The sequence below is a fragment of the Podarcis cretensis genome, assembly GCF_951804945.1.
Source record: "Podarcis cretensis genome assembly, chromosome: 4".
NCBI classification, from domain to species: domain Eukaryota; kingdom Metazoa; phylum Chordata; class Lepidosauria; order Squamata; family Lacertidae; genus Podarcis; species Podarcis cretensis.
Genome location: NC_137173.1, coordinates 25193889 through 25333883, shown reverse-complemented (window position 1 = coordinate 25333883; position 139995 = coordinate 25193889). Strand labels below are relative to the sequence as shown.

General features: G+C 42.6%; 2 protein-coding genes across 7 annotated transcripts; one reads left to right on the top strand and one right to left on the bottom strand.

The window, feature by feature from the left end:
- The first annotated feature begins 43141 nt into the window (after nucleotides 1–43141).
- SACS (sacsin molecular chaperone) lies at nucleotides 43142–87754 on the top strand. 4 transcript variants are annotated; one of them, XM_079973219.1, is made up of 10 exons: nucleotides 43142–43257; nucleotides 57857–58007; nucleotides 59303–59390; nucleotides 59788–59873; nucleotides 60953–61064; nucleotides 61471–61617; nucleotides 62007–63489; nucleotides 64153–64244; nucleotides 65332–65358; nucleotides 74183–87754. In XM_079973219.1, exons 1-10 carry the CDS (start codon nucleotides 43220–43222, stop codon nucleotides 85756–85758), a joined length of 13800 nt encoding a protein of 4599 aa, XP_079829345.1. In that variant the 5' UTR covers nucleotides 43142–43219; the 3' UTR covers nucleotides 85759–87754. The 4 variants fall into 4 exon arrangements, with proteins under 4 accessions (XP_079829345.1, XP_079829346.1, XP_079829348.1 ...); XM_079973221.1 differs by lacking the exon at nucleotides 43142–43257 and adding an exon at nucleotides 55574–56079; XM_079973220.1 differs by lacking the exon at nucleotides 65332–65358.
- A 1434-nt stretch (nucleotides 87755–89188) lies between these two features.
- On the bottom strand, nucleotides 89189–123502 carry SGCG (sarcoglycan gamma). 3 transcript variants are annotated; one of them, XM_079974115.1, is made up of 9 exons: nucleotides 123263–123502; nucleotides 121424–121541; nucleotides 100986–101180; nucleotides 100091–100192; nucleotides 99065–99152; nucleotides 96999–97124; nucleotides 95374–95458; nucleotides 90447–90570; nucleotides 89189–89613 (listed from the first exon to the last, which is right to left on the bottom strand). In XM_079974115.1, the coding sequence occupies exons 3-9, from the start codon at nucleotides 101178–101180 to the stop codon at nucleotides 89434–89436; spliced, it is 900 nt and encodes a 299-aa protein (XP_079830241.1). In that variant the 5' UTR covers nucleotides 121424–121541; nucleotides 123263–123502; the 3' UTR covers nucleotides 89189–89433. The 3 variants fall into 3 exon arrangements, with proteins under 3 accessions (XP_079830241.1, XP_079830239.1, XP_079830240.1); XM_079974113.1 differs by lacking the exons at nucleotides 121424–121541; nucleotides 123263–123502 and adding an exon at nucleotides 109392–109535 and having other exon boundaries at nucleotides 100986–101183; XM_079974114.1 differs by lacking the exons at nucleotides 121424–121541; nucleotides 123263–123502 and adding an exon at nucleotides 109392–109535.
- Nucleotides 123503–139995: the final 16493 nt, after the last annotated feature.

Genomic DNA, 139995 nt, shown 5'->3' with positions numbered 1-139995 from the left:
CCTGTGTGAATCTGTTCTGGGTTTTTTTAAATTGGCCCTGGATAAGTGTTTGTTCTTGAGAACTGGGATATGCTAATAAAACACCAGCATGATGTGGATGAGCTGCCATGTGGGTGAAGAGGGAATGGGAAAACCTGGGCACTAATTCTTGAAGTTCAAAGTTCTTAGAACAACCAGCTTGAATGGAAAGGAAGAGCAAGAGTAAAATGGAGCTGGTCTTTCAGCAGAGATGCTGCTGCTGCTGTTGCTGCTACTACTACTACTATACTACTACTACTACTACTACTACTACTAATAATAATAATAATAATAATACCCCCCACATCTGGCTGGGTTTCCCCAGTCACTCTGGGCAGCTTCCAGCACTTACCCCGTATCCCATTCTCATGGCCAACTGGTTGGAATGGCTGCATCTAGGTGTCAGCTGAGGGAGAAATGAGCCCAATGGAGCTGGTTGCCCAGCAGAGCCAATGCAGTTGTCCTCCTCCTGCTCCCCATTTCTCTGTCTAGTGCAGCCTGACAGATCTTCTGGAGTCAAAAGACCATAAACGACGTTGATTGTTTCCAGCCTCCTGGTGGCCTAGCCTTGACTCCTGTGTTGTGTGAACTTTTATATGACCTCAAAAGTCTCCCCCACCCCCTGCTATGAATTCTTTATACAGAGGAGTGGCTTTAATATAACTCTTGATAGAGGCTCATAAAATTTTTATATGCTTTATTTTTTCCATGTGTGTATCAATGGAAACACTATATATTTTAGAATTAATATGGTCTCTATTAAACTTAGATTGTAAACAGGCTTATTTTTAAATAGCTTGAACTAAAATGTAATCAGTATCTCATTTATTTTCTTTTTAAAAACTGGGGCACGATCCTGCCAGAGATAAGCACTGTTAAGATACAACGACTTTAGCGGATGTGCTAAGAATCTTCTTAGATCTCTCCCACTGAAATAATAGATTTCAACGTGGTATATTTTTGTCAGTTTTTTGTTTTGTTTTTATACACTTTGCACTTGACTTGCTCCTATCTTTTTTAGTCTAAATGTGCTTGTACCTTATAATAATTCCACACAGTACAGCTATGAGAAACCTGCAATTGACTACATGAAGTATAATAATACAACTGAGAAAATTACAATTTGCAAGAGGTAATAATCTTGGAATTAAGTAAAAATCAAAGACCAGAACATTTCAAGTATTTTAATCTAAAACTTTAAGAGGGAAGGTGAAAATTACAATTTGAAAATTGTTAGTATTCATAATAATACTGCACGCTTACAGAATGGTTTAAAAAGTATACATCTGGAGCCTGGCAGTCTAGCCAGCCCAGTTCCTTGTTATCCTGTTTCTGTCCACTTGGCTTAGAGGTTATTAAATAATAAAAGGTTACTTTGCAGCTATATTTTTTGTCCAAACATCTATGAATACTTTCCAAAATGGGTCATGGCTATTTGTAACACATAGAGAAAGCTGTAACACACAGAGAGAAATCTGAGATTAGAGGCTGAAACAAAATTGCAGGCGTTCGGAATCTTTCCCAGGATCTTTCTACCCAGTCATTCAAATCATATGCTGAGTGCATTTTAGCCTTTGCACAATTCTCCTGCAAAAGACAGTAAAGCGATAGTAGCACATTGTCCTCTCCAATCTAACTATTAAAGCCATTTATGGTCCTTTGATACTGTAACACAACATTTTGTATTTCTTCAGGCACATTAGTAAGATTACTGAGGTGGTCTTACTGAGTAATCTTATACTCCAATTATGCCAGCCCCCGGGAGGGAAGGGGCAGTGAAAGAAGATATGCTGGTGCATCAGCTGCCATATTCAGTACTCATCCAGTTTAGAAGGGGGAAACACAACACATGGAAAAGTCCCAAACAGTGCCCCATTCTGCTGGTTTGTCTTTGCCAGTGGAACAACTGCACTGGTAGGGTGTTCCACTGGCACATCTAGGGTGTTCACCAGCATATCTGTCATGGTAGAAGCTTAACTGGCATTCTGCAGATGTTGTGGGACTTCTACCATATACCATTAACATTCAATTGGATTATCCTGATCATATGGCTGCTGTGTTATCTATTCGTTTTTATACAGTAATAGCATAGGATCACAGCAAAGTACCTTATACCAATTCAGACCATTGGTCTGACTAGGTCAGTGTTGTCTACACTGCCTGGAATGCAGCTCTCCTGGGTTTAATACTGGGTACATTCTCAGTCCTTCCCGGAGATGCTGGGCATTGAAGCCTGGGACCTTCAGAATGCAAAGCAGATGCTCTGCTACTGAGCTTATGGCCTTTCTACTCTTCTCTGCAAAGCAGAGAATTTAGAAAAATCAAAGAAAAATCAGTGTAACCATTAAAAGTAAAGAACAAACAACAGAAGAGCAGATAACCTATGGAATCCCCTTCCACAAGAGGCATTGATGGCCACCAACTTGGATAAGCTTTAAAAGAGGATTAGATAAATTCATGGATGATAGAGCTATCAATGGCTACTATGGACTTTTTTACATTTACTTTTTGCACCACTCTTTCTAGGCAGAGGTCCATGCTATTACGCTCCATGTCTGAGAGTTGAGGTTTGGTTTCCCCCAAGCTTTCTCTATGAAAGCCCATTCTTTAAAGCTGAATCAGAGCAGGTTTTCCATGGGTTGACGTTTGCTCTGATTGAGCTTTAAGAGCAGGTTTTCATGGGGAGAACCCCGGAGCAAAAGCAAGGGTGCTTGGGCATGGAGTTTTAAATTGTGGGCCATGCCTGGAAAGAGCAGAGGAAATGAAAGTTTGGATAAGCCGTACCCCTGATGGCTATGTTCTATGTTCTACATAATTGTCGGAGGCAGTATTCTTCTGAATACTAGTTGATAGAAACCACAGGAGGGAAGAACACTGTTGTACTTTAATTCTGCTAGAGGGCTTCCCATAAGCATCTGGTTGGCCACTCTGAGAACAGGACGCTGGACTAGATGGACCATGGGCCTGATCCAGCAGGCTTTTCTTATGTTCTTAAATTCCCAGATTTCCTTCATGGGAAGCCCAACATATTGTTCAGATTTAGCACTGTGAAACAACCTGAAAGGAACTGAAACAAAAACTTTGCTTTGGCCTGGTTTGACCTCTTCATGAATGAGTGTAGCTGATGATGTTGGTAAAAGGCAGTTGGCCACCACTACTACCTGTATATTCATAAACGGAGATGAATCCCTGAAAAAAGCCCAAGTGAAAATCTAATGTTTCAATGGGATTACAACTTATCCATAACAAGCTCCATACCTCAAAGGAGGTCATCTAATGCAACTCCCTATTCATTGGAGGATCAAAAATGCAGTCTGCAATTGCAGTAGCCCTGACAGATGGCTATCCATCCTCTGGTTAGATGCTTCAGCACAGCCATCTCCCTCTCAAGGCAATCCGTTCCATTGTCAAATGGCTCTGATCACTTAACCTTCCCTCCCACCCAAGGGCTGTAATGCTGAAGGTTCTATTTGTGGCATTCTGTCTCTGCTTCTTTGATTACAGATGAGCAAGCCTATGCACAACCATTATAGACAAGGTTAGACACTGTCAAACTTTAAAAATATAAATATCCCTGTAAGTAAATGTATTTCTGATTTTTGCAGATTCCCCTCTTCCAGCATCAAATATTTAGGTAACTGTCATTAGGTGACTGTCCCAAATGTTTTAGGGATTGTCTTCTGGGCGTTGCATTTGGCCTTTTACTGGCTTGCCTTGGTATGTCTGGAGAAGGGAGAAAGAGCATATGGCCCTGCAGATGTTGTTGGCCAATGGTTTGTGATGGGAGTTTTATTTCAACAATATCTAGAAGGCCACAGGTTCCACACCCCTGGTTTACAGCATGCAGTAGTAACACAATTTTGTTATGCTCATGCTCATCCTAAATTACATCTAAAATGAAGCTAAGAAGAAGAAGAGTTTGGATTTGATATCCCGCTTTATCACTACCCTAAGGAGTCTCAAAGCGGCTAACAATCTCCTTTCCCTTCCTCCCCCACAACAAACACTGTGAGGTGAGTGGGGCTGAGAGACTTCAGAGAAGTGTGACTAGCCCAAGGTCACCCAGCAGCTGCATGTGGAGGAGCGGAGACATGAACCCAGTCCCCCAGATTACGAGTCTGTCACTCTTAACCACTACACCACACTGGCTCTCAAGATGGGAAAACACAAGGAAACTCTCTTACAACTTCATATCTGATGGTGTTTAAGAGGCTCTGTACTAGCATGCAAAACTTCAATAATGTAACATTCTTTCTGGAGACTTTGGTGCAATTGAGTTCATAAACTGACTTCCTCAGGCTATTGGCCTTAGATCAACAGTGTCTATTAATATAACAAACAGAGAACGAGCTAGGCTTAAGTTTTTGAAGATGACTTATTGAGTAGCAGCAGACTGCTGAATTTGTAGTGCAAGACACTGCTCTTGTCACCATTTCAGAGCATCAGTATTTGCTACAGAGTTATGTTATTTTTTTTGTTCAAAGGTAGAATATGCCAGTGAAGAAAATGGAAAGGAACTTGGAATGCTTTTCTAATGTCTTTCTTCTTATAGACAAGTTTCACGGTTCGCCTTTGAACATTTCATGGTAGGGAGCAAAACGCATGAGCAGAAGGCTGTTGTCCTCATGTCCTGCTTACAGGCTTCCCATAGGCACTTGGTTGGACAATCTGCTAAGCAGGGTACTGGACTCTGTGGGCTTTTGATATGATCACACAGGGCTCTTCTGATGTTCTGATATTTGTCATGCTTATAGTAACATTCCTTAACAAATTAGTGCCTTTACTTACACAAATATGCTTTATCATGATAGAATTGATTATTTTTCATTGATTGAGCTTGGCTAGATGCAGGCCATGTGCTATATAATTTCTCTTTTACTTTGTGGTAGAAGATTCAACCCTGTAGTGTTCATGGGAATGTTCATATAATCTCTAAAATGCCAAAGCAAGTAACAAGAATGTCAGGGAACTGACATCAGAGAGAAAAGCGGAGGCAGGGCTCCAGAGCGATGCCGGAGAGGGAACCAGTCGGGGGGAAGGAATTCAGTGTGACACCAATAGAGAGGAGATGGAGGAATCGGTGTCAGGGCTCCAAGACCCTTCAACCGAAACCAGCGGAGAGAGCGCTGGCACGCCCTTGCCGTCCCCTTACTTGCGCAGACGCGTTCCGCGCAGGGAACATAGGCGGAGACTTGGGGTCAAGCAGCTTTTATGCTGGAAGAGATTCAAGAAACGCCCACTGGCGGATTCTGCAAGTGACTAACAGGTCACGGAGGGCGAGCTCTAACCCTAAACATGTTTGAGCAAACGATCTAATTGAAGTGGAGGCAGTTTACGCACGAGTAACCACACTATACCATTACAGCAATCCGCCAGTCGGCGTTTCTTGCTGTTACTCGTGAGTAAGCAGTGGAAACATGAGCCAGACAGGAGGCGCCGGGGCAGCGGAGCCAGCTGCGGGGGCGCAGGACCTGGTGAAGAGGAACCAGGAGCTGGAACGGCATGTAGCACTGCTGATGGCGCGGCTGGACGAGAGGCGCACCCAGGACGCGCAGGTGAGACCCACCCCAGTGGCAAAGAAGGTACCCGGACTGGTACACAAATTTGGGGGAAAACCCCAAGAATATAATGGATTCCGGACAGAAATAGAGTACGCACTGCAGCTGCAGCATGATGATTTTGCTGACGAGGCGGCACAAGTGGCTTATATCGTGGGGCAAAAATTAGGGTGCGGATTAAATACAATAGCGCATTTACATTCACCAGCAAATATTTTTTTGGTTTCAAGGCTTTGAAAATTGAGGTGCACATTATATTCAATGGCACATTAAGGTAAAGGTAAAGGTACCCCTGCCCGTACGGGCCAGTCTTGACAGACTCTGGGGTTGGGCGCCCATCTCACTCTATAGGCCGGGGGCCAGCGCTGTCCGGAGACACTTCCGGGTCACGTGGCCAGCGTGACAAAGCTGCATCTGGCGAGCCAGCGCAGCACACGGAAACGCCGTTTACCTTCCCGCTAGTAAGCAGTCCCTATTTATCTACTTGCACCCGGGGGTGCTTTCGAACTGCTAGGTTGGCAGGCGCTGGGATCGAGCAGCGGGAGCGCACCCCGCCGTGGGGATTCGAACCGCCGACCTTTCGACCGGCAAGCCCTAGGCGCTGAGGCTTTTACCCACAGCGCCACCCGCGTCCCTCAATGGCACATTAGATTCATGTAAATATGGTATATCAACAAGCACGGCTGAACCAGGCAACCTCCTTGTTGATTCAGTACTTAGGGTTACTGTTCAGAGGAAAATACATGGGAGCCTCTACTCTAAATCCCACCCTTTCTCTTTCTTCTGGAGAAGTACATGACTGTTTTAAGTTGGAGTCACCTTGATGGCAACAACACCCTCTCTGCCTAAAAGTGAATATTGAAGAGGTTGAGTGAACAAGCGACAGCATATGCTCAGTGGGGTGGGCTGTTTGAATTTTATTACCTTGGCAGAGATCCAAATTTCCATTGACTGCAATGCGGTAACCTTACCCATTCCAAGGCATAGCAGAGAGCCTGTCCCATAAATGGCTTAAGAACATTTTCAAACACATTTCAGACTTCCTCTTCTACGTTTTGAAAGATAAGGGAGTAATGTCACTCGAAATCTCACACTGAGCCTTCAGCTATGTTTAGAATAGTACTGCAGCAAAGCTTAGAAGACTGTGTTATTGCTGCTATTGTGAATGGTTACTTTACTTATCTTGTATAACTTTGAACTTCGGCAGCGAGGAATTAAAAGTGCTCAGCTCTTGCATCAGAAGGCTAAATTAATTCAGAATTGCCTTTACTCCATTTCACAGCCTTTTGTCCAGAGTAGTCTACATTTTTAAAGATCTCTACCCAATGATATATCTGGCAGTGTTTGCAGTGAGTTGAATCCTATAGACCCTCAGTTGGTGCCACTGTAGTAAACGATTGTGTACTAAGGGTTATATCCAATGTAGCACTAAGTTAAAACATAGCTGTCAACTTTCCCCCTTTCTTGCGAGGAATCCTATTCAGAATAAGGGAATTTCCCTTAAAAAAAGGGAAATGTTGATAGCTATGGATTAAAATCAGTGTACTTCTTGTGTTGGTGGAACACTGTTGTCTGTTACAGTCTGTTACAGAAGACTGTTGTGCAATGCATTGCACAACAAAACCAACAGTTTCACAACAAGCTTCTGCTAGCAGCGCTGGAACAAGCTGATCGGGCGCCTGGGGCTGCGCATGTGCCCTGTGCCCAGGGGTGGGGCCAGAATAGAATAGAATTTATTATTTATACCCTGCCCATCTGGCTGGGCCTCCCCAGCCAGGGCAGGGCACTCTGCAGAGCCTCTGAGGAATCTGCCTGCCTTCTCCCACTCAGCTGCCCTACAGCTGAGGGGGAGGCAGCGGGCGAACCATTTGGGGCAGTGTGGAGCCTGCGGGCACCCAAGCCACCGCATCAATCCCAGGAGAGACGCCTGGCTCGGGTGCACTGCAGGCTCCGCAGTGAGTGCTGCATGGCATTTTGTCACCCCCCTTAGTGGTGACACCCGGGGCAGCCCGCCCCCCACCGCCCGCTTTCCTCCGTGCCTGTCTGCTAGTGCAACAGTTGCATTCAACTCCTCTGTTGCACAACCTTTAAACACTGGCATCCACTAGCACAAGGACTTTTGCTCTGGCAGACATAGAATGTTGGATACAGACCATTATCAGTTGGTCTTTAAGGTGGCATAAGATCCGTTTTTATTTATAATACTATGTGTTATTCAAATGCTACTTTAGAACAAGCAGTTCCTCCAATAAATGTGCTATTATTATTATATGAGGAAACATCCAAAATAGGTGATTTATTAATAGCTAGAAGTCTGTTTTAGTTTTAACCAATGAAATATATGCAATGACAAACCTAGTCTTAATTGCAATGTAATTTGAGGTGGGGCGAATTTTTGACACTAAATCTTTCATGTTATGAACCTTTTTTTGGCAAGGCAAGTTAATGCTGAAGGAAAAAGAGAATGTACACTGATCTATTTCATTTGGTAATTTCCCAACATCTGGACACCTGTTTTTAATTTACAAAATTGAATTAGGTTCAGATCATCCTAAAGGCAAACACACACACACACACACACACACACACACACACACACACAGTATCCAGCTATAATAAATTTACTAAATAATATATGCACAACTTCAGATATTTTCTATAAACAATAGGTAAAAAAGGTCACCACTAGTAAGATTAACAAACTTGACCTGTTGCTATTCTAAAATGTGAAATGAAATTTATTTCATCATTGTTTTCAATAGCACCGAGGTTGCACACGCGCCTCACATTTAAAGCACATTTAAAACAGATTTGCCCCTCAAAGTATCCTGGAAACTAGTTTCTTAAAAGTGTGAAGAACTGTCCTTCTGTGATGGGTCAACTATAGCTCCCAGGATGGAGGGGAATTTTTCATCCTTATAAATAGTATAGAGTTGTAGAACTTACGTTGAGAAGGACTCAGTTTGAATCAGGGGTCTGGAATATCTGGAATATATGAATAGTTTCTCTGATTAAGTGTAAAATGAATTTCCCTTGTGATTAAATACATGGTGTTAATAACTTACATTGACTTTATTAACATGATTTCAGCTTTACATGGATCACCAAGTGATCCCTTTATCTACATCTGAGGGAGGGAGGGAGGGAGGGATGAGATAGGAGAGACCCTTGTCTGCCAGACTCTGGACGCACTCATGGGAACCTAGATCTATTTAAATCTGGTTTCAAGCCTGGCTATGGGACAGAGACAGCTTTGGTCTCCTTGCTGGTTGACTTATGCTAGGAACTGGTAAAGCAGAGTGTGTCCATGTTGGTTCTGCTGGACCTCTCAGCAGCTTTTGATACCATTGACCATAGTATCCTTCTGGGCTGCCTTGCTGGGATAGAACTTGGAATCCTAGAGCACACCCAATCTGTGAGCCTGTGTATTCAGGGGGAGTGTGACCCCATCCAGGACAAGATGAATCACTTTTCCCTGTTCTGCCTTCGAACAGACCAAGAGCACCTCTGGATTGAGTTTCAATTTGTTCACCCTTATCCTTTCCATGAGTGATAACAGACACCAGTTTAAAACCAAACCAACTTCCTTGGATTTAGGTGGAAAGGAGAAATAGAATTGAGTGTTATCAGCATACTGGTGATACCAAACCCGGAAACTCCGGACAGCTGTGATGTGCCCAGAGCAGATTCTAAATTATTGTTTCTTTGTAAGGCATGTAAAAATTCATTCTAAGGCCCATAGAATTTTTGTTGTGATTGTTGTTCCTTACCCACCCTTCACCATGATATCCCAGAGCTAGTTACAACAATTCAAAGAAGTGTGAACTATAATGATAAGAGGCTGCTAGTCCATAGTCTTCCGTACAGACTGCCATGTATTACCAAATAATATGCTCTCTTAGCAGTTGCCGTGGGAAGGTAGTGGGAAAATGTTGGTCGTACAGTCCAATAGAAGATCCCTTCTTCATTTCAAGGCATCTTAGGTAGCAATCCTGCACATCAGCTGGGATTTTGCTATTGACTTTCAAAGGAAGAAGACTGCATCCATAGGAAAAAAAATATTATCTTAGTGTTGGGTATAAAAAAGAACCTTTAAGCAAAATAAATCTTGGCAAATTTTGGACATCTAGAAGAATTCATTAGCTATGAATGTGCTTAGAGGAAAGGTATTGCAGAGCAATATACTTCCTAGTTTTAGTAACATTGTCCCTAGGTTCGCCAGACCTCCAGGGCTCACCTGGTGTCTCCAGGTTTGCCTGCCCCTCTCCAGGTGCCCAGTGAAGGGATTGTCTCTCCAGGAGGGCAAGAGGATGTTTAAAAACAACAACACAAGATTGTGCATGCAGCTTGCAAGCTTCAGCCTAGCAGGAGCTGGCTGCGAATTATTGCATAGACTTTCAAAAGTACTTTCCTTACCTCCCTTCTCATCTCTTCCAATTAACCTCCATCTCTGCAAATTATTGCATAGACACACCATGGCGTCTGCCCCCTCCCTCTCCTTCTCCTGGGCTCAGTGGTGGGAGGGAACTCAGAGGAGTAAAAAGTACTGGGTTGGGGTCAAGAGGTTGGGTTTATGACATGGCACAAAGTATAGGGCTGCAGAAGCAAGCGATATGTGCTGCCTCTGCACCTCTGTGGCAACTCTGGCCTTTGGCTTGTCTTGAGCAAGTCCAAGGAGCAAGAACAAAAAATGGCCAAGGGAGTCTGGAACATTGAGAGACAGGAGGGGAGACTGGAGAGCCTGGACTGGAAGAGGTATTTATTATATATTTTCATTTGAAATTGGGTGGACACTAGATGGATCATTTGGGTGAGCAGATGGGGTAGGGACTGCCCTGGACACAGAAGAAAACAAAATTCTAGGTTGGGAAGTTCCTAATTCCATTCCAGCATTCCCACCCCTTCCACCTCCATGGCAGCTCTCTCTCACACCCGCCCCCCTCCAAAAGAAATAGTCCACTTGGGAACCTTAGGAAATAACTTAGTATGTAGAAAAGAAAGTGGTGAAAGTGTGGCAGGAAGTGTGCTTAAGAAAAAATGAGTTTTACAAGCTAAAATCTGAATTGAGGACAGAGTTATATTGATTCACTAAAGGGGCTTCTGCTAGCCCAGTGTTGGGAATTGAACCTGTGATCTATAGCCAATTATGTGCCAGCAAAACTCTTCAATCCAACAAGGAAAGAAAACAGTATTAGTGCTAGTGGTTCCTAATCCATAGTCTCAATTTTTTCATAGATGATGAGAGGAATATGATTGTCATATGAGGTGAAAAGAGGGAGGGATATGCCACTTACAAGCTACAGAAACAAAGGAGGTAAGCCACAGAAGGTTCAGGTGACATTGACAATGACATGATGTTAGCCACACAGACCCCTGACCATCACCAGGGGGCACCCCTAAATCTCAGGTTTGGGGCCTAAAATTTCAGGGTGTCGGATGCTCCTGACCTGGCACCCCGATTGTCCCAAATACGTTTACAGTTGTTTTGTTTCTGCAAAGACATCCAAACTCATAGTTTTGACAAGAAAGGAACACACACATACAGAAACACAAGTTCTCATGGGTAATTTATAAATGTTGGGACCTCATGGTCTACAAGTTAGTATTGTAGCCATAATACATGACAATACTGTCACTGAACCAGAGCTCACAACCCTGGGAAAGTGTGGAAAAGTCAGACAGTGGATTATGCACAATAACTTTTGAGGCATTGTTTATTTATTTATTTATTTATTTATTTATTGACCCACCCGCTCCAAATATCATTTTCAGTGGAGTTATTTCTGGAACTCTGTTTCTTGCTCACATATTCACAGTCAGTGTTCTTGTTTAGTCTCTCCTAAAGTTGAGCTTGACGAACTCAAGCAGAAAAGTGCATCTTTCTTTACTTCTGATCGCAACACTGTTGTGTATGTTCTTATATGTCTCTCATTGAAGAAGAGCCCTGCTAGATGGACCAGCGAGCTGGCACAATCCATAAGGCAGCTTCACATGTTCTTAATCTCTGCTTTTCATGAACACCACAGTCAAATACATGGGGTTTTTTTTAACGTTCTTCTCATGTACATAGTTAGAATTATTTCACAATACAACATGTTTGATCTTCCCATGTCACTTGAAGTGCTGACTTCTTGGCATTTTGATTTATGGAGCTTCATAAATAAATTAGACTGGATTTCCCCCGTGCCGTGCCAGCTCTTGAAGCCCTTCCGAGGCAGTGACATGGAGACTTGATCCTGGAGTTATACCTCCGCAAGCATTATTGGTTCAACAACAAGGATTAAAAATGCAGAATTCCAATACAAAACAAGTTGCTACAAATTAATAGCTTGGTAAGGCAACACACTGCCTTCAAGCAAGTAAAACTTTTTCATCCTGAGGGCCACATTTCTGTCATGGACTGACTAGCTAATGCTATTCTAGGCTGCGTCAACAGAAGTTTAGTGTCCAGATCAAGGGAAGGAATAGTAGTGCTCTATTCTCCCTTGGTCAGACCACACTTGGAATACTGTGTCCAATTCTGGACACCACAATTTAAGAAGGATGTTGACAAGCTGGAACATGTGCAGAGGAGGGCAACCAAGATGATCAAGGACCTGGAAACCAAGCCTTATGAGGCTTGGAGTAGCTGGGTCTGTTTAGTCTGGAGAAGATGAGGCTGAGAGGAGATGATGATAGCCAAATATCTCAAGGCTGTCACATGGAAGATGGAGTAAGGTTGTTTTCTACTGCTCTGGAGGGTAGGACTCAAATCAACGGCTTCAAGTTACAAGAAAGGAGATTCCAACTAAACATCAGGAAGAACTTTCTGACAGTAAGAGCTGTTTGACAGTGGAATGGATTCCCACAGGAGGTTGTGGGCTCTCCTTCACTGAAGGTTTTTGGGCAGAGGTTAGGTGGTCATCTGCCTTGGATGCTTTAGTTGAGATTCCTGCATTGCAAGGGGTTGGACTGAATGACCCTTGAGGTCCCTTCCCACTCTATGATTCTATGAGTGGACACAGAGGAATGGTGGGAGGCACCATCTGGAGAACCCCCCAAAGGAAGACGGAGAGAGAGGAGGCTTAGGCAGCCATGAGAAGGTGAGGACCTTCAGTCTCCACAACTGCCTCATAGAGGCAAGACATACCGAGAAGAGTTGCTGTGCTCAGTGGGTCTGGCTCCCCTGGGCAGACCTTCTAATAAAGAATTAACTTCAATTTCTCAGTGTGATTTATTGCTGGCTTGTTCCTGAGAATTCCATTCTGACAGACTCATGCTAGTGGTGGGCGAGGCCAGAGGCAAAATTGAGCAAAACAACCAATGTAAATGTTACCTTTGTACGGTAGGCCATTTTCTACACTCACAAACTCCTTACAATCCTCCATCTGGACAAGGGGTCATTATCAGTGTTCAAGGACACATTCCAGAAAGGCTTGTAGCCTGGGAAGAGTTTTGAGGGCCAGAGTGAGGGGTGGAGGGCCACTATTGGCCCCCAGAGCCTGAGGTTTCCCACTCCTACTTTAGAGGGCAACACAGAAACACTAGTTTGATGGAATCTGTGAAAAGAAGTGATTAAGTAGTCACGTGGTAAACTAGAAAATTCTTCCACAAAATAAGCGATTTTAAGCGTCAAGTCACCAAGAGCAAAGAGAAATATTGATGTGACATGTTCTTTGATAAAACAAATGGTATTATGGTGGGCTCGCATGACTCCCCCTCCCCCAATTCTCCCCATGTAAGATCCATGCAGAACTGGAACGGAAGGCAACACATCCTCAGATCATGTGCCAGCATGAATCTGGCACACCTGATTGTTTAAATGTTCCTGAAGTTGTTTTGGCCTGAAATCTAAACAACTGTTGGATGTTTTCCATAGTTAAGCTCCCTATGGAATTCATGCCAAGTTGGCTAGAGGGAGGGGAAATAACCTTGGAGAGAAAGTTTTGTGACTCTGCCATTACATAGTATAATGGCAACACCGGTAACTATTAGCCAGCTCTCCTTTCAACTAGGGCTTAAATTATGACCAGCTTATAAATTGTTTAAGTATATAGCTTGTCCCATCCTAAAGGCTTTGGGAAGGCAATAAAGAAGAGCGGGAGAACCATAAAATCCCTTAAAGTAGAGAAATGAAGTGTAAGTAGAAAGCCTCATTAAAAGGCAGCATCCACACTATGGAGCTCCCTTCTGGTTGCTATTAGATAAGCGTCAACCCGATTAGGGTTTTGACACGTACTGGATACATTTTTATTTAGACAGGCCTTCCTAGAATGGTGTGATCACTAGCCATGCCTAGTGTCAATTTTAAGAAATGTTATCCCACATGCACCAAACATGCAGGCAGAAATCCTAGGGATCTATAACCCAATCACTCCGATTCTAGTTTTTTGCAATCCATTTTCATTTTTACCACCAGGAACAATGTGGTGTTGGCCACCTCACTGCTCACTCCGCATTACTTATGAACAAATTTAATTGCATAGTGGACCCCATTACTTCATTACTTGCATATAAGAAATAGTTGGCAATATATGAAGGGGAAGACAACTTACCTCTGTGGCTAATTCTGCTGGCTTCCATGTTAGTTTATTGGTTTACTTTTAGGCATGTTTAACTTATGACTAATCAAGCATATGGTGGTGGTCTACTCAGTGTAGACACATTGAAATTGATGGACATTACTTCATTCTATTAATTCCAGTGGGTCCACACTGAGTAGACTAGCACTGGATACAATCCGTATTTCTTCACAGTTTGCGCCATGTGGAATTTATTATTAAAATGTAGAGCTCGGGGAAAATTCAGAGAGGTAACCTAATCTAAGTTCTTCTTTGGCGATCACTCGTAGCCAAGTAAGATTGTCTTCCATAAACACAGTTTTAACAATGAGTCCGTAAGTGACTGTGGAGGCCAATTCTGGATCCACACAGTAGGGACATTGGTTTCTGGGTGGGAGTTGATCAAGGTGTGGATTTGCCAAGTGTGCCTTCCTCTTAGCAAGTTTCTTCCTTGTGTCCTGAGTTTGCGTGTCTTCAAAGCCCATGACACCTTTGGTAAAGGCTGTTCTCCAACTGGAGCGCTCGCAGGTCAGCATTTCCCAGTAGTCAGTGTTTATACTACATTTTTTTAGATTTGTCTTGAGACAGTCTTTAAACCTCTTTTGTTGACCACCAGCATTACGCTTTCCATTTTTAAGTTCAGAATAGAGTAGTTGCTTTGGAAGATAATCATCAGGCATCCGCACAACATGACCAGTCCAATGAAGTTGATGTTGAAGAATCATTGCTTCAACACTGGTGATCTTTGCTTCTTCCAGTACACTGATATTAGTTTGCCTGTCTTCCCAAGTGATGTGTAAAATTACTATATGCTTGTGAAACATGGACCACTTATAAACGCCATCTCAAGCTCCTAATCTAAATATCCCCGTGGCATACCAATGCCCCCAAGTAAATGTGCTTATTCTCATTACTCTTTGCCACATAATTGTAAATAGCCACTTGGCTCATCACTTGTGGTGACTGAGAATTTGCTTCCAGTTACGGAAGCTTTTATAATTGGCTGGAAAGGAGTTGCTTATTATTATTACTTTACTTTCAGGATGTTGATGTACCACAAATGGCAGGTAACACAGATATGTGTGGCCCGTTGGGCTAGTAAATTTTGTGTGCACTTGGTAACTTTTGTGGATTAATAGGTGAGGTTGCATTATTAGTTAGGAAATTTGCAGTTCTACATTTACTGGAAAACACTGATAGATCACAGAGGTCTTCACATGTGTTTGTTTTAACAATACATGTCAAATCCTAGTCATCCTTTATTATTACAGCTGGATGAAATGGTAGATTAAAGGTCCTGATATAACACAGCAAACAAATATCAAGCTCTGTAATGCAGTGCCCAGATTGTGGAACTCCCCCCCTTGGGAAGCCTGACCAGCCCCTTCCTTTCTTGCCTTTCAGCAAGTTATAATAACATTTTTGTTTCATCTGCCCTTTAGTCTGGGGTGGTGGTTTTTTCTTGATCCCTGCTTCTAAAGTATTTTTGTGGTTTTAATTCTAATTTTCTATTTTTAAAGTACTGCTTTTTTGCTTAATGTTTTGTATATTATTGTCTGCTTTTAGGAAACTTATAGCCAGAGTCAGTTTATTTTTATACCACATGTTCCACAAATACACTGTAGTCAAGCAGTTCACAGCCAAAACAAAAAAGATTCCCAGGGGTGTCAGAAAAAACAGGAAAAAAATCAGCTGTCCCTAACAATGAAAATGGAGTAAAATGTGTATTTAAATATATGTTTTCACATGGATTTTAAACAAATAATCACAGATTTGTGTGGAAATGAGATGGAATGGACTTAACCATTCATACCTGCAAAATTGACATGGACTGAAAATAGACTGATCCATACATCTCTATATTCTGTGTACTGTTGCAAGAATGCTGAACAGTTTCCAAGAGAGAGCAGACATGCTCACTGTTTTAAAAAGTGCCGACAGTAGCCATTAAAATCTGTTCCTGACATGGAAACATCAATGACCTCTTTCGCAGCCACATGGTAAAAATTCATTAAATTCAAAGGATTAAAAAGAAAACATTATTATTGTCCTAACAGACTAACTTTCATGTAAGGATTGTGATGCATTTTCCATAAGCTATTATTAATTTTGTGATTTTGCAAAATCTTTTGTTGTATTTCACATCCCCCCGCTTTGCAAGGCGAATCACTCTTGGAATACAGGTCTGATTGTCTCACCTCAAAAGGGATATAGACCTGGCATCCAAAATGATCAACTTAACTCTATGAGTGACTTCTACAATAAGCCGTTCATTAGAAGAAACACAATTCCTCTAAAACTGGAATATTGCTTTGAATATGTTCACTCCAGTTGTAGCAGTTCATCCTTAATGACTGCTAGATGCTATTATTTTCTACAGTTGACTGCATAAGCATCCCTTCAGAGAGGAGGATGAATATCAATGAACTCCAAGCTGCAAGCAGTATCAGCTACCAATATTTTCTTTTGGTCAGTTAAAACACTTCAGATAGATAGTTAACAAATTCCTTGGCTGCCATTCAAACACGCAGAAAAGGTTCTGCCTCTGCACCTCTGTCATGGAATCTTAAATATCTTCCCACAAGGTATCAAAGAACAGCATCATTAACTTTAATTATGAGTCATCTTGAATTAAAGGGAAGTAAATAACATGTACATTTTAATTCTTAGTTTCTGTGAAAGGTTGTGGTTAAGAAAATAACTTGACAGAATGGAGACAGGGGGTCTGAGATGTGTACTGCCATGATCTATCCTGCAAATTGCAAACTCAGATAATGCCATCAGAGAATCCCAGCTTGCTTGCTTGGGTTGAAGAGGAAGAAGAAAAAACAGTGTCCTTTCCTGTGGAGACATTTCTGTAAACATAGATGGCAGCATGGAGGCCAAAATGTTCCATCCTGTCCCTGTCCCCAAATCGTGCCTTCCTGTGTACTCAGCTCTCAGCTGTGTAAGCTGCCTTTCATGCCGCCTCTACTTTTACTGTTAGCTTATTTGTTCTTGGAAGTGTTGCATCACAGTTCCGTTTCTGCCAACGCAATGTCAAAAGGCCATTGTAGCGAATCCCAGTTGCTTATTTACAGTCACAGCACCCTACCTGGGAACCTTTTTCAGTGCAAGGGCCACATTCCCTCCTGGGCAAACTTCTGAGGGCCACATGCCAGTGATGGGCAGGGCCTGAATCAAAAGTGGACAGAGCAGCAAAAGTCTCCCTTTTGTAATGTTGTCTAGTTTCTACTCAACACAACTCTCTCTCTCCTTGATCTGGACAAGGAAGAGGCATTATCAGAGTTCAAGGACACATTCCAGCTAAACTTGGGTCTCCAGCTGTTGTTGGACTACAAATCATCATCATCATCATCATCATCATCAACCTTTATTGTCACCACACCACCTGTGTGCAGTGAAATTAAACGCCCCCCATACACTCAATATTGTTCACGCTCTGTGTGCTTGTCAGAAGTCAATTACACCACTATTTTTTTCCATTCAGCAGCCCAACAGAACACGGATAAAAACTGTCCTTTAACCTGTTGGTGCAGTTGACTATACTGCCCAAAGGTAGGAGATTAAAGAAGTGCTGGCCAGGGTGTGAGTCGTCCCTAAGTATTTTCCTCACTCTCCTGAGGTAGCGGTCTCCCACAATGTCATCTAATGAACTCCGAGGACAGCCCATGATGTCATGTGCTGTATTTGCCACCCTCTGTAGGGACTTCCTGTCTGTGGCTGTCAAACCAGCGTACCACACTGTTATACAGTATGAAACGACACTTTCAATTGTGGTCCAGTAGGAGATAATCAATTTTCGTTTGACATCGTTCTTTCACAAGACCCTGAGGAAATGGAGTCCATCATCTCTAGCTAGCAGGACCAGTGGTCAGGGATGATGGTAATTGTAGTTCAAAAACAGCTGAAGACCGAAGACTTGGGGTGCAAAGCAGGGTCAGTGAGAGGAGGTGTAACCTGGAAGAGTCCTGAGAATCAGTGAGAGGCCTGGAGGCATTCGCCCCCCAAACCTGAGGCTCCCCACCCCTAATGTAGAGTTAGCACTACCAAGGATCTTGGCCATTCCAGCTCTCTGGGGGACTAAGCTGATGAGATGGGAACTTCTTCACTTTTTAAAAGAGAGCAGTAAACCTTCAGCAAAAATTAGGACACATATCAGACAAAATAGATAACAAGATAAATTTAATGTGTACAGCAAGTACCTCTTTGTAGTTCTTTAGACCAAAGCCAGAAGAGTACCAGGTGTCTGGGGGAAAAGAAAAGAGATAGTAAGTGCCAGCACAAGCATGGCTGCTTATTGTCTTTGTAATGGTATAGTGTGGTTACTCGTGCGTAAACTGCCTCCACTTCAATTAGATCGTTTGCTCAAAAAAGGTGTGCATTACATTTGAGTAAATATAGTAACTGTACTAGTAACAACTACCATTGCCCAGTATGACACAGCAGTTGCTCTGTACATGGCATAGTAAGGATTGCCTTGCTGAATCTGGCCAACCAAAGGTCCATTTAAGCTAGCACTCTATTTCAAACAGGCCACAGAGCCCATTGCTCTTTGGAAACCTAAAAGAAAGAGTCATCCTCAATAGGTTGCTCCTGGCATCTGGCAATGAAAGATGAGGCACCTCTGAATATTGTAATACCTATGCGTTCAACAAGAATATAGGTAGGGGTGATGTGGAAAACATAAGTATACTAGAACTTAAAGTCCCTCGCCAATCCCATTCCAGCTGAGTTTGTCTAGTTTCCTCCTTTCCCTGCTAGTCAGTCAGATGTCTCCTTTGTGATACATCTCCTTTCCTAGTTCTTACCAGCAAAACTGTGGGTGGATCTACACAAAGGAAAAAAATGCTATGAATAAGTCGGAAACTAGAAGAAAACCCTATGGAAAATCATGTATAAAATTTTCCTGCTCTCTGGCGCCATCTGGTGTTTCTTGTTTATAACACATTCAAATCACTGTTTTTCTACTAATGTAGCTGAGTCCATAGAGAGCTAATCTACAGGGTATATTTGCCATTGGAATCATGGCGAGTCCAGGTGCACATGCGCGCGCGCACACACACACACACACACACACACACAGAGCCATCTTTTTCTTAAAACTTACCATGTGAGCTGGCCTTATCACTTGCTGTGCTTTCCTGCCCATGATTCACATCACTGATCAGCAGTGTAAGCTGGGAAAAAGTGCTCATAGAATCATAGAATAGAATCATAGAATCATAGAGTTGGAAGAGACCACAAGGGCCATCGAGTCCAACCCCCTGCCAAGCAGGAAACACCATCAGAGCACTCCTGACATGGTTGTCAAGCCTCTGCTTAAAGACCTCCAAAGAAGGAGACTCCACCACACTCCTTGGCAGCAAATTCCACTGTCGAACAGCTCTTACTGTCAGGAAGTTCTTCCTAATGTTTAGGTGGAATCTTCTTTCTTGTAGTTTGGAACCATTGCTCTGTGTCCGCTTCTCTGGAGCAGCAGAAAACAACCTTTCTCCCTCCTCTATGTGACATCCTTTTATATATTTGAACATGACTATCATATCACCCCTTAACCTCCTCTTCTCCAGGCTAAACATGCCCAGCTCCCTTAGCCGTTCTTCATAAGGCATCGTTTCCAGGCCTTTGACCATTTTGGTTGCCCTCCTCTGGACACGTTCCAGTTTGTCAGTGTCCTTCTTGAACTGTGGTGCCCAGAACTGGACACAGTACTCCAGGTGAGGTCTGACCAGAGCAGAATACAGTGGCACTATTACTTCCCTTGATCTAGATGCAATACTCCTATTGATGCAGCCCAGAATTGCATTGGCTTTTTTAGCTGCCGCGTCACACTGTTGACGCTTGTGACTGTTGCTTGTGACTTATGAAGAGGGATCTAGTTCTGGGATTCCCAAACTATGAAATCACTAGTGGTCTGCAAACTTTATTCAGGTGGTCTGCATCATGTTTATATTAAATATTCATATTGATTTTTAAATGTATTTTCACTGCTTCCTTTATTTTTTATATTGTACTCCAGTTTGAATTCTATGGAATGCAAATTGTAATACAATGCAAGGAATTGCCTTTATTACAGTGCAAGAAATGCACTCACACAGGACTTAAGTTTTGATTCTTTGCGTCATTATTAATTTATTATTGTGGTTATTGAAACATATTTCTAAATTGTAGGTTATATGTGATTGCCTGTAATTTAAATCAACGGCTATTTCTAGATTCAGTAGCAAATTAATTTTAATCTTCTTTACACACCATAAAAGTGTTGCCATTTGCTCCCTCTTAGCAGCTCAGCCTTTTGTGCTTGCGCTATTTTTATTACCAGTTTTAAAAATAATTGGTTTTTAATTATCATTTTTTAAAAATTTCTCCATTCTGTGCTTTTATGAATATCAGATGGCTAATTTTACACAAAGGGTTTCCTGGGGATCAGCGTTACCCAAAAATATTATATTACAGTGGCCAAGCCTTCAAACACAGCCATGTGCTAGCATTCAAAGACATTTATAGCTGAAACAACAGATTGCGCCCTCCATTCTGAGCCATATGGTCTCCTCCTGAGTTCTGCCTTCCTGCTCAAAAACTAATAGTTCCATAGTGATGGCTACAAGCCTGCAATTAACATGCTTTGTTTTTGTTTTGATTCTTGGTCTTTTAAAACATATTTCTTCCACTCCCTAATGCAGGATCTCTGCTGCTGACTCTGGATCACACAGGACTTTTTGTGGAAAGGTCTATTGTTTATACCTTGCTGATCCAGTGAAGAAGGTAGTACTGCATTTGTTTGCATGGCTGGCAGGCACATTCACAGAGTACAGTATATAATTTATGCCATAATGAGAATCACATCTGTTGCTCCACCCACTTTTCTCTCTCGCCCCACCAACCACCGGCATGTGCCGCCTGAAGGATGCTCATGAGGGAATATGACCTTGAGCTGAAAGAAGTTCTGCATCTCTGATCTGTATTATTGTGATTACTATACTATTAATCCAACTCTGGTTTAAACTTACATGCCTTCTGATCCTTGAAATATATGTATGTCTGCTTCAGCATAGTACTTCAGTATTTTTCCTATTAGCTTTCAATTCTTAGCTGCCACTAGCCTTTGAGATGAAGATGCTTTTTTTTTATGTGGCGAAATGTTTGACTATTCAACTACTCTGAGAATCCTAACTCTGTGAGGAGAATAGTGGTCTCCTAACAACTTTCAGCACCCTTAACAAACTTTATTTCCTGGGATTCTTTGGGGCAAGCTTTGGCTGTTTAAAATAATAATAATAAATATTTTTATTATTTATATCCCACCCATCTGGCTGGGTTGCCCCAGCCACTCCAACACAGCTTCCAACACAACAAAGCATCAAACATTAAAAAATTCCTGATGCAGGGAAGTGGTAGAATACTACTTTAAACAATACTAAACTAGGGCGTAAGCCCTATTTGACACTATTGAACCTACTTCGGAGAAAAAATGCATAGGTCCTCATCCAAAAAATGCTAAATTACAGCAAAAATAAAAGTCTTATCTTTTCCAGAAGATATTCATAGTTAGGGCCAAACAGATGAGCGTGCAACCCCAGAGTCGTCCGCGACTGGACCTAATGGTCAGGGATACCTTTACCTTTATCTTTTTACACAAGGCGGTATACAAACTAAAAATACAATATTTCAGTAAAAACAATTACAAATGTCAAAAGCATCGGTTGCATAAAGTTACATGAAATTAACAGTCTAGGTTGGCCACCTGCTCTACTTTACAGAGGACATTCCTCTATTTGAAGGGTTGTCTGGTCCAAGTCTGGATTACAGTTCCTTTAAACATAAGAAGGAAGAAAAGGAAAGAACAACCATTAGCACCTGATAGTAGTGTAAGCAGGCACACAGGTCCCCTCGTCATAGTCTGGTCTTTCTATATAACTTTCAGTCGTGATTTCTGAATTTGTATCTACACATATGAAGATGGATGTTTTATGCAAATCTATACCCTCTTTTATCCTCTGTTTGGGCTACGTGTATGTTCTTTAATGTTGGCACTTATTTCTCTTCACCTCTCTCCCTTTATCATATTTGAATTGTTGCAAATATTGCACCTGGCTTAGAGGCATTTGGGGACAAGCCAAAATGCTATCAAATGTATGACTTAACTTTTAAACACTGGCAGTCACTGCATAAAAATCTCACATGTCGATTTGCCTGTGATAACTCTGCAAGGCAGCTTCTGTGGACTTCTTTTTTTAAAAAGGGAAAAATTAGTACAGTTTCTGTTTGTTCCTGTGGGTTCAAATGACTTCGTTCAGTGAATGAAGATTAATAGCCATCATTACACAACTTAGCTTTTGACAGCAGAATATCTGCACACCGAAAAGGCTGTTTCGTTTATCAGTTTTATGTAAATACTTGATTGTTTTCATCTAAGACACTAATGGTATTGTAAGGCTGTTTATTGGACTCCATCCCAGCAAACTCAGCTTATTTTTCTGCAATCCTACACAGACCTCTAGTGGACAAAAGCTAGGCAGCAACATTTGGAGATTTCGTTCTGACATCAGCTGTGTAGGGTTAGCACTGCAAGGACATTAGTAGAATTTGCAAGAGAAAAATAATGCTGTGAGTTGGTTTCCCCCTATTGTGTTGCAGATTTTGGAATAAATACATTATTTTTGAGGAGTCAGGAGCTTTCCCTGCTAAAGACTGCAAAACATTTCCCCTTTCTTAAGTAGCTAGGCAGGAGAACTGAAGTAAATACATAATTTCAATCTCTAAAATAACCATGAGTGCTTTTCTATAGTTGGGACAAAATCATGTATATATTTCAAATTATAGTTTTGCAGTTTAATACTGAGTGTGTGTTCACCACTGTTGCTATCATTCTTATCCTGTAACCTTATGGTCCCTGAGAGGGTAATGCAGGGGCCACAGGAAACCCGAGATCTCCCTCCCTGAGAGTGAAGAGATAGGTCTGACCTCCAGAGGAAGATCTGCTTCCTCCCCACTGTCATGGAAACCTCTGCAGCAGAGACCTCTCACATTGGTAGGGCAGAAATCTGGGCATGCAGTGGAGGAGAAAGGTCAGCTCAAGGCAATGGATTTGAAGAACCCATAGCCAAACATGGAAGGAATTTATGCCTGGAGTGAATTTCTGACCCATTCCTTCCAATGGGAGAGAAACTGCTAACTAAAAAAAAGCAGGGGGAGGGATATGAAAGGACTGAGCACCTCCTCACCCTTATTTTCACCCTGTTGACATAAGCCTGGTTGTGGTGATTCATCCACCTTTGGGTCTTTCTTCCTCCCTTCTTTCTTTAGGGTTGCAGTGTTAGTGTAGAATTCAGAGGTAGAATTCGCAAGTTGATTGAGGGGACCCAACACAACTTCCTGACATTGTGAAGAGCCAGGGAGTGCTGCTGAATGCCCTCTGAACATTGGCTGGGGCCAGCCCCCTTAAAAAAAAAAACAATTGGGGGGCTCCTAAACTGCCTTGGCCCCTAGGATCTGGCACGTATAGTAGAATTGATACCATACCCAACAATACACTGTAGCAAACAGTTGCGGGCAAGATTGGACATTTTTAATTGGTTATGCAAATCCCTTTCCATATTATTATTATTAATATTAATTATATACCGCCCTATACCTGGAGGTCTCAGGGCGATTCACAGAATAACATCAAAATATAAAACCACAAAATACATAATCAAAATAAAAACAACAACCCAATAACCCCCCCCCCCAAGAACCCACATTTTTAAAGGACATAGGTTGTCAATCAAATCAACCAAAGACCAGGTTAAAAAGGAACGTTTTTGCCTGGCACCTAAGGGTATGTAATGAAGGCCCCAGGCGAACTTCCCTGGGGAGAGCATTCCACAGACAGGGAGCCACTGCAGAAAAGGCCCATTCTCATGTTGCCACCCTCCAGACCTCTCAAGGAGGAGGCGCACAAAGAAGGGCCTCAGAAGATGATCTCAGGGTCTGGGTAGGTGCATATGGAAAGAGGTGGTCCTTGAGGTATTGCGGTCCTGAGCCTTTTAAGGCTTTATAGGTCAAAACCAGCACTTTGAACTGGGCCTGGAAACTAATTGGTAGACAGTGCAGTTGGACCAGGATCGGTGTAATATGCTCAAGCCATCTTGCTCTGGTGAGCAACCTGGCCACTGAATTCTGCACTAGCTGAATTTTCCAAACCGTCTTCAGAGGCAGCCCTTCGTATAATGCATTGCACTAATCTAACCTTTAGGTTATCAGAGCATAGACAACAGTAGTTAGGCTATTCTTGTCTGGATAGGGACGTAGCTGATCCACCAGCCGAAGCTGATGGAAGGCACTTCAGGCCACTGCCACCTGAGCCTCAAGTGACAGCAAAGAAACCCCCAAGCAATGAACCTGCTCCTTAATAAGAAGTGTAACCCCATCAATAACTGGCAATCTCCCACCCATCTGGTCCAGGGAACCATCCACTAACAGTGCCTTAGCCTTATCAGGATTGAGTTGCAGTCTTACATAGGAGGAAAGAACTGAGGATGCAAAACATAAGATCATTACTGGAGAGAACTAAAGGTCCATCTAGGCATGTATTGTGCTCCAGCAGTAGACCCTCCTAGGATATCTTTTCCTTGGCTGGTGTTGCCCAGATATTGTTGGACAACAGCTGCCACCAGCCCCAGCCAGCATGGCTATGCCGTGATAGATCCCAAGATGTAGACTGGCCCATCTCCTTGTGCAATTATTACCGACAGCAGATTTGAGTGGGGAAATTATGAAATTTACATGCCACCCAGTCACTGGATGGCTTGCAATAGAATGTTCACACCCTATCTAAGCAGTAAGACTTTTACTATTTGATTTTTGACAGCTGTACTGGTAACTATGAATTGTCAACGTAGGAAGCTTCCTTACATGAACCAATATATCTCAGTATTGTCTATATTGAATGGCGGCAGCAGCTTCTTGAAGGCAGTAAAATTGTCACACAATAATCAAAATATACTTCCTGTGAGGGCCTTGGACAGCAAATGAGCATTTTAGATTGGCTGAAGTTTCCAGACTGCCTTCAAGGGCAACCTCACACAGGCTATGTTTGGATCATCATATCGTGACCTAATTTGCTGAGATATGCGCCTTGGGCCCACACCTGCAGCCCCTTCCATGCTCTCGGTGTGCCACAATTAGCCCTAAGAAGATTTCTATTGCCATAGTTTTCCATGACTTCCTAACTGGGAAACCATGGTTACAAGATTTGCAATAAGCCAAGAGGCAGAGATGAACCAGGCTGGTGATGAGTCATGAGTATCTTCCCCACTTGCTGTGACAAGCTCGCCTCCCTGCTGGTCTCCCAGAATCTGAAAACACATAAAGGGGTGGAGGAGAGTTTGGCTGCACACAGGCACAGTCTCTGATTGCTTGGGAAAACCCCTGGAGAGAAGGGAACTTAGACGGGCTTAGAGGGTGGGACTTACAGTCTCGGCAACTGATTTTCAGGGAGGAATGAGTTGCTCTGTTCATTAGGCCTGACATTCAACCAAGTCTGTAGAGATTGTGATTTTGCTAACTCTGTCTTTGAACTGTGTGATTACTGACCAACACGTTCCAGTGACAAAACCCTTGTTTTGAGCTATACCTTCTCCTCCTTCCTTGGAGGTTTCTAAGCAGAGGTTGGATGGCCATCTGTCCTGGACGCTTCAGCTGAGATTCCAACATTGCAGGGTGTTGGACTAGATGACCCTCGGGGTCCCTTCCATGATTCTAGAGTGGGGCTGGAGAACCTTCAGCCTGGGGGTCAAAAACAGCTTCTCAAGCCTCTTGACTACAGCCCTTGAGACTATTCACAAGCTAAGATGTTCCCCCAGGCCACATCCCTCACCTGCCCTGCTCCGTGTTTTCCTTCAGAAGGTTGCCCATGAAGGAACGTGCCCCTCAGGCTGAAGGAAGTTTCTGACTCCTCTGTCTGAATTCCAAAGCAATACAGTGGTACCTCTGGTTGCAAATGAGATCCATTCCAGAGGCCCGTTCACAACATGAAAAGCCTGCAACCTGAAGTGCCGTATCTGCTCAGTTGTGTGGTGCAATTTGGTGCTTGTGCGCATGCGTGAGCGGTGAAACCCGGAAGTAACCCATTCCAGTACTTTTGGGTCTCCGCGGGACGCAACCTGAAAAAACATAACATGAAGCAAACGTAACATGAGGTATGACTGTACTGTAATACTGGTACAGAGCTAAACTGTTGGTTAATGTATATAAAAACGATTATGCCGGAAAAAGAGAAAGAAAGACACAAACAAAAAGCACAGTTGGTGCAAAATAATTTCCATATGTCATTTTTTAAATACAGAAAGGAGAAGAAGCCTTTCATTTACTGTATAATAATCTAGTGACTAAATTTAAACCTTTATTGTTCTGGTGACATCTTGCCCTTGCAACTTTAAAGTAACAGATGCCCTGGTTGACTGTTATCTGTATAGAGGTGCAATATTAGTGATACTATAGCCCTTTAAAAAAAAAACCCAGGAGGTGGGGGGAGAGAGGAAGGAAGGGGGAGCCAGAGCCTTTGCTGCATTGATCTACTTTAGATAGGCTAAAGCAGCAGCCGCCTTCACACATGGCTCTGGGAAAACAGCTGATTTCACAAACGGCATCCTTTCTTCTCAAGTTGCAGTTGCAGTCAAACGCAAACCGTCCGTGGAAGAAATGATATAACCCTCTGGTCGGTATGTGGATGGCCTTTATAGAGAAACAGTAAAACATTGTAGCCGGCTAGTGCTGATGCTGCCTGTTCCACTGCTGATGTAAGTACTGACTTGGTAGAAAACTGCTCAGTCACTGCAGTTGCTTGGGTGAGATTTTATAGGATGCACCACTAGCCTGCTTGTATTGTCCTTAATGCAAAGGGAATTGCTTATTACTTCAAGCAAGGGCTCCACTGTTTTGCCTGTAAATCCAGGAAGGTTTCTTGCTCGTTTTCTTTTCATGACTTGTAAGATGCAAGGTGTTCAAGGGTGGGTGGAATATGGGGATTTATTGATCTGCTTTTGTCTTTATTGAACTCCGAATCAGGAAAATGTTAAGATTGTCATAGACTTGTAAATAGATTTTTGTGAAAATATGAGGCAGACACAGCCCATCAGGCAATGCTCCAGTGCAACCTCTATCAATTTTAGTGGGGCTTATAGGGGACACGTAGCAGTAGTGTTTCGTGGATTGGGGCCATGGGCAGCAGCTCAGAGGTTGATGGTTCATCATGCAGCCTTTGTTTGAAATGACAATGGGTACCTTCCTAGAGTCTTGATATAGTCCTTACACAACTGACTGTAACAATGAACATTTCTCTCTCTCCTCCTCTCCCTGGTTTTAATAACAAGTCATTTTTCTTAGCAGTGACTTTGTGAATGTTTTTACCTCCCCCCCCATCTTGGCAGATTTTCTTCATAAATCTTTTCAAAACAGATGTCAAGCATGACTGATGTGACTAGAGTTCCTGAGTTTTTTGTTCCAATTTTTAAAATTGTTTTGAAAAAGCTAGCAATTGTATTTTGGAGATTAACCTTTTCTCGTATGGAAACCTCGCAGTATGCCATGTGTTTTGGCAGCTGTCTTTCAGCTATGGATTTTCTTTTGTCTACAGGCATGAAATTATGTATTCTTAGTAACAGGTGAAAAAAGGATAGGCTTTCTGCTGCATATGGAGACAATTGTTCTGTAATGAGTATTCTAATTGCAGCTGACCATTCCTTCCCCATAGTATGTCGAATGGATTCCCGTTGGCCCAGCTGTATCCTTAGTCACTTAGTAAGGAAGGAAACAAAGGATGGTATACTATTTTTCCTCTCTTTCTTTCCTCTATAAGATTTTTATTTTTAAAGGCTTACTAAGCACTAGGAACCCTACCCAAATCCCACTGAAAATTGTTATTAACTTGAGACAGAGTAGGATGAGGCTGTTCTCTCCATCATTGTCCTAAATAGGTCTAATAGGTCTTTATGCAGATTCCTGGGGGATCAGGTGTCTCAGAGGGTGATGGAAGGTGGCCCTATTCCAATGCATTCATCCTGTTCCACAACACATAGCCCCAAACAATTTCCCTTATCATACTGCATGTCATAAACTGGCTGGATGCGGAGGAGTGGTAGAAGACACCAGCTGGGGAACCCCCAGAGGAGGAAGGCTCAGAGCCAGGGCGGTGGGATGACGATGAGTAGTCAGAGCGAGAAGAGAGAGCAGACTGGGAGGAGGAGGTGTCGGAAGCTGAAGAGGTAACAGAGTTTAGTGAGCAGGAAGAGGCTGGGCAGAGAGCGGTTCATAATCAGAGGCAGCAGCAGAGAGGGGTCAAGAGGCAGAACAGAGGCAGGCTGCTGCAGAGGTATAGCGTTTGGGTGTCTGTGGCCCTGGGGACAATTTTGTGAGGGGGCGCAAACAGGTGCCCCCACAGCAGGCTCCTTCTTCAGAGTCTGGCTACAAGCGAGAAGGAGCTAAGCCTTGACTGGATGTTTGTGCCTGGCTGCATCTCTGCCCCTGGGTCAGGCCTGACCCAGGGGAGGAGAGCAGGACAATGGGCAGCAATGCTGCCACCCACCCAACTTGGCCGTGGCGTGCCTTGCGCCCAGCCGCAGCAGCTCCGCCACCAGGGCAGGCCTGACCCGGTGGTGGAGAGCAGGAGGAGAGTGGGTGGCAGCTTCCCTGCCCCTCTCCTCCCCTGGACTGTGGTGCCCAGAAAGTTGCCCCCCGCCTCCCCTGTGGGAGCCCTCCGTACACCTGCCCCAGGTAGTGTGGGCATATGCTCTGCCGCTGGGCTGCTGAAGAAGCCAAGGAATCTCCCCTTCCCCTGCTACACTCAGCTCCCCTCCCCTCTGGTATCCTATAACATGGAGAGGAATGAAAAGGGCGGAGCAAAGAGAGAAGACAAAGGAGCCTTAGGCTGCTGGAGAATGACCTGGGGAGAAACCTTAGAGAGCAGTGAGAAGGCAGGGACCTTCGGTCCTCACAATTGGTTCATTGGGGCAAGACCTACTACGAAGAGTTACAGATAGGTAGCCGTGTTGGTCGTATCTGAAGAAGTGTGCATGCACACGAAAGCTCATACCAAGAACTAACTTAGTTGATCTTTAAGGTGCTACTGGAAGGAATTTTTTTTATTTTGTTTCTACTAGGAAGAGTTGCTGTGATCATTAGCAGTGGCGTAGCGTGGGTTGTCAGCACCCGGGGCAAGGCAAGTAATTTGCGCCCCCTAACCCATGGATTTGCGCCCCCTAACCCGTGGATTTGCGCCCCCTAACCCCAACCCCCAGATGTTGCGCCCGGTGCGGCCGGCCCCCCTGCACCCCCCACACTACGCCACTGATCATTAGGCCTGCACTGTTTTGTTTTCTTTTAATAAAGAACTAACTTCACTGACACTAGGTGTTTACTGCTGACTTGCACCAGCCTCCGGTTATAGCCCTAGGGAACTCAGCAGAACATCAGTCTTCAGCTATTTTTTTATTATTTATTTATTTATTTATTTATTATAAGGATATTGGGCACTATTCTATAATGCATGCTTCTACAATTATATTGAGCGAACAATAATCACAGGGGAAACCTGTGATTCTAGTATGATGATGAGGCCGACAAAATTAATTACAGTCATACCTCGGGTTGTGAATGTGATCCGTGTGGGAGGCACATTCGCAACCCACAGTGTTTGCAACCACAGGGCCCCATCTGCGCATGTGCAAAATGTGATTCGGCACTTCTGCGCATGACGTCATTTTGTGCTTCTGCGCATGCACGAGCGCCGAAACCCGGAAGTAACCCGTTCCAGTACTTCTGGGTTTGGCGCAGTCCTCAACCCGAAAACGCACAACCTGCAGCATTCGTAACCCGAGGTATGACTGTAATTAATTAGTAGCCCACTCGACTGGCTTGTCCCAGCCACTCTGGGCAGCTTCCAACAAATATAAAACCACAGCAACACACCACACATTAAAATCTTCCCTATACAGGGAAATGTTCACCCACTGGCAATACACATTTTTCAAGCTTTCTGTTGTGTGTAGATTCTGCTTCTAGCAGTTGCCTAACTTGAGCCAAATCCCAGACAGCCTCTGAAGAAAGGTAATAGCCCATCCCTGATGTTAGAGATCTAGTATGCCATTATAGTGCAGGGGTTGCTCATGTGGTGCCCTCTGGGTGTTGCTGGACTTCTGCTTCCACCAACCCATTCAGCATAGCCATTGGTGAGGGATGATGGGAGTGGTGGCTCAACATCTGGAAAAGCACTATGATGAATGCTAGCAACAAGGTTGGCCTTCAGTCAGGGAGTTCCTAGTTCAAATCTGCCCAGCCACAAAATTTGCTGGCTGAACTTAGGTCTGTCACTAACCCACCTCACAGCATTTCTGTGAGGATTAATTTGTGATTTATTCTCTTGCTTTTTTATCCTAGGATTTACAGAAGGCATAGTCAAACTCCGACCCTCCAGATGTTTGGGACTACAATTCACATCATCCCTGACCACTGGTCCTGTTAGCTAGGGATGATGGGAATTGTAGTTCCAAACATCTGGAGGGCTGGAGTTTGCCTATGCCTGATTTACAGAGTGTTGTACAGATTAAAAATGTAAATACCTTTAAACGTTATGTTGCTCGCCACCCCAATCTCTGAGTGGTGTGAGATTCCATGGATATACAACCTGAACCTATGATTGAGGGGTTCGCAGCATTAACACCCTAAGAGGGTCTTCTTTCTTTCATAGCCACAACCTTGGATTCAAACAGAAACCAAACATTGTGCTTTCTCTGCCTTTTCCATCCCACAACCAATTTTCCCTAAGGTCACATCACAGCCAACTCTCAACTCTAAACTCAGGGTTTTGTCCTCTATCTAGGAGCTCAAGGTGGGGTCCCACCCATTTGCCATCTGGCATAGAACCCCCTCTCCTTAGCTTTCTTAATGGGTGATCACATTTCCTTTGGTTCTTTAATGGCTCTTCACCCCATGTGATTACCTCATCAGGAAACTATCCTGGCTTCTATTTTAACACTTCCTGAATCCAGGGGTTCAGTGTCTGTCACCCAGTTTAACACTCCAGGCCTTGAGTAAAATTCTAACACTTACTAGATCTAGGAATTATGGGTGCCTGGCAACCCCAAACTCATAACAATAATGTAAGTAGCAGCAGCACAGTTTAAGGGCATAAAACGTATAGATCTCCAACATAAGACAGAACCAGAAACAGTCAGTATAAAAAGCTTGGATGAATAGTGTGGTGGTTGTTTACGCTTCTCTGAAAAATGACCGAAAAGTCCCTTGGGGGGCAGGGGAGGATGCAACTTCTGTAGAAGTATGACAGGTATGTTTTAAATTGGAAACCTCTAGCCCTCCAGACGTTATTGGGCCCCAATTCCCATTAACCCCAGCTAGTGTGACCAATGCTCAGGAATGATAGGAGCTGTATCCATTGGGGCAAATGGGGCACTGCTCCACCATCTTCAGTCTGCCCTCAGCTAGCCTCCACCTGCCTGCATTCTCACAGCTGTCAACATCCTCTTCCTTAGTCTCTGTCGCCCTTGCAGAATTCAGGACGGAGGAGGATGGGGACAGAACTAGAGCTTGGTGGCTCTGCCTGACATTGGCTCTGGCTCCCCCTACTGTTGGTCTCCCAACCTTCTGTCCTACTAGTCTCAATGGACACCAGAACTACATGACCTGAAGAGCCAGATGATCCTCTGCACAGTGCACTGGAGAGGAGTATTTTCTACCCACAGACTGCAGTTTCCTCATTCTAGGATTCTGCATAAACACCCCATACCAGGCCTGTTGGCAGGGAAGTGCACAGGAAAGTCCTGTTCCCACCACCCTGCTAAATAAAATATGGTCCTGGTCAGCTTCTCCATTTCCTAATTTGATCTTTCCGTGGCTATTTCCAATATATGTCTATATCAAAAACCTTAACCGTGCTTCTCTCCCCCCACCACCCCAGATATATAAGATTCTTGTAGACCTTCTTTTACAGAGTACGTTTTCAAAAACCAGAGTTATCTACTCCTCCTGTCCTGCTACTCATTCTTCCTCTATTCCCTCCTTTGGAAGAGCTGAGGTCTTTGCTGTGGTTTTGCCCTGAGCTATTTAGCTCCCACTGCAGATTATAAGTGAAAAGTGTCCTGTGTGATATTGTGATAGGTCAGGACATTGATTGGGGACTATGCCACAGCAAATCTGTTACATCTTTAAAATTTCATGGGAGCCTTCTTTGTGTTTGCTGTGGCAGACTAATGTGGCAACGCATCTGGAACCATTCCAGTGTTTAGCAGAAAGTAAGCTCAGACAAGTTATGCAGTGCCAGAGAGTTGTGCAAGGCATGGCAAAGAAGACGTTTTATTTTTAATGAGTGGAAGTGTCGGGAAATAATGTCTATCTGTGTGTTTCACTGGGCTGGGACACTGAATGTCCCAGGAACCATTCAACAAGGGGAGCATCCCCTCATCTCAGACTCTCTGAATCCCCATTCATCACTCTTAGTACTTAAACTTTGCATACATAAATTTTAAATGTAAATTTGTAATTTTATATGTAAATTTTAAGGTGAACTTAGCTATTTCACAGTTTCTGAATTTTGCAATGTAGTTCTTCGGGCAAGGAATGTTTACAAAAATACCTATACTAGGATAAAGTGTCCATAGATTAGTGAAAATTACGTGTAAAAATGCATTGTACAGTCATACCTCGGGTTGCGAATGTGATCTGTGTGGGAGGTACATTCGTAAGCCGCAGCGTTCACAACCCACAGCACCGCTTCTACGCATGTGCGCGACACGATTCGGCGCTTCTGCACTTGCATGTGACATCATTTTGTGGTTCTCCGAAACCCGGAAGTAACCCATTCTGGTACTTCTGGGTTCAGCGCAGTCCGCAACCCGAAAACGTGCAACCCGCAGCGTTCGTAACCCAAGGTATGACTGTATTGAGGAATGTTGCTTTGCAAAAATGCATACACTTGGGAAAATTGCATTGAAAACATGTATATTAGGTAGTTAATATTAGGCACCTCCTGGTAGGGCTGGGAATGTCCCCTTTATGAAAACCTGGAGAGATGCTGCCAGCCAGTGTTAACAATACTGAGCTGGATGGTGCATTTTTGAAAAAATGATGATCCTCTGTTTTTGCACCTGTATATTGAGGAGTGATTTCAATTCAGCCCTATGTGCAAAGTTCTGAATTTGTTTTCCTCACTCTCTCCTATGAGAAAAACAAACACTTGGTACATCTAGCATGTGACACCCAAAGCCACTTGGAGTGTTTCTCTGTCAAGAGAATGTAAAATGCCTGCCTGCCAAGGGCTCCGGATTGCTGCCAATCTGTTTAAGAATCAAATTAATAGATGCAGAACTGCCCTCTTTGTGATTGCATATTTAGGTTACTGGCTTAGCTGCACACACTCTTTCTCTGTACACACACACACACACACACACACACCCCACAAAAAGAAAGAGAGAGAGAGAGAGATTTCAGAGAGGAAAAATGATTCCCCAAATATAGAAATAAGGGTCAAATTCTTAACTCTTTTAAAGCAGACCTTATTAGATAACAAGTTTACAGAACCTGATGGACACACAAACCAATTATCAATCAATTATTTATTCAGTTGCTGAGAAACACAAGGAGATATGCACTGTAATTTGTTGAATGGTCTTTCTCTGCTGGAGATTTGTCTTCAAATTGTTCCCAGGAGTTTATTTTTAATGCTCTAATAATGCTGCTGCCCAACAGACGTTCCCAAAGGGAGGTGAATGGAGTTCGGTTCAGTTCGGTGTAGTGGTTAAGAGCGGTAGTCTCGTAATCTGGTGAACCAGGTTCGCTTCCCTGCTCCTCCACCTGCAGTTGCTGGGTGACCTTGGGCCAGTCACACTTCTCTGAAGTCTCAGCCCCTGAGAAATGAAATGAAAGTTTCAGCCTCTATGATATGAGCAGTATTTTGGGACTCTCGTGCTTTTAATTAAAACTTTCTTGGTTTTTCAGTTTCTGTTAAAAGAGTTTTTTATTGCTTACTGTTGGCTTACTGTTGGCTTACTGAAGAATGGCCAGACTCTTAACTGCCCCCCTATCCATTGTCAGTTTCTGTCTGTAGTATCAGATTACTGTCTGTAGTGAAAGCTTTAACAGCTTATTTCCTCATGTTTTTTTCCAATTTTCCTTTTAAAATAGTGAAATAAAACTACTTCACTATAAAAATGCAAAGGAAAAACAGCAAAGAAACCAATGATTACAGTCTTACCCTCCACCTCCACCAATGGGAACAGAAACTGACAATGAAGTCATTTTACAGAGAAGGGGCGGAATTTAATGGTATTCACCAGTAATCTCCCAGCCATGATTCATAGGAAGCACTAGAATGTGCAGAACCCGGAAACAGGAATTTTTAAGTTAATATTGGGAAGGATTTTTGCTAAATGCAATATAAAAAAGGTAAAGGGACCCCTGACACTTTATGAGTAAACATTATTGAAGGAAGCTGGCTGTAGGAAGGACTGAATAATATAGCATGATATTAATGGTTTTTTGGGGGGTGGATCTACACACAGGAGAAAACCGCTATAAATAAGTCATAAATTAAATTGTTTTAACAAAAGAAGAAAAAACCCATGTAAAATCACATAGAAAAGTTTTCTGCTCTACAACGCCATCTGGTGTTGAATGTTTATAAGACATTTAAAACTAATTTTTTTGACTAATGTAGCTGAGTCCTGGGACCATTGTTTTAATTCATCTTCTAGCTACTGTAATTACAGAAAAGCAATGGCTCAGTAATGCTGCATGGCTCTACTGGGTAAGCAACCCAGAAATCTGGTATCTCTTCTTTATAGCCAGCCATAGCTTGTATATCATTTTAGTTGCTGCCACAAAATCTGGATTCTTCCACATTGAACTGTAGGCAAAATGAATGGACTTGTTTGATGTTTCAAACTTTATCTTTTCATGTTAAATGTATGCTTGCACATTCAGGTATGGATGCATAGAGTGGCTCAAAATGAAGCGCAAATACACACAAGAAAATAAATATATTCCTTCATGTGTTCCAAAAGCTATTGGGTGATTTCCCAAGTAGTTAATAATGACAAGTTAGCCCTTTTCTAATTATTTTGTCAGTTGCAGCTTTCACCATCCCCAAACATCTAGTGCGTCCAATAAAAAACAACAACAGACAAACTTGTTTCAACGTCCTAATTGAGTTGGAAAGGTAAGCTTGAGTTGCCCATGGATGAGTAGTAGCAGCTCATTGGAACTGATGGTTCGGAGTTCACTGAAAGGTGAGCAAGAGAGCTATGAACTGGTAACCTTAGGAGGGAGCAGCTGGCTAGTGCATCTGTGAGAATGAGGAGGAGGCCCCCAGTGGGGCACAAGACACAACAGGCCCACATAATGTTGTCTGTTGTCTGTTGCTGGTTCTGGTGTTTGTAGGATCTGGAGCTGGTGTAGGATGCAGGGCCAGATTGTATCCAGTTTGTCTTAAACGACTAGGCTGTAAGGGGGACCATGGGTTCATTAGTTGCATAGTCTTAGGATGAGATGAGGATAGAGTGGTAGAAGCTCCCATTTTCGATTTAAATTGCCCATTTCTTGCTTGCATCAGTGTGTACACACCATAACGTCCAAGATCACATTATCTTCAGGCAACATTTTAAAACACAATGCTATTGGTATTGTTGTTGGTGCTGAACCAATTTGATTTTGTATACTATGCTACTTGGACTAGGATTCCCAAACTGGTTATTTTTTTTTTAAGGCAAATGGATGGTTGGTTTATTTTTTATTTATCTTTGGGGGGGGTTGAGGGAGTTGTCTTGTTTTATATGTTTCGGGGTGTGTAGGGTCTCCCTGTTTTGGGGGGTGGGGGGAGGTCTGAGCAGTTTTTCCTCTGGAAAGTGGGTATGCTGTAGTGTCCACAACAGTATCTTAGATTTCTAAAAAAAATACCCTCAAGCCCGAAAATGTTGGGGACCCCTGTTGTAACCTGTATTCATGAATGCATAAATTCTGGATGGTGTCAAAAACACTAGGTATCTCAGCCTTGGCCAAAGCTTAAATAGAATAAGGATATGAGGGATGTTAGCTGCACCAAGTTATTAGCTGTGTTGATTGATCATTTAAATCTACAAGTAAATGCAACAAAGAAATTGTAGATGGTGGTGATGTAATTACGAACAGTACTTAGTGCTAGAAAGTATAATCTAGTTAAATTCTGCATTTCTGCTGCCTCCAAACCATAAAATGCAAGAAAATACTCTGTATATCTGAAATACTGCTGTGCTGTATATTTTCCCTTTCCTTCCTAACCCATGAAAAAATATAAATGTACAAGACATTCCTTTCTAGCACAAACTAATGGTACGTGGGTGGCTCTGTGGCCTAAACCACCAAACCTCTTTGGCTTGCCGATTCTAAGTTTGGCAGTTTGAATCCGTGTGATGCGGTGAGCTCCCGCTGCTTTGTCCCAGCTCCTGCCAACCTAACAGTTTGAAAGCATACCAGCACGAATAGATAAATAGGTATCACTGTGGCGGGAAGGTAAACAGCATTTCCGTGTGCTCTGGCACTCATCACAGTGTTTCATGTGCCAGATGCGATTTAGTCATGCTGGCCACATGACCCGGAAAAGCTGTCTGGGGACAAATGCCCCAGTTCTGCACCCCACAGTTGAATTTGACTGGACTTAATCGTCCAGGGGTCCTTTATCTTTTTTACCTTTTCTAATTAAAACACTGTCTAGACTGTCCCCCCAGCTCTACATTTGCCCTGTGTCTGCCTACTGTTTTAATTCAACACCCATAACAGTTACATGTACACACCCCTTGGCCCAAAGGGTAAAATGTGTCCAGATGTTTGCTTTTATTATTATTTCCACATTTAAAAGGTTTAATGAAACTGTTATACAAAGCTATCTATAGACTGGTTCAGTGGTTGTGATCCCTTATTACAAATTATTCTAAATTGCTGATTGAAAGGTTGGAACTAGTCCCTCGAACACTTTGTCTGAAGATGTGCAGCTTTCCTGAATGGGATGGACAGCTGCAGTAAAAAGGAGGATCTTATTGAAAACTGTAGTTGTGTTTTGGATTCTGTTAATATCTATCTTTCTATCTCTTGACAATGTCAAAGCTGAACTAGAGTCAATAGCTTATTGTGGAGTTGATTTGGAATACTGAAATTCCTAGGGTTAAAATTCTGTAGTGCAAGAAAATACTTTTGAAAAAAGAATAAAGGATCCATACTTAATCAAATATTAGCACAAGATTTAACTTCAGGTTCGTAGTGGATGGAACCTAGCATATTTTTGCAGTATTCTGTGTATGAAATATCAGTCACCACCCATGGAAAAATGTTGTTGTATATTTAAAGAAAATTCTGTGAAGTTGCCTTTTTAGGGTAACGGAGAGAAAAATCAAAGACAATTTATTATTAAAAATGTCTTCTGAGAAATTTCAGCTCTGCTCAAGTATCAACAGCACACAATACAGAACTAAAAATATTTTTCTGGGGAAAAGAAAACCTTCAAAAATATGGCCCAATTGTACACCCAGAGTTCCTTTTAAGACTTTTCTTTAAAAATCCCACAAAGATTCAGTTGCTGTCATTAATATCTGCTTTCAGCACATGCAACCTGCCATTCTTGGAATGGTGTTTAATCGCACAAGACAAGCAATTGAACATTTTAATCTTTGAGGGGTGGTCGTGTCTCTTTTAAAAATGCATCTGTGGCATGCAGCAAAGTTGTGGCCCTAATCTCCAATATTGCTAGAGACACATTTTAAGCATAGTACAAGTTTCAGATGCCATGTGGAATTCATACATCAAAAGGCGAGAGTCACTCAGCTAAATTTCCTGGCTAAATATGTACACCATGTAGCTACATGTGGTCGTGTTTTGGGGGGGAGTGGGCTTTCATGCCATTCTTCTTATGTCAGCAAATGGTATACAGCTGGGAATTTTCTGGGCCCCGTTTGGCTGAAAAGACCTGTGGCTTATTAATAATGAATTCTTTCTTGAGTTCTACTTAGTTTTTTGATTACAAGCCTATGGTAATGCTTACAAAATATTTGCAATTTGCAACCGGGCATCTTGAACTGTGGTGTGACTCTGTTTCTTCATGGCAGTTTGAATATTTTAGGACCTCATTTTGCAATATATTTCATCTGGCAACTGAGCAAGCCCCCCAAAGTGGAAATAGTGTAGGTGCACATATGCAATTTCCCATGTGACCCACTACAGAAAATTACAATATAAACACAATGAATCTTCCTGTTTCTAGCTTCTGACAGTTAAGAAAAAGCGAGCCTCATTAATGATGGGTGCATCTTTCTACAACTGGTCTAGACGGATGACTCATGTGGTCCACCATCCTGGCTATTGTCTCATTTCTTCTTCATGGTATAATGTTATAGTTAGGTAATTTTACACTCTGGACTTAATAGCATTTTAGGTGATCCCCTCTTCAGATGATAATCTGCATTACTTTTCCTTTACATACTTTGAAATGTGGCAGATCTTCAAATGGCGTCTCGCTAAGACAGGCTTGTCTAAGAAAGACGGGGGGAGGAGGATTGGGACTATTGGAATGTGAATGATGATTGGAATGTGATCTTAAGCTGACAGAGCCCTCCTGATATACTTGGCAAGCCTGAGAAAATTAAAGGACAGACCGAAGATAATTTTTTTATGGAAGTGTGGAATGGCGGCTGTCCCTAAGTGATATGATCTTTGGAGAGTGTAAAACCCACACAGAGGATGTCTGTCTCTAATCTGCTTGTGAAGATTATCAGAGATCGCAAAGAAAGGAATATATGATAACAACAAGAAGATGAAGAAAGTAATAAAGAGACTATCTGGATTGAACTGGATAGAACTGTTTAATTAAAGCAGCAATATAAGTGATGCTTGGACCCCCGCTCGGAGCTTGATGTATGGGTACCCCCATCAAAATTTAAAAATTTGGCTGTATAATTTGGAACTAATGTGCTTTGGAAATAATGTGATGTGATTGGCCTGTTAATAAAAATTATTTTTAAAAAAAGAAAGAAAAAGAAATGTGGCAGATCAGCACTGCTATGCTTGAGGGCTGCTCTGTTCATTCTGCTGAGTGAGGCTCTGGACTTCTGCTCCAAAGCCCTGTCCTGATGACACCATTACCAGCAAAGCCTTTTTAAAAAACAGTTTTAATAGGGAAAATGTGCCATTACACCCATGGACCACCAACTCCGCCTGCTACTTTGTTTGCACAGAAACGAAAGCCAGCTGCTTCATGTTCTGAGGACTTGGCTGCAATACCTTCTCAGAGTTCCCTTTTATTCTACCATGCTGAAGCAAAACAGTGGAGGTGTGCATAAATGCAAATGTATATTTGGAAGTATGCTATCAAGCTCACTGTGCTTTTGTAGGAGGGAGGAGCTCACGAACAGAGTGAGTGCTTACAAAGAGGATCCTGCCATCAGGAGGAAAGGCAATTTTTGCCAATTCTTCCTGCCTCCTAAGCCCCTAGCCCCATTTGTCATGCTGATCCAGAATGTCCTCACAGTAATTCACAGCATATTATCAGAGGGTAAAAGGGACTGAGTAGGGACGCAGGTGGCGCTGTGGGTTAAAGCCTCAGCGCCTAGGACTTGCCGATCGAAAGGTCGGCGGTTCGAATCCCTGCGGCGGGGTGCGCTCCCGCTGCTCGGTCCCAGCGCCTGCCAACCTAGCAGTTCGAAAGCACCTCCGGGTGCAACTAGATAAATAGGGACCGCTTACCAGCGGGAAGGTAAACGGCGTTTCCGTGTGCGGCTCTGGCTCGCCAGAGCAGCGATGTCACGCTGGCCACGTGACCCGGAAGTGTCTCCGGACAGCGCTGGCCCCTGGCCTCTTAAGTGAGATGGGCGCACAACCCCAGAGTCTGTCAAGACTGGCCCGTACGGGCAGGCGTACCTTTACCTTTACCTTTTAAAAGGGACTGAGTGGGGAATTCAGTGAAAGTTACCTCCTCTTTCTGCTGCCCTATAAGTGGAACTCAGTTCAGAGGATGCTCAGAAGCTTACTTGGATTCAAGCCTAATACAGACCTAATACCGAACTAAAACACGAAGAACAGATTCCATATTTTTGTCTTCTATGGATGGGAAGGCAATTTGATTCCATGGCAAAACCTCTCATGTTTTATTGGTTCCTCCTATCATCTGTACAATTCTTCCTTGATCATTTTTTATTTGTTTTAAACAGATTCATCTAGAGAAAAATTGCTGTAATTATGTTTCATATTCTATATTTCATTTCATTATAACCTCTTTCCTCCCTTCTTTTCTTTTTTTGGCTTCTCATTATTGGGTCAGCTGTCTTGGATGCAAGAATAGGGTTTCAGTGGGGCTAAAGGCTGGTTGGCTGGCAGCCAGATCATTATGAGGGAGAGACAGTGAGATGCGATTCCCGGCCCATGAATGAATGGAATACTCATTACGGTTGGCAGCTCCGTGTGTCTGAAATTTCTTTGGTCTGACCCAGGGGTGCTGGCACATGTTTTAATGAGCAATGTAGTTTCATCCAAAGTTTCTGAAAATGAGTGATTTCTGCTTAGAATAATAGCAGTCAAGGCAATTATCTTTAAATAAAGAGCATTGATGTTTCGGCAGCACCATTTCCCCCTTTTCAGACCAATCCAGTGGGGTTTTTCTTTATCCCAAGAGTCTTTTGAAGGTAGTGTGTATATATCAAACCTTTGGGCAAAATTGTCTCCAGGCAACAAGTCCCTTAAATGGGCCTGGTCTACTCGGCTGGGGAAAGCGCATGTTAGAGCATTGTCAGCCCAATCAGTTTGCTATACCATCCCCTCTTTTAATCCAGCATATATGTTTTTAAATCTACCGTTCCTCCAAGGAACTGAGGTAGCACACGTGGTCTCCTTTCTCACTGCCCATTTCAATCTCATGTGATAAACTCCCTTTCTGATAAGACCACTGGGAGCATACTTTTTATCTCTGCAATCCCTGAGGGAGCTACATGTCTCCCAGCCTCAACCTTGTCTTACATCATCATCATGATCATTTATTAGTTAAATGCTGCCCATTTGACTGGGTTGCCCCAGCCACTATGGACCTGATTAGATTATTGGGCTTACATGCTCCCTCTTCTCCTCCCAGCCCCTTCAGATGGAACAATCCTTCTCAGTTTAAAGCCGATCATAATTTGTTCTTTCATCTGAACCAGCAAACAATGTTTAGCAGTAAAAACCAGGATCAGAAACTAGGGGAAGTGTGGCTTGCTTCAAAAGGGTACAGTAAAGAAGCAGTGCAATACTGTATGCAATAAAATAAATAAGGGTAAGAGGGAAGGAAGTTTCCAAGCCTGGTGGTCTAGCCTTATATCTATACCAACTCTGGGTGAACTGGCTGCATTGAGTGTATTGAACTACTTGCAACTGATGGCACTGAGTAATGGAACTGAGATGCTTTGATTGTGGAAGAGAGATCACTCAACAGTAGTCTGAATAGTATACAGTTTGATTACACTGCTTAGTAAATATCACACTTGCTTCATGTCATTTCTGACACCTATTATCTAATCCTCTTATCTAATTCTTGCTGACTCTAATAAGATTGCTACTGCTGAATTTGAGTCAACCCTGCATTTCTCTGGCACTGGGTTATTCTGTGCAAATGTTTCTGTGTGTGCACGAAAACAGAAATAAACATAGGGCAAACAATAAAATGTGTGTGTGCATGTGGCATATTGAGGAGAATTACACAGAATTTTTTTTTATTGGGTATGGTTGTCCAAAAATTAGCTTAAGAAAAATGTCCTGAATTAATGTTTGGCTAATGCTTGTAATGTGAAATCTTTATATTTCAATGAACATATTGTACTTTCCCAAGTAAAGCTATATTCCTAAACATGCTGACGTTAATGTAATTTCCACTTAAATCAATTGGACCGAACAACGTATGAATGGCCCTCTTGGATGAGACTAAAGGCATCCCTGCCCCTATAACTAAATACCTATAAAAAGCTCACTTAGCCCCCTTTAAAGCTCCCATTTGAGCGCTTCACAATCCCTTTTTGTTTTTACCACCCTGAATAGATAGAGTGAGCAACTTGGCCTTCCTGTTGCTCACTCCTAAGTGAATAAGTTACAAAGCACCAATCAAAAGACCCCATTTTTTACATTCTTCTGTGATCAGATCAGACCATATACCCGCAAGCAGTTTTTCTCCCTGTAAGTAAAAAATATTCCTTCTCTGATATGCTCAAATGATCTTCCCCCCATGCAACAGAATGTTAGCAAGGGTTAAATAGTATATCACCTGGGACAAGAAGAAAGTAGATCTCTAGCTTTTAACTAATACATAATGTCTTCTACAGAAAGTGGATACTTGCATTTTTCCTGCGATTGCACCGTAAAAGGTAAAGAAAAGGCCTTAACTTTTTTTTCTTGCTCTCCCTCTGCTTACAAGCACAATACTGCGCGGAGGAATTTATAATTAGAAGCATGACTCATAATAGCCAGAAACTGCAGTGATGTCTTCCGAGGAAATGACATTTCCATACCCTTCAGAGGTAGTTTCAATCTGCATTTCATGCCAGTCTTCTGACATACTCATTTTCTTTTTTATCCATCAGGAGCACAGATCTAATGTTAAGACATGGCCATTAGCGAATCCAGAGGAGGAAACAGGGCATACTCGGGTGCAAACATTTGGATCCCAGAAAATAAGAAAGTAACAGCTTCCACATTCTCACTTACTTTCAGCAAGAGATAAAGTTCACCTACTATAAGAGAGAGAATGATGTGACGTTCCTTCAAGCTGTGGAACAAATCCATATAATGCTCCTGGCACAGCACCACTCTGCTTAATCTGTAGATGAATGCAAGAAAGCCAAGCTCTCTGAAGAGTTACTCACAGAGAAAGATTTGAAGGAAGCTGAAGAAGGAGCGACAAGGGGAAACTACAGCGCAATTTTGGGTCGAAAGGCTTAAGAAATTAGTGAAATGTTCCACATGATCAGTCAGAGCTCTCTCTTTTTTGAGATGAGAGACTGATGTACAGTCACAGAAGGAAAAAAGGAAACAGCTGCATCTATGTCTGCTTTGTATTCCTAGTGGGAAGATATCATGGCCACAGAAAGCATGAAGAACAATGACAGCCTCAGGTAAATAACTAATGTAAAACTTCCCGATAAAAGTAGACTTGTGAGCATTATCGGACCTTCCTCCTTGTTTTCCATGGGAAGAAAATGGGGCAGATGTGAACACACACACACACACACACAATTGGTTTGCACATAACGTCAAACTATGGTTTGTTACCATGGAAACAAACCCTGGGCCTGTGCTTCTGCACTGGCACTTTCCCCTTTTATCCCTCTTCCCGACCTTTTGCACTTTGCTTAATTAGTTACTTCCTTGTTTGTGAGAAATTACAATTTCCCATTACACTCAAAACACCAAACTATGGTTTTGCACTTGCCCTGCAACCCGGGATTGTAAACCAGGGCAAATCCGTGGTTTGGGAGTATATGTGAGTGAGTAATGTATGAACCCTCTGCTCTCAAGGTACAGCTGCAATATGAGTAGGGCTGGGCAATATCTGATTTTCAACATTGTGATATATCATCATCTGAACATTGCAATATACTGATATATCACAATGTCTGAAATAAGGAATTGAGTTATGTAGAGGCATTGGCTGGTATCACGGTTTTTCCTGCTCCCTGATTTTTGCTGGTGCCTGCTCTTGTGATTCACTGCCCGCTGCATGAGGCAGGGAAGAGATGAGCCAGCAGAGATAACAGGGGCTGCAGGAATCGAGAGAAGCATTGGCTGGCTTCACGGTTTTTCGCACATTGTGATTTTTGCATAGCACACGCACACACATCATGATTCACGATATATTGCCAGGTCAAAAATTATGAACCAAGATCATGATATGGACTTCAAACTTGTTTCGGACAATATATTGATATATTGTGGAATCCTAAATAAGTGCTTCCAAACAGGCTGCTTCTTGGCTATTTGATTGTTATCCCACACTTTCCAGTGTGATTATACCATCAGTTTTCTAGCTGCAAAAATTCCAATGAGAAAAGTGACAAAAATGGCAAGGGAAAGTGTACCATTAGCTGTTAGTTTCATCTAACCTCTGTGTTGACATATCAGGATGAATGCTCAGTAAACAACAGGTCTGGAAGCTCCCCTAGATTGGGTTAAGAGACATAGGAACATAGGAAGCTACCTGAGTCAGGCCAAGACTGGAAGTGGCTCCTCTGGGTTTCAGGTAGGAGATACTTCAAGCCCTACTTAGAGACACCTGGGACAGAATCTGGGCCTTCTGTATGCAAAGCAGTTGCTCTACTACTGGGCTATGGCCCTTCCTGGTCATCTCCCTGCCCCCCTCCCCAAATCCTAGGAACTGTAGTTTTGTGAGAACTTATAAGCTTCAACAGACCTTCTCCAGACTACATTTCCCACAATTCTTTAAGGTTCTTGTATAGCTTGCAAGTAATCAATCCTCAGTGAAATCATAGAATCATATAACTGTAGTGTTGGAAGGGGCACTGAGGATCATCTAGTTCAACCCCCTGCAATGCAGGAATATGCAGCTGTCCCATACGGGGATCGAACCTGCAACCTTGGTGTTATCAGCACTATGCTCAAGCCAACTGAGCTATCCAGTGGGTTTTAGCTTCCATATCTTGATTATTGATCAGAATGTATGCCTCCCTAAAAAGACAAAGAATCTACATCACGATCCTAAACATTGCTCGTTAGCCTAAAAAACTAGTGTGAATGTCACATTTTTTACATATTGATGCATAGTTGGTATAACTGTTCTAAGGACTCACAGCTGGGCTATTAGTTCTAAGCATGCAGGGTTGACTCCATTAATAATTTCTCATTGGTTTCAACAGGTCTAATCATGAGGCAGTTCTAATCTTACTCTCTTGACAGCAAATTGTTTAAACAGGTTTTAATATGGTATTTTTATATTTATATAACCTGCTCTGGGACTATTATTATTATTATTATTATTATTATTATTATTATTATATCCTGCCCAAAGGATTTGCCAAAGAAGCCCAAGGTGACAAACACACAAGTGATTAAGCAATTAAAGCATCTACAAACTGTTGCAATACAGATGCAGGCTGGGATAGATCTCAGTAATGAAGGGCAGGTAAGAAATCAAGTGATTGTTGGTATGGAGATTGCAGAACTACAGGCAACTCAAGCCTACCAGGGTTTCCTAGCTGGCCCCCACATGGTTGTTTCGATAGTTTGTGTAATATGGGACACCGACTCTTCACAAAAGGGGTGCTTTCTTGTCAAATGTTTTCAAGTCAAATGGCCATTTTGGAAGAACTGCTTCAATTTCTACAAGATTCATTTCAGTCCCAATTGTGGTGCTCAGATTAGGCCCTGCCTACTTGTTGCAGCAAAAAGGGTTGCGGGTGGCACTGTGGGTTAAACCACAGAGCCTAGGACTTGCCGATCAGAAGGTCGACGGTTCAAATCCCCGTGACGGGGTGAGCTCCTGTTGCTCGGTCCCTGCTCCTGCCAACCTAGCAGTTCGAAAGCACACAGTGCAAGTAGATAAATAGGTACCGCTCTGTCGGGAAGGTAAACGGCGTTTCCGTGCACTGCTCTGGTTCGCCAGAAGCGGCTTAGTCATGCTGGCCACATGACCCGGAAGCTGTACACCAGCTCCCTCGGCCAATAAAGCGAGATGAGCACCGCAACCCCAGAGTCGGTCACGACTGGACATAATGGCCAGGGGTCCCTTTACCTTTACTTGTTGCAGCCTAACAGAGATGGCCTTCCTTGACTTCACTCTAGGGTTGTGCTATTATTTCTCCCAATGCTTAGTACGTTTACACCAGCACTGCTGGTGTAGTGTGAGCACTGCTCCTTGACCAGTGTTGCTGCACAGCATTTTTTTAAACTTAGTCAAAAAGGCCCGTGTATTGCTTATGCAAATATTTCAATTTGAGGTTGGCTATCAGAAAGAGGGCAATAAAAGAACCTGCAAACATTTCCATGCAACCACTTCTGTGATGACATTAATCCACTTTAAAACACCATTGATTTCAAGCCCCTGTCTCTAGTCTGTTTTGCTGTGATTGGCCCAATTCTACTGCACAACTCCCCCCCCCCCCCGCTACCAGCAAGGATTTAATTGCCTTGCACAAGAGCTTAATACAGTATAAATATCCCCCCCTATTCAGGGTCTTTAAGGATTCTCAAATTTGAGGAGACAGCTGAATGTTAATCCATGGTTTCTGTTTCACTCCAAATATTCAATTGTTTTCATACCACTGATGGGATGACACATTTCATTTTCACATAACATGCATCAGAAATGATATCGTTCCTGCTGCTGTTATTTTTGCATCATAAATAGCTCCATCCCTTTCACATTGCTGATCGCAGTAAACTTCCCCCCTGAATTTAATGCATGTAACGAAAATGGATAAATCAATATGTGGGTGGGGGGCAGTGGGGGGAAATAGCTGACCTTGGGTGAGCACAACCTTTGGAAAGCATTAGCTAGCTCCTTAGTTTTATAAAAGATTGATATAACATTAAAGTGCTTGTTTTATCTTATTTAAATATTTAGTGGGGGACTACTTAACTAGTTTTATGGTTTTATTTGGAAGGCTTTCAATGATAAAAGCTTTAGATCCATGTGCTGCTCACCCACCTTCTAAACTGACAACCAGAAAACAGGGTATACAGTGGTACCTTGTGTTAAGTACTTAATTCGTTCCAGAGGTTCGTTCTTAACCTGAAACTGTTCTTAACCTGAAGCACCACTTTAGCTAATGGGGCCTCCTGCTGCTGACGCGCCGCCGGAGCACGATTTCTGTTCTCATCCTGAAGCAAAGTTCTTAACCCGAGGTAATATTTCTGGGTTAGCGGAGTCTGTAACCTGAAGTGTATGTAACCCGAGGTACCACTGTATCTGGAATTCAGAATGAATAGTAGAATTTGCAATACATAAAACAATGTGAATGTTTTGTTACTGTCACAAGGTCAGAGAAAGGATATGTATACCTTGGATGTTTTGTTCTTCTTGGGACCAAACTGCATATTGCACCGGACGTCTGTGGGCATATCTCCGAGCATTTTCTTTGTTAATAAAACAGAGGTGTAGTAGTCTGCCACTTTGAAAAGAATTGTTGTGCTTAACCTACTTTTCCTCCTCCTGGAGCAAAGAGTAGCAAGCAGGAGGGGGTGTTCATTCAGAAAATATGGCCTGGGGAAAAGGGTCAACCATCTCCCCCAGCTCAGCTTCTCTGATCAAACTGACATGGTTGCCTGTCATTTAAAAACAAGAACAAATAGTCTAATTGAGGATCTCTCCCATAGCATGGTTTGGTCATTGGTCACAGACTGAAATAGAAGCTGGCCACAGAGGTTGGAATTCATGGAACACAGATGTTGGAGCAAGGGGGAGGAATTAGGATCTGTGGAAAGATCTTTTCTCCCAGCCAATGGAAGGCCCTCCTCCTGCTTCAGGCCCACATGCTGTTTTCTAAATCTTCAGAGGTTCAGTCCTGGAATTGATGCATTGCATTTTTGTGATTCAACAGATCTATTGATAGTTCTATTAGATCACAGGCATGTCCATGACACCCGTCCGTGAAGAATCTGCACAGGGGTAGTAAGTTTTGGCAGCTGCGAAAATGCTAGCTGCAATAATAAATTAATAGCCACTGTGAGATAGTAAACAAGATATTGGCTCAAGCCCCAAGTCAATATTTTTTTTAAAAAAACACACAAATTAATACCTGACTAGGGAAACCATAAATTCTTATACTAATCCCACGTCAAACATGTAAAAGCGTTTCAGTTCTGAATGAGACTTCAGCTGTCATTTCTGCACTCGGGTTTGATTTCAGTGTCAATTTATTTATATATCACATTTTCCACAAATACATCTGTGCTAAAAGCAGTTCACATTAAAAAACAAAAAAATAGTCTGGTACAGTATAAGAATGCAATGTAATAAAAAGTATACTGTCACAACAAAAGAATGATCAACAATAAAGAGTTTATTAACTTACATTAAATTTTAAGTAAGCATAAAGTCAAATAAAAATATCCAGTTGCTTCACATACAAGAGTAGCCCCAAAACTGATGACATTGGCTCTTTCAAGAAAGCTGATTTCAAAAGCTGTTGAAAGACCCGCCCCTCCCCCAAACTGTAGGTACTGTAGCTCAGTGGTAGAGCACATATATTGCATGCAGGCAGTTTCAAAGTTCAATGCCCAGGCAGCACCTCCAGTTAAATGACTTAGCAGGTAATGTGAGAAACCTGTGTCTGAGAGCCTGGAGAGTTGTTGCCAGTCAGAGCAGCTTAGGTGGATAACCTCCTATGCAAAGGAAAAGTCTTCTATTAATACTTCACATTCGGAAGACCTTCATGCCACTTGATCTCGGAGACAAAACCATGGGGGTGTTTTATAAATTAAGCATTCTAATGTAAGCTGTTGTTGAGATATATTCTGTTTACCCAGAACAAAATGCAAGCCAATCTGTTAACCTCTAAAATTGTTTTGGGAGGTAGTGCAGTAGTTGTTTTGATGTTTTTCATAATTTTGTTTGTATTCTAGTAGCTCGTTGCTGTGTGTGCTTAAGTGTAGGCTATTTTCTGCAACTTGACATTTTATTGTGGTATGACAATTGCTTTGTAAGAGTTACACTGGTAAACAAGCTTCAACTACAAGTCTAAATAAATAAATTTATAGTGTCCTGCGAATGTAGTAGAAATGAAGGCCACCAGATTTCATCTGCCTTCCCTGGAATCTAGGGCAGAGATGAGGAACCTGTGGTCCTCTCTGTATGTTATTGGACTCCAAATGCTGTCAGCCCCAGCCAGCATGGCAATGATGAGAGTGTAGTCTGACATATATACAATCATACCTCTGGTTGCGAATGTGATCTGTGCGGGAGGCACGTTCGCAACCCGCAGTGTTCGCAGTCTGAAGCGCTGCATCTGTGCATGCGCGTGACGCGATTCGGCGCTTCTGCACATGACGCCATTTTGTGGTTCTGCGCATGTGTGAGTGCCAAAACCTGGAAGTAACCCGTTCTGGTACTTCTGGGTTCGGCGTGGTCCACAGCCCGAAAATGCGCAACCCGCAGTGTTCGTAACCCGAGGTGTGATTCTAATGCTTTAGCTGGGATTCCTGTATTGCAGGGGGTTGGACTAGATGACCCTTGGAATCCTTTCCAACTCTACAATTCTATGATTCTATGATCTGGAGGCCAAAGGGTCTCCATGACCCCCCCCCCCAGATTTCTGATCCAAATTGTGGATAACCAAATCCTGTCTTCTCCAGGGCAATTCTATTTTTCAAACAATGTTCTGAGGAGTAGAAGTTTATATTGCTGACCTACATATGCCGGGTAGGGTTGACATGCTATGTGAGTTGAGTGTGCATCTAGGGACTGCCAAGATTGCTTGCATTGACAGCAAATGCTCTGAGTGATTATTTATTTAAAGTATTTTTACCATGCTCTTCAGCTGAAAACGCTCCCAGAGTGGCTTACATGAGGTCAATAACAAATACAGCAGCCCCACAAACAAGACATACAGTGGTACCTCGGGTTACATACGCTTCAGGTTACAGACTGTGCTAACCCAGAAATAGTACCTTGGGTTAAGAACTTTGCTTCAGGATGAGAACAGAAATTGTGCTCTGGGGGCGAGGCGGCAGCAGGAGGCCCCATTAGCTAAAGTGGTGCTTGAGGTAAAGAACAATTTCAGGTTAAGAACGGACCTCCGGAACGGATTAAGTACTTAACCCGAGGTACCACTGTATGTCTTGTTTGTGGGGCTGCTGTATTTGTTATTGACCGCAAGAGCATGGGAAGGCTAGAAACTGCCTTACACTGTGTTAAACCACTGGCCCATGCAGCTCAGTACTGTCTCCACTGGCTTCCAGTGGCTTTCCAGAGTTTGAATTTGGGGCTTTGAGCATGCCAGGCAGATGCTCTCTACTGAGCTATGGTCCTTCCCCTCTCCTGCTACCAATGGCTATTGGCATTTGGTGCCTCTGAATCTAGAGGATGCATGCAGCCACTTCTATCATGTATTGACCAGCCTGTAGGTACTTTGTGATTCAAATAGTAACTTAAATCATCATGAAAGTCTTCTGCTGCTATGAGTATGAAATTTAAAAATAGTGTCATTAAAAGCCATTAGAGAACTTGGTTTAGATATAAATGACTGAAATGTATGCACTGTTTATTGTAGTACAAAAAAGTTCCATAATAGCAGGACATTGTTTCACATTTAAATGTGGTTGCTGAGTCATTGGCATTTTCCTGCCAGCACTGCAGAAGCAGCTGCAGTTGTAGGTCTCTTACTGCAGTAGATGTTTCGTTGCATTAGTAACCCCCAATTTATTTCCTAATGCTCACATTTATTCAGCCCCCGGATCTTTCCAATATGTTTATTTGCAGACATGTCCAGTAATACTTAAGATACAGTTGCAGATTATTGCAGTACATGGTTGATCTAAATAAGTACAAACCCCCCTAGTCATTAAGAATTTGCTAACGCCAACAAAAGGTCATTGGGCTCTTGGTTTTATGATAAAGCCCACAAAATTGCAGAGGACTCCACTCCCACAGTTCTGGGTCGTGATTCAAGCTAGTGATTCAAGATGTTTAATTTCCACAACAGTGGCCAGCACACTTTAGGTCTTAAAGGAGCAGGTCATTAAATGAATATCTATAAATTAGGGTACCTTTGCATTTGAAATAGTTATTGGAGGGGTGGGAGAATTCTTTCATTCATCCCTGTTGCATTTATTTATATTAATTCAGTCCTGGGTATGTGTACTTCTTGTACTTGGCATTTTCTCAACAGCAAGAACACACATACTTTGTTTCATATTCTGTTCTTTATAAACTCTTCTAAGTACTCCAAAATGTCTGAATACAAGCAATAATTCCTATGATGGGCTATCAAGTATCTTACTTTTGAACTAAAATATTGATCTGTTTACAAGTTTTCCGAAATGCTGAGACTTTAAATAGTTGCCAGCAAGAGGGATCTATGGCTGGCTCTTCTGGACCTACTCTGTTAACACTGCAAAATAATGCAACAGGGAGAAAAATCTTTGTATCCACCACTTGAAGGGCATGCGTGGTACTCCTGCATTGTGTAAAGAAAATCTGAGCTGTCAGCTCTAAAATCTGCCAGATAGGGAGGCGGGAACAGAAGCCCCCATCAGTTCAAGTACTCCCTTTCTCCCACCTATCCTCTCAATTCCATCTCAACCTTATTAGAGCTAATAGGTGAGAGGAGAAAGGGGGATTAACAAGACACTGTGCACATGATTCCTCCTTTAATCAAGGACTTTGCACAGAAAATCATGGCATTCTTAGTATGGCACAGGAAATCAGTGGGTGTGCTAAGAAAAGAACCCGTGGTTACTTACTCATTTTCCTCTGATTGGGTAGGTTGGTAGTTGGAGAGATTTGCTGTTCTTTGCTGAACATGGATCCAAGTGTGGAATGCTGTCCATTACAAACATGATACTAAACATATAAAATGCAGTGTAGAGGTGATTGATCTATTCAGCAGTTTGTTTTATTTTTGTAACCCATTTTTTATTAATTTGCATCTTTAAACTGTTCAACATTGTTGCATTGAGTTATCTTTGTTTACATTAGAGCATATGACATGCAACAATTGCATAAAACAAAAACCAAAAAGCACTTGGAAAAACGTTTCTGAATACTTTAACAAAGTTGTGGCAGTTGTGTTGAAGTGTACACAGGTGGTAAGCACTTTGCACGTGTCCTGTTGACATGACTGCCAATTCATGGCTCCTTTTGAACCCAGAAGAGAGGAGAACGGAAGCGGAATGATGGTTGCCGCCTGTATACCAAAAATATTACAGATATTTTTACAGATACTATGTATAGTAAGGTGTATTGCTTAGGTGACCATAAGTAAAAGGTATTTTGGATAAGGTTTCCTTAAGTTGTGGGGGAGTATGGAAGAATGTTACTTTTGATTTTTGAAAATTTACCTTAAGTCCAGAGACATTAGAAAGGGTCTCCAATTCTATACTCAATAACCTTTCAGCATTAAGTGGGTCTGATGTGCATAAAACAGTATCATCAGTATAGTATCCCAGAATGTATTTCCTTGCATTGTACTCAGCAGTTTTCTTAGTCCATTTTACACCCTTATAAAGACTGCCTATTAATTGATCTGACTGATAACCACTTTATAAAGCTTTCTATAAAGCATGAGCTTTACAACTGCTTTTATTCAAGACAACACTCAGATGCTTGGTCACTTGTGTTCATGTTAAATCCCATGGCAATTCATATGAATTAGTTTCTTTGTTCCATTCAGTGACTTGGACAAATTCCAGCTCAGGAAATCACATTCTACTTACTTTAATTCCCTTGGGGTTTCACTTAGATTTTTTAAAAAATAGGCTTAAACTATTATTTGTGAGAAGGTAAAAACATCCGCAACTTGCTTTTAATATTACAATCTATTTTTTGGGGTGGGGATACACTAGAAAGATTGGCCATTGAAATTAAGGTACTCTTTCTTAGGTCAAAAAAGGAATGTTAGTATATATAAAAAAGTGTTTTTAAGTTTGCAAACATAGAAATGATGTATCAGTATTTCAAATTTTAAATGTCTTTTTGAAAGACCTAATTGTATTTTCAAAATAAGATCCTGTATTTTGGATTAAGAATGCCTAACATTTGGGGGGCCACTAGGTGGCGCATCGGAAGATGGCTGACAATAACATCTCTCCGACCCACACGAGGTTATTTGGAGGCTATGATGGGGGTAATTAGCCTCCTTAACCCCCCAGGATTATGGGGGGGACGGCCCTTGCCTGCTGTGCCGTATACCACCCCCGAATTTGTGGGGGTGGGGGCACTAGGCACAAAGCCCTCCTGTGGGATTTTCGGCACTCCTCGACGCTTTTGCGCCGCTGGTTGCAATGATCTTTAAAAGAAATAATTTGGACATGATTAATTGCACATACATCAAGGAAAAAGGGGAGTAAATACTGCTGACAGAAGAGATCTCTGATAACAAGACAACAATAAAATACGAGAAGAACGTCAAGATATGGTAATGACTGAGGGGGGAGGGGGGGAAAAACCTGCCTCTACCTTTTTATGTGACTTAACAAGAATCCCCCTCCCCTAATGAGTCAGAAATTAAGGACTTAAGCTGTGGATTTAAGGCTGTGTGGAGATAAACTTTCTATCCAAAGCAATGTTTCAAGATGAAGCTGGAAAGCTAAGAGTTTTGGAGTGACGCAGTCAGGAAAAAATGCCGTTCGCCATTTTGTGAGGCATTGTGGGAGCTCTTGGGTCTGGGAGGAGAAAGAGAGAAATAGAGTTGTTTACATATCGTGAATCAACTCCTCGGTGGGACTTAAGAGCGACAAATGCCAAAATTTACGATGGATAAAGTGATGTTATCTACGAAGGAGATATATGGAAACCATCTGGACTTAGTGGAGGAACGGGAAATCCACACAGGATTATTACACTTGCTATCGGCTTAAGGAGACTAACAGAAGAGATCGTAAAGGAAAAAGAGAAATTATACGAACAAGATATGATGTGGCAACACCAAGATAAGACTGGATAGAATTATGAACTTTGTTTGGACTGATTGGGACTGATTTGGACATTAACGCAGTAATAAGAAGATGATCTGAATTCCCCTTTGGATCTTGAAGTATGGGTTCCTCCAACAAAATTTAAAAATTTGGCTTTGTAATTTGGAATTTATATGATGTGATTTAATTTGATGTGATTGGCCAGTTAATAAAAATTATTTTAAAAAAAAGGAAAAAAAAGAATGCCTAACATTTTTCAAAAGCATGATTGAAAGGATTATGTATTTCTTTTGCAGTTATATGAATGGAATAAAATTGTGCATGCTTGCTCAGAAAGAGTGGTTTTAAGTATGGAATCAAGTGGTGGGAATTAATGTGATGTGAACTTTGGCATGATATGCTGCAGTCAAGGGCCTGACCAAGGATGTGATTTTTGAAGAGAGTGAAAATTAATGTACTGTACGCACCATTTGCTCCAGTAAGGATCAGTGCCCCTACCCTTTGACATGTTTTTAGTTTCAAAAGTGGTATTGACAGTTCATAATTCATGATAATGTGTTTCTATAAGGGGGTGTATGCACAAGAGTGCAAAAAAGCACATTAAAGTTAACTTAAAATGGCTCATAAAGTATGTACAAAGATATTGCTGCCCCTTGTCTGAATTGTTTCAGAATTGTGCTCTTTCTAGGGCAGCACTTGCTAAGGATGCAGGTTGATACTGGGGCTTACTCACGAACATAGGAAGCTGCCTTTGAGCCCTCATACCGAGTCAAAAGACTAGGCCATCCAGCTTAGTATTGTCCACACTGACAGGCAGCACCTCTCCAGGATTTAAGACTATCCCAGCCCTATTTGGAGATGGCCAGGATTGAACCTGGGCTCTTCTGCACTCAAACAGATGCTCTGCCCCTGAGTTATGGCCCTTTCTCATATTTACTTCTGAGTAAACGTGGCAGGTGGCGCTGTGGGTAAAAGCCTCAGTGCCTAGGGCTTGCTGATCGAAAGGTCGGTGGTTCGAATCCCTGCGGCGGGGTGCGCTCCCGTCGTTTGGTCCCAGCGCCTGCCAACCTAGCAGTTCGAAAGCACCCCCGGGTGCAAGTAGATAAATAGGGACCGCTTACTAGCGGGAAGGTAAACGGCGTTTCCGTGTGCGACTCTGGCTCGCCAGAGCAGCGATGTCGCGCTGGCCACGTGACCCGGAAGTGTCTCCGGACAGCGCTGGCCCCTGGCCTCTTGAGTGAGATGGGCGCACCAACCCCAGAGTCTGGCAAGACTGGCCCGTACGGGCAGGGGTACCTTTACCTTTAAACGTGCTCAAGGTTTTGAAACTTGCACACTACTCCCACCACCAAATTATATCTGCAAAGATGCCTAGCTACTGAACTGAAAAAGAAATACTGTCCTTTTGTCAGTGGTAGTCCTGGGGAGAGTTGCCAGCAGGGCAATTTCCATGTACACCCTCATGAAAAGCAGGCTTTTAAAAAATTTTCCTGCTGCAATTAGCGAGCTCCCTGTGGCGACTGGAGCATTTGTCTGTCAGAGCAGAGGCAGAAGCCACTTTCTGAGAAGTGGGGTGCCTGCAGTAAGGAGGGTTCTGGAAGGGAAGAGCATCACCTTTGCATCCAGGTCTCTGGCTCAACCCTCGCTCGGCATCTCCCTAGTGGGGTCGGGAGAGACCCCCTGCCTCAAAACGCTGGAGTGCTACTGCCAGCCAGGGTCGACAACACGGGGCTACACGGACCAAAGGCCTGTGCTCTGTATGCGGCAGCTCCCTACGTTCCTAGCAGCGTCTGCGCGCGCATTTCCCGCCTTTGTTCAGGGGAGACGAGGGCGCGGGTCCTCTGCGCACGCCGCGCCGCAAGGGCGAGCGCTTCGTGAGGAGATTTCTCGCCACGATTACTATTGTTTTGCACGAAGCGTCTGCGGCTCAGTCTGCTGGGACGGAGCTCTCGCTCTCATCCTGCGTTTGCCGGCCCTCCCCGCCCCTTCCTTCCACGCCGGCTTGCCACTCGACCCTCCTCAGCGGCAGCACCCGCCAGCTTTTCCCTCCTCCCTTCCTTCGTCCCTCCCCTGCGGCGGAGAGTCGCCTCGCGCCTCCCTCCGCCGACGGTTGCTGCCCGTCCTCCTCAGGGCAAGTCCCCACCCCTTCCCCATGTGCGGAACCGGCGTCGCCAGGAGGAGGAGGAGGAGGCGGGCTGAGAGAGAGAGAGAGAGGCCTGGCAGGCGTCGCGGCTAACGGTCTTTTTCTAATCTGGCGGGCGCGAGCGGCGCCGCTTCGAGCTGCCTGTCACGGACGGAGCGGGCCTGGCTGGCGCGGAGGAGGAGGCGGCGGCTGGGCGGCGGGGCATGTGAGTGAGGCCGGGCGGCGCGCGGGCTGTGCGCCTCGGGGCGAGGGAGAAAGGAGTGGGTCGGGGGTCGGCTGGCTCCTCTCCGCCCCCTCGAGGCTCTCCCTGACCCTCTTTTTACTCAGGAAGGAGCGGGAGCTAGGATTGGGCTACACGTGTCGTGCAAGGGGGGCGGGAAGCACACACCACACACACGGGTCCCGCGTGGTGCCTTCCAGTCTTGCAGCTTGGTTTGTGTCATGAGCTTTCACGGGCCGCAGACGCGATGGATACTGAATGTCGATCGTGTGCCTGCCTGCCTGCCTTTCTGCCTTGTTTATCCCGTGCAGAGGTGTGAGCATCCACACACACCTTACAACCCTCACTTTCCGTGTCTGCTTAGTGCAGCTGACGTTATTGGCAGTGGACCAAGAATGCTTCTGCTGCTATAAGTGTGTCAAACTTCTAGCCTGACACAGGACTTGCTGAGTATCCCATTCTTGGTTGGGCAGCAGGACAGGTTTCCCCCCGCACTGGGTACTGAGCATAAGGGGCATCACAACTATAACGTAGTGAATACAGTGGTACATCGGGTTAAGTACTTAATTCGTTCCGGAGGTCTGTTCTTAACCTGAAACTGTTCTTAACCTGAAGCACCACTTTAGCTAATGGGGCCTCCAGCTGCTGCTGCCGTGCCGCCGGAGCACGATTTCTGTTCTCATCCTGAAGCAAAGTTCTTAACCCGAGGTACTATTTCTGGGTTAGCAGAGTTTGTAACCTGAAGCGTCTGTAACCTGAAGCGTATGTAACCCGAGGTACCACTGTAGAGCAGAACGGAAGGTGAGAAGTAAGGTGGTGCCAGATTTTGGCCTCGCACAAGGCACTGCTGAAATTTGAAAGACCAGATTTTGCCCCTGGTGCATTGTGGTAGTGTAAGGGCCAGTTAAAGTAATTCTTAAGAAGGAAACTTAAAGAAGATAGCTATCATAATTACCGTATTTTTTGCACCATAACACTCACTTTTTTCCTCCTAAAACGTAAGGGGAAATGTCTGTGCGTGTTATGGAGGGAATGCCTACGGGTGGCATGCCTACGGATTTTCCTCCTCTAAAAACTATGTGCGTGTTATGGTCAGGTGCGTGTTATAGAGCGAAAAATACGGCATATAGGTTTTCATCAACTGACTTTTACTTAGAGTAGTCTCATTAAAATTAATATACCTAAGTTAATCATGGCCATTAATTTCTACTTTACTCATAGCAAAAGTTAGTTGAAGGCAAGCCGTAACATATAACCATGATGTACCACTGTTAGAATACAGCCTTTGTGCTCTGTTTCAAAAAGGTTTTCATAAAACTGAAGAAGGTACAAAAAAGGTAAAGTGATCAAGGGTTATGGCATCTTTTCTGCAAAGAAAAACAAACACTTTTGGTGCTTTGGTAATCAGCTATGGTGTTCAGTGGCTGTAGGCTTCTGAACATTCATAATTTAAGGAGCAGAATTTGTAACCCCTTTCTGATAATATTAGAGTCATTCAGTGAAATTGATTGAAAATAGGTTTATGACAGGTAGAAAGAGATACTTATTCACACAGCGCATAGAGTACTTTAATTACTACAACATGTGATGAGGGCCGCTACCTTGGATGGTTTTAGTAGTTCATAGGTGATACACCTATGAACATAAGAGGTTCTAATAAGGTTCTAATAAGAAAGGATGTCTAGCTCTGCTTGGCTTTGTATTGCTGTTTCCTTTCTCCATTCATTTAAATAAGATGCCCTTTCCTTTATTTTTGGTGTAGGACAGCAACAGTGACTGTGCTTCATGACTATGTGGGCTGCAGGACGTTTGAGGTGCCTTCTTCAGTGTCTGTGGCATCCATAAAAGAGTTAATTTATCCAGAGACTGGTTTTCCTGTAGCTGAGCAGTGTCTCTACCACAAGGGAAGAGAGGTAAGCTTCCTTAGTCTTCTGGAAAGCTTCCAGATATTGAAGTAGTCTTGAAATTGTTACTTTCCTTCTGAGAAATACAGGAAAGCATTAATTGACAGATTAGCTAAATTATTAATTGTTGTATTAGTAAGGAGTATATTTTAATTATGGTTGATACTGATTTCAACATATACCGTAATCCCCTAAAAACTGAGCCCAGCCTTCCTCCTTGTGTTTCATATTAATATATCATATTGGCTAGGAACATAGGAAAAGCTGTTTTGTACTGAATCAGACCACTGGTCCATGTTGCTCAATATTGTCCACACTGACTAGCAGCAACGCCCCAGAGTTTCAGATAGGGGACATTCCCAGCCCTACTTGGACAAGCTGAGAATTAAACCTAGAAACATTTGCATACATAGCAGATGCTGTGCCATTGAGCTACGAACCTTCCTCACATAGTCTTAAGAGACCTGGACATCAAGTCATTTGTCAGGGTAGTTTGTGATGTGCTGGTGGGTCTGGTCTTGTGTTCTTCCAGTGCAATAAGTAGGTCTTTACAATGAGCAGGGAAATGAGTGGGTGGTGTCCAGTGATGCTGCTTCATGTGTGCAGTAGATTTCTGTGTGCCTAATGGAACTGATCTCCTGTGCAGCCCTCTGCGCACCCTCAAAATCTGCTCCAGAAGGTTGGGGTATCTTCTGGAGCAGACTTGGGTGTGGGTGGGCATGGGGAGAGAAGAGGAAGAAGATGTCTTCTTGTGTGAGTGTAATGCTGCTTGCATAGTGTTAGATATAGCCAGGTATCTCCAGAAAACTTGTGATGGCTGGGGGAGAGTTATTCAAATCTTAAGGTGTATTGATTGAGGGCCCAGATTTTTAGAACTGATGCTTTGGAGCTGGTGCTTCATATTTCAAGAAAGCATGTCTTTGAATTTTTTTTAAAGTGTAGATGATGTTTACATAATGAGGATCTGCTCTGATTCAAATTATATGCAACTGTATTTCATATAAATAGATACAATTATATATTTTATTGACGTAACTTACACTGATGAAGAAGAAAGCTTTTCTTTTTCTATGTAATATGTGGGAAGATAGCCCCATAGGCCAAATTAGGACCCTTATTGGGCCCAATTTGATCCAGAGGCCAGAAATTCCCCATGCCTGATAAATGTATCCTGATAAATATTTATGGCAGCACATGTGGTCATTTGTTGACTGGTTGTCTTCACAGGTTGAAGCAGTTTATATACTTTTGATACATTGCATACTCAAGAATGCACAACATTAAAAAAAACCTTTCCCTTTCAGTTATCAGACTCTGTTGAGGTTGGGGACCTTCAGACTTCTCAGAATCATGTATTTCTAAATCTTTTGTCAAAGGGCCTAAAAGGAGGAGGTATAGTAAATTACAATAAATCTTCCCTTTACCCTTGCATCTCTCATTTCTCCTCTTTTTTTTACTATTTTTCATCTCTGCATATATTCATTTTTAAAACAAATTACAAAAACAGATTTCTATCTAAAGGAAAAAATTGCAGTGTACATTCCTGTATGAGTCAATTTATCTTATAGTGCGAATGATTTAAGACATACATTTCCCCCCCAAATATTTTCAGCAATTTTATCCTTTTCATCAGTTTATAGTGTTACATTCCTAGCCTGTAATGTATGAATTAACAATCTGCAATACAAACCTGAAACTAATAATTGCAATAGTGTTCTGAAGAGTAACAATTATGTGTCTTTTCTCCCTAAAACAAGTACATGACATTTTGCTTCTTCTGCGTTTCTAGGTCGTTTTGGACAAACAACTCCACCGCTTGTTGATTTCCTTAAAGATATTTTAAGAAGATATCCAGAAGGAGGACAGATTCTTAAGGTACAGTGTAACAACATATTTTAAAATAAGGAATTCAAGGAAATTAAAGTAAGGAAAACATTTTAAAGTAAGAAAAACAATACCTTGCTATAAATATGTTAACGAACAGTGCTTTGCACATTTTTAAATATGGAACTGGGGTACTGAATAACATTATTGGTTTTGTTTTTCCTCCTGGTTTAATGACAGAAGGAAATTAGAAACTTCCGTTTGTTATTTTACAGTACACCATGATTCAGCTGTTCATGGGAAACTATGGTTTGTCCAAACCATGGGGTTAGTTTTGTGTATGTGTGCCAACCAAGATATTAGACCATGATTTATTGACAGAAGCTGGAGCTTGTAATGTCTTCCCCTCTTAAATGAAGAACAGGGTAAGAAGAGTGGGATACTTGGAAGCCTGAGGCTTGCTTTTGCTTAGGTTCTTATTGAAAAACCATTGCTTTTTGTTGTATTTGAACTGTGCTTATAGTTTTGTTGACAAATTTTATATTTGTATATACAGTGGTACCTCGGGTTACAGACGCTTCAGGTTACAGACTCTGCTAACCCAGAAATAGTACCTCAGGTTAAGAACTTTGCTTCAGGATGAGAATGGAAATCATGCGGCAGCAGCAGCGGGAGGCCCCATTAACTAAAGTGGTACCTCAGTTTAAGAACAGTTTCAGGTTAAGAACGGACCTCCGGAATGAATTAAGTTCTTAACCCGAGGTACCACTGTATATGGTAGTTTAAGGAGGTGTCACTATATAGGTTCCACATGATAAGAATCTCAGAATTTGAAATGCTGATAATTTACACAAAAAATATTTGTTAACTATATATTGCCCTTAAGTATGCTTGACCAGCATGGGAATAATGCTTTTAACAAAAAGTAATTAAAACATTTGGAACTTGAATGAGATATTAATGCCACCGTCTTCTGCTATGTTGTATCTTAGTCTATATTGCATCTAATCACTCCATCGCAAGCAGAGGTGAATACAGTAGTCAAGTAGAATATCTGCTGATGTTGTTTAATCCCATTTGTTAATTATTGCATGTTATTACATAGCTCTCGATATATGTTTTGTTTTCAGGAATTGATTCAAAATGCAGAGGATGCTGGTGCCACAGAAGTTAAGTTTCTATATGATGAGACTCAGTATGGGACAGAGTCTCTGTGGTCTAAAGACATGGCACAATATCAGGGTAAGTTATCTTTTCCATATCTAGTTTTCTTCCTGAATTATAACTCTAAAACATTGCGGCTAGGCTTACATTTAACATTTGGTTTTCAAAAAGAGTTATCTGGTTAGTAATCCAGTTGTATCAGTTTGTGGCTCAAGATAATTGACTCTAGGCTTAAACTACCATTTAATTGATCTGTGCTGTTGCTAGTTAGGTTTATCATGAAAATGAGTTAGAAACAAGTGTTTGGATCTTTAAAATATGTAAGACTAGTCCAAAATCAGTTGGGGTTAAAGTCAGTATCCGTTTGTATTAATATTCGTTATAGTACTCAGTAATTTAATTCTAAATATCTAAATATATATGCTGTTTTCAAATGAGCCTATATTTTTACATTTGCCATGTCTCTCCCCCCTCCCCCTTTTAGGTCCTGCACTTTATGTATTCAACAATGCAGTTTTTACCCCTGAGGACTGGCATGGAATTCAGGAGATAGCAAGAAGCAGAAAGAAAGATGATCCTCTTAAAGTTGGAAGATTTGGAATTGGTTTTAATTCAGTTTATCACATTACAGGTAGTTACAATGCATGTTTTATGCTGCAGCATTAATGTTGCATGGGGGGGGGGTTGAACACCATCTGTGCATTCACTTAAGGCTTGCTCCAAGTTTAAAATTTGTTTATTCTAAGTATGAGCTTGTATAAAGGGAAGAAAAGTCTGCCAAAAGTAGTTTCATTTAAAACATTTATTGTGTGCTTTGTAGAATTTTTGTCTCCTGAGCATTGGAGGAAGACTGGGGGTTCTGTGGTGTTTAATTTTCCTGTTTTTAGTAGTGGTTTTTTCTTTTCCTACTTAATGTATGTGTTAGATTGTTGTATATGTAATAATTGAAGGGATTTTAAGGCTTTTGTTGTTGTAGACTTGTAAACAAGCTGTTCATATTTTTTTGCTTCTATTTTGTAGATGTTCCTAGTATATTCAGTGGTGACCAAATTGGAATGCTGGACCCTCATCAGACACTTTTTGGACCCCATGAATCAGGTCAATGTTGGAATCTAAAGGATGACATCAAAGAAATTAATGAGCTGACAGACCAGTTTAAGCCTTTTGTTGGTGTGTTTGGAAGCACTAAGGAAACCTTCAATACTGGTCATTTCCCTGGTACATTCTTTCGTTTCCCTCTTCGCCAGCAGCCTTCCCAGTTAAGTAGCAATCTGTACAACAAGGAAAAGGTTCTTGAATTATTTGAATCTTTCAGAGCGGATGCAGATACAGTACTCCTCTTCCTTAAAAGTGTGCAAGATGTCTCATTACACGTTAGGGAAGCTGATGGGACCGAGCGACTAATTTTTAGAGTCACTGCCAGTGAGAATAAAGCTCTGAAGCATGAAAGACCCAACTCTATCAAGATTCTGGGAAATGCAGTAAGCCAATATTGTAAAAGTGTTCCGAGTAATAGTATAACATGTGTGACATACCACATAAACATAGTTTTAGAAGATGAGTGTGTTAAAGATGCACAGAAGACATCGTGGTTGGTATGTAACAGTGTTGGAGGACGAGGAATATGCAACGAATTGGACTCTTTGGCGGATGACTTGAAGTATATTCCGACTATTGGCATAGCAATGTCTTTATCAAGTGATGGAGAGGGAAAAGGAGCTGCAGCGCAGTTTTCAGGAAGAGCATTTTGTTTTCTTCCATTACCTCCTGGCGAGGAAAGTAAGACAGGACTTCCAGTTCACGTGAGTGGGTTTTTTGGCCTTACAGATAACAGAAGAAGTATCAAATGGCGAGAGCTGGATCAGTGGCGAGATCCAGCAGCCCTATGGAATGAGCTGCTTGTGGCCAATGTGGTCCCCAAAGCCTATGCAACCCTCGTATTGGAAGCAATTAAACGAATGGAAACAGAAAAGAATTCAGATTTCCCACTGTCAGCTGAGAGAATTTATAGATTATGGCCACAAAAAAACAAAACAAAAGTTCACTGGCAGCCAATTATAGAACCTCTTTTGAATGAATTGTTCCAGAATGAAGTTATTTACTCCATCACTGATAACTGGATAAAGGTTGAGGAGGTATATTTTTCAGAAATGGATGAGAATTTGGAATACACCCAAGCTGTGCTAAACTACCTCCAGGGCTCGGGGAAAGAGGTTGCTAAGGTACCAGACAATATTGCTAATGCAGTTGACCTGATTGTTTCTAGTACAAAACCTGTGAAAAAAGTGACTCCTGGTACAGTGCGGCAAGTATTAAGGCAATCTGGACACAAGGGACCAGCTGATGAAAAGCTTCATGTCTTAGATTTTGTGCTTAGTGATGGAAACTACAGTGAGCTTATTGGACTGGAGCTTTTACCATTACAAAATGGGAATTTTATTTCATTCTCTTCATCAACATCAGATCAGGATGCAATTTACATAACTTCAGAAAGTTTCCCAAGGTATAGCATGCATTTTATAGCATATTTTATAATGGTGTAAGTTTTTTATTTAAATGTTACTCTGTATAGTTCACAGAGTATAACATATACAGTTCTGTACAATGGAGTCACAGAACTGTGCATGTCTTCCTTTTGTGAGCTGGGAATGGAGGCTGTGGTTTGGCATTTGGCCACATACTCAGATGCAGCACATCTTTATGACCATATTCCCATGCATGCTTAGTAAGCATCTTGTAATGTACTTGTCTACCCACTAGACAATACTAGAAAATCATGAATGCATTCCACTTGTCTATGGCTGGTGGCCAGGGATTGACTGTGGTATATGAGGGAAGGGTTTTAATTGTTTCCCCCCACCCCATCCCCATGCTGCAGTCTCAATAGCAATTGCTTCCCCTCTCCAAGAGTTGCTATTCCTCCTAGGAGAGGTGTGACACAATGGGGTTTTTGTGAGGTGTGTGGCCACAGTGGGGCTGCCTTGCTGCACAATCTTGGCTGAGGCATACCGTAATCATTTGCTTGGGAGGGAACATGGAGAGGATAAGAACTTACTATTCACTACAAATTTAATGAATAATATTACAACATTTACAGTATTTGTGCCTTTGAAAAATGACACAAGTTATATGGGTGATCAACACACTCTTTTTAATGACATACTAGGTCCCTCTTCCCAGGTCTTGATGGAAGATTACTTGCTGATGATCTGAAGCCACAAGTTCTGGCTGCTTTGAAAGATGCTGCCAAAAGCAGAGGTAAAATATGTTTATATGGCTTATTATGACACAAGTACAGCCCACTAAAATGCATATACTGTAAGCTAATCAGGACACAAAACACTTAAGAATGGACATAAGTAAAGGCAAAAGGAATGAAATACAGTGGAACCTCAGGTTACGGTGGGGATCCATTCCAGAGGCCTCGCCGCAACCCAAAAACAATGCAACCCAAAGCATCGCGTCTGCGCACGCACGCGGCACGATTGACTGATTCTGCACGTGCGTGAACAGTGCAAACCCAGAAGTTCCAGTACTTCCGGGTTTGCTCCCGTCACAAGCCGAGGGTGACGTAAGTCGGGGGCAACGTAACCTAAAGCTCTACTGTAATTCAAAATAAATTTTGAATGATCCATAATCATTTTATGTATTCATGAGAGTCAGGTTTATTACTGAATCAGAAAAAAATGAAAATTTAGAAGCAGATATCCTTGTTGGAAAATGTATCCATTGTGTACTACACTTAGTATGTGCTGTTGTTCATGTTGATCAACATAGACAAAAAAAATCATGTGTGAACCATTCTTCAGATTTAAAACTTTTGCTGGGAAGAACTGCCTCACTTTATGTCAACTTGTACGGATCTTCAGTATGCAATATTGAGATTACAATATTGAAAAATAGCCACATCCTAGTGAGTGCTACCCTTATTTTTCTTGTGTTCTGTGTAGAAGTTAGCAAACTCTGACAAGAACTGTCTTTATTTATGCCTAGCTTTGCACAAAAAACTTTCAAAAGAAATAACAGATGCATTGATACAATAATGATGCAACATGCTGAATAAAAGTAGAACCGCAACAGAGATTTCGACAGTTGTTGCTATATACAGAAGGTCACTCATTCCTTTAGTATAACAGGAAAATTTTCATTCTGGTTATTTGAAAGAAAATGGTTAATGTGCGTATGGAAGAATCCCTTTTATCCAACCAAAGCAGCCATTTCCTTATATAAAAGAATGGACAAATCACTGCAGTTACAGTTTGCTCTGGCACACATCATAGTTGTCATGTGTCATTATTATTATCACCTTCATTTCCTCCTTAAAATGCATTTCATTATATTTTAGCCCAACAGCTTCTCTGGGGATTTTCAGGTAGGACTGTTGTCTGAGTAATTGCTGAACAAAAGTCTAGCATTTGTGTGCGTTTGATTACTGGTTGTTCTGCTTGACTCATGTTCCAGAATGGTAATGGTTGCAGCCCTGGTTCACTTGTGTTTTTTTCAGACTTTAATTACTTACACTAATACTGCTTAAAGACATATTTGAAAAATAATTTCTGTAAGGTTATAAGAAGAATATTTCTCAGGAAGCTGAAGAAACTTGTGAATGCTATACAATATGTGGTTCATACTTAGTTTTACACACAACAGTTTTCATTATGAGCAAATTTGAATTAGTAAAGTCTTCTGCTAGGAACTGCACATAGATTTATAAAAGCTTTGTAAAGATTGTGTGTATAAGTTGAGCTGATGCAATAGGACATGTATCTTAATTAAAAATTATATTGCAATTTATTCATAAAAGAGAAAGACACCAATAAACAGGACACCCAGATAAAAAGCAAAAAAGTTCCTATCTCACTTCCTGTGCCCTTCAAGTTCTCTAGAGAATTATTTCATAAAATTTATATGCCACACCTCTGATTTACAAAAAGAATAAAACTTAAAATTGTAAAATACAATTTGAAACATGTATTTAAAATGTTCAAAAGATAATTAAAAATTACAGTAAACTAAAGAGATTGAAATACATGCAAGTACTCTATTTGTCTGGATAGGCTTGCCTGAACTAAAATGTTTTAAGTGGGTGCTGAAAAGAGTACGGCAAAGATTTCTGCCTTATCCCAGTACACAGGGAATTCCAAAATGTAGGTGCTGCTACACTAAAATATTAATTTATTTTTTAAACAATTTTTATTGTTTTCAGAATGAACAAACAACATCTTCCTGCCTTCAAGAGGGCTACATCTTGCCAAACAAATACAATACAAATAATAAATAAAAACATATTCCCACAAGTCCCTGTGAGAAGTAGGTGGTCTGTATCCATTTTTTTTGAAGTTCATACTAAATAATATTGAAACAAGTTGCAGAAAATCTGACTTTTTGTTGGTTCTTTGCTCACCTTACTTGTCTATCAGGTTTTTTCATGAGAATTAGCTTCCAGAACAAATATACCAATATTCCATTAAGTTAGGATCTACATTTCTATCATTATGAGGACTTCCGGAGGCGGCGCGAACGGTAATGGCGGTCCTCTTCCACTAGTGAGGAGGAAGCTCTGCGGAATTGGGTCGTCCGCTACGGCGAAGCGGAGACCCACTTTGGAAACCCACAGGCAGCAAGAGCCTGTGGTCTTGAAACTCGGTGGGCGCCAGAAGCGACCCCCAAAGCGCTGAAGGAACCCCGTAAGGGGCTCCGGAACGTGGAGGGGGTAGCGGTGCTGTGAGTCGTTTCGCGATCCGCGGAGTGAAGCCGCGCTGCTGCCGGTGAACGCTGACCTCTCTTCCTGAAAACTTCTGATTCGGAAAAGCAACAACCCGTGAGTAAAGAAGGACTTTATAAAATCTGAGACTAAAAACTACTGAATTTGGCTGAAAGCGGAGCGACGTAAAAACAGGAAGTCCGTCTTCCGCTGTCACTGAACTTCAAAGCAAAGAGCTGGAGGAGTGGAGGCAAAGAAATAAATTTTTAACTTAATTGATCTGAGCACCCATTGAATTTTCCTGTAAGCAAACAAGGACTTTAAGCATTTGATTTATGCTCTTTATCTGCATTGTGATACCTTTCTTCTATTGGAAATATAATTTGAGTAAGAAACCCAGGTGTTGGAGCTGCCTGAGCAACTGAGCTGTCAGTTTGCAGATTTGGACACTTTGAATTAAAAATTGCAACAATCTGAGGGAGTTTGGACTTGCTACTTTGAAGTAACATTTGGAATACCAGCATGCACTGTCTGAAACAATTGTGACTGCCAATATTAACTCTGTTTAAAACTTGTTATTGAAGGTTCCTGGATTTTAAACTTGACTCTAGTAATTTTACCAGAACTGATCTCAAGATCTTGGAGAAAATCAAAGAATTAGAGAAGAAGTTAAGATCAAACCCGAAGTCACAGCCGATTCTGAGAGAAATTAAACTTTATCAAGCTCAATATTCTAAATTGATAAATCAGGAAATAGAGTGGAAGGTTAAACTAATGAAACAAAAAACTTTTGAATCGGCGAATAAATGTGGAAAACTGCTAGCTTGGCAGTTGAAGAGGAGACAAAAACTAAATACAGTTACAAATCTAGAGATTGAAGGAAGAAACATTCAGAACCCGGCAGACATTAGAAAGTGCTTCCAGAGATACTTCAAAAAATTATACACTCAAGGGCCGCAAGATGAGGTTGAGATTAAACAATTTTTGGAAAAAAATGGACTACCAAAATTGTCACAAGAAAATAGATTAATCCTGAACTGTAAAATAACACGACAAGAGATTGAACAAGCCATTCAGAACATGCAACTGGGCAAATCTCCAGGGCCAGATGGGTTGACCTCCAAGTATTATAAGACATTAAAAGACTACTTGATACAACCATTGATGGAGGTTAGCAATGAAATTATGGAGGGGAAGAGGGCGCCGGAATCGTGGAAGGAAGCCTTTATCACATTGATACCAAAATCGGAAGCTGAAAAGACACAACTTAAGAACTATCGTCCCATCTCTCTTTTAAATGTGGATTACAAAATATTTGCAGACATTTTGGCAAGTAGACTCAAAAAAGTTCTAAATGAAGTAATCCACAAGGACCAGGCAGGCTTTCTCCCAGGTAGACATTTGTTCGCCAATACAAGGAACATTATTGACATTTTGGAACTTCTGCAAACAGATATAAATACAAAAGCAGTATTAATTTTTATAGATGCGGAGAAGGCCTTTGATAATATTTCCTGGAAATTTATGAAGGGAAATTTAAAAGAAATGGGAGTGGGACGGGGTTTTGAGAATGGGATTAATGCAATATATTCAGAACAAAAGGCCAAATTGATAGTTAACAATGTGGTTACAGAAGAGTTTAAAATTGAAAAAGGAACACGACAAGGCTGCCCCATTTCCCCTTTGCTTTTTATTTCGGTCCTGGAGGTGCTCTTGAATATGATTAGAGAGGACCGGTTGGTGGAAGGAATTCAGGTCGGAGCGAAACAATATAAACTTAAAGCTTTTGCAGATGACCTAGTTTTGACCCTGCAGGAGCCAGAATCTAGTACGAAAAGAGCATTACAATTGATTCAAGACTTTGGTCGGGTGGCGGGTTTTAAATTAAACAAAAACTAAGGTGTTGGAAAAAAATTTGACAGATACAGAGTCAGAACGGTTTCAGAGAGAGACAGAATTAAAAGTGGTTAAAAAAGTAAAGTACCTAGGGGTAAACATAACAGCAAAAAATCTGAGTCTATTTAAGGATAACTATGAAAAATGTTGGTCAGAAATTAAGAGAGACTTAGATAGTTGGACAAAATTGAAACTTTCCTTGTTAGGCCGAATTGCTGCTATCAAGATGAATGTATTGCCAAAAATGTTGTTTTTGTTCCAAACACTGCAGATTGTGGACAAGACGGAGTGCTTCCGGAAGTGGCAGAGAGACATCTCTAAGTTTGTCTGGCAGGGCAAAAAGCCCAGAATTAAGTTTAAGATATTAACGGATGTGAAAGAAAGAGGGGGCTTTGCCCTGCCAGACCTAAAGTTGTATTATGAAGCCGCAGCTTTCTGCTGGCTAAAAGATTGGCTACTTCTCGAAGACACTGACGTATTGGACTTGGAAGGTTTCAATAACGCTTTTGGTTGGCATGCATACTTATGGTATGACAAGGTTAAAATCAATAAGGCCTTTAAGAACCATATTGTCAGAAAAGCAGTGTTTAATGTCTGGACAAAATATAAAGACTTATTGGAAAACAAAACTCCAAGGTGGCTTTCACCTCTGGAAGCTAAGGCCCGAAAAAGACCCAATATGGAGGCCAAGTGGCCAAAATATTGGGAAATACTAGAAAAAGAAGGAGACAATTGGAAATTGCAGAGTTTGGAGAAATTAAAGGATAAAGTGCGAGACTGGATACACTACGCTCAGATTAAAGAAGTTTTTAAAAATGACAAAAAGTTAGGGTTCCAGGTGGAGAAATCGAAATTGGAAACAGAACTGTTAGAACCTAAGACTAAGGTACTTTCAAGAATGTATAACTTGCTGTTAAAATGGAACACACAAGACGAAACGGTTAAATCGGCTATGATAAAGTGGGCACAGGATATTGGGTATAATATCATGTTTGATGACTGGGAAAGGTTGTGGACCACTGGGTTGAACTTCACTGCTTGTAATGCTTTGAAGGAAAATGTAATGAAAATGATATATAGATGGTACATGACCCCAGTTAAACTTGCTAAAATATACCACCTGTCTGATAATAAACGTTGGAAATGTAAAGAAAATGAAGGAACATTCTATCACCTCTGGTGGACGTGCCCTAAAGTGAAGGCTTTCTGGGAAATGATATATAATGAGTTGAAAAAGGTATTTAAGTATACCTTCCTTAAGAAACCAGAGGCCTTTCTTCTGGGTATTGTCGGCCAGAGGGTGATAAAGAAGGACAGAACTTCTTTCTTGTATGCAACAACGGCAGCAAGGATACTCATCGCTAAATATTGGAAAACCCAAGATCTACCCACACTGGAAGAATGGCAGATGCAACTGATAGACTATATGGAACTGGCTGAGATGACCGGCAGAATCCGAGACCTGGGAGAGGAGAGGGTTGAAGAAGATTGGAAGAAATTCAAGATTTACCTACAAAAATATTGTAATTTGGTTGAATGTTAATAAGGATGCTAGATCACAAACAATTGAGCACCACTAAAATAGTTGGAATTAGGATGATAAGTGAGATTGAGGAAAATATAATTTTTTTGGAGAATTATTACTTATATTTAAATGAGCGGGACATAAGAACGCAAACAAGTTGATAAATTGCTGGCAAAAATTTATAATGATGTAAGTGGGAGTGGGAGACGTGAGGGAGTCCAAAGAAGTTATGAAACTATGTTATGAAATATGTTACATTGTTTACTAATTTTGCATTGGTATTTAAAAATCTCAATAAAATATTATTAAAAAAAAAAAAAGGATCTACATTTCTATGATTTAAAGATCTCCAAAATTTAGCAATGGTAAAAATAACAATTTCTTATGCGTGCAGAATGAATATAATGTGGCACATGTGACAGTGCAAGTTTATGCTAGTTTAACACTTCAAGAGGAATCACGGTATTAATAATAAGAATAAGAATAATAGAATTTATATGCCTCCAATAACCGGATGTCTCAGGGCAGTTCACAAAACAAAATCAAAATATAAAACCACAAAATATATAATCAAAATAAAAACAACCCAATAACCCACCGCCCCCAACCCCCCCACCACATTTTAAAAGGGCATAGGATGTGCCAAGTTATCATGGCTGAATCATGTTATAATCCTAAGAAGTAGTAGCAGGAGATTCCATTCAAACCCCTCGGGTGGTCTCAGTAGTGTAAGAAATAAAATTATAAATTCTAGGGTTACCTTTATTACAAACTCTTAGCGCAGGGGAGAGCAGAAGAGTGACCGCTCTTCCCCTTAACCGGAGGGCACCCTTTGCGTGCCCACTTCCAGCACCCCCAATCCTCCGAGACTCCTGGCAGAGCGCTTCTGGTCCACCTCCGCTCATCACAGCCCTTTGAGGTTCCCGCCAGATCTCGGTTCAAAATGATCCCAATTGCGATGGGAGGAGGCAGAGCCAAGAGAGAGCAGACCAAGAAGGAGTAGTCTTCACTCCGGTCCGCTCTTCGTGTACATAATGGGGCAGAGCCTATTTGGGAACTCTGTTGGCTCCAGAGCCTCACCCTCCCTACCCTCCCTTTGTTTATGCTCTTTATTGCAGGTTCACTTCTTTACAGGTATGCGGGTGCTGCTACGGTCTTGTGATGGTTGCTGTTAAAGGACCAGGAAGGAATTTCCCCTGCATTGGCAGGTTTTGCCTTCCCCGTAGTAAAACGCACCCCCATTCCCAGGGTTCCCCGTTAAAGGGGTTGTGTTGAGGGGAGTCACTGGTCATACATTGATAGGTTGTCAGTGCACTCCCCTGTGTTGCGGTGAAATAGGGGGCGGGCTCTCTGTGTAAACATACGTCTTCCAGAGCCAGCCCACTCGCCAGACAGATATGATAACCCTGATGTGCCTCAGATCCCCGGCTGGGGACTGGGAGGGATAAACACCCAATGCCTAAGCCAAAGTCTTCCTACATCTGAAAGTTTAAATAAAGTTGTAGCCAATTTTAATCCCATAACATGTTGTTACAAGTCATTCATTCCACCCAGGTGGCTCCTGGGGTCGGGGGGGGGGGGGGTTCCGCCTGGGCACGCAGTGGGATCTACCCACATATCTCGTGAGTGATTTGCAGTGGATCAACAAGGATTCTGACTTGCAGTTGTTTAAAATGGCAATAAGGCTACCCCCCCTTTCTAAATTAGGCTGTTGAGATAAAGAAATGTGTGTGGGGGGATACTTTGTGTGTGACAGGATTGTGAGCTCAGTTCTGGTAATGCGTACAGATTCCTGAGTTTAGTGTGTTCCTTAATTCTGAATATGCTGTTCCACCTCCATGACTAATTTGCACCTTCCTCTGTTTGGTGGATCTTGGGGTTCTATAAAACAGATCTCATAAGCCTGAAGTCTGTTTACCCCTGCCATAATTTATCTTACGGCAACTTCCAATATTTTTACAACATTTAAAGCTCACCCATAAGTAGAGTTGTAGATAGTAGATATGTAGATATTTTACAATTTCCATTTTGTTCTCCTTGCATTGTTTTTCCATGCATCTTTGCAAAGTCACTAAAATAGTGGTTAGGAGAGAAGTGGTGGAAAAGTACTTTGAAAAGGTGGTTCACTTCTACAGTTAAAATGTAGAAGAAACAAATCTTCTGTAGAAAAGTAGTTTCCTCTCTTCAGATCTTCCTTTTAGATTCCATAATGAATGCAAAATAGCATGCAGGTGTGTAGTGATAAAATGAGTCAAATGATTTTCTGGAAAGATGAGTTGTTTGCATATCTGTCTTTCTTTGCATGATTGGAATGATAGCTGCATGGTGGATATTGAAAATGAAAACAATTATACTTCTGTGAACTTTTTTGTAAAAACAGGAGAAGAAATTGCACTGATCCATTGGGTGGAAAAGTAGTATTATTCTGGTGTACATTGAATGACTTTTTCAAATTGCAACCTGTAATACAGTATTAATTTCAGCCTTGATTTAAGAGGTAGAAGTGTTGGATTTGTCTAGTATTGTCTGCATTTTGTGTGTGCTTATTGTGCTGATCCGGACCAACTGTCAGTCTGTACTTTAGGTGCTTGTTAACAAAGTACAATATTATACATGATAATAGTTCTGTGATTGAACTACCTTTTTAGGTTTTTCAAATAGCATGGGATCTAATATGGATTGGGACCACTGTATTGGGAAGCGTTTTTAAAAATCATTTTCCTTTGTAACATTTTCCTAATGAAAAGTGCCCTACCCCAGCTGTTTTTTGCCCCATTAAGGACAACCTTTTGTGTACAGGCTGTGTACAAGTAAGGTTTTCCTAGCAGAGCAAATAGCACTGGTGTCTTTTTTCTTTTTCAGTTTTCACCAGGAAATCAGCATGGATTGGAATAAATTTGAAACAGTGCTAAAATCAAATAAATCAGGGCGTTTCTCAAAGATCTATGAATGATTGTTAAGAAATTAAGAACACAGTTAACAATTGTATGCTGAAATAAAATAAATATATAAATGGTGACATCTAAGAGAGCTGTGGCAATTTCTGTTTCAAAAGGGCTCCAATTTCTCAGTTGCTGTGAACTATTTTAAAATAGCAACTCAATGGTACTGGACTTTATTGAAAAGTAAAATGACCAGTAAATCAAGAGAGGGAAAATGCTGGATTTGTCTGGAATTAATTTGATTTCTCCCATATGTGCTGGCAGTGTAAAAAAGCAAAGTCATGTTGGTAAATGGTGATGGGAATGCTTAGAGAAGTATTTCAGAGACAAATAGAAGCAGATCCACTGCTATACACAAGAACACAGAGTGTTGTGGAATATTACCGTAAATATAAGTTTAACTTATAGTGATCATTGAAAGGACAGTATACTCACACCAGATCCCAACTGTAGTAGTGGGGTTTCTGTTGGCTGAGCCAACCTGAGCCTGAGTAGATGGGAAAAAAACCTTTAAAAGTAACACCACCCTTTTTTCTGGCTTAACACACTGGGTTAAATGGCTGCTCTGTACAGATTTAGGAGTGCAGCAGCCGTAATCCTTACTTCAAAAGTCCGTGCTTGCTCATTCCTGCTAAGCCATGGTTTGGCTTAACGTTAGGCGTGAACTGCGCCAGTGTGCAGGACTAATGTAGAACAGTACCACACATGCTGTCTGCTAAGAAACGAAACAACAATGAAGTGGTAGACTACTTGTCCTATTGTCTGCCATCCGAAGATAATGTAATTAGTTGGTAGGGTGTCAGGGTAAGTAAAAGCTTGTGTAAATACCAGCAGCTGCCTCTTTCCCTGGCTGTAGTAAAGGTGTGCCTCAAAAGGGCAAGTTACCTTTTTGATCAGAAGAGGTCATGGCTTCTTGTTTAAATACTCTGCACACTATCCCATGGCCCTTTGTGGATCATAGTAAGCCTTCAGCAAGGCCAAGTGTGCCAGTTTCCTAGCAAGCAGAAGATCCATTAGAGAACAACCCTAAAATTACTGGTGCCCTTTTCTTTTTTACTGGCAATTTATGGTTTTAACAAAAATCTTACTAAATGTTCCTCAGTTTAATACCTTTTATTTTTTATTTTAGGAAGAGCATGCACTCAGCTGCAGCTGCTTAATCCTGAACGATTTGCACGGCTCATCAAGGAAGTTACGAATTCTTTATGGCCTGGTAAAGACATCGTGGTACAATGGTTTCCACTTTCTGAAGATAAAAAGCACCCATCTGTTTTGTGGCTTAAAATGGTATGGAAGAACCTGTATATACATTTCTCTGAAGATTTGTCAATGTTTGATGATATGCCACTTATCCCAAAAACAGTACTAGATGGGGATGAAGAAGTCATGGAACTTATTAGATTAAGGACTCCATCACCAATTATTCTAGAAGATGGATCTGAAACTCAGCTTCCAGAATTTTTACCCGACATCATTGAACAACTTGGTGGGATTGTGCTTAAGAAACTAGACTCATCTATACAACATCCACTTTTAAAAAAATATATACATGCCCCATTGCCAAGTGTAGTTTTGCAAATAGTGGAAAAACTTTCCATACAGAAATTGACCAATAAGGTTGCATCATTCCCTGCATCATACAAAAATGCCCTTAGAAACTTCCTTGCCAGTTTAACTGATACTACTGAAAAAGAGAAATTAATAATTAATGAGCTAATCATATTTAGGAGAATTAAACAATCACTTGATGAAGAAATTACTTTTACTGCATTGAAAGGCTGTAAGGTACTGCATCACACTGCCAAACTTCCACCTGATATAAAACTCTCTGTTTCACTAGTTGACAGCAGTGACGAAGCTACCATTCGTTTAGTAAACATACTAAAAGCAGACCAGCTAAAGAGCACAGATTGCATGAAGTTTATTTTAAAAGATATTCAGAGTGACTTTTATTGTAATGATGAAGCAACAAAAGTTATGCTGTGGATTCTGGAAAATCTAACTTTCCTAAAAAATGAAAATGCAGAAGTGCTGGATTGGCTGACGCCACTAAAATTTATTCAAATTTCTGAAGGAAAAATGGTGTCAGCTAGTGAACTTTTTGATCCCGAAGTAGAAGTTCTACAAAATATGTTCTATGGGGAGGAGGAACATTGCTTTCCCCCTAATGTTTTTAAAACATCTGCTGATACTCTTCATTCTTTGAGATTAATAGGCCTAAAAAGTGAAAGCAACTTGGAAGAGAAAGACATTTTGAGCATAGCTCAAAAAATTGAAAGCTTGAAGGACTGTGCTAGTACAAATCAAGATGCACTTAGAAGGAAAGCCAGAACTTTGTTAACGATTTTGAACAAAAATTATCCATTACTTCATACACCTGAAACAAAAGCAATGTTGAAAAAAATCAAATGGATTCCAGCATGCAAGGAAAGACCTCCAAATTACCCAAGTTCTTTAATTTGGAAAGGTGATCATTGCAATTTGTGCTCGCCACCTGAAATGTGTGACTTATCTCAGGCCACCTTAGTAGGTTCCTCTGTTCCTCTTGTGGAAGGTGTCCGACCAAATGTTGAAAAAGCACTGGGGATCTCAATCAAACCTAACATAAAATCAGTGTTAAAACATTTCAAAGTAGTCGTAGACTGGCACAGTTCCAAAAAATTTAGTGATGAAGATTATTATCAATTTCAGCACATTTTGCTTGAGATTTATGGCTTCATGAATGATCACTTAGATGAAGGAAAAGAATCATTTAAAGCCTTGAAATTTCCCTGGGTCTGGACTGGTAAAACCTTCTGTTCGTTTTCTCAAGCAGTGATAAAGTCAGCACATGATCTTGATCTTCAGCCATATCTACATAATGTGCCAAAAACAATGGCTAAATTCCACCAGTTGTTCAAATGCTGTGGGTCAATTGAGCAGCTGACACCAGACCATGTTTCCATGGTCATTCAGAAAATATACCTCAAAAGTGAACAATCTCTTACAGAAGAGGAGAGCAAGCAAAATCTTTCCATTATGTTGAATATTATAAGGTGGCTATACAGCTGTCAAATTCCAGCTAGTTTAAATACACCTGTTCCTATATATTGTAGCAAAAAACCTTACAGGCTTACAATGAAACCAATCCATGAATGCTGCTACTGTGATATCAAGGTTGAAGACTTAAATGATTTGCTAGATGATGCTGTTGAGCCAATAATTTTGGTTCACGAAGATATACCCATGAAAACTGCAGAATGGTTGAATGTGCCATGTCTTAGTACCAGGTTGATAAATCCAGAAAACATGGGATTTGAGCAGTCGGGTCAAAGGGAACCTCTCACTGTAAGAATTAAAAACATTTTGGAAGAATACCCTTCTGTATCCGATATCTTCAAAGAGCTGCTTCAAAATGCAGATGATGCTAATGCAACGGAGTGCAATTTTTTGATTGACATGAGGAGAAATAATGACATAAGAGAAAATCTTTTGGATCCAGGAATGGCAGTTTGTCATGGGCCAGCTCTCTGGTCTTTCAACAATTCTGAATTTTCTGACTCTGACTTTCTAAATATAACTCGATTGGGTGAGTCTCTTAAAAGAGCAGAAGTTGACAAAGTTGGAAAATTTGGCTTGGGGTTTAATTCTGTTTATCATATCACGGATATTCCGATCATCATGAGCAGAGAATTTATGATTATGTTTGATCCCAACATCAATCATCTCAGTAAACATATAAGGGACAAGTCTAATCCTGGGATCAAGATTAATTGGAGTAAGCAACAGAAAAGACTTAGAAAGTTTCCTAATCAGTTCAAGCCATTTATTGGTGTGTTTGGTTGTCAGCTCCCGTTGACTGTGGAGGCCCCTTACAGTTACAAAGGGACACTTTTCAGGCTTTCTTTTAGAACACAACAGGAGGCTAAAGTGAGTGAAGTCAGCAGTACTTGCTACAATACTGCAGACATCTATTCTCTTGTGGATGAGTTTAGCATTTGTGGACATAGACTGATAATTTTTACTCAGTGTGTAAACTCCATGGTTTTGAAGTATTTGAAGTCCGAGGAAACCAACCCTGGTGTAGCTCAAGAGACTGTGACTATTAAAAAAAATCTGTGTTTGTCCAAAGCAATAACTACCCCTGTTACAAGTGTTCTCAAAGAAGCTGCTAAACTCATGAAAACTTGCAACAGTAGCACAAAAAAGCTTCCTACTGAATCACCCAAGTCATCGTGCATATTACAAATAACAGTGGAAGAATTTCATCATGTGTTCAGGCGGATTGCTGACTTGCATTCTCCAGTTTTTAGAGGCCCAGAAGATGACACAGTTTCTTTCTTTGAAATGGCTAAATCTGGACAGACAAAAAGGCCTGCTGATGAACTGCCACAAAAAACAGTAGACTCTACAACATGGCTTATATGTTCTTGCATGGATACTGGGGAGGCCTTAAAATTCTCATTACAGGAAAGTGGAAGAAGGCTAGGACTTGTCCCATGTGGATCAGTTGGGGTTATGCTATCTGAAGCACAGGATCACAAATGGACTGTGAAACCCAATTGTAGCAACTTAGGAGAAGTGTTCTGCTATTTACCTCTTCGAATCAAAACAGGCCTGCCTGTTCACATTAATGGCTCTTTTGCTGTTACATCAAACAGAAAAGAGATATGGAAAACTGACACAAAAGGAAGGTGGAACACAGTATTTATGCGGCATGTTATAGTAAAAGCTTACTTAGAAGCTCTTGTGGTTCTACGCAACATGGCAGTTTGTGGGGAGCTAAATGACTACAATTACTATGCAGTATGGCCTGATCCTGACTTAGTGCATGATGATTTTTCAGTCATATGTCAGGGGTTTTATGAAGAAATAGCTCACACAAAAGGCAAAGAAGGGATCAGAGTGTTCTCTGATGGTTCATCTTGGGTGTCTATGAAGAATGTGAGATTCTTAGATGATTCACTCTTGAAACGTCCAGACATAGGACCTGCAGCTTTTAATATTTTTCTAAAGTACCTTAAAAAAACTGGCTCAAAAAATCTCTGTGCTGTAGACCTTCCATCTTGGGTCAAAGCAGGCTTTGAAGAAGCAGGGTGCAAACAGGTGTTACTAGATAATACTTTTTCAGAGAGGCAATTCTTTTCTGAAGTCTTTTTCCCAAATATCCAAGAGATTGAGGCAGAGCTTCGTGATCCTTTAATGCACTATGTTCTGAGTGAAAAGGTTAGCGAGTTCTCAGAAATTCTCTGTGTTACACCGTGTATTCCCTGTTCTTTGACTGAGCACCCTCTGGTTGAACCTTCAAGACTGATCCATCCTGAAGGTCGAGTTGCAAAGTTGTACGATAAAGAAGATGGAAGATTTCCCTATGGCACCAGTCAAGATTACCTTAATCCCGTGATTTTGGTCAAATTAGTTCAGCTAGGTATGGCTAAAGACGATATTTGTTGGGAAGACTTGGTTGAACGTGCCGAATCTGTAGCAGAAATCAACAAGACTGATCATGCTTCAGCTTGTCTCAGAAGCAGTATTCTGTTAAGCCTCATAGATGAAAAAATTAAATGCAGAGATCCTAGAGCTAAAGAATTTGCTGCAAAGTTCCAAACAATACCATTTCTGCCATTTCTCACAAAACCAGCAGGCTTCTCTTTGCACTGGAAGGGTACTGATTTTGGCCCTGAGACAATGTTTTCAGCGATGGACCTTTTCACTGCTGATTATCAAGATATAGTTTGTCTGTTAAAACCAATCCTGAATGAAAATTCCCATTCCTTTAAAGGTTGTGGGAACATTTCTCTGGCAGTCAAAGATTTTTTAGGCTTGCTTAAGAAGCCAACTGTTACTATGGTTATAAACCAGCTGAAAGAAGTTGCTAAGTCCTTTGATGGAATTACCTTGTACCAAGAAAACATCACCAATGCTTGCTATAAATATCTCCATGATGCCCTGCTACAAAATGGAGCAACAAAAGCCATCATAATTGAAGAGCTGAAAAACTGCAGTTTCATTCTTGTTGAAAATGGCTATGTTGACCCCACAAAGGTGTCTTTTCATCTTAACTTTGAGGCAGCGCCATATCTCCATCAACTGGCTAATAAATACAGAAACAGCTTTCGTGAGCTATTTGAAAGCGTAGGTGTGCGCCATGCTTTTACAGTAGAAGATTTTGCTCTGGTTCTTGAGTTAATCAATGAGGAAAGAGGAACTAAACCACTGACTGAAGAAAATTTCCAGCTTTCTAGGAGAATCATCAGTGAAGGAATATGGGGCCTCATTAGAGAAAAGAAGCAAGAATTTTGTGAAAAACAGTATGGCGAGATACTGTTACCGGATACTCACCTTGCCCTTCTACATGCTAATACTTTGTGTTACAATGACTGCCCTTGGATCAAAGTGAAAGATACAACTGTAAAGTACTGCCATGCCGACATCCCTAGAGAAGTAGCAGTAAAGCTTGGAGCAGTACCCAAGCGACATAAAGCCTTAGAAAGGTATGCATCAAACATTTGTTTTACTACCCTTGGGACTGAATTTGGGCAGAAAGAAAAATTGACAAGCAGAATTAAAAGTATTCTTAATGCATATCCATCAGAAAAAGAAATGCTGAAAGAGCTCCTTCAGAATGCAGATGATGCAAAAGCTACAGAAGTTTGCTTTGTGTTTGATCCTAGACAACATCCAGTTGATAGAATATTTGATGAAAAATGGTCTCCACTTCAAGGGCCTGCACTGTGCGTCTTCAACAATCAGCCTTTTACTGAAGATGACATCAGAGGAATTCAGAATCTTGGAAAAGGCACTAAAGAAGGCAATCCATGTAAAACTGGCCAGTATGGTATAGGCTTCAATTCCGTGTATCACATAACTGACTGTCCTTCTTTCATTTCTGGTAACGATATTCTTTGTATCTTTGATCCTCATGCCAGATATGCACCAGGTGCAACATCAATTAGTCCAGGGCGCATGTTTAGGGACCTGGATGCTGATTTCAGAACACAGTTCTCAGATGTCTTGGATCTCTATTTAGGAGATCACTTTAAACTAGAAAACTGCACCATGTTTAGATTTCCACTTCGAAATACAGAAATGGCAAAAACTTCTGAAATCTCCCCAGTGCCATGCTCAGACAGAATGGTGCAAAATCTTCTAGATAAGCTGCGTACAGATGGAGCAGAACTCTTGATGTTTTTGAACCACATGGAAAAAATTTCTATTTGCGAAATAGAGAAAACAACAGGAGCACTTAATGTGTTATATTCTGTAACAGGAAAAGTAACTGATGGCGATAGACTGAAACGAAAGCAATTCCATGCTTCTGTAATTGACAGTGTCACTAAGAAGAAAGAGCTTAGCAAGATACCTGTGCAACAAATTACTTACACTATGGATACTGAAGACTCTGAAGGTAACCTTACAGCTTGGTTAATTTGCAACAGGTCAGGTTTTTCCAACATTGAAAAGGTATCCAAGAGTGTTGTATCAGCTCATAAGAATGAGGACATTACTCTCTTCCCCCGAGGGGGAGTTGCTGCATGTATTACTCACAACTACAAAAAACCTCATAGGGCATTTTGTTTCTTACCCCTGTCCTTAGAAACTGGGTTACCATTTCATGTGAATGGACACTTTGCCCTGGATTCTGCCAGGCGAAATCTGTGGCGTGATGATAATGGAGTTGGAGTACGAAGTGACTGGAATAATAGTTTAATGACAGCATTGATTGCACCGGCCTATGTAGAACTTTTGATTCAGCTGAAGAAACGTTACTTTCAAGGTACCGATCCAACAGTGTCTGTGCTACACAACACATCTATGCATACAGTGAAAGACACTTTGAAAAAGTTTCTGTCCTTCTTCCCCGTTAACAGACTTGACCTGCAGCCTGATTGGTATTGCTTAGTGAAAGCAGTTTACATCTGCATTCATGAGGAATCCAAACGTCTCCTACCTGTTGTGCGAGCCCCAAATGTCGATGGCTCTGATTTGCATTCTGCAATTATCATTACATGGGTTAATATGTCTACCTCAAACAAAGCTAGGCCATTCTTTGACAATTTGTTACAAGATGAGTTACAACACCTCAAAAATGTTGAGTACAACATTACAACACGCAAAACAGTAGCAGAAAATGTGTATAGACTCAAACATCTCCTCTTAGAAATTGGCTTCAACTTGATCTATAGCTGTGATGAAACTGCAAATCTTTATCACTGTCTTGTGGATGCAGACATTCCAGTGAGCTATGTGACTTCAGCTGATGTCCGATCATTTTTGATGACATTTTCCTCTCCGGATTCTAATTGCCACATTGGAAAGCTGCCTTGTCGACTTCAGCAGACAAATTTAAAGCTTTTCCACAGTTTAAAACTTCTTGTTGACTACTGTTTTAAAGACACAGAAGAAAATGAAATCCTCATTGAAGGATTACCTCTGCTCATTACACTTGATAGTGTGCTGCAAATTTTTGATTCAAAGCGTCCAAAATTCTTAACTACCTATCATGAACTGATTCCGTCTCGTAAAGATCTGTTTATGAACACACTGTACTTGCGGTACAGCAGTATTTTACTGAAATGCAATGTAGCAAAAGTCTTTGATATTACCAGCTTTGCTGATTTGTTGCCTTCTGTCTTGCCAAGAGAATACAAAACCAGAGGTTGTGTGAGATGGAAGGAGAATTTTGCAAGTGAATCATGGCTGAAGAACACGTGGCATTTTATTGGTGAATCTGTAAATGTGAAAGATGACCAGGAAGATGCAAAACCAACATTTGATGCTGTTGTTGATACTTTGAAGGACTGGGCATTGCTTCCAGGTACAAAATTTACCGTATCCTCTAATCAGCTTGTTGTACCAGATTGCGATGTCCTGCTTCCGCTCAGTCTTATGCATATAGCTCTGTTCCCAAATTCTCAGACTGATAAAGTTTTTCATGCTTTGATGAAAACTGGTTGTATTCAACTTGCTTTGAACAAAATTTGCTCCAAGGACAATGCTCTAGTGCCCCTTTTGTCAGGACACACAGCAAATATAGACAACCCTTCAAGCATTTTAAAAGCCATACATTACATGGTTCAGACATCAACATTTAAGACTGAAAAATTAGCCGAGAATGATTTTGAGGCCCTCCTGATGTACTTCAACTGCAACCTAAGTCATTTGACATCTGAGGATGACATTAAAATTTTGAGGTCCCTTCCATGCTACAAATCTATCAGTGGACGATACATCAGCATTTCAAAATGTGGAGCATGTTATGTACTCACAAGAACTATCCCCTCTGTTGAAGTGGATAGATGGACACAGTCATCTTCAGCTGCCTTTCTGGAAGAGAAAATCCATTTAAAAGACCTGTATACTGTACTTGGGTGTGTTCCAGTAGATGACCTGGAAGTTTATTTGAAGCATCTTTTACCAAAGATCGAAAGTCTGTCTTACGATGCAAAACTAGAACATCTGATTTACTTAAAGAACAGGCTCTCTAGCATTGAAGAATCTTTAGAAATAAAGGAACAGCTGTTTGAGAAGCTAGAGAGCTTTTTGATAATTCACGATGCGTGCAATAGATTAAAACCTGCAAAGCATTTTTATGATAGGACTGTAAGAGTTTTTGAAGTTATGCTTCCCGAAAAGCTGTTTATACCCCAAGACTTCTTTAAGAAACTGGAGCAGCTCACAAAACCAAAAAACCGTGCTGCATTCCTTGCATCATGGGTAGCATTTCTCCGAAATATGGGACTAAAATATGTAATTTCCCAGCAGCAGTTACTGCAGTTTGCTAAAGAGATCAGTATGAGAGCCAACACTGAAAACTGGACTAAGGATACACTGCAGAATACAGTGGATGTCCTCCTTCATCACATATTTCAAGAAAGAACTGATTTGCTATCTGGAAACTTCCTTAAAGAATTGTCTTTAATAGCATTCTTGTGTCCAGAACGTGCTCCGGCAGAAATTGTAAGATTCCACCCACAGTATCAAGAGGTTAATGGAACACTCCCTCTTATAAAGTTCAGTGGAGCCCAAGTAAACCCAAAATTCAAACAGAGTGATGTTTTGCAGCTCCTTTGGACTTCGTGTCCTATTCTTCCAGAAAAAGCTACGCCTTTAAGTATCAGAGAACAAGAAGGAAGCAGTCTTGGTCCACAGGAACAACTTGAGCAGGTTTTGACTATGCTTAATGTGAACTTGGACCCACCTCTAGACAAAGTTATAAATAACTGCAGAAATATATGTAATATAACAACTTTGGATGAAGATATGGTAAAAACAAGGGTTAAAGTCCTAAGGAGCATCTATGAATTTCTTAGTACAGACAAAAGAGAATTCCGGTTTCAGCTTCGAGGGGTTGCTTTTGTAATGGTTGAAGAAGGTTGGAAGCTGTTGAAGCCTGAGGAAGTCGTAATAAATCTTGAGTATGAATCTGACTTCAAACCTTACTTGTACAAACTTCCATTAGAACTTGGCACCTTCCACCAACTATTTAAACACTTAGGCACTGAAGATGTTATTTCAACAAAGCAGTATGTTGAGGTTCTGAGTCGCATATTCAAGAACTCTGAAGGAAAACAGCTTGATCCTAATGAAATGCGTACTGTTAAACGAGTTGTTTCTGGCCTGTTTAAAAGCCTTCAAAATGATTCTGTGAAGGTTAGAAATGACCTTGAAAATGTGCGAGATCTGGCTCTTTATCTTCCAAGCCAAGATGGTAGATTGGTAAAATCAAGCATCTTAGTTTTTGATGATGCACCACATTACAAAAGTAGAATACAAGGAAACATTGGTGTTCAAATGCTTGTTGATCTTAGCCAGTGTTACTTAGGAAAAGACCATGGTTTTCACACCAAACTGATAATGCTGTTTCCCCAGAAGCTGCGACCCCGTCTCCTCAGCAGTATCCTTGAGGAGCAGTTGGATGAAGAGTCACCAAAAATTTGTCAGTTTGGAGCACTTTGTTCTCTCCAGGGCAGGCTCCAGTTACTGCTGTCTTCTGAACAGTTCATCACGGGACTAATTAGAATTATGAAACATGAAAATGACAATGCATTCTTAGCCAATGAAGAGAAAGCCATAAAACTTTGCAAAACCTTGAGAGAAGGCTTGAAAGTTTCTTGTTTTGAGAAGTTGCAAACAACACTGAGAGTTAAAGGTTTTGCTCCTATTCCTCACAGCAGAAGTGAAACATTTGCCTTTTTAAAGAGATATGGAAATGCAGTAATATTGCTCTATATACAGCACTCAGATAGCAAAGACATCAATTTCCTTCTAGCATTAGCAATGACCCTGAAATCTGCAACTGATAATCTGATTTCTGATACATCCTATTTAATTGCTATGTTGGGTTGCAATGATATTTATAGAATTAGTGAGAAGCTTGACAGTTTAGGTGTGAAGTATGACTCTTCAGAACCATCAAAGCTTGAACTACCTATGCCTGGCACTCCTATACCAACTGAAATCCACTATACTCTTCTTATGGATCCAATGAATGTTTTCTATCCTGGTGAATACGTTGGCTATCTTGTTGATGCTGAAGGTGGTGATATCTATGGGTCGTACCATCCAACCTATACATATGCTATCATTGTGCAAGAAGTAGAAAGGGAAGATGATGAAAATTCCAGTTTCCTGGGCAAGATTTATCAGATTGACATTGGATACAGCGAGTACAAGATAGTGAGCTCTCTTGATTTGTACAAATTCTCAAGGCCTGATGAAAGTTCTCAGAGCAGGGGTAGTGCACCATCTACTCCAACAAGTCCCACAGAATTTCTACCGCATGGACCAAGAACAATTCCTCCTCATTTTCCTGGAAGAGAGAGTCACAAATCCTCCTCCTCTTCCTCCTCTTCATCTAAACATCATTCTCCCAAAAAGGCTAAAGCAAATTCTTTATCAGAGATTTTGAGGGAAGTTACATCTGTGATGGAACAAGCTTGGAAGCTTCCAGAATCTGAAAGGAAAAAGATCATAAGAAGGCTGTATCTTAAGTGGCATCCAGACAAAAATGCAGAGAACCTTGATATTGCCAATGAAGTTTTCAAGCATTTACAAAATGAGATCAACAGATTAGAAAAGCAGGCTTTTATTGACCAAAATGCAGATAGGGCGTCCAGAAGAACGTTTTCATCATCAGCTTCTCGATTTCAATCAGACAAATTTTCATTTCAAAGGTTTTATACTTCATGGAACCAGGAAGCAACGAGTCACAAATCTGAAAGACAACAGTCTAAAGAGAAATGTCCATCTTCTACAGGTCCTTCATATTCCCAGCGGTTTTTTATGCCGCCTACATTCAAGTCAGTTGGAAATCCCGTTGAGGCTCGTAGGTGGTTACGGCAAGCTAGAGCAAACTTTTCAGCAGCAAGAAATGACCTTCATAAAAATGCCAACGAATGGGTTTGCTTTAAATGTTACTTGTCTACCAAGCTTGCTTTGATTGCTGCCGATTATGCCGTAAGGGGCAAGTCTGATAAAGATGTGAAACCCACTGCACTGGCACAAAAGATTGAGGAATATAGCCAACAGCTTGAAGGCCTTACAAACGATGTCCACACACTGGAAGCATATGGAGTCGATAGCTTAAAAACTCGCTATCCAGACCTCCTTCCTTTTCCGCAGATTCCAAATGACAGGTTCACTTCTGAAGTTGCTATGAGAGTGATGGAGTGTACAGCATGCATTATAATAAAACTTGAAAATTTTATACAGCAAAAGGTATGAGGTTAAAGACATGGTGGTTTCATATAGACATGCCATGTTTCCAGCCAGTTTTCTCCAAGCTATTGTTTTTGGGTGGCATGCTACTGTTTGATGTGTCATGCAACCAACCATACAGCTTTGTGTGACAGGGGTGGGAGTCATCCTCTTATGCAGTGGGGGTGGGGGGAGGAAATCACGGTCACAGATGCGATAAGATCTGAATTCACTTTTGCTAGCAAAAGCTATATACTAATGTGATGGAATAAAATGTGACTTACTCATGCAGTTACTGTTCTTTGGAAGCTATGCAGTTCCTAGCAGCTTATAAATAAAATGCATATATTTCTGTGGCAATGAGGGCCAAATTAGATGTTCCATGGCAGACCTGGATTTGGGAAACTCGACTATCACTGAACATGCTTTGCTGCAAAAGCAGCCGGGGAAGGACACGATTTACAGTAGAAAAGTGTTTGATGGGAGTTTTTAATCCTTCCTTGGCCCAACACTTCTTTCTTGTGACCTCCCATTTTTTCCTGTAACAAAGCAAATGAGCACCTGGGACCTGACTGGGGAACATGAGGGCATGTTGCAAAGGGAAAGTGATAGGCAGAAGGATTAATTGGCTCTTTGCTCTCAGACATTTCTCCATTGTAAATTGTGCTTTCCCACTGCTGCTTTGCAACAGTTTGATGACATCCCCGGATCTGGTAGTGAACATCTTGTTCAGCCCAAGGTACACAGGATTTAAATGTTACATAATCTTGTTTTAAGCAACAGCTTCTTATTAGCAAAACTGTAGAACATGTATTTAAAGATTTGCAGGGAGACTGAGCTGTAAAATATGTACACAGTACAACGGTAAAATTCACAGGGCTGAACTGCACTTTATGTAACCAAAGCCTAGGACTATGTCGGTAAAATCTGTTTGTATGTGCAGAGATATATATGTATGTATCCCCAGATTGCATCCATTCCGTTTTATGGTATGAGGTGGTGTCATTTTTCAGTGTACTAATGTAAGACTGAGTATGTTACTCTCTTTTAAGGAATTGAAAAGTTTGGAGAAAAGTCACTTTGAAGCATTCTGTGTATTCATTTGTTTGCTATGGACATTCATTTCACTCACAGTAATACGATCTGCAGGATCTGATTTATAGATTTGCTGCAGTTTTACATCAAACATTACATCAGAGGTTGCTAAGGGACCTTTGACACAGCACAGTATTTTATTCCTTAATGTTTGATGAAAAGACTTATTTTCTTATAACATACCTTATGTGTTTTTGACATTGTTACATCTTTTGTTGAATGAGAATTGCATGTGCATTACCTAGTAAAATACTTGATTTTCTTTAGGGTTTTTGAAATGGAAACTGCACACCAAAACTTTTTTTTTTTGAAAGTAGTCGTCTTACTTCAGCTTTTTGTATTATTTATTTTTTTTTCTCATGAGCCATCCTTGGAAATAGTATAATGTCATAAAATATTTTGGTATACAGTGGGATAATTTTTTATTACATATTAAATGGTGCTGCAATGTTATGCTTTTTGATTTTGTCTCACACTGTGGCACATGAGATGTCTGATTTTTAGTTCATAATTTTTCTTTTATAAATTGTAATACTTTTGATAATGCCATGTAAATTATTCAATATTTGTAAAGAAAATCATGACAACATGTAAAATAAAGCTGCTGTGGATAGTATTTATGTTCCATTATTACCTAACTGTCACAATTATTTACTTGATTAGTACACTGAAACTATAATTTTATGTAAAGAATGTAAAATAAAATAGGGGTAAGATGAGGTTAGATAAATTACAACCAAAATTATTGCAATACAGAAGGACAAAATAGTTGACAAAAGCTCTTTAAGAAAATGTGTAAATAATAAAAGGGCTTTCAGTGTAGAAAATATCTCAAGAAAATCTAGGCTTTGAACATTCTGGTTGGAAAGCCGTATGATTATGTTAAGTGCCATAAAATGATTTTAATAATAAACTTGAAGATTCTTCAAATTGGTGTGTTGAATATTTATGTATATTTATATGAGACTTCTTTCACCAGGACCTTTAGCAGAGGGGGAGAACTCACTTTGGTGAATCAACCAGGCCCTCTTTCCCATCCCTGCTGCTCTTTTTGTGATGATAAAATGTGTATTCATTGATTTACTACCCCAATTGCTTTTGGCGAACCATTGCAGATTTACTTTTTCATGCAGAGGCTATTTCATTCTAATGCCATCATGATCTCAAACTCACTATTCCAGTATATTCATATTTTTCTGCCCACATCTTTTAAAAAACACACCAAATAATTTCATCATAGGACGTTCATAGTAAATTTACTTTGTGTTTTTTAATATAAAAAACCCAGCAACATTAAAAATGCATATTTATTAACCTCTAAAGTTCACAAATCCAGGGTCAATGACAAATCTGAATTATGAAAGAAGCCTATTCCATGTGTGTTGTGATAAATCAATTTTAACCTGTATTTGCTACTGTGTTTCATTTTATATGCTGCGGAGAGCACTGCCTCACAAGGATGAGTAGAAGTTATTTCTGGGGACTAACGGATAGAAAGAGTACTCAGGGCTAACCTTCTCTTCCTTTGTGGTCCATGAAGCAAGCCAGAGCAGGGGACCTCAGATGGCCATACCATATGGAGTAACAGAGAAGGGGAATTGTGGATGGAAGAACTGCGCAGCTCATCTACCTTTCCCTTTCTGCATTTACAACAGGGTTAGAGAACCTTTTTCAATCTGAGAGCCGTATTGCTTTGTGGGCAGTCTTCCAGGGTTGCATGCCAGTGGTGGATGGGGTCAGAGGCAAAACGGGGCAGAGCAATGGGCCTGACTCTCATCCTTTGCATAGTAAGCTACAGTACATTCCACTATGCATGTGACAGTGGTCTCTGCATCCACCCACCCACTCCTCTCCATCCAGGCCTTTGTATAGTAGATTACATTTCAGCCATCCATGCATCCCTCCATCCAGACAGACAAGCAAAAGGCGTGATCACAGTTCAAGGACACATTTCAGCCAGGCAAAAGATCTCAAGATCATGGAGTGGGGCCAGCAAAAGGCCTGGGGCACTGTATTTGTTTCCTGGGCCTGGGGTTCTCCATTTCTGCTGTAGAGCTCCCCCCCCCCCGCCCCATGCACTTTTGGTAGACCTGCTTCCATATATTTTGGGTGGTGTTCAGCTAAACATTTGCATTGAATTAATGCTATTCCAATGGGACTTTGTCCCTCTCTCCTGTGTGACCTGCACTGCCCCACATCTGCTCTGGAAGGTTGGAGGAATGTTCTCCTTAGTTCTATGCTGAATACAATTCAATTTGATGCATTTCGATTTTAAATGTAAATGTTGCATTTCTGTGCTGTGTAGTAGCATCAGTGACTCTAGACGCTACTACAAAACCTGACTAAAAACAGCCAAAGAAAGTAGTCCAGACAAGCTGTTTATTGACATTCATTCTGATTTGTTTGCGGGGATATTATATGAAGATACGGCAAGCGTTATCTCACATTTTCCAATGCATTTTCCCATGTCACAAGAAGTCTGATAGTTTTGGGGAAATGGGTACGTGTGGAAGGGCACCAACTTCAACTGCAAAACCTGAGCTTGCCTGTATGTGACCGAATCCCACATGAAAATAGCAGCAGGCTGGAAGCACGCAGCGTGGGGTGTTAGCTGCTCATCTCGCAAGCCTGACTATAATACAGGCAAGTGGAAACGACATCAGCCACTGCCAAGTACAACTTTCCATCTGTGCAAACACAGACTTCATAGAGCCCAAAGGATATCTCAGAATCTCCGCTTGTTCCTTGAGGCAATTTGGGCAGCCGCAGTCCAGCATTAAGCATAAGCTGCATGGAAGAAAGACAGACACAAATGGATTTGTTTGTGTAGCAGTAACTTCGGAACAAAAAGTGTGGTGGCATCTTAAAGGTTAATTTATTACAGTGCAAGTTTTGTGGACCTGAGAATCCACTGGAGCCAGCCCTACATAGAACTGTTGACATGTGCTGGACCCAGTAAATTAAACGTTGACTCAATTGTGATTAAATGTACATCAGAGGTTCCCTTTTAAAACTAATTTCTACTGTAGCCACATTGCAAATTTAAACAAAACCTTTGACGATTCCCCAAGTTGGGGAAACTCTTAATTTTTTTGTGGTTGCTGACACCTTAACAAGCATAGCCCAGACGTGAAACATGGCTGAGACCTCAATGCAAAAGACAAATTTCAATAGGGCTTTGTGTCAGTAGACTTTATTCCCACAGCACCAAGCTCCTTCATGGAGGGCAAGATAACTGAGTGCAAAATGCTCTATGATTGCCAGGAAATGAAGCAAATGAAAATGTTCATATTTTAGAATGGGAACTTGATAACAGCTGAATGGAATATTAGATAGTTCTGAGTTCTGAATATGTTGATTGGTAATTTCACCATCAAGATAGCGTGACTATACATTTAGATAAAATGGAGTCACAGGCACTGCAAGGGATTAGTTGGCTCTTCGTGAAAATCACCAACTACTTAGGGCCAGCATAGTTCTCATATTTTGCTGAAACTAAAACCAGCAGGAAACTGGTAGGAAGACAGCCCAATGTCTGAAATGTCAATGTTGTTGTTCTGAATACCAATTGTAAATGGATCGTTTGTTGATGGTAGATTAAGAAATAATTAAAATCTCACCATGCTATCGCTGCTCTGCAACTTGATATCCAGATGAGAAAGAGCCGTAATAGTCCCACTTTCGGCTTTAATATTAATCCCTCGTGGAGCATCCATGGTGAGAGACCGAGTTGGCGATTCAAGCCTGAAAGAAACCAGAAGGAAGATCTCAGCATCTTAATAAATTGTGGTTTTATTTATTGCATTTATTTATAATTTATAAGCCTGTCCATCATAATACAACAACAACAACAACATGATGCAAAGCAGGTCAACACCATATTGTAAAATCAATTACCGTAAGGCAATTTTAAATATAAACTTTTAAAAAACATTTCAAACAGAATGCAGCAGATGAAACAACCAGCAACAGGCCACAATAGCTTCACATTATCCAAAAGCCTAAGTAAAAAAGAGGTGTTGATGATGGCTATTTTAGTGCAAGTGATACCGATTTAATGGGGTATTGACTTCCAAGTGAGAGTTTAGAATTCTAGCCTGGCAGCTGATTCTTCCTAGAAGTTACTGTTAGCCAGCAAGACAATGTTCCATGATGTGGTGGTGGCCTGTGCCAGATTCCTGGTGTAGTTGTGGCAGCTGAATCATCTCTACTGCTTGAATAGTCCTAGGACTGTAGCAGTGTGTGTGTGACATGCCTTTTTTAAGAAGCTAAACTTGAGTAGCATAACTCAACGACCTGGGTCACAGGCTCTGTAGAGTAGCTAGCTACCTGGATATATTTAGAAAGTTGTTCCTCTGTGAGCAGATTGCCCCACTATGTTCACAAGGTAAAAAAGTTTTTGACAATAAGGAACAGAGCTTAGGGGAGTGAAAATACAACCATCTTTAAAAGATAGTTATTGAAGTTGCAGACAAAAGCCTATTTCCCACGCCACATAAATCCAATACATTATCTTTGACATGAAGCAACGCAAGGATAGAAAAGTGGAAAGCCAATGAGTGGGTGGGATTCCCCTGAGGTTTTGCAGTATTGCAGCAAAAGTGTGGGCTTGCTGCAATGAGCTTGTTCCATTAAGGCCAAGGCAGCTAACCCTGGAGAAGCTGAGAGAGATGGAGGCACACAATGTCTTTTGGGGAGCTCCCTTACAGACAGGTCCTGCTAAAGACGCTACTCCCTCAAATCAGGGCTAGCAAACCTCAGGCCTAGGGGTGCTCAAGGTGCATCTATTTGGCTTTGGTTGCCAGTGGATGACTCATGTCAGGAATTGGATAGAGGGAGAGTTGGTTCTGCTGTAAAACATGTTGTACAGATTGAATAAGCTTTGAGAATTAAAACCTCTGTAAAGAGAAGCCACAAAATTAATTCTCACTTTGTAAACCTTAAACTCAAGTGAAGCCAGGAAACAAATTATGATACTCAAGAGCCTTGAAAACCAGTAGTGCCACAAGGTGGCAGCAAAGGACAGCAGTCAGTTTGACATCAACTTGGAATCATAGAATTGTGGAGCTGGAAGGGACACAGAGGGTCATCTAGCCCAACTTTCTGCAATGGAGGTATCAATAGGAAGTGCATCACTTCTGAATGCAAACAAGTATTCACAATCCAGCCAAATATAGGCACCACTAGTACTGGAATGTAGCCCGAAAGCAAAGGAAGCACCAAAACTAAAAATGCATGTGTGTGGTCAGTACCATGATGAGAGAGTGTTTGGAAGACTGTTGCGTATGTCACACTGAGCCCCATACTGGAAGAAAGGCAGGGGATAAACTTATTTTGTTTGGCACTCTGCTTCTGGTTTTTTAGGGCAAAAGCTATGCCTGTAGGCAAAATTGTTCTGTGATTCATCTAGTCCATGGGTACGCAAACTAAGGCCTGGGGGCTGGATCTGGCCCAGTCGGCTTCTAAATCCGGCCCACAGATGGTCTGGGAATCAGTGTGTTTTTACATGAATAGAATGTGCCCTTTTATTTAAAATGCATCTCTGGGTTATTTGTGAGGCCTGCCTGGTGTTTTTACATGAGTAGAATGTGCCCTTTTATTTAAAATGCATCTCTGGGTTATTTGTAGGGCATAGAAATTAATTCATATTTTTTTTTCCAAAATATAGTCTGCCCCCCCCCCAAGGTCTGAGGGACAGTGGACCGGCCCCCTGGTGAAAATTTTTGCTGACACCTTATCTAGTCAAAACATTTGACATCCTTTCCTCTAATTTTTGTCTCTTTCATTATAACTAGAATTTGTTTTGTTTCACACTAAATTTTCATCATTGTACCTGTGCCCCAATTCATTTCTTTGAGAGCCTTTCAGAACAGTCTTAGCACAGCTACTACTTCATGGCCCTGGAACCTAATTTACAAGGCAAACAGCTTGAGGTGGCTTGTGCAAGTGAGCCAAGCCACACCTGGAAAGAGAAAGGCGGGGAGGGAAACCCCAGAATCTCTGCTGCTTTAAACATGAGAAAAATCCTTTTCTAGATGTGATGAGCAGTCGGATTCTGGCAGCTACCAAAAGCCATTCGCCTAAACATGTGGGGGAATGTAACCGGGTGCATTTCCTCACCAGCAAACAAAACTGCAGGGCAGACACAGCAATTGAGAAGGACAGAAGCAAACTTGCTTCTTCATGCTGCTGCTTCTTGCCATAGGGAATTTATGTAACAGCCCAGCCCAGTTCAGATCTGGATCTGGACATTGTGTGGGCAGCCTGCAGCTCTGAGACATACATTCCATTGTGTTTCTGGCTAGCATGACCAGCCTGTGGGTGGGTGTCTAAGCAGTTGGTTTGCATTTCAGGCCTCTTCAAACTGGACAGCTCTTACATGAGCTTATTTTCCATGCTTGGAAATTGTTTTACAGCATCTACTTTTTGAGACAACATGTTTTTGCTGAACAAGTGCATTATGCACCTTTAAACAGGCATCTCAGCTCCAGGGGTTTCTGGAGATGTATTATCTAGATCAGGCATAGGCAAACTCGGCCCTCCAGATGTTTTGGGACTACAACTCCCATCATCCCTAGCTAACAGGACCAATGGTCAGGGATGATGGGAATTGTAGTCTCAAAACATTTGGAGGGCCGAGTTTGCCTGTGCCTGACCTAGATCCGTTTCAAGCTGCCTTCAGGCCTGGTTGTGGAACAAAGATGGCTTTGGTTTGCCTTGGTGGATGACTTACGCCAGGATTTGGATTGTTTGTCCTTGTTGATGCTGCTGGACATCTCTGTGGCTTTTGATGCAATCAACCATAGTATCCTTCTGGGCCACCTTGCTAAGACAGGACTTGGAGGCACTGTTTTACAGAGTGGGTCTGATCCTTCCTGGAAGGATGAACCCAGAAAGTGGTGCTGGAGGTGGGGAACGACCCCTGTTTGACACTTGGGTAATTGGCCTGCGGGGTCCCCCTCAGCGTTCTGCTCTGTCTCCCATGCTAATGAACGTTTACATGAAACCACTGGGAGAGGTTGTCCAGAGTTTCTGGGTTTGGATGCTAATGACATCCAGTATTGTTTCTCTTTCCCACCTAAATCCAAAGCAGCTGCCTCAATTCTAAACCAGTGTCTGTTTCATAGTCTGGTTCACAGGCGATTGAAGTCCTAGCTGAGGACGTCGGGACTGGGGGCAAGATGGCGGGGTGGGAGCAAGAACGGGGGTCCAGAAGCCAGGAGTCAGGAAACCAAGAGTCCGAGGGCCAGAGAGCAGGGAGTCAAGAAGCCAAGGGTCCGAGGGTCAGGAAGCAAGGAGTCACAAAGTCAGGGCTCCGCGGATCAAGAAGCAGGGAGTCAAGAAGCCAAGGTTCAAGGATCAGGAAGCAAGAAGCCAAACATGGCAAGGAAGGAAGTGTGTTGCTGTGGCAAAGAGCTGAAGGGAAATGCTGACCTTATATCCCTTCCCAGCTCTTGCCCCCAGGTGCTGTGAGTTACCAATTGGCTTTAGCTGTGAGGCCGCGCCTTGCCTCTTCAGAACAAACTTAGGAAGGCCCCAGTCCTGCAAAGTCCTACTGGTCACAGGGCCTGGCTCCTGCATGCACACCTGACTGTCATCACCCATGGATAGGAAACAGCCACTGAAAAGGCTTTGTTGGGACAACGCTAACTGGGGAGAACCCAGAGTTGACTCCAAGAAGAATGTAGGGCCAGAGATGGATGATATTCAGGTAACTGCTCCTTTAGGTACTTGGGTTACTAGCACTCTACGTGGGGCTACCTTTGAAGGTGACTCGGAAACTACAACTAATCCAGAATGCGGCAGCTAGACTGGTGACTGGGAGCGGCCGCCGAGACCATATAACACCGGTCTCGAAAGACCTACATTGGCTCCCAGTATGTTTCCGAGCACAATTCAAAGTGTTGGTGCTGACCTTTAAAGCCCTAAACGGCCTCGGTCCAGTATACCTGAAGGAGCGTCTCCACCCCCATCATTCTGCCTGGACGCTGAGGTCCAGCGCCGAGGGCCTTCTGGCGGTTCCCTCATTGCGAGAAGCAAAGCTACAGGGAACCAGGCAGAGGGCCTTCTCGGTAGTGGCGCCCACCCTGTGGAACGCCCTTCCAGCAGATGTCAAAGCGATAAACAACTACCTGACATTCAGAAGACATCTTAAGGCAGCCCTGTTCAGGGAAGTTTTTAACGTGTGATTTTACTGTATTTTTGGTTTTTATGGAAGCCGCCCAGAGTGGCTGGGAAGGCCCAGTCAGATGGGCGGGATATAAATAATAAATTATTATTATTATTATTATTATAGCTTCAGAGAAAACCCGATTTTAACTCTGGAAGAGCAGCTTAATGTGGCCATGTTTGTGGCTTTCACGTAAAACTAATTCCATTCCATGGACAGAGCTATCACATCAGATTCCCCCTCTGTTACATGAAGCTGTAGTTAATACACCTATACAGATAAATTCTTTTTATTTGTCATTTTGACATACTGTGTATATGGCCATGCAGGGCCTGATAATACATAAGAGGTTATTTGCTTTTGAAACAAATCCTTACCTCAGCTCTTTAGCGTTGTCAAGACCTCTAACACCTTTAATGAGTGGTGTTTCTATAGAATGTTCACAAAGAGCTCCTTCTGGCCCTGGAAGAGAGGAAACAAACCAGTTGTGGCTGTTAGGTGTCAGAGGGAAGAGACAGCTCCCCTTTTCCGTTACAAGGGGGAAAACAAACTACGGTAGGAGATCCTCATAATGGTCTCACAAAACACCAGGTTCGCTGACCTTCGTGGAATGTGTGTACAAATTCAAGCCTTAAGGGAAGGCATTTTCAGACTGCATATGGTCTTGGAAACCTCTGATACTTGCTTCACATGTCATAAGGCGTTTCTGTTCAAAGTGTTTACAGGTTGTAAAATGTGATGATCCTATGATCCTTTGTCCTACGTAGATTTGGTATACAGGTAAATAGTGTTTCTGTGCGCTCTGGCTTCAGTCACGGTCCTCTATGTGCCAGAAGCGGTTTAGTTATGCTGGCCACATGACCCAAAAAAACTGTCTGTGGACAAACGCTGTCTCCCTCAGCCTGAAGCAAGATGAGTGCCACACCCCATAGTCACCTTTGACTGGACTTAACCGTCCAGGGATCCTTTACCTTTACCTTTACCTACTTAAACATGTGTTGGAAGCTTCTACCTACTGGTGCTTTGACCGTATGTGGAGCTTCTGAGTATATGAGCAACAGAGGAAATTGTCTTAACCAATTTTTTTCACAGCCCTGCTTACAGACCCCAGTGACTAAACTTGAGACCTTTTGCATGCAAAGCTATGGCCCATCTGCTAAAAGTGCAGGGGGAACAACTCCCTCTTTATTTGCAGCCCCACAACATAACCCATAAACAATTTCCAAGGGCCCTCCGTTTTTCTTTGTGGGGGGAGGCTGCAGAGATAAGGAGGAGGATGGGGAAATCCCATTCTGTGTTGCGCTGAGGGAAGGTTCCAAGCAATCAAAAACTCATTTGTAGGATTGTGAGATGTTAGGATCTTACACGGATGTCATGTTATGTTGAAGCTGATGTGGCCTGAGGGTGGGGTATTAACATAAGATGATGTGGTGTTTATATCATAAGGATATATGCTAATACAATCATTTTGCTTATTTCATGTAGATTCTACCTCTAATTAAATGTTTACTTTTTACATTTTTTTGCATTTCATTTTCCTCTGACCTCAGTGCTTACCGTTCCTCCTGCCTCCCCTCCCTTTGTATTTATACCTGAAACTACATGCATCTCATGGACTCTCATCCAGAAAAGCTTGTGCTATTTGTTAGCTGCCACAATACTCTTTCTTGTTTTTGTTAGAACAAGATTGTTAGTCAACTTGCATCATTTTCCTATGGGCGTCAGCTTATTGAAATTTAATTAAGAGACTGTCATCTTTATTCTACCAGCAAATTAATAAAACTGAAATAAGTGCTTTCATTTAACAGTGTGGGTGAAATTTTGAAGATGATATTTTGTCTCCATCAACTAAAGTTGGGGCCAGCAGTAAACAAAATACCATAGAAAGTGAAACCTATGGTTAATGAATGACTGTTTTCTACAGCAGTGAGTTTGTTTTGCTTTTAGAAGAACGTCTTCTTAAAGGATGTTTTTGAGCTGTTCCTTACACTTGCATGCAAACCTGTGACTCGAAGTCTGTCTGTACCAATTGCAACTTCATCTTCATCCACTGTAAACAGAGGCTTTCCATCCAGATTCATGGACTTGATCTGAAATTCCTGACCATCAAATTGTACCATGTCCGGACCTAAGAAGCACACAAGCATTATTAGTATTTTTAACAGAACCATTATCATTTGCTTTTTCTTAAGTTGCATTTATGAGCTGCCAATGATACAATATATTGTGACACACCACCTCTATCTCCGAGCAGGTGTTATAAATTCCAGGGGTACCAGGAGCACTTTAACCCAGGATCTGTTTCCTGTGGGACAATAAGGCACAGCAGAGACTGTAGTGTCTTTATGATATATAGTTCATTTACACACATATATAATTTGAAGCCTACAATGCAGGGGTCCACAGCATTCCTACCCCAAGAACACTGGTATTGTCTTTTAAATGAAATCCTGTGTTCAGGGAGGGAGGAAGCCCACCCATTTGCGAATGGGATTTGCACTCTCATCCTCTGACTTGTTAACAGCTCATTACCCCAAAGGAAATTAGGCTAACTTCAGTAAACACCTGATTCATGTTGATTCCCCAAGATTAAGGAAGGGTCACAATTTAAGATATCTTCCTGACTTAATTATTTTTCATATATGCTAATAACAGAGGCTTATAAGTGGGTCCACCACATTTCCCGGTTCTAACGTATCAATTCTAATTAAATTCTAACATTTATTAAATCTAAACATTGAACACCCATAGATCTATAACAATATGTTTATAAAGTTTAGGGCATTGGGACTGCAATCCTATTCCTTCTTACCTGGGTATAAAAGGTAAAGGTACCCATGCCCGTACGGGCCAGTCTTGACAGACTCTGGGGTTGTGCGCCCATCTCACTTAAGAGGCCAGGGGCCAGCGCTGTCCGGAGACACTTCCGGGTCACGTGGCCAGCGTGACATCGCTGCTCTGGCCAGAGCCAGAGCCAGAGCCGCACACGGAAACGCCGTTTACCTTCCCGCTGGTAAGCGGTCCCTATTTATCTACTTGCACCCGGAGGTGCTTTCGAACTGCTAGGTTGGCAGGCGCTGGGACCGAGCAGCGGGAGCGCACCCCGCCGCAGGGATTTGAACCGCCGACCTTTCGATCGGCAAGCCTTAGGCGCTGAGGCTTTAACCCACAGCGCCACCTGCGTCCCTTTACCTGGGTATAAGCCCTACTAAACACAGTGGGACTTATGTCTGAATAGAGATGTATAAGATTGCACTGTAGATTATGGTCCCAGTTTCCAGCTTTTCATTAGGAGAAAAAGTAGAATTTTCCTAATCAAATAAAAAGGAAAAATACTTTGGGGTTGAGCTAGATGGAACACACTATGCAAAAATGTGCACACTTTTCACAGCAAAGTGGAGAAGAATGGATATAGTGTAGAACTGAATCACCCCTTAGAATTACAGGTTGCATATGATCCTATGCATCTTTTCTCAGAAGAAAATCCCACTGTGTTCAATTTTTCCTACTCCCTGTGTATAAAACTGCATGCTTAATTTCTAACTAGTCCATATCTAATCCACATCAGTGTAGCATGCTTATCACGTAAATTGTTGTACAAATTGGACACTAGGGCTAAACAACTTGGGGAAGATCTGCAAAGGAGGAGACAAAGATTAAAGCAATCAGCTCAGGTTTTGTTTTCCAGTAAAGGGATAAAAGAATTGCTTTGCAGGTCCTGCAGTTTTGTGTTCCCTGCGTCAGATCTCCTTCCAAGGGGGAAGACAGAGGCCTGATGTTGGATGCCAACACACCCCAACCAGGAAAGAATTTATGTCAGTTCATGAATCCCCCCTCCCATTTTGTAAGGGGTGTGGGAAACCTAATGCTCTACCCCTTGTATCTGGATGTGGCAATTCAATTGCATTTGGCGCTCTCTCACTCCTGCTCCTTTTGGATAGCAGCCCTACTTGAGTTGACTATCCAAGACCATTTGTATGGCCTCTGGATAGACATGAGATCACCACAATGAATGTGCATATTCAAAACCTTCAAAATGCAAACTGAAGAAACGTAGCTTAAACCTACCCACACTTAATCTGCCTGTGACGTTCCCATCAGGATTGCGTGCATTTAGAGTCACGTTATGAGTGGACTGCAAAAGCAGAGATGAGTCCTAGTGTAAGGGGCGAGGGGAAAGAGATGCAAATTTAGAAAACTTTCAGATATTCACCACAGGAAAAGCTAAACATCTTAGTGTCTTCAATGCTCTCAAGTAGCCTATGATACTCTTGGTAAATGAGTAACTTTTTACTCATGGGTAACTGAGCAGGCCCTGCTTGCCTCAGCCCTGTTCAAAAGCATTAAAACCACTCCTTGAATATACCTGTCAGGGGTGCCAACTTGAATAAAATATTGTGGGGGTCCAGGTTAGCCCCGCCAGACATAATCAATCACATGACACAGTGCACACACCACATTTGAATGGGAATGCCCATCAACTTTGCAGGAGCCCAGTCTCCTCAAATATTTTATTGTGGGGGGGTCAAAGCTCCCACAGCCCCTAGGAGTTGGCTCCTATGATACCTGTCTCTTTTTATTTTCCTCCATTTCCCCAGTCCTTTACTTCTGACACGACCCCCACAAGAATCATAGGAAGTGTAGTTTACTTCTCACAGAACAACAATTCCTAGTGCCCTTAACAAACTACAGATCCCAGGATTCTTTGAGGGGGTGCACTTTAAATGTACACAGCCTCTTAGAAAAGCTAAATACAATAATGAGCTATCACTTCCTTCATCCTAAGGTCCAGACAGAGTCACTCTTGACCTTGTCTCTGGTTTCAGCACCTTCTGATGTGACTAGGTGAATTGAAAAATGAATCCATACTGACAACAGCTCCCTCTCTAGACCCACAATGCATTGCTGACTTTAACCTACATAAGTCTTGTAGATGATAATTTATGACATGTACCCATTGCGAATTTTCAGACAACCTGTTGATGACCTGACTTACAGCCCAAATCTAAGCGTATTTACTTAGAAAGCCTCGCTCAACTTAGTGGGATTTAAGCCCGAATGTGTGTGCGAGCGGAATATTGCAGACTTGCTTACCTTTCTAGAGTGAACTTCTTTGGCATATAAAGGATATAAAAATTCTGACTCCCGTTCTAGCCGAAGTCCTTCGCTTTGAACATAAAGGTATCCCATCCCAATCTGCAATGACAAAAGACTCCAAGCTTTTAGATTCACTGCATTTCTTACTCAAGTGATTTTAAAATTCTCACCAGCGTATCATGCCCATCTTCTTCAAACAGTGGATAAAAATGCACAAGAGGAACCCTGACCAGATGAGAAAAGAGAGGAAAGATTACGACAACATTACGACAAGACAGCATCGGGGGTATGGGAAGAACCACAATAGGCATTTCCTTATAAAGTGGTACCTGGGGTTAAGTACTTAATTCATTCTGGAGCTCTGTTCTTAACCTGAAACTGTTCTTCACTTGATCTTAGCCAAAAGGCCGAGAAGCGATTAACCTGAAACTGTTCTTAACCTGAAGCACCACTTTAGCTAATGGGGCCTCCCGCTGCCGCTGCATGATTTCTGTTCTCATCCTGAAGCAAAGTTCTTAACCCGAGGTAATATTTCTGGGTTAGCGGAGTCTGTAACCTGAAGCGTATGTAACCTGAAGCGTATGTAACCTGAGGTACCACTGTAGTGGTGTTCAGTAGAAATGTAAACTTTCCAGAAATTCTGAACCCATGAAAAATAATTCCAACCCCCTAATTTCTTTTTTTGTGGGGAGGAAACAGGCATTTCTGTGGAAATGAGAAAATCTGCAATACTTCTTTTCTTAGCACCCTTTACGGATCAGAAGTCGCTTTATTACCTTAGGGACACCAAATGTACAATTTGGTTTGCCATGAAATTATCAGGTTAAAAGTGCAGTTTATTCAGACAATAGTTACACATGCAAAAAAAAAAAAGATGATGAAGGACTCTTACTGGAGAAAACCACATCACTTTAAGAATCCAAATGGTCAGAGCAAGATCCACAACTAGGATGATGATTAGGAGGAGGACGAAGAGATAAAGGCAGCGCTTCCTCCAACCATAGATGCCAACGTTGTAGACATATTGCGTTTCTGGTCGCTGTAGGTTAGTACCTGGTGTTGTTGTAGTATACTGTTCGCGTACCATCTGCTAGAGAAGAAAAATAATCATTAGAAAATCATTAAAATGTTTTGGACTGCAATGCATAACCAGTTACTTAGCTACATTAATTGATTTTAAAAATTGCCCCTAATGAACTGGAAAGCAATTAAGAAGGAAAAACCCACAACATTCTTTGCAGATGGCAAGGAAGAAGCACTCTGCCTTTTAGGAGAAAATGCCTCTTCTGAGATGTGTCTGCTTTGACAATGCATGCATCACTAAAAAATACGAAAAGTTAATTGATGGAATAATCTAGAATGATATGATTAAGAAGGTTTACTTTAATCAGGCAACAGCTCTAAAATTATGCTTGCTTTGTCCCATCTGTCCGTCTCCCCCCCCCCCCCCCCCCCGTAAAATGCAAGTTGCTTAACCTGCTGGCTGTAAATTTTAGAAATGATGGTCTTTGGTCTTTTTTCTAGATTATGAGATATTGCCTATGGTTTGAATAAGAGAATCTAGGTCTAAATTGTGCATATCCTCAACTCTGTACTGTTCAAAGTCGGGGCTGATTCAATAAATTTTGTGACCTGAGGCAAAGGGCAAGATGACACAGCCCTATACTGTGTACAGAAGCTGACCAGGCTGACAGCTGAACCTTACTTCAGCAGTGGCAATGGGACAACATTCTCCACCACACCTGAGGGAAGCAGGTTAGCTTTTAGGGGTACCTAGCAGGTTGTAACGCGGGTGGTGCTGTGGGTTAAACCACGGAGCCTAGGACTTGCCGATCAGAAGGTCGGTGGTTCGAAACCCCGTGACAAGGTGAGCTCCCGTTGCTCGGTCCCTGCTCCTGCCAACCTAGCAGTTCGAAAACACGTCAAAGTGCAAGTAGATAAATAGGTACCACTCCAGTGGGAAGGTAAACGGCGTTTCCGTGTGCTGCTCTGGTTCACCAGAAGTGGCTTAGACCTGCTGGCCACATGACCTGGAAGCTGTACGCCGGCTCCCTCGGCCAGTGAAGCGAGATGAGCGCCGCAACCCCCGAGTTGGTCACGACTGGACCTAACGGTCAGGGGTCCCTTTACCTTTACCCTAGCAGGTTGTATGGGGGCACACAGCTCTGTCCTCTAGTCTCTCCCTGCTGCTTACTCAATCTGCCTAATGGGTGGGCCCGAAATGCTGACAGCTGAAGGCAGGGGTGGAAACCTCTGACCCAGGGACCAATACGGGCCCACCAGGAGGTCAAATTTGGGCTGGGATGCCAAACCACACATACCTGCCCATCAGCTGGGTGATTTTAGCTGATGGATAGCGGAGTGGTGGTCAATCCTGTTGGGTGCTGCTTTGCCAGCACGTTCCCACCCTTCAGGTCAATGTTTACATGAAGGAGGGAACACCCAACTTTCAGTCTCCTGATATCATGATGTCAGATGACTGACAGGTGGGTAACCTCATTCCCTGTCAAAAGCTGACCTGTGGGGTGGGGAGAGATACATATCTGGCTCACTAGGAGACCAATTGAAATTAATGAATTATGACTGATTTGACCCACTAATATCAGTTTGCCTACTCTTAGTTTCTGTGCGCTGCTCTGGTTCGCTAGAAGCGGCTTAGTCATGCTGGCCATATGACCCGGAAGCTGTACGCCAGCTCCCTCGGCCAATAAAGCGAGATGAGCACCACAACTCCAGAGTCGTCTGCAACTGGACCTAATGGTCAGGGGTCCCTTTACCTTTACCTTTACTCTTAGTAGAACTTAGATGGATACAACCCATAAATCAGATGAATTCCTTCCATGATTCTTTATACATTCAGAAATATGTAATTTATAGGATTTGGCTTTATTTATGGATATATTGATGCTATCATGCACATCCTATTTAAAGTGAATAGGAATGGTAGAAGAATATGGAGAAACTCTACCCCACGACTGGAGTAAGGAATCTGCAAAACCAATGTAACATGATTTGTAACACTGAGCTGCAACAACTATTGTTAGCTCAAAGATTCAACAACTCCTATGGCTGAACCTTTATTTTACAACCATGCCGCTATAAAAAACTGGGCTGAAAATTAATGGCAGTCTAGAGACATGTAGAACTCCTATCTTTAGACATTTACATTCCAGCATGAATTTTGCTTAACCCACATGGTTTGAAAGCATGGGCTTTCTTGGATTATACTCAAAATGAACGAGACTCATAGAATTGTAGAGTTGGAAGGGACCCCCATCAAGGATCATCAAGTCCAACCCCCGGCAGGAATCTCAACTAGGTCATGCATGGCAGATGGCCATCCAACCTCTGCTTAAAACTCCCCAAGGAAGCTAAGTTTGTGTAGTTTAAAACTTGGAAATTGAACAACTAATGATTAAATTAAATTTCTAGAGTCTGCGAAGTCAGTAGACTTGACAACGTGTTTATTTAATGACACACTGAGAAAATAGCCAGGCACATTGCTGGTTAATAATAGCCACAGCAGCTGCTACACAGTTTGAATTAACAACAGTAGAACTTCACTACTTACAGTGTGTCCAGAGAGCAAGGAAATAGGCTTTTTAAAGCAAATGTTCAAAAGTTTTGGGGGCAGGGGGGAGGAAGAGGTAATTCAATTTGGTGGCTAATAAAGAAAACCACTACTTCCAGCTTCTTTTCATTGCTCATTAAGAAGATTCTCCCTTTCGTTTTCCATTCATTAACCTGTAGATTACTGTTCATTCATTAACCTGTAGCCATTCAGCCATCACAACCGGCATGGAAAGCATAAAAGGACCCAGCAGTCAGGAAGCTAGGCAAGAACTTCACTCTCTCTCTTTAAAAGGAAAAGAGCAACAAGAAGTGCTCCTCTCAGATGCAACCAAGTCCAGTGCCCAGCAGTGACTAAACCACATGATGAGACTACCCACCCACCCAACAAGATCTAGTGCTGACTTATCTCAGCCCATGTTCCTCTCACTTCTTCTCTCGCTTAAATGAAAACTCCATTTGAATGTACGTTTGACAACACTTCGGAAATGAATAAGGAGAGGAACCCTCATTCCTTGCAATTTTTTTACTTTTTTGAAAAAAACACAAATAGGATGCTGGAGAGAAGGAAAGATGAGCAAGTCAGCAAAGCGATACCATCACATTTACTTTATTTACAAGGTGTGACCAGAAAGTTCGGTGAATGGTCACAGAAATCGGACAGTGAGAAATATTTGAACATACAATCGGCATCGGAAACCCACAAAATGTTCACAATTGTGTACGGAGATGAAGCTGTAACTCGTAAGACAGTGTATGAGTGGTTTAAGCATTTCCGTGAAGGGCAGCAAACCATCAAAAATGACCCTTGGTCTGGCAGACTGTCAACAAGCAGAATGGCAGCAAATGTCGACAGATTCAGGTAGGTAGCTGTGTTGGTCTGACGCAGTCAATATATATATAAAAAGTGCTACTGGACATTTTTTAAAAAAATATTTCAAATGTCAACAGAGTTCGTGAGTTCTTGATGCAGGACTGGCGTTTGTCCATCCGAACGATGGCGGAAGAATTGCATATTCCATGTGCAATCGTTACTGAGGTTACTGAGTTGTCCCACCCTCCATATTCTCCCGAACTAGCCCCACCGGATTTTTTCTTTTTCCAAAACTGAAATCTGCATTGAAAAGGCAAAGATTTTCCAACATTTCACATGTCCAAGCTGCTGTGATGAGGGAACTGAAAGCAGTACGAAAAGAGGACTTCTCCAGAAATTTCCAACAGTTCTACGAATGTTGTCAACGGTGCGTTGTATCAGAGGGGGCCTACTTTGAAGGCCTGTAAGGTATGTCTGTTTGTAGCTTTGAGAACAAATAAACATGAGTCTGACCAAACTGCGGGAGGCAGTGGAAGACAGGAGTGCCTGGCGTGCTCTGGTCCATGGGGTCACGAAGAGTCGGACACGACTAAACGACTAAACAACAACAAGGTATGTATGTTCGAATATTTCTCGCTGTCTGATTTCTGTGACCATTCACCGAATTTTCTGGTCACACCTTGTATTTTTTTTTTAGAAAATGTATACAGTGGTACCTCGGGTTAAGTACTTAATTCGTTCTGGAGGTCTGTTCTCAACCTGAAACTGTTCGTAACCTGAAGCACCACTTTAGCTAATGGGGCCTCCTGCTGCCGCCGTGCCGCCAGAGCACGATTTCTGTTCTCATCCTGAACCAAAGTTCTTAACCCGAGGCACTATTTCTGGGTTAGTGGAGTCTGTAAGCGTATGTAACCCAAGGTACCACTGTATACCACTGGATTGCAAGAGAACCTCTGAACAGTTTACAAAAAAACCCCACCCATATAGAAGGTACAGAAATCCCAGCTATCCCCATGCTCTCAGTCTCATGCCCAACCATTCAAATAACAATCACCAACCAATTTTACAACATAGATTCCTACTGTGCACTAGGTAAGGTAAAGGTACCCCTGCCCGTACGGGCCAGTCTTGACAGACTCTGGGGTTGTGCGCCCATCTCACTTAAGAGGCCAGGGGCCAGCGCTGTCCGGAGACACTTCCGGGTCACGTGGCCAGTGTGACATCGCTGCTCTGGCGAGCCAGAGCCGCACACGGAAACGCCGTTTACCTTCCCGCTGGTAAGCGGTCCCTATTTATCTACTTGCACCCGGAGGTGCTTTCGAACTGCTAGGTTGGCAGGCGCTGGGACTGAGCAGCGGGAGCGCACCCCGCCACAGGGATTCGAACCGCCGACCTTTCGATCGGCAAGTCCTAGGCGCTGAGGCTTTAACCCACAGCGCCACCTGCGTCCCTGTGCACTACCTGCTGTTAAAAGTTAGCACTGTATGTCCCTGTGCACTACCTGCTGTTAAAAGTTAGCACTGTATGTTTGCACTGCCTCTGCTGCTAGCACAACAATAAAGGAGGAAGAATACTTGCTTTCAGAATACTGCCAAGTTAATGTGAAATATTTACGCACAACCACGCTGTTTCATAGTACTCTTTGAGGTGCTACTCTTTTCAGTCATCTAAAAGAAAGCCAGGCTTTTGAGCCCTAGCCACTTTGCATAATGGCCCACCTTTTGGAGGGGATCAAGTGCCCACAGCTGTTTCTGATCCCTCTGGTGCACCATCTCCATCTGTACTTGTGGCATCAGTCCAGTTTCCAGCTATGCATGTACAAAGTGCATGGATTGTGGGGGTGTTTTCCCCCCCTATGTATGTATAGATGGAAGCAGGGCAATCTGTCCCAGTGTGCATAAGAAGGGAACAACACACTAGGTGGGTGGGTGGAGAGATGTGTCTGCTCACTCCCATCCATGCTTCAGGGCTGTCAGACAGGAAGGCACATATCATGCAAACTAGCCTATTGTCATCTACAGTAGGAGCCTTGAGAAGCCCTAAATACAGACAAGCAACTCCTTGTGTTAATATACTTAAGCCAAAAACAGCTGCAGACTGCTCACCGCAGGGATCGCGCGAGACATGAAAGGGCTTTCAAAGGCTCCCGAGCTAAGGATTTAGCGTAAGGAGTGTTGCAATCAGTTAACATCACCACCACAATGTTATTTGTGGTGCCACTCAGAAGAAAAACAACTTTTCACCACTACAGAACTCAATCAATATGGACTGGATGTAATCCTTGTGAGAATTTCCCCCCCAAGAGAAACTCATCAGCGCTGAGTCTTCCAAACCCATATTTGAATTTCAAGTAAATATTGATGAGGCTAAACAACAAAGTGAGTACGAGTGCAATCCTAAGTGGGATGTGGAGGGGTACAAAGCGGTAAATAGCCGCTTTCAAAGCCCTGCTGGCTCCTGGCAGTCAGAGCAGGAGGTTGGTGTAGCAGGGGTTTCCGTGTTGCTGTGCATCTCTTTCCTTTTCTTTTCTTTTCTTCCATTCCAATAATGCGGAGAACTGTTATACCAGCTTCAGGCTGCCACAGAGGGAAGGTCAGATCCTGAGACCTCTTCTTCAAGGAATAAAGGAGCCATGGATCCAGCAAGTCCTCTGTCCTAACCCTGCTCCACCTACAGAATGCCCAATTTCGGGGCCTACCCCCAGCCATAACTGTGGAGATATTCACAAGCACTTGGGACACGCCCCTTCTCCGAAAAAAGCTCTTATATCCTGGCAGAGGAATGCTTTGGCAAAGGATTTCATTGTGCTACTGCCCCAATCCAAAGCCCTTTCCTACCTGTGGCTCCTTTTAGCAAAGGGGGGGAGGGAGAGAGACAACAGGGGATGCACATCAGATCTCGTTTGGTCTTGGTGAGCAACCTGGCTGCTGAATTCTCCACCAGCTGAAGCTTCCAAGCCGTCTTCAGAGGCAGCCCTATGTACAACGCATTGCAGTAATCTAACCTAGAGGTTACCAGAGAATAGATGAACAGTACTTACACTATCCCGGGCCAAATGGGGCACAGCTGGGCCACCAGCTGAAGCTGATGGAAGGAACTCCGTGCTACAATCCTATACTTGTTTATCTGCAAATAGGCCCCATTGAACTCAATGGGACTTAATTCTGAGTAGGCATCCTTAGGAATAGGCATTATATGATTGCACTGTTACCGACTAAGCAACAATAAATTCCAGTTAAGCATATGGGGGTGCTAAATATCAGTTTTGCAGCGACACTGCATTAATAATGTCTCATGGCGTTTCACTACATTGGAAATGCATTTCTACCTTTATCAGTGTTCCACAAAAGAGTGGGATGTGATTATTAAATGCCTCTCACAGGCTACTTTGAAATAAGAGGCTACAAACTACAATATATTACGGGAGCATGCTGTTCTCTGTTTAAGCAAGATAGGGCTATTTTAATTATTTAAAAGCCGGGAAGACAAACATTACCAAAAATAAAGAACTGCTCCCCAAGTAAAAATTAAGTACTTTAACTTGTCAGGATTTTTTCTTTTTCTTTTTGGAGAGCACAATTCTAGGACTTATTACAGTGGTGCAAAACTTTTACTTGTGAAATGGAACTTTCTCCTCCTCTTCTCCAGGCCCTTGCAGCCCTCCTGTCCTCCTCAAAATCTGCTCCACAGGGTTGGGGAAACCTCTGGCGCAGATTTGGGAGAAGCAAATGGAGAGAGACGTTCCATTGTTCAACTGCTGGACATAATGTAATAAGCTTAACCCTACCAAAGAGCCAGGGTCTGTGCTCACCTGATCTCCTGCAAATAGCTCAATGCACAAAAGCTAGCATGCAGAGAAGTAAACTGAAGCTGAAGCTTGACCATACTATTCAGGAATTACCGTGGTACCTTGGGTTAAGTACTTAATTCAACCCAGAGGTCCGTTCTTAACCCAAAACTGTTCTTAACCTGAAGCACCACTTTAGCTAATGGGGCCTCCCGCTGCTGTCACGCTGCCAGAGCACGATTTCTGTTCTCATCCTGAAGCAAAGTTCTTAACCCAAGGTACTATTTCTGGGTTAGCGGAGTCTGTAACCTGAAACGTCTATAACCTGAAGCGTATGTAACCCGAGGTACCACTGTACTGAACTAAGGGAGAACATGATCCTGTCTGGCTGCAGAAGCATGTTTAGCCCCACCTCCAGAGTCACAAAAATCCTGCATGAATACAAAAGGGTCCTTGCTTAAATGCCTGGGAGAATTTGTATGTCATTTGTGGAAACAGTTTAGGTCAGTGGAGCTCAACTGTGGCTGATGCATCACATATAACAGAATGAACCTTACTGATACACATGTTTATATAATACCACTGGATTAAAAGAGCATATAACTGAAGCACAAAATTTCATATTCACATCCATATGTGACAAGAACAAGTGAAATTCCGTTATTAAATAAAAATAACATTTTTCTCAGTAAGAAAATTATCCATGTAGTTGCAGCCATTTGTTTTAGGGGTGAGGAGGAGGTGGGCAGGGGAGACAGGAAAACTATCAGGCAAAATAAGCCAGAGTTTCCTTGGAGAGTGCAGAGACCATTCATCCTGTGTAAATCAGACTGTCGCCAAAAGAAAAGAGTAACATTTTTAAAAAATTAAATAATATAATATATTGCTAATCTATTATGCAATTGAATGCAATGAAGAAAACTTGCTTTGCTAAGCTGAAGCTCTGCCAATGTTTAAATCAGTAATGATATACAAAACATTAAACGTTAAGTTTGGTGCTTGAAGTTAAGATAACAAGCTCAAAGGGAAGATTAACAGAACTGCAAGCAGTGTAACAAGAAAAGGACACGTACAATTTAGTTACGGCTCATAACATATATACATCCAAGCATATGTAAAAGACTTACCTTAGAAGATTTGAAAGCAGTACGATTTGCTGAACTAACTAGGATCAGACTCTCTCTGCCTTATAGAATGATTTTCTCCACTTGAATCTAGAGTGGAAGATATTCGAGGCGTGGCTGGACTTGTTTACATGGTTGGCCACATCTCACATTCCACTGCCTTTCACTGGCAGGGCTAATTTTAATCCATGACAAACTAGCTAGTGCTGCACTAATGCTTCAACGAGGGGCGAAAAACTTAAAATAATTATTATTTGCAGGGGAATTTACACAGGTTTCTTTGACTTCTGTTCATCCCACTGTTACCGAGAAGCTCAGTTCAACTGGAACCCTGCAGGTGCCCTGAAATTGTGTGTCTATTCTGGCTTTGCTATGAGCAGTGAGTGCAGTGCAATTGCAAAGTAACAAAGCTATATTGGTGTGATCACAACTCAGAGCAGCAAGCGGTGCATGGGAGCGAGCAGTCACACGGACAACATAGTTGCAAGCAGAATTATTATCATTATTCAGAAGAACAGGGCAAGTCCAGGTGTCACATGCTAGGTTAAAATAGGTGTCATCAAGCATATGGTGGCTAGACGCATCTCCAGACTTTTTGCTACTGTATATCTAATGCAAGTAAACACTTTTATTTGGCCATTAAAGGTAAAGGTAAGGTAGTTACAAAAGATGGAAGACTACCAAAGACCTTCTTTGAACTGACAGACAATATGGATTTGATTGACATTTGGAGAACTAAAAACCCCCTAGGTAGAGAGGGGACTTTCTTCTCTGAAGCCAATTTGACTTGGACAAGAATAGACCAAATTTGGATTACAAGAGGGATGGCGCCCAAAATTCGAAAGGTGGAAATCTGCCCAAAAATCTGCTCCGACCATAAGCCAGTGAGGATGGATATGAAACTAACACCGACTGGTTCCTTTAGATGGAGAATGAATGACACCTTGTTTAGAGACTCTGAAATTGTTAAGAAGGCCCAAAAAACTTTGAAAGACTATTTCGAAATAAATTTGAAGACTACTGTGGAGAAAAGAGTAATCTGGGACGCAAGCAAAGCCGTAATGAGGGGGTTCTTGATTCAGCAAAATGCTATAAAGAGGAAACTTCAAGAGGAGAAGAAAGAAAAGATTTTAGAGAAAATTAGAGAAGGCGAGAGGAGATTAAGGATTAAACCTAAGTCACAAAACATCCTACGAGAAATTAAACTACACCAGGCACAATATCTGAAAATGGTTAATCAGGACATAGAATGGAAAATTAAACAAATGAGACAAAAAACTTTTGAATCGGCCAATAAGTGTGGAAAGCTGCTAACTTGGCAGCTGAAGAAAAGACAGAAATTAAACACTGTTACTAATCTTGAAATAAATGGAAGAAATATACAAAACCCACGGGAGATTCAAGACTGTTTCCAGAGATATTTTAAACAATTGTACACACAAGGGCCACAGAATGAAAGTAAAATTGAGGAATTTTTGGCAACAAATGGATTACAAAAAATATCTCAAGAGAATAAATCAACACTGAATGACAAAATTTCTGAACAGGAGATTGAAGGTGCCATCAAGAATCTGCAACTAGGCAAGTCTCCAGGCCCGGATGGGCTAACCTCCAAATATTATAAAGACATGAAGGACTACTTAATTCAACCTCTAATGGAGGTTTGCAATGAAATTATGGAAGGGAAAAGAGCGCCGGAGTCGTGGAAAGAAGCTTACATCACGCTTATACCGAAAAATGAGACAGAAAAGACACAACTCAAGAACTACCGCCCCATATCCCTACTTAATGTGGATTACAAAATTTTTGCTGATATTTTGGCTAAAAGATTGAAAAAAGTTTTAGTAACAATGATACATAAAGACCAAGCTGGCTTTCTCCCAGGTAGGCAATTGTCAAATAATACGAGAAATTTAATTGGCATTTTGGAAAAATTACAAGTTAATATAAATACAAAAGCTGTATTGATATTTATTGATGCGGAGAAAGCCTTTGACAATATTTCTTGGAGCTTTATGAGGAAAAATTTGCAAGGGATGGGGGTTGGAGATAGGTTTGGAAACGGTATAGGTGCGATTTATTCAGAACAAAAGGCAAAATTAATAGTGAATAATGTAGTTACAGAAGAAGTTAAGATTGAGAAAGGGACACGACAAGGCTGCCCAATTTCCCCTTTACTTTTTATCTCGGTCCTGGAGGTCTTGCTGAACATGATTAGAAGGGACCAACAGATTCAGGGTATACAGGTCGGAGTTAAACACTATAAACTTAAAGCCTTCGCAGATGACCTAGTACTGACAGGAGCCAGTCCCTAGTTCTAAAAGAGCTTTGGAAATAATACAAGAATTTGGTCAGGTGGCAGGATTTAAATTGAATAAATCTAAAACTATGGTTTTAGAGAAAAAATTAACAACAGCAGAGAAGGAAAGGTTTCAGGAAGAAAGAGGTTTAACATTGGTGAAAAAAGTGAAATACCTAGGGGTGAACTTGACCTCGAAGAATGTAAATCTATTTAAAGATAATTATGAGAAGTGTTGGTCAGAAGTGAAAAAAGATCTTGAAATTTGGACAAATTTGAAGCTTTCCTTACTGGGTAGAATTGCTGTTATCAAAATGAATGTATTGCCAAGAATGTTGTTTTTGTTTCAGACGTTACAAATCATTGACAAAATGGACTCTTCGAGAAGTGGCAAAAAGAAATTTCTAGATTTGTCTGGCAGGGCAAAAAGCCCAGAATAAAATATAAAATTCTTACTGATGCAAAGGAAAGAGGGGGGTTTGCCCTGCCGGACCTTAAGTTATATTATGAAGCAGCAGCTTTCTGCTGGTTGAAGGATTGGCTACTTCTTGAAGACACGGACATTTTAGACTTGGAAGGATATGATAATGTTTTTGGGTGGCATGCATATTTGTGGTACGGTAAGGCTAAAGTTTATAAAGCATTTAAAAACCATATTGTCAGGAAAGCATTGTTTAATGTCTGGATGAAATATAAAGATTTATTGGAAAATAAAACCCCAAGGTGGCTTTCACCTATGGAAGCAAAGGCCCTGAAAAAGCTTAATATGGAATCTAATTGGCCAAAATATTGGGAAATTTTGGAGCAGGAGGGAGACAAAGTGAAATTGCAGAGTTATGAGAAACTTAAGGACAAGGTGCGAGACTGGTTACATTATTTTCAAGTAAGAGAGGCCTATCATTTGGACAGGAAAATCGGTTTCCAGGTGGAAAAATCAAAGTTGGAAACAGAATTGTTAGAACCCAATGCTAAGATACTGTCGAGAATGTATAATCTGCTGTTGAAGTGGAACACTGAGGATGAAACGGTAAAATCGGCTATGATAAAATGGGCACAAGATGTTGGTCATAATATTATGTTTGTTGACTGGGAACAGTTGCGGACCACCGGTATGAAATTCACGGCATATAATGCCTTAAGAGAGAATATTATGAAAATGATATATAGGTGGTACATGACCCCAGTCAAACTTGCAAAAATCTATCATTTGCCCGATAATAAATGTTGGAAATGTAAAGAAACCGAAGGGACATTCTTTCACCTTTGGTGGACGTGCCCAAGGATTAAGGCTTTCTGGGAGATGATATATAATGAATTGAAAAAGGTATTTAAGTATACCTTCTTGAAGAAACCAGAGGCCTTTCTTCTGGGCATGGTTGGCCAATTGGTGCCAAAGAAGGACAGAACCTTTTTTATGTACGCTACAGCAGCAGCAAGAGTACTCATTGCAAAGCATTGGAAGACACAAGATCTACCCACCCTGGAAGAATGGCAGATGCAAGTAATAGACTATATGGAACTGGCTGAAATGACCAGCAGAATTCGAGATCAAGGAGAAGAGCAGGTGGAAGAGGACTGGAAGAAGTTTAAAGTTTATCTACAAAAACACTGTAAAATCATTGAATGTTGAGGACGTTGAAAAGGAAAAGAAGGGGTTCTAGTGACTAAGTTAAATAAGAGCACAAAGGGAGGGATTAAGAATCAAAATGAATAAAGAATGATCTTGCTGAACTAATTATTACATAGAATACAAGATCGGGAGGCGGGTGGAAATAAGGAAAATAAGGTTTTGAAGGTTAAAATTGGAAAGTGAGTTTTTTTTATGTTAAAATTCCCTTTTTTTCTTCTTTTTTATTTTTTGTCTATGTTTTCTTTTTCTTTTGTAATGTTTGTGGAAATTTGCTTTTTTGTTCTTTTTTGTGTAAAATGCAATAAAATATTATTTAAAAAAATAAAATAAAGGTAAAGGTAAAGGTAAAGGAGCCCCTGTTAGGTCCAGTCACAGACGACTCTGGGGTTGCGGTGCTCATCTCGTTTTACTGGCCGAGGAAGCCGGCGTACAGCTTCCGGGTCATGTGGCCAACATGACTAAGCCACTTCTGGTGAACCAGAGCAGCACACGGAAACGCCATTTACCTTCCCACTGGAGCGGTACCTATTTATCTGCTTGCACTTTGACGTGCTTTCAAACTGCTAGGTTGGCAGGAGCAGGGACTGAGCAACGGGAACTCACCCCGTCATGGGGATTCGAACCGCCAACCTTCTGATCAGCGCCACTCGCGTCCCTTAGTTTTCTCTAATTGTTTCCTCCAAACTGGTAATTAGATTAAACACCCTTTTTGCATTCCACTCTTTCCTGAGTGGTCACTTGAGAAGGATGCTGTGAGTGGCCCAGGAATCTTTTCATGACCATGCAGAAATTCTGCAGTGGGAAAACTGCATTGTGATGCCAGCAGATAGACCTGTGTCCTTTGTCTAGCCCTGTCCTTAACAAGATCACCCTTTGCATTAGAGCAGATGCCTCACAGGAAGTCCCTCGCCTATAACTGGGCATTCCTCAAATCCCCAACCTCTTTGGTTTCATGGGTATAATGCTTGGTAGGCTTCTCCATGCTTCTCTTTTCCCCAAGGATGGCTGCAGGAGCCAGTGTGGTGTAGTGGTTAAGAGCAGTAGTCTTCTAATCTGGGGAACCGGGTTCGCGTCTCCGCTCCTCCACATGCAGCTGCTGGGTGACCTTGGGCTAGTCACACTTCTTCTTTTTTTTTAATCATGTTTATTAGAATTTCCAGAAAAATCCAAAATATAAAAGAAAAAAGAAAAAGAAAAAAGAAAAAAAAAGAAAAAAAAGAAACATTTACATTTAGGCCTTACTTTCATTAACATCTTTCCAGGACTTCCCCACCCCACCCCCTCCTGTATTCCATTTCCATTATATTAGTTCCACAAGTTCTTACCCCAAATTTTAAGCTTATTATAATTGGCCCAATATTCAATTTAATTCATCTTGAATGACCACTTTCCCTTTTAATTCGACCGTCCTTCAGCTTAAAAATCCCCCCCCCCTAAGATCGACCCCTGTTCCCTTCCACGAACTCCCCTCTTTAATACACCGAACAGAACGAAATAAAAAATAAAGAAAACATAGTTCAGAATATAGTTTTACACCCTTTGGATTCCGAATTTCCCTCCCCCCTTTCCCGGTTTCGATCCCCAATGTCCGTCAATCTATCTGCTGTCATCCTGGAGACCCCACATCCATGTCCAGATCTCTCTCAGCTCCACTTTGCCGTCTTTTTAATAGTCTTTGCCATCTTTTTAATAGTCTTTAATTTCGAACACCCAATCTTGGAAAAGCTTTATCTCAAGAAGGTCCATTTTTCTTCCATCCAGATCTCTATATTCAAGAGTAAAACTCAAATTTTGTTTCTTAATCCTTTTAAGTCTGGATGTCCCAAATGCTCCCACTTCCAGCTTAGTCCAATTCTTGTTGTTCTCTTTCCTCACTTTCCTCAGGTTTCTTTTCCTGTTCCGCTGCAAAAACATTCTAATTCCAAAAGCTTCTAGTTCCTCTACAGAGGCTTTATTTATTTATTCAGGAACAAAAACTTGCGTCAAGTCCCTTCAGTTCTTCAATAGATATATCTATTGTCTCCTTTAGTGTAGAGACCTCTGTAGACAAAATAGTGTTTCGTTTTTGCAGCTTTCCCAGGAGATAAAAAGTCCTGTTCAGTTCCATGAGTATTTTTCCACTTACAACGATTCTTGTAGTGTCCCAAAGCTCCCTCTAGAGGGATTACAGTAACTTAGTTTCCTTCCAGATCACACCCAAAAGTCAAACTAACATTGTTATTCCTTGTTTTCAACAATTTATATCCAAATTGTAACGAATCTAACCGGCAAAGTCGTCGTAACAAAGTTCTCCTTTTATTCTCCAACTTTGACAGCTGCTTTGACAGCTGTCAAAATCTCTATATCTCCTCTCCAGGCTCTCTCACGGATCACTCCCGGTTCCCGGGGGGTTGCGCTTTAGCTCATACAATCCACTTTTCTCCTCCAGCACAATCTTGTAGTTTCCCATCGTGAAATTAATAACTTTTATCAATAAAGAACAGACCCTTCTCTCGATCTTAGTTGTCAGATCCTTGCTTTAAATCATCTACAACAGGGGGGAGGCGGACTTCCTTTTTGCACCTCCCCCGCTCGTTCCAAATTAAAAAAAATTATTTCCTTTTAGATACGATTTCCCAATTACTCACGGGTTGTTATTTTTAGTCCAAATTTTCAATGGAAGAAGTCAGCGCTCTCCGTCGAATGGCATGCGGCTTCGCTCGGCAGGGGAAGCGGAGGACTCATAGCACCACACCACCCCCCGTCCCCCGCTCCGCAGCCTTTAAAAAGGCTCCTTCGCAGGTCGGGGGGGCGCAAACAGTGCCCGCCGAGTCACCAGGTCCATGGGCTTCTGCGCCCATGGTTTTTGAGGGTCCCCGCGTCGCCGGCGCGGTGGGACCCAACCCCTGCTGAGCAGACTCCCTCCGGAGCTCGGAGGGAGTCTGCCATTCGGCGATGGCGCCAACCCGAAAGTTCTGGGCTAGTCACACTTCTGTGAAGTCTCTCACAGAGTGTTTGTTGTGGGGGAGGAAGGGAAAGGAGAATGTTAGCCGCTTTGAGACTCCTGAAGGGGAGTGAAAGGCGGGATATCAAATCCAAACTCTTCTTCTTCTTCTTCTTCTTCTTCTTCTTCTTCTTCTTCTTCTTCAGGAGCTGAACTTCTTCAGCTTTAGCTAGATCCTTTCTCCATCTTTCCCATCTCCTTCTCTTAGTCATGTTTGCTCCTTTCTTTGGGTTTATTCAGGATCCTTGTGAGACGCATAAGCCAAAGTTTATTCCATTTTTGGAGCATTGTTAGAAGGATTTATAGAAAGCAGGGAGAATTCCTCCAATGGATAAAAGAAAATAGCTATGTCCCTGTCCAGAAAATCTGGGGGAGAGATCCAGCTAAAGGCCACCTTTAGTGGCCACCACATCCACAACTGAACCAAAAGTTTCAGAAAACAGAGGCAGCTGGCTGACTCTTTGAAAGACTCAAATCACCAGATAAAGTTTTATCAAGACTCAAGTCATGACTGTGCATCTGCATGCAGAAACCCAGGAAATAACTTATCTCTGCACCCTCTTCCTTCAGGTAAGTTATTATTACCATCTCTTTCTGACCTCTATCTCTCATTTCCCCAGTCTCACTGTTTTTCAACCATTGTGTTATCCCAGCTCCAGTTATTTGCACAGGAGCGTGTTCCTCTTATGCATTTAAGCCTCCGCTGCAGCCCTTTCAGTTCCCTAGTGCCCTCCCAGCCCCTTAAAGGCAAATCTCTCCTCTCCATCTATTTGTTTCTCTACATCACTAACTAAGTTTAAGGTCCAGGCAATGTGGATTTTGGGTAAAAACTAATCATCTTGCTATTTTGCATTTTTGTCTTAGCACTTTTAAGCCGCAAAACCATTTTACTTATGGCCCAAAATTTGATTTAAATACAGTATTCAAGTAGAATAATGTGTGTGGCTCTTGCTATTTTCCCCATATCAACAAGACTTGTGTTGGCAATATTAAATTAGGAGCAGCATAACACAAGAGCCTCTGTGTCCAGATTAAAGACTCCCAAAGTGGTACTGTACTTCCATAAACATACATGTGGACATGTAGATAGAACATGAGCACATCCATTAGCAGTACACCGAAGGGAATCTAGCAGTTAACTACCGTACCAGGAACCTCTAAGAATCCCCTGCCTATCTCTTGCTTGCTTCGATAAAAATATGCATGCTTTTTTTCTATCCTTGGGAGAAGAGAGTTTCAAAGTCTGGGAATCCGCAAAGGCAGAAAGAACTATGCATTATATACAACATATGGCTGCAACCTAAAATGGGTCCCCCCATGTTCATTTCTTGCCTCTCCCCTGGTAATATGCAGGATGAGTAATCCCATGTGATGACATCATAATACTAGGCATTCCCTTGCACCACATCATTAGCTGCTGTTTGTGGAGCCTATGGGATTATATCAAAAAATGTGGCAAGGGAGCTTACATATTGAAATTTATCAAGATTTCCAAGCTTTTGTATGATGTAATCCATATGGAAATGCCCACCCAGGATTGGCAATGCTGAAGAGTATTACAGAAAATCTCTCAAATAAATATAGAAGAAAACGACAACTCAGTGCAGATATGCCATTATTTTTAGCAGCAGCCTTATGTCAAGCATAACATTCCTCTCTGAGAATGTCTGTGCACATGGTTTCATTATACAGACTTGGAAGTAGGAGGGACGCTGTGTGACAGCCATAATAAGCTACTTGCAGAAATTAAGATTTGGTGCAGAGAAAGAGGCAAATTTGAAGGTGGGTGTGTCGTTAAATATCTTGCACATTGTATATTAGGGCTGGAGCTTCAGATTCTATGCTACATTCTGAACTATACAAATATTTATTTGTTGATAAATAATAGAAGCTTTTAGGAGGCAAAACAGACCATCTTCTCCCCTCCTGAATGTCAGAACTCTGAACACATGACACCGTTGTCTTTTCACAATTCTTTTCAAGATTCAAGATTTGTTTGCTGGGGCACATCCAGTCCTTCACTGTCAGGGAACTGCCATCAGTTCAGGAGGGAGAGAGGAAAAGCCGAATGGATTATAGAGAACCCCCAGGGATCGTGGGGAGCAGTTCCTCTTCTGCGGAGGAGAGTAAACACGCCTCCAGTGGAGAGGAGCTGCAGGAGTCGGAAGTGGTGAGGTGGTCCCAGGACTCCGTGCCTGGGAGAAGTGGGGAGAGGGGTCCTCTGCAACCCATGCCCTTTGCGCAGAAAGCATTCGTGCAGAGAAGAGAGGCGCAGAATTGGCATCAAGGAGTTGCTTTGCTGGGGAAAGTTTAAGAACCGCCCACTCATGGATTCTGCCAGCGATTGAGTCAGCCATGGGACAGTGGGGCTCCAGACAGATAAGGTTTAGTTTGGCAGCAAAAGCAAGGCTTCACAGCCAAGCAGGGAAATATTTGCTTGCTTACTCTCAAGCAACCCCTTGGAAACATTACATTCACTGTCCACAAACACCTGTCTAGAACCTGGGCTGCCTCTCCCGATTCAGATAGAACAAATACACAAGCTGTGTGTCTTCCACATATTGGTGACACTTCACTCCATTATTCCTGGTGACGGCTTCCAGTGGCTTTATATACAAAGCACTAAAATGGACTGCCTCTCTTGGAGATCAGCAGTATCTATTGTCAGGTATGGGGTTCGCCAGCATCACTCCGAGTATAATTTGCTCAGAGTATAGCATTGCCCAGAACACACGCAGCACAACAGAGATTCAAGTGCTGCTTCCAACCAGGCTGGAACTATTAATGCTCTGCACATAGTGGACACTAGCCATGCGCTCCCCATCCTGCACACTGTACACTCATCCATACACTGAACAGCTCGGGAGCACATTATCTCACTCCACAGTAGCCCTAAATTTTGTTTTTCATTAACGTTACACATTCGATGATGAAAACTGCTAATGTTTAAATGTGTGTGTGTGTGTGTGTGTAAGTGGGGAACGACAACATAAACTTGGCGTGGGAACACTACCAAGCATAGCTCACTTCTCCCTAATAATCCCCCCTCCCCTATAATGATTCTGTGCTTCTTTTGCTGAAGCCTGGAACTACAAGGCTAGTAGGATGAGATGAGGCTTCTTGCTAACAGTTCTAGATCATAAATTGAGGACTGGCACATTCCCAATTAAATATGAAAATCTGAGATACTTCTTTGCTTTCACTGCCACTGATCCTTTATCCACTTTAACATATAGGGTATATATGAATTATTATTATTTTTTTACAACCCAGTAAATAATCAGGGTGACAGGATTAAGTGGTTAAACTTAACATATATACGGTACTTAAAATATTATTGGAAGTGAGAGCTGGACCATAAAGAAGGCTGATCGCCGAAGAATTGATGCTTTTGAATTATGGTGTTGGAGGAGACTCTTGAGAGTCCCATGGACTGCAAGAAGATCAAACCTCTCCATTCTTAAGGAAATCAGCCCTGAGTGCTCACTGGAAAGACAGATGGTGAAGCTCAGGCTCCAATACTTTGGCCACCTCATGAGAAGAGAAGACTCCCTGGAAAAGACCCTGATGCTGGGAAAGATGGAGGGCACAAGGAGAAGGGGACGACAGAGGACGAGATGGTTGGACAGTGTTCTTGAAGCTACCAGCGTGAGTTTGACCAAACTGCGGGAGGCAGTGGAAGACAAGAGTGCCTGGCGTGCTCTGGTCCATGGGGTCACGAAGAGTCGGACACGACTAAACAACAACAAAATATTATTGCATTTTACAGAAGTGGTGTACCCTGTAGGGGATTCACAAATAGTCCCCGCTACACACCAGCTGGGGTGAAGTCCTCTGGCACATTATAGAAAGCTGTGCCCACCTGCAATTGGCCCCTTAGCATCCAGATTTCCTTAGCAGAAGCAGCACTGGCAGCCTAACCTAGAGGGAGAGTGAAATGACAGGGAGGTGCGGCTCTGAAGCAGACACATCCCACCCACCCCCACACCCGTGTAGTTTAAATAATCTGATTAAAATAAAAGGTGGCAGAAGTGAAATATTAGGTTAATATAAGTACAACAGATATAAAGTCTGAGGTTGGTTTGTTTTTTTAATTAGCTGAATGTTTTGCCTCTTGAGCTACAGTGACCTCTACTGGATTAAAACTTTAAATCACATGGAATGATTTTATTGTCACTGGGCATAGTTCTAAATCCAACTGTTCTATGATAACGTTCAATGAAAACACCATTAAGAGCATTGGAAGCTGCAGTCCTATACCTACTTACCTGGGAGTAAGCACCACTGAACTCAATAAGGCTAACTTCTGAATAGGCACACTGTGAATCCCATTGATTTGAACAGAAGAGTTAATTTTACAACCATATTTCCTTAGATGATTTCATCAAGTGCTCACAAAAAATGGATATGAAAGATAAATTAATAAGAATGCACTAGTTTGCTGTTGCTGATTAAAACTGCCTTTCAGTGAGTGTTTCAGGCCTTTAATATGACAATGCATCTACGAGCTGTAGAATAGTCAGCTATTTCTGATACAATTAAATGTTTCATTACAGATTGCTAAAAATATGAGGATAATTGCTCCCCTGCAATTCAGGTAACAATGGGGTGATTAATACATTGTTACGAAGCATTGAAAAATTCAACAGTATGTTTAGGAAAAACGGAATTTCTGGGTAATTCCTGTTTTTGTTTTGAATGGTTTGAGGTTATATTCTGGCTAAATATCACCTACGAAGAGAAACCATGCCAGTTTGTGCCACCTACCTATGGTAGATAATCTTTAAATTACTATTTGAAGCGTGTTCAGTAGAAGACTTTGTGGCAAAAATAAATGAAGGTTAGGACACATGCTAACTCCATGACTGTTTGAATGCAGATGTGAGTTCAATAGGACCCCACATTCTTTTCTGGCACGGCTTGACTATTTTAGGCTAGTTTTATCAAGGCAAGTCTATCCTCCCACCATGATCTCTTTGCTCATGGTTTGCGACCCGATATTCAGCCCTACGCATAAGACATAGGCAACGTGAGTTTGAAAACATGATTTAGAAAGAAGTGATGGATATGAGACAAGGCTGGAAAAGCATTTTTGAATGCAAGATATTTGCAGCTGAATATACCTAGCCTGTCCAAGAAAACGCTAGAGCTGGAATTAAATCGTAATCTGTGAGCATTGTGGATGGGTGAACAGTTCACATCTTGAACCAGGCAAACAAATATTTGATTGAAGACTCAGCCCTAAAAAGATGAAAGAGATGCTTATTAGGATATGTAAAGTAGTTCACTCAAAGCAACACCACAGAAATATATCCAGATCACCTGATAGGATCAAATCTTTATGACATGCTTGCATAGCAATAAATCTTAACATTCTAATATATGAGAGCTGTGAGTATATGAAAATGGAATGTTCAGATAAAAGTAGTGCTTAAAAACAGCACCCCCTAAATTCAAAAATTCTGCAAGAGCTTTTTGCTACTGCCTCAGAACAGACATACCAGTGCTGATTTCAGCTAACTGCCCCAATGACATTTGATTTCGTCTTGCTCTGGCAGTATGGGTGAGTTCCCACGTCATTACTCAAAGGCTGCAACGTCCAGTGATTACTTCTAACCATTACATTCATGATTCAAATACCATGGGCACAAATTTCATTTTACCCAACTCTATTTGGCAAAATGGATGACACTTAAAAAAACAACAGCAGCAAATAAAATCACAAAATTCACTAAAATGCATGTTATAAAACAGCCAAATCATATTCAGTTGATAAGTCAAGGGAAACAAGCTGCATGCATGTAACAAAGGACAGAATGCGTGTTGTGGGAATCAGCTTGAGTTTTTGTTGCTGGGTACAACAAATACAAGGATGGGGGGCCACACAATACATGCGCCAAGTGATCTGCTAAACTCAAGAAGCTCGTCTGTCAAATTATTTCAATCAACGGAATCAGGCATTCAGATTCTGTGTCTCCTCATATTCCGGATATGGTGTAGAAACACTGCACACTTAAGGCATGATGTTTCCAAAGGAAAGATGAATGTTTAGATTCTAAGCCATGGGGAAAACGATACTTCTGCAGTGATTAGTGTGAATGGTCAAGGGATATCGGGAAGTGGAGTGGGGAGAACTCGACATACAGTGGTACCTCGGGTTACATACGCTTCAGGTTACATACGCTTCAGGTTACAGACTCTGCTAACCCAGAAATAGTGCTTCAGGTTAAGAACTTTGCTTCAGGATGAGAACAGAAATTGTGCTCTGGTGGCGCAGCGGCAGCGGGAGGCCCCATTAGCTAAAGTGGTGCTTCAGGTTAAGAACAATTTCAGGTTAAGAACAGACCTCCAGAACGAATTAAGTATATAGTATGCCCAAGGAGCATCATCTGAATGTTTAGAAATAGTCCATATATCTCAACATGAAGGATAAAATAGGAAGGTGGGGAAAGTAAAATATAATAAGCTTCCCAGAAGAAGGGTGGGATAATATATATATATAATAAACAGGGGCAAAACTAGGCTTTATTTCACTCAGGTCAAAGAGCCAGTTTGACATTTGTACACACACGCAAACAGAGGCTGGGAGCCTCAATGGCGCCCCCTCTGGAAGCTTCACATGGGGCATAAAACACAGCTAGCCCCCCACCCCCGTAGCTATGGCTCTGTAATATAGAACAAGCCATCTGTGGGACTGCTGAATAACGAGGGACAGCTGTGTATGCAGCTGAGATGCGTGTGTGTGTGAAGGGTTGAAAGAGAGGGAGGATGCAGAAAAGGCAAGGCACCGTCAGGATGCATGCAACACGCGTGCGGTGCAACCCTATAAACACGTTTACTCAGAAGTAGGCGTCCTCTTAACCCAGGGGGGCTTACTCTCTCGTATTCCGTGCTTCGGACTGCCCTGTTATGAGGAGAGCGAAATGTGCCTCGGGGTCACAAGAAGTGGAGGGTGTTGTTACCTGCCGCTCCTCCTGCGAAGAGTCCCTTCCTTCCTTCTCTGGGAGGCTGGCACGAGGGCGACCCGGGGGCACCAGCCTCCTTCTTTTATTTATCCCGTCTCCCCGTCGGAAGCGGCGCCTTCCCAAAATGCGCGCCAAAAAACAACGCAGCAACCCCACAGGCAGCGTCTCTTCCGCCCGCCGCGGCGCCTTCCCGCCACTTCGGAGCAGGGCCAGGCGACCGGGCAGACACGCAGCGTCCCTCGCGCGGCGGCTGGGAGACCGAGCTGGCGGCTGCTCGTCTCCCGGCTGCGCCCTGGCGCGCGCGCCTCTGCTTTTCAGGAGAGCGGACCCCGCGCAGCCTCCGCCGGCCCGTGGGGGCGCCGAGGAGGAGCGCGCGCATTTGCTCGCTCCCACGCCGCCGGCTCCATAAGCCGAAGGGGAGTTGGGGAGCGGGGGAGAAGAAGGGTCCTATTCTTTGGTCGCAGAGCTGTAAAACCCAAGTTTCAATAACCTTAACCTGTGTTGATAACGAGGGTGGGATTTTTAACCGGGAGGAGTGTGTTTGTGGGTGTGTGCAATGGATATTAGGTTAAGTCCTAATGGGCACAGAAACATTAAAATTAATCGATGCAAGTTTATTATTAAAAAAAGAGGTTTATATACTGCAGCATGATCAGAGTGGTTCACAGCAATTGTACAGTTAACACACACACATACACACACACACGTTTAAATCAGAACTAATCAGCTAACTATTAGAGAACGAAATAAACAACTAAGACCAGCTAACTGTTATGGAAAGATGGACTGCATAAGCCTGACGAAATAGAAACCTTTCCAGCAGGTGTTTTAAAACTTGAAACTTCATCCGTTGATTTCAGTTGGTCCACCTGAGGATGATTAACAATGGACACACAATAGGTATGTTAATGTGCTAAGAGGAAGGAGTGCTTGGCAAATCCACACTGTGATCAACTCCCGCCAGGGAACCAATGTCCGCACTGTGGAAGGACGTGTGGATCCAGAATTGGCCTCCACAGTCACTTATGGCCTCATTGTTAAAACCATGTTTATGGAAGACAATCTTACTCGGCTACGAGTGATCACCAAAGAAGAAAGTTTAATATATATGTATATGTTTAATATATAGGTAAAGGTAAAGGTACCCCTGCCCGTACGGGCCAGTCTTGACAGACTCTGGGGTTGTGCGCCCATCTCACTTAAGAGGCCAGGGGCCAGCGCTGTCCGGAGACACTTCCGGGTCACGTGGCCAGCGTGACATCACTGCTCTGGCCAGAGCCAGAGCCAGAGCCAGAGCCGCACACGGAAACGCCGTTTACCTTCCCGCTGGTAAGCGGTCCCTATTTATCTACTTGCACCCGGAGGTGCTTTCGAACTGCTAGGTTGGCAGGCGCTGGGACCGAGCAGCGGGAGCGCACCCCGCCGCAGGGATTCGAACCGCCGACCTTTCGATCGGCAAGCCCTAGGCGCTGAGGCTTTAACCCACAGTGCCACCTGCGTCCCATATGTTTAATATATACATATATGTAATAAGCAATGCTTCACGTTTGTAAAATGCATACACCTATGACATATATTATAACAAATATATGATAAGAAACACTTTGCATATATGAAATACATACAAAACCTGCAGGGCTACAAGATAACAACAACAACAACAACAACAACAACATAATAATAATAATAATTTTTTATTTGTACCCCACCCATCTGGGCGGCTTCCACAGAGACCAAAAATACACTAAAATGTCACACATTAAAAACTTCCCAGAACTTAAGATGTCTTCTGAATGTCAGGTAGTTGTTTATCACTTTGACATCTGATGGGAGGGCGTTCCACAGGGCGGGCGCCACTACCGAGAAGGCCCTCTGCTGGTTCCCTGCAGCTTTGCTTCTCGTAATGAGGGAACCGCCAGAAGGCCCTCGGTGCTGGACCTCAGTGTCTGGGCGGAATGATGGGGGTGGATATGCTCCTTCAGGTACACTGGGCCGAGGCTGTTTAGGGCTTTAAAGGTCAACACCAACACTTTGAATTGTGCTTGGAAATGTACTGGGAGCCAATGTAGGTCTTTCAAGACCGGTGTTATGTGGTCTCGGCAGCTGCCCCCAGTCACTAGTCTAGCTGCCGCATTCTGGATGGTCCGTCCCTGTTAATTCACTCTGTTGTTGCCATACCAGGATTTCCAGAAGAATGCAACTGAAAATTGCACTCAAAGTGTTCATGATATTTTAAAAATCTCCAATAGACCTTTGTGGGAGACCATCATCCAAGGTGAGGAGTAAACAGAAAATATTTGAATAACCCGCTCTTTGTTTACTGTCTACTGTTGATATAAACTTTATAACCCCAGAAACCAAAGAAACCAATAAGATTTGGGTTCCAAGTTGTCCGAGTACCAAGGCATTTGAGAACCAAGGTACCACTGTATTGGGAGTTTGAACCCACTGTTTCTCAACAGAATCTGTGACCTGATATGTAGCTTTGCATGTTTAGATACGGACAAAAGTAAGTATTAGAAATGTTTCAATCAGCGCTCTCCCCTTATTCCTATTACGTATGTAATTGAAATCAATAGGATGCATGAATCTGCACTGCTGATTATATACAGTGGTACCTCGGGTTACATACGCTTCAGGTTACGCACTCCGCTAACCCAGAAATAGTGCTTCAGGTTAAGAACAGTTTCAGGTTAAGTACGGACCTCCGGAATGAATTAAGTACTTAACCCGAGGTACCACTGTACATCATAGTACTGTACACTGTACATCATATGGGTGGGGGTTAGGCTGAATGATACCTGAGCATGGGTGTAGCCAAGGGAGGGGCAGCTGCCTTCCCCTACATCAATAAAATTCAATAAAAATACATAGCAAACTGAGGTTCTTCCCCACCCCCCAACAAGAATCCTGGTATGTCCATGTGCCCGAGTCCTTTCTAATTCTTGGATCCAGCAAGAGCTAAAACCTAATGGATCATTCCACTGTTTAATGGCCCCTGATTATGGGTCCATTGTGTAAAAAAGGAAGTGGCTCTGCGCTCCCTCTCTCACCTGGATGGTAGTGAGAAGGACAATAGCCTCAGAGTGTGTGTTTGGGCTGGGCTACAAGCAAGAAGCAGCCAGCAACCTGAGCGTGAGTGGCATGCTTGATTTCTGCTTGAATCCAAAGCTGGGTCTATGGGAGAAGCAATACCTTCTAGGGTGTTAATGCTGCAAGCCCCTCCATCTTAGGCTCAGGTTGTATATATGTGTGTAAATAAACCATATATCCTAAAGACACCACAGTCTCCGCTGTCGCTCATTCAGTGGAAATCAAACCCTGGGTAACCCTCCGGAACCTTGCACTGCTCGGAGATTGGGGTGGCATGCAACAATATTGTCCCAGACTTAAGCTTCAGTTCAGCTTGTTGCATGTACTTTCAGACCATGCTCAAGGGCTAGTCATCAATACACGTTTAAGATACAAGTCCTGGGGAAAGATCAATGTGTAAATGAGTAGTCAATGCTTTCTAACTGTATTTCAAACCTCCCTGAGTTTCTAGTCATTGCCCGTTTTTCTTCTAGATGCTATTAGATTTTTTCTTTTAAAAAATCAAATTACTTTCTAAATGAGTTGTGGGCATTGATTTGTAAATCCTCATTATTTCACCTTCACTGGAGATTTTTATACAGTACTGTTTTGCACAGATTTCCAAATGCTAATGGATACTTTCACTGCTGGTTCCTTCAGGACCTTGGTGTGTAAGTCAGCAACTTTTGCTGTCTAAAAATCATTACAGTTGGTCAAATAGTTTCACTCTGCTTTTTTTTCCTGTCAAACCCGACTCCTTTCTCACCAGTTGTCCTGACTAGTATTTTCATGAAGCTTAGATGCAAGTCCCTTCTCTACTGCCTGAATCTCAGATCACTGTACAGTGGTACCTCGGGTTACATACTCTTCAGGTTACATATGCTTCAGGTTACAGACTCCGCTAACCCAGAAATAGTGCTTCAGGTTAAGAACTTTGCTTCAGGATAAGAACAGAAATTGGGCTCCGGCGGCGCGGCGGCAGCAGGAGGCCCCATTAGCTAAAGTGGTGCTTCAGGTTAAGAACAGTTTCAGGTTAAGAACGGACCTCCAGAACGAATTAAGTTCTTAACCCGAGGTACCACTGTATATGCTATTCAGCTGCAGAACTGTGAGCTAAATTCTGTTATCTGCAAAATAAATTAGTATTTCACAGGGGAAACCAGCAGAAAGGAACAGGAATACCAAAAAAATGCAGATTTTTTTTTTTGGCCTTGATATAAATGATCCATGATTGGGCACAATAGCTTCAATTTTGATTCAGGCAATATTAAAGTTTCTCTTGAGTGCTCCCTTGCAGGGCTTCTGCTTCACTCGATTATGATTCATGGACGCTAATGGATTTGCCTATCATCTCTCCTCAAATATCTAGCCAATATGAACACAGAATTCAGTATTAGCCAAATAGTTGCATTCCTCTGTTTTGCAGACTGTGTTTCTCAATATAGAGATCCTTTTTTATTGTGCATGCATGATAATTTGTGCTTGTGATGCTATTGGGGTGGTCATAAGCAAACCCCACTTTTAATACTGTTTGCACCCGCAAAGGTTTTGGGGCAGTCCTACTGCTTCATTTCCAATCAGTGCACATCCTATAACTTCCTGATGAAATCCCACGACTTTCTACACCACAATTGTTCTGGTCTTTTTTTCTTTCTTTTGTCTCGCTTTTTTTTGTGCTATACCCCTCCAGACAGCAATAACTTGGGGAAGCATTGGAGAATAAAGCAGAATAAATCCACTACTAATCCACCATTACTGTGCATTCTACTAGGTCTTGACAATAATGTACAGCCAGGGGTCAACACACTTTTTCAGCAGGGGGCCGGTCCACTGTCCCTCAGACCTTGTGGGGGGGGGGGTTGGACTATATTTTTTTGGGGGGGGGGGAATGAATGAATTCCTATGCCCCACAAATAACCCAGAGATGCATTTTAAATAAAAGCACACATTCTACTCATGTAAAAACACAAGGCAGGCCCCACAAATAACCCAGAGATGCATTTTAAATAAAAGCACACATTCTACTCATGTAAAAACACCAGGCAGGCCCCACAAACAACCCAGAGATGCATTTTAAATAAAAGGGCACATTCTACTCATATAAAAACACGCTGATTCCCGGACCGTCCGTGGGCCGGATTTAGAAGGCAATTGGGCCAGATCTGGCCCCCGGGCCTTAGTTTGCCTACCCATGAGCTACATGCAGCTTCTTCCATCCCTTGTAGCATGTGGAGGCATTTAGGTTGGGAAAGAGGACAGGGCGCAGTTCTACTTCTGGTGGGGGTTAGGCAATTGGTAGCCAGTGTGAGGCCCCAAATCGGGCATTTTGGGGACAGGGCAGACACAGCCTTGGATTCACCAGATTAAAATCACTCCATTTCCCTTAGAGGCATTTTACCCATGGAATTCTGGAGCACTGGTTACAAAAAGGAATGAACGCTCCTCCCCTATCATGGCCGGCGCAAGACATCAGGGCTTTGGAAATAGTCATTCATCCACCACTCCCCTACCCATCCTGCTTTGCAGGGGTGCCAACTTGAATAAAATACCGCGGGGCCCAGGTAAGTCCTGCCCTGCATAATTGATCACATGACATGGTGCATGCACCATGGCAAAGCCCATCAACTTTAGGGGATGTGTGTTGAAGATTCATTGGCCCCTAGGAGCTGGCTCCTCTGCTGTTTTGGGTTGCTCTGTATAAACCAGGAAGTACTAGAGTAGCTCTACTGTACTCAAAATGCAAGTTATGCATCCCACACCAGAGCACCTGGGTGGCTGTGTTAAGATCAGCTTGATACACAGATGGGTTTGCCCTCTGCAAAGTGCTTCTTTGAACCATATATGCATTAGACACTTGCGTTACATATGGATTTGGCTAAACCAGTGCCTTGATCGCTGCTGCTACAGACACGAGGAGGTCCCTCGGAAGATTAAACAAGTCCTAGGCTAAAAATAGCCTATAAAATTCTAGTATTTAAATAATTTAGTTCAATCAAAGTTTATAGGTATTTCAAAAACTCTATTTCCTCTTACTCTGATAATAGCTAAGCGAGTGAGGAATGGAAGGATTTGCATATTCTTGTTAGCACCTGTCAGACAGCAACCTGCTAAGCTATTAGCCCCAAGTTGGCAAATCTAACAGAATCATAGCAATATTCTGACTTCCCATGTCATTACTATTGTCTTCAAAGGAATCTAGAGGGCATGTTTTCCGAATGTTTGGGAGGCACTGTGGAATAGGCATGTCTTCTCTGTAGGGCATTCCTTGCAATATTCAATAGCTTCATAGCAAACACTGGGAAAAAAACCCTTATATCTTCACACAGCTATAACTTCATATTGCTCCACTGGCCAAGGTGACTGGCAGCGGAGTCTTATTACCTTAGTTTCCCTGTGGTGGCTTGTTAGCAATTAGATAGAGCCCAGAAGGCAGCCAGCACTTCTAAGGGGGAATTACCCAGGTCATAACTCTGCTGCTCTCTTTCAATGCTAAGCCAAAAAGCCCCTGAAAAAAAAAGCTATGGTTTGAGTGTTAGGGTAGAGATAGTACCTCTGATGGCGGACATGTCAGGCTTCTTCTGAGCTAGTTTGTCCACCTTTGTCCTCACTTGCACTCAGCTCTCATCTGTCGCTCCTAGAAGCTGTCTGTATGCAACAGCAGCCACACACTGGGAAGCAGGGGCAAACAAAGGTTTCGTGACACCAGGGTGTTAGAATTCCTGATCCATGATTGCAGTCATGGGATTTTTGTCTATCACATGATGGTATATGTTTTGACTCCACGGAGTGGGAAGTGACGGAGACAGGATGTTTGTGTTACTGTGTTCCATGAAGTGGGACTATTGTCCTTTGCTCTTTCACTCTTTGCTGTTTGATGCTAGAGAGAGAGGGAGCCATGTTGCAGTGCTCTGTGTGTGTTAATACGTAAATAAAGTAGATTAGCCAAAATGCTGAGTTGCTGGGGTTCTGTCACGCGCATAGTGCGCAAACTCTGCAGATCCCTAAGTGTGCCGGTGTCGGATGGCATTGGTCGCTGTCATGTTTGGGCTGAAGAAAGCTTATGAAGCTCCCGAACGATCGTTCAGGAGGGAGGGAACATGTCAGTTGGGCATGTGTCTCTGCCAGGGTCCTACTTGAGTGTAAGCTGAACTCCTGACACAGGGGTGGGGTTTTGCTACGTAGGGCGCATGTGTGGGTCGCTATGTATGATGTATGCGCCGTACGTAGCAACGCCGCACATGCGCTGTACATAGCAGTTTGCTGGCGCCATACGGACAGTGCCGGGATCCCTCCGTTGCTGCTACAACTGCGAACAGAGAATCCTCTACATGTGGCTGTAGCGGTGACTGAGGGATCCCACTGCCATCTGTACGGTGCTGGAGTGGCGCTGGCAGCAAACCGCTATGTACAGCACATGTGCAGCATTGTTATGTACAGTGCATGTGTGCGATGCCACACATGTGCTATACATAGCGATTTACTGCCAGTGCTGGGATCCTCTGCTCGCGGCTGCAGCATGGAGGATTCTCCACATGCAGCTATGGCGACGCAATGGCTGCTTGTGCCGCTGCGAGTCCCTGCGGGGTGCCTTCTTATTACCCCCCAGATATGGCACCTGGGGTGCACTGCCCCCCCTTGTAATGCCACTGCTGGGAAGCGGCTTTCTGGCGGGATAAACCAGCTGAGGATAGCCGATGGGTCACAAACCCTCAGTGAGGCTCTGGTGAGACCAACAGTGAGTTCAATGGCAGTTTCTTCACGTGCTGTAGAGGAAAGTGGGGTGCAGATGGGAAGGCAGCCCATCCAGGAGAAGGAAATATCTGATCCTAAACCTCTGCTCTCTTGTGGGACATCTTTGGGAGAAGAAACAGCTAAGGAGTAAAAAAGAAACCCTACACAAATCCATAGTGGCGCCCCTAAGACAATTATGGCACCTTGTCTGCCTTCTCTCAGCAATTCCTGAAGCCAGGCTGGTGCCAAACATATCGCTCTCCTTTCCTTTGGACCACCATCAGTGAGGCCAGGAGGGGCATCTTGTCATCTGGGCAGCCCATGACCTCCATACACACTGCCCAGGTTTTGTCCCCAGAGAGGTCACTTTGGTGCTGCGAATGCAGCAAAAACAACAGAGTTTGACCCCTGAGGTGCACTTCATTGTCTCTCGAGGCAGACGGATGCCAACAAGCTCATCATGGCCACAGAGTCAGTGCAGGCAGAACATGGTTAGGAAACAGGGATTTCCCTCCAGTGTTCTAATACACATCCCTGCCCCTCCATCCTTCCTCGCCAGGGATGTTGGGATACTGCCAGGGAGACATCAGCCATCAAGGCCCCACGTCGATTCCGGACAATCCATCAATCTCCCGTAGACACGCAGTATCATTCAATTAGCGACACGAGTTCCAGAAATAGCTTGCCACATTCCAGAGCTGGTGCACGCTCTATCAGCAGATAATGCACAGTGAAAGATGCATGCAGGAGAGCATTATTTACAACTTTATTCAGCGTTGGTCAGAACAAAGAAAACATGACTGCCTGCTTCAATGTCTCAGGCACAGAGAGAAAACGAAAGCATAGACACAACAGAAACATCCTGTGAACAGGAAATATGCAGGCTGTGACACAAACATCCTGCTCCCTTTTAAGGTGGAACGGAAATATCTTAACTTCCTCCCCCTTTCCGTGTAACCTGTAGTACCTGTGGTTCAACCCAATTGCAACCTCTGTACATAAACCTTAAGTTGTTCTCTGTTAACAACCTTAGACAACAGATCAGCAGGAATTTCATATCCTGCAATGTAGGACGCCTGAATGAGTCCTTTCTGAATACACTCTCTTGCACGATGTAGCTTAATCTGCAAGTACTTGGTTCTTTGCTTGCAACTCTCTGAGTTCAGCAAAGCCAAACAGGATCTATTGTCTTGATACACTTGTATAGGACATTTCACAGAAACCCCAATGTCCTTAAACAGTTGCATCAACCATTCACAATCCATGAGTGAAAATGACAGAGCATTGAGTTCTGCTTCACAGGAACTTAGGCTTACTGTCATCTGCTTCTTGCACAGGCAGTCAAACAGACAGTGGTTGTACATGTAGCACACTCCAGAAGTGCTTGTACCATCTGTGGTGTCACTTCCAAAACTAGCATCTGCAAAGATTTCAAGACCTCCAGTCTTCTGACTGGTCAACCTCAGCCTGTAGTGCAAAGTCCCTTTCAAATAGCGGGCTATGTGCTTCAGAGCTTTCCAATCCTGAACAGTAGGATTATTAGCATGTCTGCTAAGCAGGTTAGTGCTTACAGCTGTGTCAGGTCTTGAGCATCTAGCAATGAAATTCAACTTGCCTAGAATGCATCTGTACAGCGTATTGTCAGAAAACGCTTCAGCAGTACTATCTACCTGGTAACCTGTCACCATCGGTGTGTCTGCTGGGTTTGCATCAACCAAATTCAACCTAGTTAATACATCAGCAATTTTCTGTGTTTGGTGTACCAGAAAATTACCTGCTTGGTCCCTCTCCACCTGCAGAGAAAGATAGTTGGATACCTCACCAAGATCCTTCATGTCAAAGTGCTCCTTCAGCTGAGCGAGGGTGCTTTGGTAGAAAGCCTGATTCTTCCAAAACATCAGAAGATCATCAACAAAACATAAACAATAGTTTGTTTTGCCCCTCCTCCTTGACAAACACACATGGATCAGCTTTGCCCTGGTGAAAACCTAGAGAAAGCAACGTCTCAGTGAGTTTTGTGTTCCAACACCTGGCACTCTGCTTGAGACCATTTAAGGATTTCCGAAGTTTACAGACCATTCCCTTCTGTATCTGCATTCCATCAGGTGGAAGCATGTACAGCTCCTCCCCCAAAATCCCGTACAAAAAGGCTGTATTAATGTCATGATGGGAAACATGCAGTTTCTCCTCTGCAGCAATCTTGAGCATTAGCCGAATGCTCTCATATTTGACGGTGGGAGAGTAGGTCTCGTGGTAATCCTGTCCTGGTACCTGTGAAAAACCTCTGGCAACCAATCTGGCTTTGTGTCTGACAACTTTGCCATTCTGGTCTGTCTTGGCCTTGAAGACCCATTTGCTGCCAACCAGTCTCATTCCTGGGACTACTGGTACCAGTTCCCAAGTTTGGTTCCTGTTCAAGGAATCAACTTCAGCCTTCAAGGCATTAAGCCAAGGCTCAGCATCTTTAGAGGTTAACTCCTGAACCTCTTTGAAACTTGAAGGTTCCCACACCTTCTCTGAGCTACTAAGAACAGCAGTTGCTGTCTTAGCAAACTCATCAGCAAATCTCTTTGGAGGTCTGCCTTTGGTCGCCCTTTCAGATCTGCGTACTAGACGCAAGTCTTCTGGACTCATCTCCTCCTTCTTAGGAGAAAAGTGACCAATGGTGAACAGTGGTTCTTCCAGTTCATTGTCAGACGCATCAGATGGTCTGACTGACGCCTTTGCACTCTTATAGTCTGCTGTGTCATCACTGTCGCTGACACCAGCAGCAGCGCCGCCCACTGAGCTGGAATACGAACGCTGATCATCATCACCATCCTCAGCTTCCTCTTCTACCTCAACATCATCTGCTTTTTTCACATCACCTTCATCCTCCTCTGGGTAACTGGAAAATTCCCACATTTCCCCCCCACTTAGGATTGTACTCAACACTCTTTGTGAACTTAATGGACTTAGAGTCAGTCATCCATACTCTGTATGCACCTTTTTCGTACCCCATGAACAAACCATGTGCTCCACGCTTCCCAAGCTTGTTGCTCTGTGGGGTGTGTACCTACATGTCAGAACCAAAGATTCTCATGTGCTTGACGTAAGGTTTCTTACCAAACATCTTCTCATAGGGAGTACAACCAATAGGTCAGTGTTTCCCAACCTTTTTTGGGCAAAGGCACACTTGTTTCATGAAAAACATCTCGAGGCACACCACCATTAGAAAATGTTTAAAAAATTAACTCTGTGCCTATATTGACTATATATAAAGTAACTCTCTTTAATAGGAATCAAATAAACACAAAGAAAGTATTTTATAATTACTTTATTATGAAATAGTAAGTAAACAGAAATATGAAAAATTATAAAATACTTTATTCAGTGCGCCTTTTGTCCCTCTCCTCGAAATGCTCCAACTCAATGTTCCTCCGCGGGCTGGCCATTGGAGAGCCGTGTCGCCCACACCACAGCCCAATACAATATGAACCCTCCCCTCGCAAGCGGCAACCCCTCCACACTCCCCACCTTAAGCCTCCACAGGCGCCCTGCCCAAAGAGATGCCCGCCCGCGCGCGAGGGGATCCTTTACCTCAGCATCCCGCCAAAAAAAAAAAAAAAAAGAGGGCGGGAGACTGCGGTCCCTCAGAGGCTGGGCGTTAGGAAGAAGCAGCCGCCTTCATCCAAGCAGGAGCAGCAGCAGCTGTAGCTGTAGTAGCGCCAAGCTGTGCCGGGGACTCCGTGCCCATGAGGGGAGGGAGGGGAGAGAGAGGAGAGGCAGCAGGTCGCCCTCTTAAGTCACGCGCGCGCAGGCACCACCACGCATCCCTGGCGCCCTCTTGCAGAGCCCCTGCTCAGCACCTCCCGCCTCGGGGACGCCCGTCATGAGCCGCTGAGAGGCCGCCAAGCCTCCAGGCTGCTCCCATTCAGCCTTAGGCACGCGCCCGCCTCGGGGAAAGCGGTGCTGGGAGGCGGAGAGAGAGAGAGAGAGAGAGGAAGCCACTGGCCGCGTCCCACCCTCAGTCAGTCGGCTCGGAGCTACTGAGGAGAGGGAGGTGGGGACGACGGCGCGTCTGTTCCGCTCGGGGCCAGCGCGCCCCCGCCCCTCTCTCCAGAATCCCCAACTAAATACGATGCGCTAAGGGAGGGGGGAGAACCCACCCACAAAGAGGACGCCTTTCTGCAGGGCGCCTAAGGCCTCTCGCCGCCCGACTCGCCCGCCTCCCTCCCACGGCACACCAGGCAACGTCTCGCGGCACACTAGTGTGCCGCGGAACACTGGTTGGGAAACACTGCAATAGGTGATGACAGTCTGCGATTATAGGTGTAAACAAACATTGACAAAGCCTCCCCCCAATACTTCTCAGGGAGATTGGCATCATGCAACAAGGTTTTTAGGCCTTGAAGCAAAGTCTGATTTGCTCGCTCCGCAAGTCCATTCATCCATGGCGATCTAGGCGTTGACAAGTCGTGCTGGATTCCCTTCTCAGGCAGGAAAGCTTCAAACTGCTGAGAAGTGAATTCCCCGCCTTGATCAGTAAAGAGACAGCCGATACGCTTACTGTGAACATTCTCCAACCAAGCACAGAATGCCTTGAACCTAGAAAATGCTTCCGATTTCTGCTGGAGCATAAACACATGAATGTACCTGGAAAAAGAATCAATTAGAACCATGAAGTACCTTGCTCCACCCAAAGAGGGAGCAAGTGGACCAGCCAGGTCTGCGTGGACTAGCTGGTAGGGTTTAGAAGCCTGCCTGCTAGACTCCTTGCCTTTTGGAGCAACCTTCACCTTGTTCTCTGCACAAGATACACATTTCATGTGAAACTTACAGGGTTTGATGTTCAAACCCTGAACCAATCCAGGCATCTTGGCCAGCGCCTGCCTAGACATGTGACAAAATCTTCGATGTGCTTCATGAATGCATCCTGCATGAAGAACTTTGTTAGTTTGTGCAACACAACAAGAATCAACATTAGACACAGTAACAGCACCATTGTCATAAGTTATACAGAACAAACCATCTATAAACTTTGCATGCAAAATGTCCTCTTTGCCTTTCCTGATGACACAGACGCTCCTCTTGAAGGAAATCTCAAAGCCACGCCCAGTCAGCTGTGGGACACTGAGCAAAATGTCCTCTTTGCCTTTCCTGATGACACAGACATTCCTCTTGAAGGAAATCTCAAAGCCACGCCCAGTCAGCTGTGGGACACTGAGCAAATTGTCTGCAGCACCTGGAACATAAAGTACATCTTTGATGGTTGTATGCAGACTTGCCAGTTTCACAGTCCCAACTCCTGCGATTCGCAACATCTTTCCATCAGCCTGGCGGATCTCTCCGTCTTGAGGTGTGAAGGAGATAAACAGATGCTTATCTTTTGCCAGATGGCGGGTGCATCCAGAATCTACAATAAATCTGGCCTTGGCCTTTGGAGCAGCTTTTCCAGCAAGCAAAACCTTGTTTTCCACCGGTGTGGGCTTTTGCTGCTTGCCCCCCTGCTCCTGGCCATCAAACTTGCCTTCGGCTTTTGGAGAAGCAGTGCCAGCAAACAAAGCCTTGTTTTCCACTGGCGTGGGCTTTCCACCCCCCTTCTACTTCGGGCCATCTGCAGGCATCTGTCTCTGTTTACTTCTGGCCTTCCGGCCTCTGCAAAGATGACCTTGGCTCTCATGGGAAAGAGAGCTCTCAGCTACCGACTCCTTGGCTCCCCCTGGAGGCTGGAATGCTGCCTGGGATGACATCACAGTCAGCTCCCCCTGCAGCTTGCAACCGGTGCCCTCGGCATCCCTGCAAACACTCTCATTCTGGGAAACAGCCAGGACCTCCGACGCAGTCAAACTCAGGGCTGGGATGACTGGCAGATGGGCTATCTTCTAAGCATTCCAGCTAGTGTGGCAATTTCCTCCAGAGAGACGGACAAGACTATTACGTCTATGGCCCTTGAATCTTGGGCCCTCCATCTATCTGTCAGAGGAACTGGAGGGGCTTCACACACAGTATGCCACACTCCAAACTGACGAAGTAGACTCTCACAGCAACTTGCCCAAGTCTCATAATTGTGCCGATTTAACTTTGGGCACTCAGTGCCATCATCTGAGGCTTGGAAAAACTCCATTCCAGCTCTTTACTTGAGCCATGAGCCTATATGCCTTCAAAAACTTCTTATCTCGGCAGCCCATAAATCTTGAAGCCTGCTTGGCTCGACTCCCAGGCCAATTAGCCGGCCGGAGTTCAAAGAGACTTTGCCGCGGCAACGAAAAGCCTTGACTTTTCCACACATACCTTCAGCAGTCTGTCGCAGTCTTACTCTCCTGTAAGTGCCGTGAATCTGGGCCCGAAACCTGTTGTTGGGATACTTCCAGGGAGACATCAGCCATCAAGGCCCCACGTCGATTCCGGACGATCCATCAATCTCCCGTAGACACGCAGTATCATTCAATTAGCAACACGAGTTCCAGAAATAGCTTGCCACATTCCAGAGCTGGTGCACGCTCTATCAGCAGATAATGCACAGTGAAAGATGCACGCAGGAGAGCATTATTTACAACTTTATTCAGCGTTGGTCAGAACAAAGAAAACATGACTGCCTGCTTCAATGTCTCAGGCACAGAGAGAAAACGAAAGCATAGACACAACAGAAACATCCTGTGAACAGGAAATACGCAGGCTGTGACACAAACATCCTGCTCCCTTTTAAGGTGGAATGGAAATATCCTAACAGATTTGCCCCCAGTGTTCTAGTACACATCCCTGCCCATGGTGTAGCCCAAGGGTGACTAATCTCTAGGTTCAAAGGTCTCATTCAGTGTTAGCCAACCCTCTGGGAGCCACATACCAGCAGTGGTTGTGTTCAGCCACTCACAGGCATACAGCCCATATTCCCCCCCCAACATTCCTCGGATGGATCTCACTCTCCTCCCCAACTAACCCCCCCATTTTTGCCATCTGCCCCACAAAACATTTCCTATCAGAAGAAGGGTGAGTGTCACCACCACTTAACCGAGGGTCCAAAGAACACACCACCGTCCTGAGAAAACCCATTAATCCCAATTTTATTTTATTGTTTGGTAGATTTACAAAAAGAAAAACACACACCAATAACTATCTATCATCTACCTACCTACCTACCTACCTACCTACCTACCTACCTACCTACCGCCAACCTTCTGATTGGCAAGTCCAAGAGGCTCAGTGGTTTAGACCACAGTGCCACCCACGTCCAAAGATGTACACACACCTAAGAAGTGTAATAGGTTTGAATCAAGGCTACTGTTAGCTCGGCTCTGTGGATCCTCCTGGTATTGAATTATACTCTGCAACTATTATGCCATGAAAGCTATGGAACCAATTTTAGGGCTGGAAAAATGTGGTGGTGACGATTATGCGGTGAAATACGGCAACTGGTTTCTTTAAACACATTCACTATAAAACCAAAAATACAGTGCAGAAGATTACCTACACTTTCCCTCTTAGCTTCAATTCTCATCTGTCTTTGATGCTAGGATTGACACAGTATTGTGTCCAGTCATGCAGTCATTCGCTTAATAGCTTTCTCAGGAAAATACTTCATTAGTTGATTGACTGTGTAGCACAGTTGCTAGTAGATATCTCTCATAGATGCACTCCATTTCCTCCTCTCCCCCACCAGAAGAACAAGGAAGCTGATACACATCATCTTGCAGATTTATGACTTAAATTTGCACTGCATTGGGAAACAATCCATTATAATATAAAACAGCCAGCCCAGAATTTACAAAAGCAATGAACAACTCTTTGCAAAGCTAAACACATCCACGCAATCTTATGCATGCTGATGTCCAAGGAGACAAAAGTAAAATAAAACCCAGTTTTTAAGTGACAAAAATGTAGGTGACCCCAGTAGTAGAAGCAGGATTCTGCAGAACTAAACTCAATTTAAGGAAAAGGCTCTTTCACAGTTTGACATCAGTTTCCTTATGATTGTAGGAGAGGGAGCAAGAGCAGAACAAGGTTGTGAGATAAATGACATTTCTTCCTTGACCTGAAATGTTAGTTCTTTTGAAAGTGAACAAAGATTTGTCAATAGGGAGAAAAAGAAAAGGAAACGGAACTGGTTAACAGGAATGTCGCAGTGAGCAAAGCAATCATTCTGAGCCAGGATTAGATGTTACGTTGGACACAGGTCTGCTATTGAAAACAGCAGCTGTGTGTCTCTTCTGCTTCCTTTAAGAGCACTCAATGTGTCATCGCATTCCCTGCTCCTGCCCCATTTCATTAGCCACACTTGAGCAGCGGGCAGAGAAACCGACCCATGGGAGGAGGAGATCTGGGCTGCTGCTTTCAGAGGCAGCCATGCATCAAATGCAGCATACTGATCTGAGAATTTGGTGTGATATATTTGGAATCATGGCTGGCTCCAGAGGGTGGCTAGGATGAACTTCTGCAGGTGTTCCACAGGCTCATCACCAATATTCTCTCTTGCACAGGGCACCTGTGAAGGTTGGAGACAAGTGTGAGAAGACAATCCTTGATCTGTGTGCTCTGTTTCCTCAGCGATCAGCCCTGTTTATTAACTCCGCTTTCCTCCTCCTAGTAAACTGCAGTGGTACCAGTGACAGGAGGTCAGGGAAATGCCATTGCCCTGCCCAGCCAACAACTTCTGAATCCATAATGGACAAGCTCTTCCACCTTTCCTGGGCCACTTAAATGACCGTTTCTACAGATAAAGGTAAAGGTAAAGGGACCCCTAACCATTAGGTCCAGTCGTGGCCGACTCTGGGGTTGCGGTGCTCATCTCGCTTTATTGGCCGAGGGAGCCGGCGTACAGCTTCTGGGTCATGTGGCCAGCAGGACTAAGCCGCTTCTGGCGAACCAGAGCAGCGCACGGAAACACCGTTTACCTTCCTGCTGGAGCGGTAACTATTTATCTACTTGCAGTTTGATGTGCTTTCGAACTG

Coding starts and splice junctions, on each gene's coding strand:
- SGCG (XM_079974115.1), bottom strand. CDS start 101,180: ATGGTACGCGAACAGTATACTACAACAACACCAGGTACTAACCTACAG. Junction 99,153..100,090: donor AAGAAGTTCACTCTAGAAAG/GTAAGCAAGTCT, acceptor CCCTTACACTAG/GACTCATCTCTGCTTTTGCA. Junction 97,125..99,064: donor CACAGGCAGATTAAGTGTGG/GTAGGTTTAAGC, acceptor TGTGCTTCTTAG/GTCCGGACATGGTACAATTT.
- SACS (XM_079973219.1), top strand. CDS start 43,220: ATGGCCACAGAAAGCATGAAGAACAATGACAGCCTCAG. Junction 58,008..59,302: donor TCTACCACAAGGGAAGAGAG/GTAAGCTTCCTT, acceptor TTTCCCTTTCAG/TTATCAGACTCTGTTGAGGT. Junction 59,391..59,787: donor AAAGGGCCTAAAAGGAGGAG/GTATAGTAAATT, acceptor CTGCGTTTCTAG/GTCGTTTTGGACAAACAACT.